The 144,179-nt window shown below is 36.4% G+C and overlaps 6 protein-coding genes, 3 long non-coding RNA genes and 2 pseudogenes across 20 annotated transcripts; 4 read left to right on the top strand and 7 right to left on the bottom strand.

Moving 5' to 3' along the window:
* Positions 1-29,667: 29,667 nt before the first annotated feature.
* LOC132638198 (uncharacterized) lies at positions 29,668-33,694 on the bottom strand. Of its 2 annotated transcripts, XR_009581626.1 has the most exons (4): positions 33,558-33,694; positions 32,366-32,430; positions 30,912-31,041; positions 29,668-29,997 (listed from the first exon to the last, which is right to left on the bottom strand). It is a non-coding gene; the product is annotated as an uncharacterized LOC132638198 (long non-coding RNA). The 2 variants fall into 2 exon arrangements; XR_009581625.1 differs by lacking the exon at positions 30,912-31,041.
* Positions 33,695-34,109: 415 nt separating this feature from the next.
* LOC132638197 (UMP-CMP kinase 3-like) lies at positions 34,110-36,140 on the bottom strand (annotated as a pseudogene).
* Positions 36,141-61,028: 24,888 nt separating this feature from the next.
* LOC132635237 (SUPPRESSOR OF ABI3-5) lies at positions 61,029-74,972 on the top strand. Of its 6 annotated transcripts, none has more exons than XM_060351547.1 (17): positions 61,029-61,220; positions 62,233-62,317; positions 62,923-63,057; positions 63,257-63,297; positions 63,525-64,266; positions 64,349-64,420; positions 64,541-64,633; positions 64,713-64,792; positions 65,912-66,059; positions 67,023-67,107; positions 67,715-67,806; positions 67,892-67,960; positions 69,854-70,024; positions 70,946-71,129; positions 72,447-73,388; positions 73,688-73,869; positions 74,525-74,972. In XM_060351547.1, the coding sequence occupies exons 3-17, from the start codon at positions 63,010-63,012 to the stop codon at positions 74,705-74,707; spliced, it is 3,132 nt and encodes a 1,043-aa protein (XP_060207530.1). In that variant the 5' UTR covers positions 61,029-61,220; positions 62,233-62,317; positions 62,923-63,009; the 3' UTR covers positions 74,708-74,972. The 6 variants fall into 6 exon arrangements, with proteins under 6 accessions (XP_060207530.1, XP_060207532.1, XP_060207529.1 ...); XM_060351550.1 differs by lacking the exon at positions 62,233-62,317 and having other exon boundaries at positions 61,031-61,220; positions 63,525-63,734; positions 63,846-64,266; XM_060351549.1 differs by lacking the exon at positions 62,233-62,317 and having other exon boundaries at positions 65,918-66,059.
* A 957-nt stretch (positions 74,973-75,929) lies between these two features.
* LOC132635238 (pentatricopeptide repeat-containing protein At3g29230-like) lies at positions 75,930-81,408 on the top strand. Of its 4 annotated transcripts, none has more exons than XR_009580474.1 (3): positions 80,019-80,152; positions 80,784-80,906; positions 81,016-81,408. XR_009580474.1 is itself a non-coding variant. In XM_060351553.1 (2 exons), the coding sequence occupies exon 1, from the start codon at positions 76,438-76,440 to the stop codon at positions 78,346-78,348; it is 1,911 nt and encodes a 636-aa protein (XP_060207536.1). In that variant the 5' UTR covers positions 75,930-76,437; the 3' UTR covers positions 78,349-79,583; positions 81,016-81,408. The 4 variants fall into 4 exon arrangements, 1 of the variants encoding a protein (XP_060207536.1); XR_009580473.1 differs by lacking the exon at positions 80,019-80,152 and adding an exon at positions 80,551-80,690; XM_060351553.1 differs by lacking the exons at positions 80,019-80,152; positions 80,784-80,906 and adding an exon at positions 75,930-79,583.
* On the bottom strand, positions 79,618-81,125 carry LOC132635239 (expansin-like B1). Its single transcript, XM_060351554.1, has 5 exons — positions 80,984-81,125; positions 80,777-80,883; positions 80,496-80,677; positions 80,241-80,373; positions 79,618-80,047 (listed from the first exon to the last, which is right to left on the bottom strand). Exons 1-5 carry the CDS (start codon positions 81,123-81,125, stop codon positions 79,844-79,846), a joined length of 768 nt encoding a protein of 255 aa, XP_060207537.1. The 3' UTR covers positions 79,618-79,843.
* Positions 81,409-91,636: 10,228 nt separating the features above from the next.
* On the top strand, positions 91,637-94,772 carry LOC132635236 (haloacid dehalogenase-like hydrolase domain-containing protein Sgpp). Of its 2 annotated transcripts, none has more exons than XM_060351544.1 (5): positions 91,637-91,897; positions 93,309-93,426; positions 93,554-93,705; positions 93,802-94,063; positions 94,145-94,772. In XM_060351544.1, the coding sequence occupies exons 1-5, from the start codon at positions 91,863-91,865 to the stop codon at positions 94,334-94,336; spliced, it is 759 nt and encodes a 252-aa protein (XP_060207527.1). In that variant the 5' UTR covers positions 91,637-91,862; the 3' UTR covers positions 94,337-94,772. The 2 variants fall into 2 exon arrangements, with proteins under 2 accessions (XP_060207527.1, XP_060207528.1); XM_060351545.1 differs by having other exon boundaries at positions 91,641-91,897; positions 93,312-93,426.
* Positions 94,773-95,523: 751 nt separating this feature from the next.
* LOC132635235 (phragmoplastin DRP1E-like) lies at positions 95,524-103,841 on the bottom strand. Its single transcript, XM_060351543.1, has 15 exons — positions 103,539-103,841; positions 101,685-101,748; positions 100,547-100,654; positions 100,238-100,339; positions 99,634-99,684; positions 99,484-99,545; positions 99,185-99,275; positions 98,996-99,060; positions 98,130-98,324; positions 97,905-98,024; positions 97,751-97,821; positions 97,167-97,392; positions 96,734-96,784; positions 96,296-96,664; positions 95,524-95,945 (listed from the first exon to the last, which is right to left on the bottom strand). Exons 1-15 carry the CDS (start codon positions 103,671-103,673, stop codon positions 95,817-95,819), a joined length of 1,839 nt encoding a protein of 612 aa, XP_060207526.1. The 5' UTR covers positions 103,674-103,841; the 3' UTR covers positions 95,524-95,816.
* Positions 103,842-107,532: 3,691 nt separating this feature from the next.
* Positions 107,533-111,999, top strand: LOC132637162 (uncharacterized; annotated as a pseudogene).
* A 320-nt stretch (positions 112,000-112,319) lies between these two features.
* Positions 112,320-117,279, bottom strand: LOC132635234 (uncharacterized). Its single transcript, XR_009580472.1, has 3 exons — positions 114,847-117,279; positions 114,526-114,586; positions 112,320-112,580 (listed from the first exon to the last, which is right to left on the bottom strand). It is a non-coding gene; the product is annotated as an uncharacterized LOC132635234 (long non-coding RNA).
* Positions 117,280-120,428: 3,149 nt separating this feature from the next.
* LOC132638196 (uncharacterized) lies at positions 120,429-127,829 on the bottom strand. Its single transcript, XR_009581624.1, has 3 exons — positions 127,399-127,829; positions 122,725-122,785; positions 120,429-120,759 (listed from the first exon to the last, which is right to left on the bottom strand). It is a non-coding gene; the product is annotated as an uncharacterized LOC132638196 (long non-coding RNA).
* A 7,697-nt stretch (positions 127,830-135,526) lies between these two features.
* Positions 135,527-137,489, bottom strand: LOC132635232 (probable purine permease 11). Of its 2 annotated transcripts, none has more exons than XM_060351539.1 (2): positions 137,331-137,489; positions 135,527-136,824 (listed from the first exon to the last, which is right to left on the bottom strand). In XM_060351539.1, the coding sequence occupies exons 1-2, from the start codon at positions 137,368-137,370 to the stop codon at positions 135,734-135,736; spliced, it is 1,131 nt and encodes a 376-aa protein (XP_060207522.1). In that variant the 5' UTR covers positions 137,371-137,489; the 3' UTR covers positions 135,527-135,733. The 2 variants fall into 2 exon arrangements, with proteins under 2 accessions (XP_060207522.1, XP_060207523.1); XM_060351540.1 differs by having other exon boundaries at positions 135,527-136,814; positions 137,331-137,466.
* Positions 137,490-144,179: the final 6,690 nt, after the last annotated feature.

The raw sequence follows: 144,179 nt of genomic DNA, 5'->3' as shown, positions 1-144,179 counted from the left end.
GGTCAATTTCTCTTCCATATTTCCCACTAAAACTCTATTTCAATCAACTCTTTTCACAATCTCATATTCCTTTCTACATCCCCAGCGTCTCCATAACTCAACACTGGGGCATGTTTCGAGAAATTTACATCGTGTCTAGTAGAGTCCTACTTATGGGTGTGTTGTGCACCACATTTATAATTAGGAGGCTATAAACATATGTTCTATTCTTGAACGTTCTCGTCACCTGTCTACAACACCCCGCTAGATTGTGAATCCACAAAAACTTTCGAACTAGACATGGCCTTAGTGCAACCCTAGGTATGTAGGCAACTCAAAACTAAGATTTAGCCATAATTTTCCATAATTCCTTCGAACCTCATCATATTTTCCATCAATTTTCCTAAACCGTACTTTCTTACAAACTCATATTCGTCGGTCCAAACAAAATTGGCTACTACGTCAACTTCTTCGCCCGAAGATTCTTACATCATCTCCGGTCGAAGAGGGGCATCTGTTGACACCCAATTTTGTCCCTCTTTTATTTAATTTACCCGGGTTTTAAATTTACTGACAAGCTAAATACTTTATTTTTCACAATATTTTATCGCTACTACTATTAACATCGCCACTTTTATTTTCAACATTATGAGCATTACTTTATCACAAATTTTAAATGGTTAGTCATCGTTTTCGTTTCAGGTTCGGATTCGTTAAATTAATTACAAGACAACACTTTGTAAAATCCTTACTTTCTATATACTAATTACTGTTTATCTTCACATAATAAATATTGTACTAGTTATTAATTTGGAAGCCCAAAATAATTAAATAGCGGAGGAAGGATCAACAATTTTCAGCCAAATTAATGGCCCAAAATACCAATACAATATTATTTCCTACCCAAATAAACAACCCACATTTTAATACGCCAACCCACATTTATATCAGCCCATATTTAAATTAATAGACCGGCCCAAACGAATTATTGGCCAGCCCATTACCCGACCCGGTCCGGCCCAATCCCCATTTTTTCCCCCTAAACCTAATCCCTTTCTCTCTCTCTCTCTCTCTTTCCCTTCAACAGCCGCATCTCACCTTCTCTATCTCTTCTTCTCCTTTTCTTCTTCAAACTCACCATCGCCGCCCCCATTCCTCTTCACACCCACGTTCCTCTCCTCACGTGCTCCCTCTGCACCTCCACACTCCCCTGTCCCCCACTTCGTTCTGCCATCCCCACGCTTCTGCGACTCCCACTTCGACTTTGTCCCCCACGCCTCACGCTCCTGTTTCCCCTTTTCGTCTCTCTCCCACGCTCTTCTTTCTCTGCCCTTAAACCCTAATCAATACTATAAATAATCCGAATTTGGGAGGAGATAAGGGAGGATTTTTTTGGTGATAAACAGAAAACAACACTGTTGAATAGCAATCCTTACTCTCTACTTTCTAGCATTTTATTCAATTCGCCCGAAAGTGAATACAAAACTTTAGTTCACAAAAAATCCGGAATACTTTCATTCGGACTCGTTTGGCTCAAGGTTCGGGTCTATTCATAACGAGAGAGTAGATTCGACGCCGTCGACGCCTCACTTCACTGCACTCGCAAGAGGTAAACTTCGATACATTTATTACTCATGGTCTTTAGCTTCTGTTTGGGTTAATATTTTAGTTTATTCTACTGTATGTTTAGTGATTATGTAGTTTCTTTGTCGTCGCGTTATTTGTTTGATGTTTGGGAGCTGTTAGGATAGGTTATTAATCGTTAATTGAATTTGAAAATTGCCCATTGTAATTCGGATGCGTAAGACGGAATTTCCAGAACTTAGGACACATTTAAAACCGAGTATACGTATGATATACAGTGGATTATCAAGATAAGAAAAGATATACATTCGATATACATATGATATACATACCATGGTGTGTATATTTTGAGTATATTATGTATATGATTAGAACAGGCCGACACTACCTCTCTTTTACTCTATCTTTTTCAAAGAATATGTCCTGTCATGAATATAATCTGCTTTGAATTGTTAGTTGCATTCCCTATTTAGTTATGTATGTGGTAGGTTCTGTTAGAAAATTATGATAGGCATTAACACATTTAGATATAATTCTTGCCTTAATATGTACTGGATGTCAACTTGATTATTCTGCTATCATACTTAGATAAAAATCTGATTTAGTTGTTCAAATGATTGACTCAAAATGACTGTTTTGAATACTGATTTAGACCATGTGAGTTTTTGACATAACTGTCCCTAAATTAGGAGTCTATGTGAAATTTTATTTGATTATATGCACTCTTAGTATAAACAGCCTTGCTTGTCTACCATTCTTGTATGGCATTTTGACCACTTTACCATTTACAACCTGGTCTAAACTTGCGTATCTGCTGTTTTAGTATGTTTAAATAGGTTCAAAATCAACATGGGTCAATCTCATTACTTGTTTGGCATGGTATTCATATCCTGATTAGCACATTTATTATGTTCAGTCGAGTTTCAGTTTTTTTTCCCCTCTATGTGGTTAGCAATATCCATTAACATATCTCACATTACCTACGACTGTTTTAAAAGGACAAATATCCCCTGCATCATCACATGACTATTCGCTTATTCAAAACAACGACGAACTTGATTTAGCTTCAACTGTTGTGTTCATGGACTGTTTTTCGCGATAAGTTCGTTGGGATTGCCTGTATGATACAACTTACTTGTATTAGTGTAATCTGTATATTTTAAACATGAAACTCAGCATGTTAACTGTGCATGTTCAGTCTACTTGATCCCTTTCTAGTTCAAGCTACTTACATTTCGGTTTTCATAAACATGTTCATGTTAGGTTGAACTAGTCGAACATGGAAATTAGCTCATTTAGGTGTACTTAAATGATAGTCCAATCTAGTTAATCAAACCACTGCATATCAGACTTATCCCCTGTATTGAGTTTGTCTGGTTCAGTTGAGCATATTTACGCATTAATTTAGTTTGCTAAGTTGAGGCCACTGGTTTAGTAATTTTCCCCTTCTTTCCATTTCTTTCAATTCTACTTCTTTATACTCGCGTTAGCATGTTAACATTGGGATTCCTGTTTGTTTTGATTCAACCGTAGCTAGCAAAGCTGCTGCCTTGATCTGCATTCTAGAATAACAGAGGCCATAGATCATTAAGATCAAAATTAAGTTAGGTATGAAGTTAACAGGTTGCCTGTTTGATTGATCATTAAGAAAAGAAGAAAGTATGCTTTGTCGAGTTATAATGTATTTTTGTTTATTCTTAAGGATGTGGGAAACCATGTTAATAGAACCCACTGTATGGTTAATTTTAGCACTGTCTCCTCTCACCTTAAATTCAACTTGTGTTTCAAATCTCACTTCCAGGCCTTTTTCTCTTTGAAATCTGAGCTTTAAATCTTTCACATATTCGTCTTCAAACCCAATAAAGAATTTTCAAATAGTAACTGTTCTATCTAACCTTGCTTCTTCACATTTCATGAGTAGTTTATGATTTTCCCATAATGACTTTGCTATAACAAACTTATTATCATTGGTTACTACATGAATAGAAACCATCATGTATATATTAAGATGCGTATATGAAAGTATACCCAGTACACATATGGGGCTAAAGAGCTGCTTTTAATAGTGATCATTCTTCTCTTAAATATGAGGTTATTTCCCAGTTTGAATTGTATCAAAGCAGTATGATCTTTGAGTACTTAAATAGGCTTTAAATATGCAAGAATGTGCTTTATTAACTATCGTTATGAGTTATTAAATTGGTCAGCTCTGCGTCAAAGTAATTATGTGCTATTCTAAGCTTTAGTAATTCCCAAACATCCTGTAAGATGCAGATGGACATTATGCAGTTATAACGATATACATTTATGATGCAAATTGGTAAAGTAGAACTCTTTTGTTTAATTTTGGTGCATTGCATAGGGAAAACTGTTTTTTCCGAATCAAGACCTTGCTGTGCATTGGTTAAGTTTGTTCTATGTGTGTATGAAACATAGGTATTGGACTCAACTATGTTTAGTCATTGCCTTCAAAAGAGAAAACTTGTATAAGAATAAGTATGATAAGTGTGAACACAACCATGCTTAAAAGAAATGAGGGAAGGAACTTTAACTATGAATTTTGTATGATTACATTAAGTCCTTAAACTGCATAACCTATGTCTGTTGGTCCTTCATTGTTTCCTCTTTCCCTGATCAGTTGTCTCTGTCTAGAGGAATTGAACATTCTCCATGATAATTGAGGTTTAAAGTTAAATACTATTTTATAAGTTGAAGGACATGTCTGTGCCTCTATTCCTCCCTTCTCTTCTTCTTGATGTACTGCTAAGATAAGGATAATTTGCCTAAGATAATCCCCCTCAAACACATAGCTTCCAGTTACATTCCTGGCGAGCATTAGTTAAAAAATATCATCTTTTCAGTTTTATAATCATTGGGTTTGGTTATTAGGAAACGTGAGAGAAAGTGTTTGCTATAATCAGCTAGACTGATTCTTTGCTTTAGTGCAAATTTTGAGACGAGATTGCTGTTGGTGTTTGCTATACTGTTTTGAGGGTATATTTTACGTGTTTAGTCTTATTCGTCGATTATATACTAATCTTTTTCATTTCATTTTTTTTTGCACGACATCTCGCATACGAGTCCAAGCGACTCGTCATATCCTTCCGCATTTGGCGTTGGGCTAAAGCCCAACATGACTCCTCTCGTGTCCACCCCCTGTCGGCAGCAATATATAAATCTGGGCCGAAGCCCAATAGTATGAAGAGTTTGCAGCTGTTGGCCTTAATAAATGGGCCAAACCCATTTACTCTTTTACTCTCTTTATTTTATTGCTGTATATTTTATTTGCTTTGTATGACTAACATCTTATTTTATTTTCCTAATTCAGATGAATTTTAACAAAATAGTGGGGCTTAGTTTAACAATGGTTAATTAATTTAAGGAAAACCGATCAATCCCATAAGCTTCACTTGTTTTCTTGTTATTGATTTTCAAGAGCATGTCTTTATAATATTTCAAGAAAAAATTAAAAATGTATATTCTATGTCCGTTCTCGCTCTATATCACGTTACAAACAATTTTCTAGAACTCACATTGTAATGCAATATATTTTTCGATAGATGTAAATATAAATTCAAGTATATTTTATGAATACATTTTCAAGAATTATACATATTTTTAGTCAAATTTATTAAATAAAAAATGAGAAAATGAAAGAAAGTCATGGCCTTTTCGTTGTATTTAAGAACATAAGTCTAGACATTTACATTCACATAATATCATTTTATTTAAAGATCATTTTGCGTCAAATTACCTTTTTTTAAAAGATTATTATTCATAGGAAAATCATCCTAGTTTATCTACAAATCTTATTTTTTTGGATAACATTACTATACTTTTACTTATTTATTTAGGGACTTAACAATATCCTTAAATATCATTTAACATTTTCCTCTTTTACGCAAAATTATTATGTCTTCCACAAATATCATTCTAAACAATATCATTTTACTTTCGTTTAAAATCTTAACAACATTTATAAGTCGTATTTCAAAACAACATTATAAAATACTCTTTTATACAAATTATTATTATTTTTACAAGTTCTATTTTAAATAACATTCTTACATATCTATCTATAACTTTAGCCATACTTACAAAACTGCTTTCCTTTTTTCTATAATACTATATTTACATTTAGCCTAATTAATTTTTAGTCCGGTCGGTTAACCATTGTTAATGGGTCTTAAAGGGTGCCTAATACCTTCCCTTTAGACTAATTGAACCCTTACCTAGAATCTTAAGTTTCGCAGACCTTAAACAGAGTTAACTTTAAACATAACTTTAATAAACTTTAGGTGTCCTAATTCACCATGAATAATTAGGTGGCGACTCCTTTAAACAAAACAAACAAAATAACAGGAATCTCCAATACGTCATACTTCTACTTTAACCCGGGTTAAAATGGGGTGTGACAGCTTGGCGACTCCACCGGGTTAAAAGGGGGTGTGACAGCTTGGCGACTCTGCTGGGGAATTACTTAGGTTCTAACCATAACGGACTTAGTTTAAATAGGTTTTGTGTGCTTATTTTAATTACTTTATTTGTTTGTTAACTGTTTTTACATGCTATTAATTGTTTGCTTGATATAAACTGTTTGTTTGATATAAACTGTTTATGTGTTACTGCTTTGATAAACTGTCATTCCGTTTATATTTCTTCCACTCCTGGAAAACTCACACATATTCACACACTCAAAACGGCTTCGCGGTTCGCGCCCGTTCACTATTAAATTACCTTTTAGTTGGATCGATCTTGTGGATTTAGTCGATCGGCGGTGCAGTCGACGACCACAGACTTTCCACTCCCAAGTTGTCCGCTTGGGGGAACCTTGTGTCATAGGAAGCCAACTCTTAGTCAGCTTAAGATAGAGCTAAACCAACACCCTTTATTAAGAGCATACATTTTATGACCTAGGAGGTTTAATACCCTTGGTGTATTAAACCCATTAGACGACTTTACCCAAACGTCCAAGCGGGTTCACGACCCCGAATGACACCAATCATACTTTATATGCATGTTTGAAGGATAATTGTGCCTAAATATTGACTATTTGCTCTAATTAATTAAACTTTAGGAAAGAGGGAATGACTGACGTTTCTATGACAGGTATGCATTTGCGTCGGAGTACAACAAATGACGAAGGGCATCACAAATGGAACTAGAAGTTAGGCATAGAAATTTTATTTACTTTATTTAGATTAGGAAACACCTTATGTTGTATTCATTTGACATGTAATAAATATTACATTATCTTGTACTTTATTTGAGAAATAGAATCTGTTTAATTAATCAAAGCAACGGGATGACATATTATGGCACACTTTACCCTTCAAACAAACGTTAGGCCTACCTCTGGCACAAAGAGGTCACATGCATATTAGGACGCGTTATTGTTTGATATACTTGTTTGACAACTTATTTGACTTTATTTGATGAATTATTTGCTACATGTCTTACTTGACTTTACGTGATCTTGACTTTACCTAGAGATGTTCATGAGACTAACATCATTTATACTTTATGTTTCTTTTATTTTATTCCCAAGAGAGTTGATTCGTGTTGACACTCGAGCTGGCTGACCATCCTTACCTCACAAGGTCAAAGACATCATCATTACCGCGACGTAGTTGGGCTATTCAAGGAAAAGAAATTATTATGTCTGATGCAACCGCATCTATTTCAACTGGTGTGGAAAACATTGTGATCTCTAGCGATCCGCCCGAGACTTCCGAACACGGAACTGCTATTCAACGGGATGAACATATTGCCCGCCTGACTCAAGAAATTGAGAATCTACGTGGAGAACTAAATCAGGTTAGGGACTTGACCAATTTATCCATCACACTCCAAAGTCCACCCTCTGAACCTACAAATACTGCACCAGACCCACCTCGTTTCCCATCACTCGAATCCCCAGTTCCTGAGCATTTTCCTCCCCGAAACAATGCACCTACCAGCAACAACTTACCTCTGATCACCCCCGCAAATCCACCAAATCCATCATCCGCCTATACTCCTCCGCAAAATCAACCACCCACTTACACTAACTATACTCCTCCACAAAATCAACCACCCACCTACACTACCTACACTACTCCTAATCCACCACTCGTCAACCCACCAAATCAACCGCTAGTTCACACTCCCTATGTTCCTTTACCCACCAACACTAATCCACTACCCACAACCACTCCTCTAAACCCACCAAATCAACCACCTATAAACACCAATTATAACGCACCACCTCTTGTCCAAAACACCCCCATCGTCCAAACTTATCCGACCCAGCATATACACGGGGCACACTTTGTCACCCCTAATGCACAATATGTTCCTCCGGTATATGCCGCAGAAACACAAGCCTTTACCAATCCAATAACGGTCAGGTTCCAACCCGAGGTAGATCAATACGAGGAAATGGAAAAGGATGCAAAGGCAGGGGCAGATAACATATTGCTAAAAGAGATCCATAGTCTCAAAGAAGCAATGAGAAACCTTCAAGTTGCTAGGGGAATCAAGAGTGTAGAATACGAAGATCTCTGTGTTCAACCTGACGTCGATTTACCCGTAGGCTACAAACCGCCGAAATTTGATACATTCAATGGAACAGGCGACCCTCATACACACTTAAGGGCTTATTGTGACAAACTGGTTGGAGTGGGCAGAGACCAGAACATAAGAATGAAACTCTTCATAAGAAGCTTATCTGGCGAAGCACTTACTTGGTATACACAACAGGATGTCCGTAAATGGCGTGGTTGGAGTGACATGGCGCAAGACTTTATGGACAGGTTCAGTTTTAACACTGATATCACGCCGGATAGAGTCTACATGACTAAGTTAACCAAGAAAGTAGCTGAGACATTCCGCGAGTATGCGTTACGTTGGAGATCAGAAGCGGCCAGGGTTCAACCTCCGATGAATGATAGAGAAATGACTGCTACCTTCATTGAATGCCAGGCTGGCATATTTTACGAGAAAATGATAGGTATGATGGGACAAAAATTCACAGAAGTTGTTCGAATGGGAGAAGCCTTAGAAGAAGGAATCAAATCGGGGAAAATTCAGGATCTTATTGCTTTACAAGCAATAAACAAAGCTATTCAATCTGGTTCTATCAACGGGGTTAAAAAGAAGAAAGAAGATGTCGCTGCAGTCATGAACGCCCGAGGGCATGAGCCGAGCCAAGCCGTTCCATACTTTAACCACCCACAACAACCTTTCTACCCTTACCACTACCCTGAACCCTACCAAGCTCCACTACCCCCTTACCCTGTCTACAACACCCAAGCTAACTACTACCAACCCCGAGCACCTCCACATCAAAACCCACGTCCGTATAAACCCAACCAAGCTCCAGCTTACCAAAATCGACCACATACTATACCTAGAGCCCGTCCAAACCCGGACATCAAAAACACCCGTAATTACACTCAGATCGCTGAACCCTTGGCTCAATTGTTTGAAAGAATGAAAGCAGCAGGCATAATACAACCGATTGAGGGAAAAATTCCCGAGCCTATCCTGAAATGGTTTGATGGTTCCAAACGCTGTGCATACCACTCTGGAGTTGTTGGGCACGCCACTGAAGATTGCTATGGACTTAAAAACAAAATCGAAGACCTGATTAAGGAAGGAGTAATCCAGCTCGCTGAAGCTAAGCCCAATGTGGTCAACAATCCTTTGCCTGCTCACGGAGGTGCCAAGATTTGAAGGAGTCCAGTGCGGAAAGGGTCATATCATCAACTTTTGTCGTTCCCGTGAACAATCCAAAGACAAACACACATGAAGATTACTGCTACAACTATTCACAACATCGACACCTACCACACGAGGTGCCGAACCAGGGGAGACTCTGAAGAATTGGACTCGTACTCCGTCCCCGATTCGCCGGGAGTCTTGGTAGACTGAACATGTAGTGAACTTTTATTTTTTTTAAAGGCTTGAATCATGCTCAAAACTTTTGTTTGATTTGCTTCATCTTTTGGAAGTTTAATCGTGAAAACTATGAATGCATTTATGATTTTCCTTAATCATCTATTATTGTTATTTTCTACTATAATTATTAAATCTGTCAACTCTACGATTGTGACATGAAATGAACGAAGAGACAACATACATCCCGAGAGAGTAACAAAGAAACTAGGGGACAAGACGAGATTCCACTCAAAAGAATTGAAATAGCCGATAGGTGATAACATAAGCCTGAAAGCTAGCAATCCAAGAAGAGATCAAAGGACGACATTAGGTAAGACAACCTAGTTCGCAACCTTTCCTTTAACAACCAATTACGAACTACGCTTGACCTGATTCCTCGGTGGATACGTAGGCAGCCCACATAGGGACTCGGTCATACTAGGTTTTTTTTTTTTTTTTTCTTCCCATTTTGCATGCGTACGAACTACGTAGGCAGCCCACATAGGGTTCGGTTGCGCTATAATAGAAAATTCAAAAACAAATCCTTACACAAAGACTATCAACATACAGACCCATCACGCCTAGATAAAATCCAACAAACCCTTTACCATAGATATAACAAAACTACGCTGACCTGATTCCCTTGGTGGGATACGTAGGCAATCCACATCGGGTTCGGTCCCTTTATTAGAAAACTTTAGACCGTTTTATGTATTTACGAACTACGTTCTGACCTGATTCCCTGGAAGGATACGTAGGCAACCTATATAAGGTTCGGTCACACCACAACATAAATTTAACATACCCTTCTGAACCTAAAACTGGGGCATATTTTGAAAATATATAGACAAAAGAACGGTTGGACATCGACAAGATTGAGGCTACCAGATAGGAAGTATTATAGACCAATTACTTTAGAAGTGTCACAATCTGAAGTTGGCAGAAATATTTTACAACTTACATACATATATTCACACATATATATTTCCTTATGTACATATACTTACATATATATCTTTCCTTATATATACACTTACATATACATTTTTTAAATGAAACACTTTCTTTCAATCATTTTCACTACTGTTCATCTACCGAGGTTTGAACGGAGGTCACAAGATCCAAACAAATAAGACGAATGGAGCAGCCAACAACGTCAAGCTTCGAGTCAACACGAATCAACTTCCCCCTCCCAAACTAAGAATTTTTCTTTGAGTGCAGGAACTTAAAATCGCGAGATCAACAGTCAAGTCTATCAATCAGGGTCATTGTGGCCTCGCCTCAAAAGCCATACGGCTTTACTTCCAACCTTATCTTTTAATTTATTTTTTATCAAAATAATTTTATAACTTTATACACCTGTTTTTGTAGGTTGACGAGATTGTAGGCGAATTAAATCAGGATTACGTGTCCTAAATTTGGCCTGTCACGATACCATCAACATCATGAACCAGACGGCTATTCCACCACTTTACTCCATACTTTATCAATTATTTTATCATATACTTTACCAGTTTTAACCATTTTACTCTGAACTTTGCAGGAATCATTGTTAAGTTTCCAAAGACAGCTGAAGGCATCTCCCAAGACCGCTGGAGGCATCAATATCACACCCCGAGGATAACTATACATTTTAGGCTCGTCCGCCTTTAATAGGACATCATTTTTTCAAAAGCATCGCATTGCATATGCACTACTGATTTTAAATGCCCGACAAAGGGACAACATCATTGTTCACAAACGCACAGCATTTAGGCTCGTCCGCCTTTAATAGGACACTCTAGGATTGTCCGCCTTTAATAGGACACTTTAGGCTCGTCCGCCTTTAATAGGACACTTTAGGCTCGTCCGCCTTTAATAGGATATCATTTCTTTAAATGCCTCACACGGCAAATGCATCATGTCCTCGAAAACAACCGGAGACATGCTTGAGTTCGTCCACCCTAAAATAGGACACTTTAGGCTCGTCCGCCTTTAATAGGATATGATTTCTTTAAATGCCTCACACGGCATATGCATCATGTCCTCGAAAACAACCGGAGACATACTTGGGTTCGTCCACCCTAAAATAGGACATATCGGGTTCTTCCACCCTAAAATAGGATACTTGACGTCGTCCACCCTAAAATAGGACATATCGGGTTCTTCCACCCTAAGATAGGATACATTGGGTTCGTCCACCCTAAAATAGGACATATTGGGTTCTTCCACCCTAAAATAGGATATCGGGTTCTTCCACCCTAAAATAGGATACTTGGGTTCGTCCACCCTAAAATAGGACATATTGGGTCATTCTACCATAAAATAAGAATTCACATATTTATCTTGAATTTTACAGGATTGGCGTCGAGTCTCTGAAGACAACCTGGGGCATCATTCGGCTATACAGTCTCACATGCATAAGCCAGACGGCTACACTATGACATTACCCTCTACTTTATCATTTATTTTACCCATTTTTGACAACTTTATCCTGAACTTTACAGGAATTATCATCAAGTCCCCGAAAACAACCGGAGACATAGCATCAAGTCCCCGAAAACAACCGGAGACGTAGCATCAAGTCCCCGAAGACAACCGGAGACATAGCATCAAGTCCCCGAAAACAACCGGAGACGCAGCATCAAGTCCCCGAAAACAACCGGAGACGCAGCATCAAGTCCCCGAAAACAACCGGAGACATATCATTAAGCCTCCGAAGACAACCGGAGACATATCATCAAGTCCCCGAAGACAACCGGAGACATAGCATCAAGTCCCCGAAAACAACCGGAGACATAGCATCAAGTCCCCGAAAACAACCGGAGACGTAGCATCAAGTCCCCGAAGACAACCGGAGACGTAGCATCAAGTTCCCGAAAACAACCGGAGACGTAGCATCAAGTCCCCGAAAACAACCGGAGACATATCATTAAGCCTCCGAAGACAACCGGAGACATATCATGAAGTCCCCGAAGACAACCGGAGACATAGCATCAAGTCCCCGAAGACAACCGGAGACATCTCATCAAGTCCTCGAAGACAACCGGAGACATCGCATGGCTACACGGCCTCACCTGCATGAAGCCAAACGGCTATACACTTATTTTACTCCTTACTTCATTCCTTTATTTCATCATCTACTTTATCACTTTAATGAATTTACCTTAAAATTCGCAGATATCAGTTATCATCGAGTCTCGGAAGACAGCCGGGGAGACCTTATCACTATCATCTTCAAATGCAACTAGAGAACTTATCACATCCTCGGCATACGCATCACACATTCATTCAAGTCCCTGAAGACAACCAAAGACAACATTGGCCACACGGCTTCATCTTCATTCTCACACTCATATTTAATATCATTTACACTCTTTGTAATTTTACACTTTCAACTTTATTACTAATTTTGACATGAATTTCAGTTTTGGCAGAAAATACAACTTGCAGGGTCGCAACACAACGTGGAACTTTATCTTACGCAGTGAACTGGGGAAAATTTGCTGAAGAGGAATATCAAACTCATAAGCAAGGGTCACGAATCTACTCTCGAACTCAATTCCGCCTATGTGCACAAACACGTGATACGTAGGTCAATTTCTCTTCCATATTTCCCACTAAAACTCTATTTCAATCAACTCTTTTCACAATCTCATATTCCTTTCTACATCCCCAGCGTCTCCATAACTCAACACTGGGGCATGTTTCGAGAAATTTACATCGTGTCTAGTAGAGTCCTACTTATGGGTGTGTTGTGCACCACATTTATAATTAGGAGGCTATAAACATATGTTCTATTCTTGAACGTTCTCGTCACCTGTCTACAACACCCCGCTAGATTGTGAATCCACAAAAACTTTCGAACTAGACATGGCCTTAGTGCAACCCTAGGTATGTAGGCAACTCAAAACTAAGATTTAGCCATAATTTTCCATAATTCCTTCGAACCTCATCATATTTTCCATCAATTTTCCTAAACCGTACTTTCTTACAAACTCATATTCGTCGGTCCAAACAAAATTGGCTACTACGTCAACTTCTTCGCCCGAAGATTCTTACATCATCTCCGGTCGAAGAGGGGCATCTGTTGACACCCAATTTTGTCCCTCTTTTATTTAATTTACCCGGGTTTTAAATTTACTGACAAGCTAAATACTTTATTTTTCACAATATTTTATCGCTACTACTATTAACATCGCCACTTTTATTTTCAACATTATGAGCATTACTTTATCACAAATTTTAAATGGTTAGTCATCGTTTTCGTTTCAGGTTCGGATTCGTTAAATTAATTACAAGACAACACTTTGTAAAATCCTTACTTTCTATATACTAATTACTGTTTATCTTCACATAATAAATATTGTACTAGTTATTAATTTGGAAGCCCAAAATAATTAAATAGCGGAGGAAGGATCAACAATTTTCAGCCAAATTAATGGCCCAAAATACCAATACAATATTATTTCCTACCCAAATAAACAACCCACATTTTAATACGCCAACCCACATTTATATCAGCCCATATTTAAATTAATAGACCGGCCCAAACGAATTATTGGCCAGCCCATTACCCGACCCGGTCCGGCCCAATCCCCATTTTTTCCCCCTAAACCTAATCCCTTTCTCTCTCTCTCTCTCTCTTTCCCTTCAACAGCCGCATCTCACCTTCTCTATCTCTTCTTCTCCTTTTCTTCTTCAAACTCACCATCGCCGCCCCCATTCCTCTTCACACCCACGTTCCTCTCCTCACGTGCTCCCTCTGCACCTCCACACTCCCCTGTCCCCCACTTCGTTCTGCCATCCCCACGCTTCTGCGACTCCCACTTCGACTTTGTCCCCCACGCCTCACGCTCCTGTTTCCCCTTTTCGTCTCTCTCCCACGCTCTTCTTTCTCTGCCCTTAAACCCTAATCAATACTATAAATAATCCGAATTTGGGAGGAGATAAGGGAGGATTTTTTTGGTGATAAACAGAAAACAACACTGTTGAATAGCAATCCTTACTCTCTACTTTCTAGCATTTTATTCAATTCGCCCGAAAGTGAATACAAAACTTTAGTTCACAAAAAATCCGGAATACTTTCATTCGGACTCGTTTGGCTCAAGGTTCGGGTCTATTCATAACGAGAGAGTAGATTCGACGCCGTCGACGCCTCACTTCACTGCACTCGCAAGAGGTAAACTTCGATACATTTATTACTCATGGTCTTTAGCTTCTGTTTGGGTTAATATTTTAGTTTATTCTACTGTATGTTTAGTGATTATGTAGTTTCTTTGTCGTCGCGTTATTTGTTTGATGTTTGGGAGCTGTTAGGATAGGTTATTAATCGTTAATTGAATTTGAAAATTGCCCATTGTAATTCGGATGCGTAAGACGGAATTTCCAGAACTTAGGACACATTTAAAACCGAGTATACGTATGATATACAGTGGATTATCAAGATAAGAAAAGATATACATTCAATATACATATGATATACATACCATGGTGTGTATATTTTGAGTATATTATGTATATGATTAGAACAGGCCGACACTACCTCTCTTTTACTCTATCTTTTTCAAAGAATATGTCCTGTCATGAATATAATCTGCTTTGAATTGTTAGTTGCATTCCCTATTTAGTTATGTATGTGGTAGGTTCTGTTAGAAAATTATGATAGGCATTAACACATTTAGATATAATTCTTGCCTTAATATGTACTGGATGTCAACTTGATTATTCTGCTATCATACTTAGATAAAAATCTGATTTAGTTGTTCAAATGATTGACTCAAAATGACTGTTTTGAATACTGATTTAGACCATGTGAGTTTTTGACATAACTGTCCCTAAATTAGGAGTCTATGTGAAATTTTATTTGATTATATGCACTCTTAGTATAAACAGCCTTGCTTGTCTACCATTCTTGTATGGCATTTTGACCACTTTACCATTTACAACCTGGTCTAAACTTGCGTATCTGCTGTTTTAGTATGTTTAAATAGGTTCAAAATCAACATGGGTCAATCTCATTACTTGTTTGGCATGGTATTCATATCCTGATTAGCACATTTATTATGTTCAGTCGAGTTTCAGTTTTTTTTCCCCTCTATGTGGTTAGCAATATCCATTAACATATCTCACATTACCTACGACTGTTTTAAAAGGACAAATATCCCCTGCATCATCACATGACTATTCGCTTATTCAAAACAACGACGAACTTGATTTAGCTTCAACTGTTGTGTTCATGGACTGTTTTTCGCGATAAGTTCGTTGGGATTGCCTGTATGATACAACTTACTTGTATTAGTGTAATCTGTATATTTTAAACATGAAACTCAGCATGTTAACTGTGCATGTTCAGTCTACTTGATCCCTTTCTAGTTCAAGCTACTTACATTTCGGTTTTCATAAACATGTTCATGTTAGGTTGAACTAGTCGAACATGGAAATTAGCTCATTTAGGTGTACTTAAATGATAGTCCAATCTAGTTAATCAAACCACTGCATATCAGACTTATCCCCTGTATTGAGTTTGTCTGGTTCAGTTGAGCATATTTACGCATTAATTTAGTTTGCTAAGTTGAGGCCACTGGTTTAGTAATTTTCCCCTTCTTTCCATTTCTTTCAATTCTACTTCTTTATACTCGCGTTAGCATGTTAACATTGGGATTCCTGTTTGTTTTGATTCAACCGTAGCTAGCAAAGCTGCTGCCTTGATCTGCATTCTAGAATAACAGAGGCCATAGATCATTAAGATCAAAATTAAGTTAGGTATGAAGTTAACAGGTTGCCTGTTTGATTGATCATTAAGAAAAGAAGAAAGTATGCTTTGTCGAGTTATAATGTATTTTTGTTTATTCTTAAGGATGTGGGAAACCATGTTAATAGAACCCACTGTATGGTTAATTTTAGCACTGTCTCCTCTCACCTTAAATTCAACTTGTGTTTCAAATCTCACTTCCAGGCCTTTTTCTCTTTGAAATCTGAGCTTTAAATCTTTCACATATTCGTCTTCAAACCCAATAAAGAATTTTCAAATAGTAACTGTTCTATCTAACCTTGCTTCTTCACATTTCATGAGTAGTTTATGATTTTCCCATAATGACTTTGCTATAACAAACTTATTATCATTGGTTACTACATGAATAGAAACCATCATGTATATATTAAGATGCGTATATGAAAGTATACCCAGTACACATATGGGGCTAAAGAGCTGCTTTTAATAGTGATCATTCTTCTCTTAAATATGAGGTTATTTCCCAGTTTGAATTGTATCAAAGCAGTATGATCTTTGAGTACTTAAATAGGCTTTAAATATGCAAGAATGTGCTTTATTAACTATCGTTATGAGTTATTAAATTGGTCAGCTCTGCGTCAAAGTAATTATGTGCTATTCTAAGCTTTAGTAATTCCCAAACATCCTGTAAGATGCAGATGGACATTATGCAGTTATAACGATATACATTTATGATGCAAATTGGTAAAGTAGAACTCTTTTGTTTAATTTTGGTGCATTGCATAGGGAAAACTGTTTTTTCCGAATCAAGACCTTGCTGTGCATTGGTTAAGTTTGTTCTATGTGTGTATGAAACATAGGTATTGGACTCAACTATGTTTAGTCATTGCCTTCAAAAGAGAAAACTTGTATAAGAATAAGTATGATAAGTGTGAACACAACCATGCTTAAAAGAAATGAGGGAAGGAACTTTAACTATGAATTTTGTATGATTACATTAAGTCCTTAAACTGCATAACCTATGTCTGTTGGTCCTTCATTGTTTCCTCTTTCCCTGATCAGTTGTCTCTGTCTAGAGGAATTGAACATTCTCCATGATAATTGAGGTTTAAAGTTAAATACTATTTTATAAGTTGAAGGACATGTCTGTGCCTCTATTCCTCCCTTCTCTTCTTCTTGATGTACTGCTAAGATAAGGATAATTTGCCTAAGATAATCCCCCTCAAACACATAGCTTCCAGTTACATTCCTGGCGAGCATTAGTTAAAAAATATCATCTTTTCAGTTTTATAATCATTGGGTTTGGTTATTAGGAAACGTGAGAGAAAGTGTTTGCTATAATCAGCTAGACTGATTCTTTGCTTTAGTGCAAATTTTGAGACGAGATTGCTGTTGGTGTTTGCTATACTGTTTTGAGGGTATATTTTACGTGTTTAGTCTTATTCGTCGATTATATACTAATCCTTTTCATTTCATTTTTTTTTGCACGACATCTCGCATACGAGTCCAAGCGACTCGTCATATCCTTCCGCATTTGGCGTTGGGCTAAAGCCCAACATGACTCCTCTCGTGTCCACCCCCTGTCGGCAGCAATATATAAATCTGGGCCGAAGCCCAATAGTATGAAGAGTTTGCAGCTGTTGGCCTTAATAAATGGGCCAAACCCATTTACTCTTTTACTCTCTTTATTTTATTGCTGTATATTTTATTTGCTTTGTATGACTAACATCTTATTTTATTTTCCTAATTCAGATGAATTTTAACAAAATAGTGGGGCTTAGTTTAACAATGGTTAATTAATTTAAGGAAAACCGATCAATCCCATAAGCTTCACTTGTTTTCTTGTTATTGATTTTCAAGAGCATGTCTTTATAATATTTCAAGAAAAAATTAAAAATGTATATTCTATGTCCGTTCTCGCTCTATATCACGTTACAAACAATTTTCTAGAACTCACATTGTAATGCAATATATTTTTCGATAGATGTAAATATAAATTCAAGTATATTTTATGAATACATTTTCAAGAATTATACATATTTTTAGTCAAATTTATTAAATAAAAAATGAGAAAATGAAAGAAAGTCATGGCCTTTTCGTTGTATTTAAGAACATAAGTCTAGACATTTACATTCACATAATATCATTTTATTTAAAGATCATTTTGCGTCAAATTACCTTTTTTTAAAAGATTATTATTCATAGGAAAATCATCCTAGTTTATCTACAAATCTTATTTTTTTGGATAACATTACTATACTTTTACTTATTTATTTAGGGACTTAACAATATCCTTAAATATCATTTAACATTTTCCTCTTTTACGCAAAATTATTATGTCTTCCACAAATATCATTCTAAACAATATCATTTTACTTTCGTTTAAAATCTTAACAACATTTATAAGTCGTATTTCAAAACAACATTATAAAATACTCTTTTATACAAATTATTATTATTTTTACAAGTTCTATTTTAAATAACATTCTTACATATCTATCTATAACTTTAGCCATACTTACAAAACTGCTTTCCTTTTTTCTATAATACTATATTTACATTTAGCCTAATTAATTTTTAGTCCGGTCGGTTAACCATTGTTAATGGGTCTTAAAGGGTGCCTAATACCTTCCCTTTAGACTAATTGAACCCTTACCTAGAATCTTAAGTTTCGCAGACCTTAAACAGAGTTAACTTTAAACATAACTTTAATAAACTTTAGGTGTCCTAATTCACCATGAATAATTAGGTGGCGACTCCTTTAAACAAAACAAACAAAATAACAGGAATCTCCAATACGTCATACTTCTACTTTAACCCGGGTTAAAATGGGGTGTGACAGCTTGGCGACTCCACCGGGTTAAAAAGGGGTGTGACACATATCAGGAAGTCTGTACCAAGATCTAAGCTCCAGAACGACGAAGCTCTCCAAGACAGCAGAAAGGGAATGCTAAGCGGGCGGATCACCAAAGCGAGTATCTGCACCTGCGGGCATGAAACGCAGCCCCCGAAGAAAGGGGGTCAGTACGGAATATGTACTGAGCATGTAAAGCATAAAATACAGTAAACAGGATCATAACTGAAATAAGAAATATAGAAAACGAGTACAATAACCAGAATACCAAAATGCTTGTCTTTAAACATAAATCATGCATGTCAATATCATATATCATATCCGGCCCATTATGGGACTCGGTGAACGTGGTCGCCACCCCGTCTTTGGCGCCATAACACAGCATACTCCAGAACACAGCATAACTCCATAACACAGCATAACTCCGTGACACAATATAACTCCATAATATATATATATATATACCGTACCCGGCCCTCTAGTGAGGGACTCGGTGAACAATGCAGTGGAAGTGTGCACGATAACAGATCCTGGCCCGGGACTCAGTGAAAGGCATATTAAGGCATGCACGAGCAGAGTAGTGAGAAACTATATGCAATTTTAAAATATTTTCAAGACGCAACAGAATAGTCAACACGAATTTACCATTTGAAAATCAAGACAACAGTCGTATCAAATATCTTTCGAATGTCACTCGGAACATATCAAACATCCCTTGAACGTTATCATAAGTATATCACAAAGCCTTAAGGATCATAGCCATATGTCACTATAGTATGAAACACCTTCTAGAAGTACAGTCACTAGTTATCATAGAGTTCCTAAGAATAGGAACGGGTATATGTCGACTATTATCCAATGTACAGAAAACTAAAAAGGGAGGCTCAATCACTTGAGAATTGTAATATCAAGAAGTGATTAAGAATCATACATATCACTCAAAGGTTAGGAATGGAATTACCCCAAAGTTCATATCATTCATCACTTAAATCTAAGACATGCCAAAAGAAAGAAGGGACGGCTTTACATACCTGTTAGCGGCTATTCGTAACCCGTTCGTCTCGTCACTCTTTTAGCCTATTTAATATAAGATTAACGTTATCGTTAGTAATTATATTTTCTAGTTCACAAATCTATAGCCCATTTCTTATAGAACCTATATTTCAGCTTATATATTCTCGTTTAGGATTTTCTATTAGCTAAAGGCTTAGCGAAAATCAGGCAGCACTTCCCCTATATAACCGCCCATCCCAAATTTCCAATTGCCCTCCTGTTAACACAGAGATACCAACAACAACATATGGACATAATCATATCTTCAATTCTTTCAATTCCATAAGGATAACAACATGTTCATATGAACACAACTTCAACCTTAACATTCTAATTCTTTTCATCCCTTCACCATATAATCCATGACAACAACAACAACTATAATGCAACTTAAAATTAATTTACCACGCCTAATTAGAACATCCCCCTACACGGCTCAATTTACATTTCAACACCAACATCTACAACTTCTTATATTCATCACATATCTACAAATTTATACAAGCTTAAATTGTCTCCAAAATGTGTATAAAAAGAGATCAAATCTTACCTTAATCAACTTGGCTCCTTAACCTTGCTAATTACTTAAATAATTTCAACACTTTGAGGCATTAATTTCCCTCCATCAAGCTTCCATTGCTCGGCTAAAAGCAACTTTGGCCGAGAGGCTTTTTGTGCTTTCACTTCAAGAAAATGTTTATGTGTTTTGTGTTCAACTACAATGTGGAAGATGACTCATTTGGTGATATACATATATGAGCCTCCTAGGCCCTACTCGTGACCAGCAAAACTCTAATCCATGTGGAGTATATTTGGTCTAATATTTAACTCAATTAAATGCATCACTTGCACCCTATTCTGTGAAGACCATATTTGGCCTTTAGTGGAAAATCATATGGTCATATTAGGCCCACTAAGTGATAAAATAATGTGATATGCATAATGATTAAAGTATTCCATATCTACTATATGTAGTGGAACATACAGAAATACCACTAAGTGATAAAATAATGTGATATGCATAATGATAAAAGTATTCCATATCTACTATATGTAGTGGAACATACAGAAATACCACTAAGTGATAAAATAATGTGATATGCATAATGATAAAAGTATTCCATATCTACTATATGTAGTGGAACATACGGAAATACTACATTTAACTTGGATCCATCTATTAAAATACCAATAAATCAAAAATATCTTAAAGAAGTATACACATATACTAACGTAAATATCGGGATAGGTAGAAAATATATTTTTTCATATGTTCCTAGTCCAAAAATACGGGTCATTATAGCTTGGACCGTATTTCATTCAAATAATTTTGAACCTTGACGAAACTTATTTTATTTGATTTGATTAACTTACGAATAATCCCACATACAAAATACAGGATATAACACCCTTCTGTTGAGACCTGCCATCACCTACAAGACGAGTTTTATGCCTCTCAAAAGAACCATTAGATTATTTTTTATGACGGAAAATCCACATTGACCGAATTACATTAACATTAGCAGGCCGAGGAACTAACTCCCAAGTCTTATTTTCAATTAGAGCATTAAATTCATCCATCATGGCATTCTTCCAATTTAAGTCACGGAGAGCACTAACGGGATTTTTTGGTAATGGAGAGATGGAGGTAGTGGTCTCGGTGTTAAGGTTGGAGGAATATTTCAAATTGGGTTTGAAAATGCCATTACGGGACCGGGTCGTCATGGGGTGTGGCGGTTGTGGGGAGGGGGTCGTAGGTGGTGATGGCGGGCTGGAAGGCAGCAGTGCAGGAGCAGCGGGAGGGCTGTCCTGCGGCGGGGGAGGGGGGCTGCTGCTGGGGACTAGCAGTAGCCGCGGGTGGAGCGGCGGGTGGATGGGGGTGGGGATTTAGAGCGTTGGGAGATGTATTGCCAGAATTTCGTTGCATATGATGAATGATGTATGGAATAAAATTATGGTTCAAAAATTCATACGTGTGAGAAGTAGGAGTATTAAATTTTGAAAATAGGAATGTGTGTTCATCAAAGACCACATGACGGGCAACGAAAATTTTCCGGGTTGACATATCATAACACTTATATCCCCTATGATCGGAAGGGTACCCAAGAAAGACACAAGGAGTGGACCGTGCTTGTAACTTGTGAATGGTGGTGGATGGAAACAAAGGAAAACATAGACACCCAAAAACCCGAAGATGGGAATAGATAGGATCTTTTTGGTATAGGAGTTGAGTAGGGGATGAGTTTCCTAGAACTTTAGTAGGGAGAATGTTCAAAAGGTATGTGGCCATAGAAAGGGCATGATGCCAGAACGAGGGGGGCATCGAGGCATGGGTGAGCAGGGTCCGAATTATATTATTTATGGATCGGATGTGACGTTCGGCTTTTCCATTTTGAGGAGATGTGTGAGGGCAAGAGAGGCGGAATTGCATCCCATGTTTTTGAGAAAAAAGTTAAAGTGGCCCATTATCAAATTATTTCTCATTGTCACATTGTAAATTTTTAATGGACCTTTCAAATTGAGTTTTGACAAAAGCATGGAATGAGGTGAAAAGAGAGTAAACTTGAGACTTCTTAAAGATATGAATAGTCCACAAAAATTTACTAAAATCATCAAGAAATAGTACATAGTAACGATGCCCATTAGAGCTATCTACGGGCGATGTCCAAAGATCACTATGAACTATGTCAAATGGAAAAGCAGTGAATGACATCGATTCATAAAAAGGTAATTTAACTTGTTTCCCCAAAGTACAAGATGAACATAAAAACTGTTTGTTCCTATTACATTCAATAAAATGCTTGCTATGAAGAGAGCGTAAAGTTTGGGCTCCCGGATGTCCTAAACGACGATGCCATAAATCAGGAGACAAAGCAGTGAAGACGGAAGGAGATTTTGAAGGTGAGGCCCGGATGACGGTGGAGAGTGGATAGAGGTCCCCGCTACTGTTACATCTCATTAGTTTGTTCCCCGTCTGGAAATCCTTCACATAAAAACCAAACGGGTCAAATTCAACAGAAACCCAGTTATCAATGGCAAATTTACGGACGGAAAAAAGATTTTTAATGAGCATGGGTGCAAGCAATACATTATTTAAGGTGAGAGAGTAGTGTTCCCAAAACCATGAAATGGAATTACATGCCCATTACCAACAACAATGCGATGATTACTATTGCTCAAATTAAAATAAGACGGGAGTGTACCTTGGTCCGAGGTCATATGTGATGTTGCGCCGGTGTCCATATACCAATTCCCATCCGGTGGAGCGATAGAGAAAGTATGCATTGCTGCCTCAATATCTGTCGGAGAGTAGCCAATATGGGGCTGGGCTGCCGAGGCCGCATAGGCCTGTTGAGGCCTGGGCCCGAGAATTCCGGGTTGCGGCATCGTCGGTCGGGACTGCTGCCGTGGAGCAGTCGAGTAGGGGCATGGTGGAGCTGCCCACTGTGGCGGCCACTACCCATATGGAGGGTGCGGCACGGGGATGTGGCGCGGCTGCCACTGACTGGTGCCGCCAGTCGGCCACTGGTTGGTGTCGCGGCCAGTGTTCTGGACACCCCCCACCGCGGCGGTTTTGCCCATTGTTCTTTCCATTATTTTTCTTCTTGTTCTTGTTGTTATTATTCCTGCCATGATTGGAACTTGAAGAAAAATTATTCTGAGAGTTGGAGTTAACATGTTCCATGCTATCTGGTTGGGCACCGCCAGTAGAGGCAATAAAATCCGCATTCCCGTCGGCTTCCTTGGAGAGACGATTTTTGAGCGTACGTTCTACCAGTTTTATTCGGGATCGAACGCTTTCAAAAGGTGGTAACGGGTCTTGATTTTGGACAAAATCAAATGTGCCAGAGTAGGCCTCTGGAAGACCACCAATGAGTTGCAAGACAAGGCGACTATTTGCCACCGGAGCATCCACATCAGCCAGCCTGTCCGCCAAGGTTTTCACATGGTTGAAATACGCATCCACACTTGAAAATTTTTCGAGAGAGACAGCAGCAGGTGCTTCCTCGATATGGGTTGCCCTAGAACCCTTGTTGTCTTGAAAGATGGCCTCCAACCTCTGCCAGGCTTTCGCCGCGGTGTCATCCTTCACCAATATGGCTTGAAGTAATTCAGGTGAGATCGTACCATATATCCACTGTAAGACTACCGCATCAAGACGATCATAGAGTTCAGGATCAGCTGCCCGTAAGGCATCAATTTTGGCCTTAGCCGTGGCCTCTGTAGGGGGGAGAATGTGATGCATGAGGTTATGCACTCGGGCTTGCACCTTAAGTAACTCCACCCATGAATGATATTGTCACACCCCGACTTTACTAGAGTGTGATGGGCACCCGACCCCATATCTGGAGCCGAGCGAACCCGCTGACTCTTATTACATAGATAAACTCTTGTATCAATTAAGAAATAAATACATGGTAAGCCCTCCAATATTTTTTTTTCATAAGTAATGTCTGTCATCATATGGGACCCGCGACATGAAACGTAATAACATTGTGACGGTTGAAGCCGTCTACCAAGCTGACACTCTATACTCATGACTCTGTCTGCAAAGTCTCTAACATTGAACAAACACCATAGCTCATATACTCTGACTCGGCAGCACTCCAGAACAAGTGGAGCCCGCCAACTCCGCTGGAACATCTTCTATGATAACTGTGGCTCAGCTGGTGTACCTGCACGGCATGAACGCAGCCCCCGAAGAAGAGGGGTCAGTACGAGTAATGTACTGAGTATGTAAGGCATGAATAGTGACATAATAAAGGAATATACAGTATGAATAATAACGGAATAGACATATGGAGCTTATCTTGGAACAGATGTAACCTGTACATAGGAATGCCTTTCTGCAGATGTCATGCATGCTTAGTTTCTTTTTTTTAGGAAAACGGTGTTTCTTATTTACATATATACAGAAAAACAGAACATTTCAGAAAACGGTGTCCTTCATTTACATTCACAGACGCCGAGTACATCGGCTCTCCCGCCCCCCTCCCCAACAGTGTCCCAATATATATATATATATATATATATATATATATATATATATATATATATATATATATATCACAAATACAGACGCCGTACCCGGCTCTCCCATAATCCCGCGTCCGGGCATCCCGCGTCCGGGATGAAATCCAGCTGAATCAGGTGGTGATATAACAGTGGCCCTTCCCCTTTTCCCCATATACATATACATATACATATTCACATTCATACACATATGTTATACAATTGGCATGCATGAGAGCCCAAAGAAAATCATGTGTCCATCGGAGTGACGTAAGGTCGAAATCCTCCGATTACATTATGGAATACTCGGGTCACTTGTCTCACCTTGAAGGAACGATAATTATAAGGCGAGACTATCAACGAAAGATAACTTTAAGAGGAGACATAGAATAAGATCATAGGCATTATAACCGTCAATTCATATGCTTTGAAGTCTTTTAGAAACTAGTGTCATAGCTACGGAGTAGAATTAAGGTTCAAGAACTAGTATAACACTTTCATATTCACATTGGATTCTTAGCTCAAGACTCTTAGTCGTGGAATCATTCTTGTCGTACTTATCATAGGCATATTCTCTTTTCTGACATCATCATTATCATTATCATCATGGAAGTATTCTCGTTGGGATAGGTACAGTACTTGTCATTTGGTAATGGAATAAGGATCGAAGGTTTCTTTTGGATTCAGCTTCAAAGTAAGTCAAGCAGAGCAATAAGGTAAATCGGGGAAACAGTGGGCCCACCTCGGATCAAATGAGGCGGCGCACCAAATTTACATATATTACATGTCATGGCGTTACTTGTGAGGGTTTTAGGGTAGTCGGGTCCTATTTATGCGAGTTCTAGAGGTTTAGGAAATTCTTCCAACATTTTGCACACTTTTTAATTCAATTCTACTGAATGAAAAAAGGGAAACTTTAGGCGCGGATTCCGGAGAATAGAGTTGTCCCCGAGGCTCGTATTCGACCTATTATGTCTAAGACATGCCAAAGAAGGAAGGGTGAAGCCTTACATACCTTTTCCGCTCATTTTTCTTCTCCAAACTCAAGCTCCAAATTCACCAAAATCTACAAATTGGTCACATTTACCAAACCTTAATTAGAGCATTTAGAAGTGGGATTTTAAAGTAATATTTGTCTGCCGAAATTTCGGCAGCATTTCCCCTATAAATACATCGTCCCCAAGAATCTATCTTGGCCAATTTCAATCAACAACAATCCGGGAATTCAACCCGGCCAAACCAACAACAACACTAGCAATTATTCTAGCAACACTCCAACATTCAATTCAATTTAATTCACATGACTTTCAAAACAATTCAATCAACATGCTACTTCATCCAACACTTTCCAATTCCAACAAGAACAATAACTACTTAACCCTTCTTTCACATTCAATTACCACCACCCAACTTACAATCTTCCAAACAATGGCTCACTTTCAAGTTCATGAATTATATTTATAGCCTACACATTAACAATATCATTCTTACAAATATAAGAAGCCATAACAAAGTCGCACTAACTCCTTCCATAACACACCAACAATTTCATATTCATTTCAAACCATTAAGCCTTCATTTATCATAAAACCCACCACACAACAACAATCAAAATGCTACATAAATTCGATTCATCATATCTCACAACATCACCCCTATTTTCGGCCACAACAACTACACACATATCCTTATGAATTTTCATCCATTTCTACACATTATAACAACAACCAACATACTACATAAAATTAATTCATCATTTCTATACCATGCAACACATTTTCGGCCAAACACCATACATATGCATATTTCATGAATTTCATGGATTCCTTCATTCTACAACACTCATAATCACCCATAACATATAAAACAAGGTTAAATTCTTACCTTTTCCTTTCATGTTTCCTCTTAGTCAAGGTTATGGATTTGTCCAAGTGAAGGATTTTCTTGCTCCAACAACTCTTCCATGTTGTAGAGGACCTTCCAATTACTTAGAGTACTAGGAGAAAATATTTTTGCTTGATCAATTCCATGGACTCCATTTTAGCCAACCTTGGCCGAATACTACTATATTTTCTCTTCAAGTTTTTCTTGAATTGGAAGATGAATATTTTGTCTTGCTTGGCCATCTCTCTCTATGTATATATATATATATATATATATATATATATATATATATATATATATATATATATATATATATATATATATATATATAGTTATTATGAACATGTGAGGGGCACATGCCTTTCTCTCCATATTTTTCTAGAAATTTCTTTCTTTTTCTTGAATTTTTCCAAATTGGTCAAAGAAGACTAATGGTCTTCTTATTATATATTCTTTCCACCACTTCTTCTATTTATTTTTAAGTCCCTTAAAATAAGAATATAGACACATGATCCCCTTCCTCCATTTTTCTAGAATTTTTGTTTTTTGAAAATAACAAAGAAGACTAAATGTCTTCTTGTGCAAGCTTTGGCCCATGCATCTTTGTAATTTATAATTAGCCCCCATTAAATAATAAAATGTGGACATATACCACTTATGCCACACGGCCAACTTGGAATTTTTCATGAACTTTCAAGACTCTTTGTGAAATTCCCATTTTACCCCTAGCCTTCCACAATATTACCATAAGCCATTTTGCGAATTTCTCTTTCTACCCATGGCCTTTCCAACATTTCCATACTAATAATAGTCATAAATAATATTCATAACAACTTGTACATTAAAATAATTTTTTTAAAAATGGTCTCGCCCTTAACTTTCCACGACGACTTTGAAATATCCAAACGTGCAAAATACGGCTATAACAGATATGGACCATTTTCAATGTCCAATGTGAAAGGAACGAGAGATTTAACATTGGTTATGGAGAGGGCAGAGTGAAACTTTGCTCCTGTGTCAGTCATGGTGGCTTGGAAGACGAAGGGAGGAGGAATAATTTGAGGAAGAAGTAGAACGAAGGGGAGAGGGGAGGTGCGGCCGGCTAGGGTAAGGGTGGCGGCTAGGTTAGGGTTTTGTGGAGAAGAAAAACCTAGTCTGATACCATATAGGAAATCAATTCCTTGATGATTATGATTGAATGTCATCAATATATACAAAAGACTTACCTAATTCTAAGAGATATTCTAGCTGTACATAATATTCTAGGAAATATTCTAGCTGTACATTATAATGACTAATATTCTAACTGTACATAATAATGACAAAATACAACGGTTATCAGATAAAGTTTGTCATTGCCTTGTTTGCTTTCCTCGTAGTTGCACTTGTCCTCTTTGTAGCTATCAACTTTGTTGTCGAGGAAGAAATTGAAAAATTGAAGAACATAACATGAAGGGTTCTTTTTTCATGTAGCTCCTTATTAAATGAAATATTTCCTGCATACGTTTAGTTTCTCTTTATTTATTTATTTATTAATTAAGCATTTGTTGGTAACTTTCATATTTACCTTCCTTTATCTGTTCTTCTCTAGTTATTCTATAGTAAAGTGGAACTATTATACCTTTATTTGTAAGCATATCCTTGTTTTGCCTGATCTAGTAACCCAGCAAAACATGGCAAAAAGTACAAATGCAAATTGCTAATAATAAGGCAAAATTAATTAGGTCGGGGAGTCAGAGTCTGCTGATTAGAAGTGATTCTTATCACACATTAACAAGAAACGGTAGATATCACACGATACAGAGTTTAGCATATAAACTGACGGTATAAATTTTTACATGGTCAGATCCCTAAAAAGATAACTATAGGTAACCGTCGATGATAAGTGGATTCATAACCTGGAATATAAGGGACATGACCTATTGCAAAAAGTTAAAGCACACGGATAGTATCTGTAAGTTAACCCACTACTAAAAAAACTCGATTTTCCGACCTAAAAAAAGGGCAATTTCCGACCTCATGAGGTCGGTTTTGGGCAAAAACCGACCTCAGAATTAGGTCGGAAAAGAGTGGGTCGGAAATATTATCGACCTCATGAGGTCGATAATATTTTTTTAATCGGCTATTAATTATATAAAGTACCGACCTCGTGAGGTCGGTAAATTATATTAATAATATAATGATATTAGTTTACCGACCTCCTGAGCTCGGTAAGTTATATGAATATATATCTAATATATATATATTGTTTTAGATTTCTGTCGTCCTGAGATCAGTATTTCTCAATTTCTGTAAAATATTTGCCGAAAACCGACCTCATGAGGTCGGTAATTTGCAATTTGTGGGGAAATTTTGCAGAAAACCGACCTCATGAGGTCGGTAATTTGCCATATGTTGGATAATTTTGCAAAAAACCGACCTCATGAGGTCAGTAATTTGCAATTCCCTGGAAAATTTTCCAGAAAACCGACCTCATGAGGTTGGTAATTTGTAGTTTCTGGGTAAATTTGGCCCATAACCGACCTCATGAGGTCGGTTTTCTGCAAAAAAAAATTGTAGCACCTAGCTGTTATTCCACCTGTCCCCTTGTCAAGATGAAAATAATTTTACTTTCAACTAAAACCATCTCAAATAGCTGCCAACAATACAACAAACTACTATAAATACATAAAACAATAAGCTACTATTACAACACATATATTACAACCACCAAAACATCAAATTCAATTCGAAACTACTTCAAAGTTGAATAAAAACGTCAATCAAACATTCACAAGAGCATTAATTAAGTTATTTCAACCTTCGCAAACATCAAAACAACATTAAATAAATAGAAAATGGATAGCTTCAAACAACATTAATTAAACAACGATGCGCCGCGTGGTGGGAGACGTGGCGACGGGCTTCTATCTCTAATCGCAAGGTTTTCTGGTGGTCTCCGGGGAACCCCCGTCTCCTTAGCCTTCTTTGTTTTCTTACCCCTCTTTTCACCTGCCATCTATACAATAATATATGTAAGTATCGCAAATATAAATAAATAGAAAAGGGATAGCTTCAAAATTTATTTAAATAATTCGCCTATTTAACTAATATGTAGGAAGCGGGTAAAGGAAACCATAATGTAAGGCAGTCAAAGTTTAAACAAGAAAGTTATAGAAATGGAAAGGTGATTGGCAATGTAAAGGATTTAGACAAATGGAAAAATAACAAGGGTAAGAAAAATACCAGTTGTAGCAGAGAGTGCAAATCAGCAACAACTAGCACTGACAAAAGAAAAATCAATTGATGCTAATGATGGGAAAGAACTGGTTGTTGTAGCTTTAGAGGATGGAGAGGGTGAGCATGAAAACGTTGTTGAGGTTGGTGATGTTGCTGCAAACAAACAGCTGGTTGCATCAACAGTACCAGTGATGGAGATTGCAAAACAATTAAATGTGACTGAGGGAAAGCAACTGCCTTTAGTTGCATCAGGTGCATCATCTGCTGCAGTTACAATAACTGGTCAAGAATCTGGTTCAATGAAGCAAGCAGTTGTAGTTCAAAAAGTTCGTGTTGAGGCAAATGCAAGTGGCATAATGCAAAAGCAGTTGATGGAAACACCTGCTGCCATAACTAGCCAAAAAATAGCAAATGTGGCTAAATCTGTTGAGAAACTTTTTTTTTTTTTTGCTGTTGTGTTCACCCCTGGAGAAAAGAGGCAATCACTTGTTCATAAACAATGGGTGTCAACTCTGTGATCAATTTGAAGAAGATTTGGAGGACAACAAGGAACTAGTAATGTTGACAAATTCAAAAAGGTTGTAGTTGCTGATAATAATGCTCAAGTGGCAGTTCAAGGTAATAGTAAGCAGCAGAGAAATAATCAGTGGCAAAATAACTACAAAGGCAGAAGAGATGGTATTAAAATCTTACAAAGTGGGAAAGTGCTAGGCAACACCAAAGATCCATATCAGTGGCAGCAAAACAATAGTGCAAATACAGGAGGCAAAGAGTAGTGCAAAGTCGAGTACACATAAGCATCACCATGGCTTGAATGATGCAGCTACACAGAAGCAACAAGTGCAGTTTAGTGCTAACTCTAAAGTGAAGGCCTCAGAAGATGTAGCAGCAGCAGTTGTGCTAAATCCTAAGGCAACTACACAGCAACAACAAGAAACTTAGTAATGCACTTCATCTAGATCTACAAACAGAAGTAAGGTACTAGGTAGTCAAAACTTGCACTGGAACATTGCCTATTCCAAACGAAAATGCAATCCTTTAATGATCTAAATGAATGTTTTGTGCACCAGCAAAGGCATATGAATAGCTGCATAAAGGCTACTTTTACATTGTTATTCCGGATTTCATTAGGCCGTAACTGTGGGCTATATACTCTATGGTCTTTGCTGATAGTTCAACTTTAGTATAGTTTTTACTTGTATTGATACTGAAAACATAGTCCTTTGCATACTTGGGAGATTGATCTTACATAGGAATATCCACTGGCAATTGTTGCTCCAGTTATAATTGTGCAGTTATAAACTAAATGCAAAGATCATCTTGGTCAATGATACTGGAGAGTCAGCTGCAGTACCAACTTGGTACTGTTTTTTTAATTAAATTACCTTATCAAAAAAATGATATGGGAAATAGCAACATAGACTAACCTTTCCACATATATTTTAGTTATTTGCAACATCACTAACTACAGAAAACCAATATGTTAAGATACTAACTTTCCATAAGAGTAAATCATAAGAAAGAGAAAATACAGTGATTTATTTGGAATGGGGATCATTATCTCTTACTACATCACAGGCTCATAGCAAATACCAAGTCCTTGTAATAATACAGAAAGCATATGCTAACACATATTGCCTTGACCATTCAATCAAATACTTTTGAGGAATAACACCACATTTGCATGCTAGGTAACCTTCTTAACAAATTAATTTAATAATTTAAGCCCATTTGATGAACCACCTACTAAAAAGCTCCCACTGATCAGTAATGCACTTCATCTAGATCTACAAACAGAAATAAGGTACTAGGTAGTCAAAACTTGCACTGGAACATTGCCTATTCCAAACGAAAATGCAATCCTTTAATGATCTAAATGGAACTCTTAGGGGATAAGATGGTGCAGCATTGGTTCACAATTAATACAATATCAGGAAAAGCTAGTATCACAGATCTTAGTCTAGGAAATAATGTGATTCAAGCTTATAATTTAACATAAGAAACAGTTTGGGACAACTAGTTCATCATGGAAGAAGGAAATTTAGACAATATGGATTATTGCGACTGTTTTCTTGCAGTTTGAAATTTGGCATTGTTCTACAGAAATTCATATTGGACACAGGCTACACGCAACTGGAAATAAATACCTTTGCCGAAATTGCTGCTTCCCCAAAGGATCCTTTAAAACCTTTCTTCTTTATCAATCCTGACCCTGAAACAGAACAAGACAAGGTGCAAAATTGAGTACATCACCAACTTACAAGGTCAAATCTTTGGTAAACAAAAAATACTTATAGTATTCAAAAACAAGGGTATATGGACCTTAGAGAGCAAGAGATTGAAGTACTCTATTGGCTAAATGTGCCTTAGAATCAAGAAACCATCACAAATTCAGAAAATTTATAACCAAACACATGAAAATTTGCCCCAAAAATTAATCATACACACACAAAAAAAAAAAAGAACCTCAAGGAAACATGCCAAACCATTTGCTTGATCTCTTACCCGGATATCGAAATCAAAACATAAGAAAACATGTAGCGAGAAATGACTAAAAGCTAAAGAACACAAAAGTAAAGAGCAAACCTACCTTAATCAGAAATGATCAAACTTCGACCTTAAAAAAATAAGTATTTTGACTCTCGAATTCTGAACTACTTCACAAAAATTAGGTGTTTAGTCACTAGCTCTGATTTGTATTTTGATAATAAATCTTATGAGGTACAAGCTATATTTAGCAAAAAAAATTATTGCCAGATACTTCCACTCAAAATTTATTGCCAGCTACTTCCACTCAAAATTGAACACTGATTCCATTTTCAAAGTGGGTTTTCAAGAATTTATTTAATACCATTTATGTGTAATTGCGTTTAGCTCTTATATATTTCTTTCAACAAATTGAAGTACATAATGTCAACTTCAGTAATTGAAGCATGTAAAAAAAAAAACCCATCTTTATTCTCATATTTCTTGATTTTCCACTCCAATTGAGTGTTATTTCATTATTTTGTATCCCCAAAATGGCCAAAGTAATATTTGGAGAATATGTTCAAGACCCTTTATTGGTAATTGCATTTAGCATCTTCACCATTTTCTAGATCTGATTCCCCATATAGCCAAAGTCATTTCATTATTTTGTATCCCCAAATGGCCAAAGTAATTTTTCTGAGAATTTATGGAAGACCCTCTATGTGTAATTGTGTTTACTCTTCTTTTATTCAGCAAATTGAAGCATACAATGTCAAGTTTAGTAACTGAAGCTCTAACAACTCAGTAACTGAAGCTCTAACAACTCAACCCGTAACAAATTTCTTAGCCAAGAAAAGAAAGAAAGCATACCTCAAATGTTGATGATAACTGGCGACGGCAGCGGCGGTTCTGGGTGTGGACGACGACGACGGTGACTCCCTGCACTGTTGGTGACGTCGACGGTGAATTAGGTTTAGAGAGAGAGGGACCTCAAAAACGTGAGAGGGAAAGAGAGAGAAATGGAAAGAGAAGGGTTTAATTGGGGTTGTTTTAATTTTATTTGGCTAATATTACCGACCTCATGAGGTCGATATATTTAATTATTTTATTTTTAATTTAAAAGCATACCGACCTCACGAGGTCGGTTTATCAAAAAATATTTTTAAATTATTTTTAATAAACCGACCTCGTGAGGTCGGTATTCTTTTAAATTAAAAAATAAAATTATAATATTTACCATCAATTAAATTTCCGACCTAGTGAGGTCGGTACTTTATTTTTTCAAATTTTGATACAATATTACCGACCTCATGAGGTCGGTTTATTTTTAAAAAAATTGAAAAATAAATATTACGATTTTACCAACCTCATGATGTCGGTTTTTTGAGGTCGGAAAATCCAGTTTTTTTAGTAGTGATCTGGCAGTAAAAATATTTATGTACACTATCAAGCTTTGAGGATCATCCATTCAAAGTATCAAGCAACATTCGCAGTTGTGTCTGCTTGGTGGCACCTTATAATCTTTTTCTGGTGAGAAAATGGATTTGATGGACTCAAAAACTTCATCAATAGATTTTCCAGCATCAACCTGACATTTTCAGACACAAGTCAGCGGTTACAACTAAAATTATAGGTGGATCCCGTATTTAAACTCTACCAGTTCAATTCTTAGCATTGGACTAATGTATTTTTAAGATTATATGTTCAGACGTACTATGTATAGCAATTTTAGTGAATTTTTATACATAAATTTATGTTTCACGTCGAGTCGAAAGTATTGGATTCAGATGAACTCGGTGCCGCAACGCTGCACCCACTAAAATCATTACATCTTATACAGATTCAATATCTAACTATTCTCCACTACCACCACTCTACTGAGCAATAGAAGAAGCTTAAAATTTATGATTTACCTTCCTAACTTTCCCCTTTGATTCATAGTATTCAACTGTAGGGAGGGTTTGACTCCATAAAAACTTTAAATCGCTTCCTTATTGTCTCGATGTTATCATCCTCTCTTCCCTGCATGAATTAAGTCGAGAATATCTTTCATATAATTGCTAAAAGATTGAATGATGTACCTAAATACTATGTTGTTCGACTATTAAAAATGTTGCCAGGTGAGTGTTGGATCCCCCAAAGAAGTAGTGCATTTTTTGAGGATCCGACACGGGTGCTGCAACATTTTGGAGAGTCTGAGCAACATAACCTAAATATACCTCATTTCTTGATAGCAAGCGCCTCTCCATTTCATCTTGTGGACAATTTAGGTAAAGGACAAACTCTGGCTCCATTTTTGTCTGCAAAGAAATCCCAAACGACAGTTATTTCAAAAATAAGGTGTGCTTCTGAGTTCCATTAGAAACAATTGAATAATAAACTCACAAAATTCTCAAATGTTTTCACATTCTCTTCTGAATTCCATTAGAAACAATTGAATAATAAACTCACAAATTTCTCAAATGTTCACATTCTCTGCATTCCGGGGGAAGATCTGAGTTCCATTAGAAACAATTGAATAATAAACTTACAAAATTCTCAAAGGTTTTCACATTCTCTTCATTCCGGGGGAAGCCGTCAATAAGGAATTTGTCTCTATCCATTTCTTGCATGGCTTGTTGAAGAAGCCTCATGGTTACATCTGCAGCAACAAGCTTCCCCTCCTTCATAATTTTCTGAATCATGGAGCTGCAATAAACAAAACGAAAGAAATGAAGAAAGCTGACATATAAAATTCTTACTTAAAAGAACTGTAATTAAGCGTACAACATGACCTCTTAGATGAAACTAATTGTGTTGTATATGGTATTACATGCTAGGGTAAGAACTATGGATTTATCGAGAATTGAAAATGGTTGTTGAATAGCATTACCCAGTTTCAGAACCAGAATTGATTTCTTGACGTAGAAGCTCACCAACACTAAGATGAGTGTAGCCAAACTGTTGTGCTATTCTTTTGCATTGCGTTCCTTTACCGCTCCCTGGACCACTTGTAACATGAATAATCACAATGTGAAAATAAGGAAAGGAGGAAGTCATTTCTTTTAAAAGAGAGATAAAGAGAAACTGCAATATCACATACTATAAGCCAGATGCAAAAGAAACTATTATTAATTATAAGTTTTTATAGCAGATTGCATACACCTACCCCTCAAGTTCAGCATACTTCCTCTGACATTTGAAAGAACATAAACGTGCCTCATATTTAACTTTGATATAACAATAATTAATGACTAGAATGAACCTCCATTATTTCGGAATGTCAATTCTACCCTCACAATCTAAACTAAGACCAGTACACAACTATTAATGAACAATGCTTCTTGTTTCTTCTTGGACAAAACTGGATGTGGAAATCCAGATGACTATAATGATCATGAAGTCAATGGTTTGATATAGAAAGCATATTCCCAAAAGTGAAACACACTCAAATGCAGCTTTCATTTTAACACTTATTAGATGAAGCTATAACAACAAAAAGGAAAAGAAAAAGCAAAAGCAAATGTTGTTCTTTTCCTTTCTTTTGTTGGTGGTCGGATATGTGCGGCATGGAAGCCACAGAAAAAGTATGTCACTTCCAATTTTTACCATCTTCAACCATCACCAAATAAGATATCATGTATGAACGCCAGGTAAAACTTGGCAAAAAATGCTTTTTTCCATGATAAAACATGAATACAAGACGCAATTTTAATGTCATCAAAAGAAATACAAAATGCAATAAATGTGATTAACATCAGACAGTGCAAGGAATTATAGAAATCCCAACCTATAACAAAAACAATTTTGACCTTCTTCTGCTTTCCTGAACCTCTATCACCTTCCTGCAAAAACGAGATACCAATCAGATGACCAAGAAATAGTACCAATTCATTTTTGAAACATCATAAAGTAGTAGGTCTAGTATCATGATCACTTTATTCAGTCCATTCCTTTCCTGAACCACGGAATCGAAACACCTAAGTCAGTGTCTTTAATTCAAAAACTTAAAGGAAAACTATCAGAATGAGATAACATTAGCTTAGTTGAAAAAATCTTAAAATAGCTATCACATCAAAGATAGATGCAATCTAAAACTTGAATCTTCAATAGAACATGGAATGAAGAAAATTTACTTAATTATAAAGCTAGCACTGAAAGAGATTAATTCCGTGATTATTCTCCTTAATTGAGTTGGTAAATATACCATAGTTACAGTGTCCTATTAGGCTACAAAATATACTAACCTAAAATAGAAGATTTACAAAATATTCTTTTACTACATATTTACAATATTTATCACACCCCCGCAGTCGAAACGGGAGGTTTACGAACGCTGAGACTGTCCCGAAAATCCTCAAATAAGACCTGTGGCAGTCCTTTAGTGAAAATATCGGCGAGCTGATATCGGGACGGAACATGATGGACACGTACGTGTCCGCGCGCCACCTTCTCACGAACAAAATGGATATCCATCTCAATGTGCTTGGTGCGCTGATGTTGAACTGGATTTCCTGACAGGTAAATGGCACTGACATTATCACAATAAACCAAAGTAGCCTTAGGGACCGGACAATGTAGTTCCAAGAGGAGGTTACGTATCCAGCATGATTCAGAGACAACATTAGCAACCCCCCTATATTTTGCTTCTGCACTGGAGTGGGATAGAGTAGGTTGGCGCTTGGATGACCAAGATATCAAATTATCTCCCAAAAACACGCAGTAACCCGACGTTGAACGTCGTGTGTCTGGACATCCTCCCCAATCAGCATCAGTATAGGAAACCAAATCAGTGACCGAAGATGGGTAGAGATGCAGACCATGATCAAGAGTACCCTGAATATACCGAATGATCCGTTTAAGAGCAAGCAGATGCGTATCTCGTGGAGCATGCATATGAAGACAAACCTGTTGTACGGCATAAGAGATATCCGGTCTAGTGAACGTAAGATACTGAAGAGCACCTGCAAGACTCCGGAAATGAGTGGGATCTTCACAAAGATCGCCAGAAGAGGCACTGACCTTCGGTTTAGTGTCAACCGGAATGGAAGAAGGCTTACACGATGACATGCCTGCACGTTCAATAATCTCCGAAGCATAACTTCGTTGTGAGAGAAACATACCACCTTTATGACGGGTCACCGCAATGCCAAGAAAATAATTCAAAGGACCTAGGTCCTTCATAGCAAATTCTGAGCCAAGAAGGTCCATAATCGAACAACGGAGAGTATCTGAAGAAGCAGTAAGAATAATATCATCCACATATAGTAAAATGTAAGCCAAGCCGTGCCCTTTGCGGAAGATGAACAAGGAGTTGTCAGACTTGCTATTAGCAAAACCAATGGAATAAACAAAGTCAGCAAATCTTTTATACCAAGCCCTCGGTGCTTGTTTAAGCCCATATAAGGACTTGCGCAACAAACACACATAATCGGGATGAGATGGGTCACGAAAACCCATTGGTTGATGCATATAGACTGTCTCCTTGAGCTCGCCATGAAGAAATGCATTTTTGACATCCAACTGATGAATGGGCCAATGCTTAGATAGAACTAGACTTAAGACAATGCGAATCGTTGCTGGCTTTACGACTGGACTGAAAGTCTCACCACAATCAATGCCAGCCTACTGTGTTTTTCCATCACCTACAAGACGGGCTTTATGCCTCTCAAAATCACCATTAGACTTTTCTTTATGAGTAAAAATCCACATAGACCGAATAACATTCACATTAGGTGGACGGGGTACCAAATCCCACGTCTTATTTTTAGTAAGAGCATCATATTCATCATCCATGGCCAATTTCCAATTCGGGTCACGTAGCGCATCCAACGGATTACGAGGTATGGGGGACCTGGTAACCGTCGTATGTAGATTAAATGGGTGCTTGGGCTTAAAAATCCCTCGCTGACTACGAGTGACCATGCGTGTTTGGGTAGGGGGCTGCTGGACAGGAGGAGGAATGGTGGAGTTTTGTGGGTTGGCGGCAAGCTGGTGGGGCAGTGGCGGTGGCTGGTCCAGTGAAGACGAGGGCAGACGCTGCTGCCCAGCAGAAGGAGGCGTGGGCAGCTGGCCCAGACCAGGCGGAAAACCACTGGGCAGTGGCGGGGAAGGACACGGCAGCGGTGGAGGGGGGCTGGTGGCGAGATGATGGATCAAGTAAGGGGAAAGGCCATCATCAAGGAAGTCATACGTGGTGGGAGTTGGAGTGTGGATTTTAGAAAACGGAAATTGAGTCTCATCAAATAACACGTGACGACAAATAATGATTTTATTTTTGGATAAATCAAAACATTTGTAGCCACGATGGCTTGGTGGATATCCCAAAAAGACACATGGAGTTGACCGAGGTTGCAACTTGTGAATAGTAATAGACGGAAAAAGGGGATAACATAGACACCCAAAGACCCGGAGATGAGAATAAGATGGTTTCCGCTGGTAAAGGACTTCTAAAGGGGATTTGTGACCCAATAACTTGCTTGGTAAAATATTGAGGAGATAAGTCGTCATTTGCAATGCATGATGCCAAAAAAGTGGAGGAATGGAGGCATGAGCAAGAAGAGTCCGGATGACATTATTTATTGAGCGAATTTTTCTTTCGGCTTTCCCATTTTGAGACGATGTATGAGGACATGAAAGACGGAAAGACATCCGATTAGAGGCACAAAATTTTCCGAATTGACCATTATCATATTCCCTCCCATTATCACATTGGACATTTTTAATATGACGTTCAAATTGAGTAAGAATGTGGGCCTTAAAATCTATAAATTTCGAGTAAACATCAGATTTTCTAGCCAGAGGGAAAGTCCACAAATAGTTGGTAAAATCATCCAAGAACAAAACATAATAACGATGTCCCATAGAACTCAAAATGGGAGAAGTCCACAAATCACTATGAATAATGTCGAACGGAAATAAAGTTTCGGAAACAGAACTAGCAAAGGGCAACTTAACATGTTTACCAAGAACGCAAGAATGACAAATACTAGATGAACTAGAACTATTACATTTAATGCTTTTATTATGCCTAAGAAAATCCAAAATAGAAGCTCCCGGGTGGCCCAAATGATCATGCCATCGTGTAGAAGACAAGGCAGCAAAGGTTGATGGTGAATTGGTGGGATATTTGAAGGTGGACAATGGATAAAGAGCACCCCTACTATGACATCTCATGAGAGCTATCCCCGTCCGGAAATCCTTCACAGAAAACCCATAAGGATCAAATTCAACACTTACAGAGTTATCAGTAGTAAATTTACGAACCGATATTAAATTCTTTATGAGTTTTGGGGCATGAAGGACATTGTTTAAAAATAAAGGAGGGTTCGGGGGAGGCAATTTAGCATAACCATAACCTCGAATTGGAATTGAATTACCATCACCAACAACAATGCCAGTATTACGATTGCTCAAATTAAAATAAGACGAGAGAGTACCTTTTGTGGATGTCATATGGGATGTGGCGCCGGTATCCATATACCAATTTGGATCGGGTTGGCTCAACGTCATCGTGTGCATGGCCGATTCAATATCAGTCGGAGTCCATTGCGGCGTTGGGCCTGCTGCTGCATACGCCTGCTGCTGTGGCCGCGAGCCCAAAATTCCAGGTTGGGCCAGCGACCTGGGGCCAGAAGAAGGGGCTGCGGCTGCCACTGCTGTTGTGGCCGAGCCCACTGCGTGGTGGGATACGGGCAAGGAGGAGCCCATTGAGGCATCCATCCCCACTGCCATGGTGAAGAGGACTGCTGCCACTGCTGCTAGTCGCCTGAGGTACGACCTCCATGGCTTCGGCTGCTGCTGCCGCCGCCAGAACCACGACCACCGCCGTTATTTTTCCCGCCGCTAGAGCCACGATTTTTGTTGTTATTTTTGCCCCGATGATGGTGAGAACGACCTGAATTTTCCAGAGTTGTAGAGTCATCAAACTCACGTTTGGAATTAGCCACCATAGCCGTGGGCGAGTCATCATGCATTTCAGCCAACGCCTTTTCCTCAAGGCACAAACTTGACCAAGCTTCGGAGAACGGTGGAAGAGGCTTACTTTGGCGGATGTAGGTGCCCACATTCTTGTACGCCTCCGTAAGTCCAGCCACCAGTTGGAGAACGAGGCGGTTGTCGGTCACCGGAGCCCCCACGTTTTTGAGTTGATCGGCCAAGGTCTTTAGACGTTGACAGTACGCCGAAGCGTTTGGAAAATCCCGCATCTTGACATGAGAGAAATAATGTTCCAATGCAACGGCACGGGAGTTTTTGTTGTCTTGAAAAATATTACGGAGGCAATCCCAGGCCTCCTTTGCCGATAGATCTTCTTCGATGATCGTATGCAATAAGTCAGTGGAGATGGTTGCATACACCCATTGAAGTACCGTGGCATCCAAAGTGGACCACAACTCCTTTTCGTCGTCGGTGGTAGGAGCCTTCTCCTTTCCGGTCGGCAGAATGTGGGAAAGGACACGGTGAGACCGGGCATGAAGCTTGAATAATTCGTCCCAAGCCGAATAATGATCCGTTTCCATCTCAAGAATGATAGGAATGTGATTCTTGATGTTGGAGACAGCCAAAGCAGGATGAAACTTGGTGTCTGTCATTGATGGAAGGCAAGAAGGTAGACGGAAAAACAAAGAAGAGGACGTCGGAAAAAAAAGAAGGGGACGTCGGATACTTAGGGCAGCGGAAGAGAAGGAAAAGAAACCCTAGTATCTGATACCATGAAAGAGATTAATTCTGTGATTATTCTCCTTGATTGAGTTGGTAAAATATACCATAGTTAGAGTGTCCTATTAGGCTACAAAATATACTAACCTAAAATAGAAGATTTACAAAATATTCTTTTACTACATATTTACAATATTTATCAAGCACATGCACATGTTACTAGTCATAAAAAACCAGGGCTATTACTAAACAAACTTCGAATTTCTGAACAGGAAACTCTCATGTTGAACAAGACACGAACCAGGCCATGCCTTACCATGAAGAGTCCATGTTCACTCAGCAGTGAGCATGACATCGCATGTGAAGAATTATCACTATAATCTATAAGGGAAGCCCCCTGAAATCGGATATCCTGAGAGATCCCAAAAGTATACCTCACGGGTTCAAACTGCCATCAGTATATGAATTAACTTTTGCTTGTAAGATTACAACTAGGAATTGTATATTGTCACAAGCTTCAAATGCTGTTAACTTCAATAATTAAATCATGTTATTTTGCAACTCTCTTGTGCGCACGAGCCCAATCCCGTTTCTCGCTTTTTACTAGCCCACTAAAAGGACAGTTCTTGATAAAGTGAAAAAAGAGTTCTTCCTAATCCATGAGGGACACTCCCTTTCAAGATACCAACTAGTTTCTTTCAACACAAAGAAAGAAGGTACAAATAAAATTTAGCTGAGACTAATGACCATAACTAAGTCAAAATCACAGATGCCCAATGATATTGGGAAAACACCAAAGGAACTTTTCTCACCTTGTGTGAATCCATCTTGGATTGCCCGCACAACGAATATGTTTAGTTGATCAATGTTTTCCTGCAAAAAGAAACAATTAGAAAGTACTCTCTCCGTTCACTTTTACTTGTCCACTATATTAAAAATAAATTTTCACTTTTACTTGTCACTTTTAGCATATCAAGAGAATCCTATTTTACCCATAGTATTAATTACTCTTTTCAAATCATCTTTCAAGTCTATTAAAAATATGTACTAATTAACATGGGTATCATGGTAAATTACACACTTCATTTATTATTTCTTAAGAAGTGTGCAAAGTCCATAGTGAACAGAGAGAGTACTGATCTTTTTTCCATGAATATTCCCTGAATTCTCTTATTCCAAGAAAATTCAGTAAGTTGCCTTTTTTTTTTTTTTTATAATACAGAACACATAAACTCAAAATTCTAGCTCCACCTTTGTTCAAATTCACCAATAAAGGCATCATAAAAATCATAGCAATTGCTCAACGATCCATCTAAGGCTAGGACACAGCATAATAGAACTATTTGTTTCCAAGAACTATTCATACAAAACCATCAAAATTTCCAAGAACTGTACTTTTACAAACAACAAACTGGGTGACCAAAAATGATATAATCAAGCTAAAGTTCACAACTTTGTATAAGGGCCAGTGATTAACAGAGAATGAAAAAAACAAAAGAAACCAATCAAATTATCACATATGGAGATGTCTGCAGAGAAAAGAGGAGAGAAGTACCTGACTTAGACAATACTGCAAATAAATTTAGAGAGTTGCAGAAGTAGAACAGAAGTACATATATTATGACGTTTAGATAAGACCCAGGATAATGGGAATAATTCTCAGTTTGTGCTGTTACACGTGTCGGTTTTTTGGCTTTCGTTTCTTTGATTCCCATGAAAATGGCACTTTTTAAAAAACTCTGACAGAAGGATTCGTTTTGGGTGGGGAATGGAAAGTTCCAGTGTATAGCTTGTTGAACACAGACACAACAATCTGTGAAGCTTTTTAATGAATTAACACTCAAAAGGCAAAATATATATCTGTAAAAAAGACAGGGACAAACAAAAGCTAATAAATTAACTTAGAAGATACATATATTTAAGGTACTTGATGGCCTTTTATATAGGCATCCAAACGTGCTACTTGGTTACTAACACAACAACCTACTAACCATAAAACTAGGAAACTTCCACTAACTACTAGGTGTTTACCCCAGATTTGGTAACCAATTGAATTTGTATGTGGATATAGGATATGTGCTTGGGCCTCAATATGGATTACAAAGAGTTGATAAGAGCGCTTTTCAATACACGAATAAGGAGCACAAACACCGGCTGACAACGCATATAACGAGTTGATTGGAGAGGTTCAACATAAACGATCAAATTTGCAATAAACAAGATCAATAATGGATTGACTAGAACTGGATCAATATATATATTGTGTTACAAAATATTCTTGAAAGTAAAAGATGAACCAACCAACTTAAGGGAGGTGGGAGCACTCTATTTATACTAATGAGCCCATGGGCCTCCTCCAATGTGGGTTTAATAAAATAGTAATAAAAGGGACAGCCCCTACACGGGTTTGGTGGGATTTGACTGACTGCGTCGTCTAACACACGCACAGTTGGCAGCTGACCATGATGTGATAGCACTGACGCGTCCTAGCAACGGTCGCATCGGACCAACGGACTCACGGATACCGGACCAACGGTGTCCTTACATCGGGGAGAGATCCCGAACCCTCGGTGGCTTAGAGACCGGGTCAGATGGCGCTTCTACTCGGCCTTGATTAAAGTTCTTATCCGGAAGTGTGATGTCCCCGTACGAACTCTCGCCCCTTTTCTTTCTCCGATCCATAGTTACCCCGGATGGACACTTTCGGACAAAACCATCGGGGCATGTCTCTGACACTCATCCATACGATTCCAGTAATATCCGGCTCTGATAAGCTTTCGGACCAGAGCTTCCGCCCCAGAGTGATTGCCGCATGTTCCTTCATGTACTTCTCTCATCACATACTCCGTTTCCCCAGGGCCCAAACATTTAGCCAAGGGTCCGTAGAAAGATCGCCGGTATAATTGGCCGTCCACTAAGCAAAAACAGGCCGCTTTCGTTCGTAACGAACGTGACTCCTTCGGGTCGCTTGGGAGCTTATCATCACACAAGTAGTCAATGTATTTGTTGCGCCAATCCCAAGTCAAACCTGTTGAATATATTTCGGCGTGCCCGCTTTCCATGGCCGTTTTTGATAGTAGCACCGTTGATCCAGGGTTGATTTCGGCCCCTTCGACCGCGGATCCCAAATTTGCCAGTGCATCGGCCTCGCAGTTCTGTTCTCTTGGTATATGCTGCATGGTCCATTTTTTAAATCGGTGAAGTAGCACTTGGGTTTTTTCGAGGTACCTCTGCATCCATTCGTCCTTGACTTCAAACGTGCCATTCACCTGGTTTGCGACCAAAAGCGAGTCGCACTTTGCCTCGATAGTTTCTGCCCCCATGCTCCGGGCCAATTCCAAATCTGCGATCATAGCCTCATACTCGGCTTCATTGTTAGTTAATCTGGTAGTTTTGATTGATTGTCGGATGACATCACCGGCCGGGGCCCTAAGGACAATACCAAGCCCGGAACCTCTAAGGTTCGAGGCCCCGTCCGTATACAGAGACCAAATGCCCGTGGCCTTTCCTGAGGTCAGTAGGAATTCTTTTTCGACCTCGGGAACCATGGTCGGAGCGAAGTCTGCTACGAAATCGGCCAAGATTTGGGATTTGATGGCCGTTCAGGGTCTGTATTCGAGGTCGTAACCGCTAACCTCTACAGCCCACTTCGTTAGCCTACCCGACAACTCCGGTTTATGCATGATATTTTTCAAAGGATAAGTAGTTACTACACATATGGGATGGCTTTGAAAATAAGGTTTAAGCTTTCTGGAGGCGCTCACTAGTGCTAATGCCAGTTTTTCCAAATGGGGGTAACGGGTCTCCGCGTCCCCCAATGTTCTACTTACATAATAGATAGGGAATTGCGTACCTGATTCTTCTCGGACCAAAACGCCACTTACCGCCACTTTGCAGACAGCTAGATACAGAAATAGTGTCTCACCTGCCTTCGGTGTGTGCAGTAGAGGGGGGCTAGATAAGTATTTCTTCAGATCCTGTAGAGCTTTTTGGCACTCGGGTGTCCAGGCAAAATCGTTCTTCTTTCTGAGCAAGGAGAAGAACCGGTGACTCCTGTCCGAGGATCTCGATATGAAGCGACTCAGTGCTGCGATTCTCCCGGTGAGTTTCTGAACACCCTTTATGTTGTTCACCACTTCAATATCTTCGATGGCTTTGATCTTATCCGGGTTTATTTCGATCCCTCGGTTTGACACCATGAAACCCAGGAATCAGCCAGATCTTACTCCGAAGGCACACTTCTCCGGGTTGAGCTTCATGTTGTATTTGCGAAGCACATCGAAGGTTTCCTGCAAATGCTTTAAATGGTCCTCTGTTTCCAGGGACTTAACAACCATATCGTCAACGTAAACTTCCATTGTTTTCCCTATTTGTTCTTCGAATATTCCATTAACTAGGCGTTGATAGGTTGCACCAGCATTTTTTAATCCGAAAGGCATGACATTATAACAGTAGGTCCCGTACCGGGTGATGAAGGACGTTTTCTCTTGGTCCTCCGGGTACATCCGGATCTGTTGTACCCGGAGTAAGCGTCGAGAAAACTCAACATCTCGTGACCGGCCGTTGCATCGATCATCCTATCGATGTGAGGCAACGGAAACTAGTCCTTCGGACATGCCTTGTTTAAATCTTTGAAATCAACACACATTCAAAATTTGTTACCTTTTTTGGGCACTACCACAACGTTAGCCAGCCACTCCGGGTACTTCACTTCCCGTATGGATCCTACTTTCAAAAGTTTTGTTACCTCGTCCTTCACGAATGCGTGCTTAGCCTCCGCCATGGGTCTTCTTTTCTGCTTCACCGGAGCAAACTTCCCGTCCAGGCTGAGCTTGTGAGTTGCTCTGTCTGGTGATATACCTGTCATATCTATATGCGACCATGCAAAGCAATCGGCATTAGCACGGAGGAATTCAATTAATTGACGCCTGAGCTCCGGGGTGAGCCCCGTGCCCAGGTATACCTTTCTATCCGGGAGATATTCGAACAGGATGACCTGCTCCAGCTCCTCCACTGTTGACTGGCTTGCATCCGAATCATCTGGCATGACAAACGACCTGGGTACCTCGTAATCTTCATCCTCATACACCGGATTAAACCCGGCGCTCTTTGATTGCTATTTGGGAACTCCCCCCCCCCCCCCTATTGCACATTTCTCTTCCGGCCCCTTGGGCCGATGTGCCACTTCCTCTACTGCGAACATTTACCTTGCAGCGGGCTAGTCGCCTCGGATGGCTTTCACTCCTTCCGGCGTGGGGAACTTTAACAGCTGGTGTAGTGTTGAAGGTACTGCCCTCATGTTATGTATCCAAGGTCTGCCCAATAGTGCATTATATTTCATGTCCCCCTCGATCACGTAGAACACCGTTTGCTGAATGGTGCCACCCACATTTACAAGCAGTGAGATTTCCCCTTTTGTGGTTTCGCTTGCCATATTAAACCCACTTAATACCCGGGAAACGGGCACGATCTGACCGAGCAGCCCCAGCTGTTCGACCACCCTCCATCGGATGATGTTGGCCGAGCTACCTGGGTCAACCAAAATTCGTTTGACCTTAGTTTTAAAGACCAGCATAGAAATTACCAATGCATCATTATGGGGTTGGATAATGCCCTCCGCGTCTTCGTCATCAAAGAAGATAGATCCCTCGGTCGAACGATCTCGGGTGCGCTTTTCTCGGACAATAGAGATCTTTGTCCGTTTCATTACCGGCCCTCGAGGGGCATCAGTGCCCCCTACTATCATGTTGATCGTATGTTGGGGTTCAACATGCTCAGACCTTTGATAGGATTCTCTTTCCTTATAGTGATTTTTGGCCCTCTCGCTCAGCAAATCTCGGAGGTGACCGTTTTTCAACAGCCGGGCTGCCTTCTCTCTCAATTGGCGGCAATCTTCAGTTCGATGACCGTGGGTCCCGTGATATTCGCACACTACGCTCGGATCTCGCTAACCCGGGTCCGTCCTCAATGGTTTAGGCCATCTTACATCGGGTACACGTCCAATGGCTGAGACTAGTCCCGAGGTACTAACGTTGAAGTTGTACTCCAAAATTTTTAGAGGTACTTTATTGCTGGCGGAACTTCCGGTATCACTCCTGAACGAGAGTCCCCGACTGTTAGACGGGCGTTCAACCCGCTTGCTGCCTCGTCCCGAGAAATGGCTCGGATTCTCTGTTGCTTTTTCCGACCTGAAATTTTGCTTCTCCGTATAAGGATATGGCCGGAACCTCTCTTTCGATGATTCGGACTTGACTTCATATCCCTTCCTCGGTGCCTCGAAACCTCTATTTACTTTGGACCTCACCAGAGAGAGCTCGAATTGGTCATTCTCCACCCAAATGTTCGACTCATACCTGTTGTGGACGTCGGCCCAGGTTACGGCCTCGTATTCTAACAAACTTTCTTTCAATTTGGCCGAGGCCACCGAACTTAGCATGTTGAGTCCTTTTGTGAAGGCCTGCGCGGCCCATTCTTCTGGCACCGGAGGGAGCTCCATCCGTTCCCTCTGGAACCGGGTGACGAATTCCCGTAGTAGCTCATCGTCCCTTTGGGTTATCCGGAAGATATCAGCCTTACGGGCTTGCACCTTTATCGCACCGGCATGTGCCTTCACGAACGCATCGGCGAGCATTTCGAAAGAAGTGATCGAATGCTCGGGTAGGTGGCCATACCACGTCAACGCTCCCTTCGACAGAGTTTCCCTAAATTTCTTTAACAACACCGACTCGATCTCATCCTCTTCCATATCATTGCCTTTTATGGCACAAGTATACGAGGTCACGTGCTCGTGCGGGTCCGTGGTGCCGTCATATTTCTGCATGTCGGGCATTTTGAACCTCTTCGGGATCAGTTTCGGGGCCGCACTTGGCGGAAAAGGCCTTTGGATGTATCTCCTCGAATTCGGCCCCTTCAGTAGAGGTGGAGCCCCCGGTATCTGGTCCACCCGAGAATTGTACGTCTCGACCCTCTTCTCGGTCGAATCCACCCGTTTCGCCAAGGTCTCGAGCATTTTTAGGACCTCAGTTGAGGAGCCGGCTCCGGAGCCATCGCTCTCGACCATTCGCTCTCCATTTCTTCCTGTTTCAGCCGTACCCTTTGACTTTACCGGCCCTGCTTCACCCTTTCCGCTCTGCAGCTGAGCAATGGCTAGCCCTTGCTCGGCGATTGCCGCCCTTTGTTCCTGCAGCATTTCAAAGATTAAACGCAAGTTAATGCTGTCATTTGGCGCGTCCGGCTCTCTCCGGACCCGATCCCGGGATAAAGTAACGGAATGGTGAGTGTTTAGAGGATCGGTTGCCGGTGGAATGGCATTCTCTTGATCTACGGTGTTTTGCCGGTTGAGTCCTTCCCTCGAATCAACGGTGTTCGGATCAGCAAGGTTCGGCAGTGCCCGCAGTCCGCTCCCTTCATTTTCTGCCACTATCTCAGTATTGTTGACGTGACCGGATTGTTCGACGTCTGCCATTTGGATCGTTTTCACAGAGACGGAGAGGGAGTTTTTGGTTTTGATGAATACGGTGGAAGTTAAGACCAAAGACCACTATTATCCTAGCCCCACGGTGGGCGCCAAACTGTTTACCCCGGATTTGGTAACCAATTAAATTTGTATGTGGATATAGGATATGTGCTTGGGCCTCAATATGGATTACAAAGAGTTGATAAGAGCGCTTTTCAATACACGAATAAGGAGCACAAACACCGGCTGACTACGCATATAACGAGTTGATTGGAGAGGTTCAACATAAACGATCAAATTTGCAATAAACAAGATCAATAATGGATTGACTAGAACTGGATCAATATATATATTGTGTTACAAAATATTCTTGAAAGTAAAAGATGAACCAACCAACTTTAGGGAGGTGGGAGCACTCTATTTATACTAATGAACCCATGGGCCTCCTCCAATGTGGGTTTAATAAAATAGTAATAAAAGGGACAGCCCCTGCACGGGTTTGGTGGGATCTAACACACGCACAGTTGGCAGCTGACCATGATGTAATACCACTGACGCGTCCTAGCAACGGTCGCATCGGACCAACGGTGTCCTTACATCGGGGAGAGATCCCGAACCCTCGGTGGCTTAGAGACCGGGTCAGATGGCGCTTCTGCTCGGCCTTGATTAATGTGCTTATCCGGAAGTGTTATGTCCCCGTACGAACTCTCGCCCCTTTTCTTTCTCCGATCCATAGTTACCCTGGATGGACCCGTAACCGGTTTTTCTACCGTATACACTAGGCACTAAGACTAATAGTGGTATTACATGCTAAGGAACATGTAAATTAATTACTAACAGGGAAACATTAGACTAGCAACTAAAGACTACTGTTAAGCACTAAATTAAATAACAAGGAGCTGGAGTTGGTCTTTTAACACTCTCCCTCAACTCCTGCTTCTTTCCTTTCAATGACACTGAGCTGACGATAGAAATTTCCAATCTTATTGTTGCTTAAGCTTTTCGTGAATATATCGGCAACTTTATTTTCTGTTTTGACCTGCACCATTTCCTCTTCTTCTTCAAGAACTTTTTCACGAAGAAATGGTAATGTACCTCCACATGCTAAGTCCTATCGTGAAACAGTGGATTCTCCTCCAAGCGTATCGCCGACTGGTTGTCACAATATAACGGAATTGCATACTCCATTGGTTGACGCAAATCCTTCAGCAACTTTATAATCCAAGTACTTTCTTGAGCTGCCATTGCCGCTGCTCGGTATTCCGCTTCTGTCATTGACAACGACACAGTTGGTTGCCTCTTGCTACACCATGAAATTGCTCCAGACCCAAGCATAAAGACATATCCAGTAGTCGATCGTCGGGTATCATGATCACCTGTATAGTCAGCATCACAGTAGCCAACTTACAATCTCCACCTTTCTTGTATATTATACCATATCCAAGTGTACCCTTGATATATCTCAAAATCCTTCGAACTGCTTCTAAATGAGGTTTCTTTGGATTTTGCATGTATCGACTCATCACACCAACTGCGTAAGAGATGTCGGGTCTTGTTAAAGTTAAGTAGATCAAACTACCCACCAATTGTCGATACATTGTTGCATCTTCCAGGTCGTACCTAAAGAGTAGAGTGAAAAAGAATGAATCGATGTTATTTTATTAACTTGTACAGCAGTATATAAAGGGCTATACCCTACTGATACATAGAGTCCTAAATGGATACAAAGTTTGTACATGATAACTATAGTATAACAAAAAAACAATTTAAAGAGAACTAAATAAACGGAAATGATAGAGATAAACTCTATCTCTAACAAACAGAAAAACAATTTAAAAGAAAATCACTAAAACCCCAGGGAAATTATCATCAGTCGTTATTACGCCCCCGCAAGTTGGTGGTGGTATCAACCACACCCAACTTGGGAACGACTCGCTCAAATGAAGCACGTGGCAGAGGCTTAGTGAGTATATCAGCAATTTGGTCAGCAGCATGCAAGTGTTTGACTTCAATCTCCTTGTTCTGCACCTGATCCCGAACAAAATGAAAGTCTATGGCGACATGCTTCATCCAACTATGGAAAACAGGATTGGCACATATATACGTAGTGCTAACATTGTCACAAAATACTGTCGGAGCACCATCAAGAGGAAAATGAAGCTCATGAAGGAGATTAGACAACCAGTTCGTTTCTGCAACAGCAGCAGCCACAACATGGTATTCAGCTTCAGTTGATGAACGGGAGACAGATCACTGTTTCTTAGACTACCAGGAAAGAGGAGTACCACCTAGAAAGATGACATAACCTGATGTGGAGGTACGATCATCGGGATCACCAGCCTAGTCCGAATCTGAGAAAATGAGTAATCTAGAATCCTGTTTCTTTGCAATATTGATGCCAAAGTGGCAAGTTGTACGAAGACAGCGAAGAAGATGCTTAACTGCCTTCCAGTGAGCTTGACTTGGTTGATGCATGAACTGGGATAGTTTGCTAACAGCGAAGGCGATGTCCGGGCGGGTAAAGGAGAGGTAGTGCAGCTTACCAATAACTCGCCGATAAAGAGAACCATCAGCAGGGTCATCTCCTGAAGAGGCCGCACTAAGAAGTGTAGTGGAAGTCATTGGTGTGGGAGCACCCTTGCTGTCCTGCATACCTACATCATGTAAAAAATCCAAAGTATACTTTTGTTGTGACAGGAATAAGCCTTCAGTGTGAGGAAGAACCTCAATACCTAGAAAATAGTTTAGAAGACCAAGATCCTTTAATGAAAACCGATGAGAGAGACGATCAATAATACTTTTGACACCTCGAGACTGATTACCAATGATGATTATGTCGTCCACATAAACAAGCACATAAACAGTAAATTCCGAATTGTGCAAGATGAACAAAGAGGAATCAGACTAAGACTTCACAAACCCAACAGTTACCAAATAGTTCTTGAGCTCAGTGTACCAAGCATGAGGTGCTTGTTTCAAGCCATAAATGGCTTTGTTGAGCTTGCACACATGTGAGGAGTGATTAGGATCCTCAAAGCCAGTGGGCTGTCGCATATAAACCACCTCCTCTAATCGACCTTGAAGAAATGCATTATTTACGTCTAGTTGATGGATGGGCCAGCTACGTTGTGTAGCAATAGCAAGAACTAACCGGACAGTAGCTGGCTTGACTACCGGGCTGAAGGTTCAATGATAGTCCAAACCCGGACGTTGTGTAAATCCTTTAGCAACTAGACAAGCCTTATACCTGTCAATCGAACCATCAGGATGATGCTTTATACGAAATAGCCACTTACAATCAACCACATTCATAGAAGGATTGAATGGTACCAAATTCCATGTCCGATTTCTAACTAGCGCATCGAACTCAGATTTCATAGCTTGTCTCCATTGAGGATGAGGGTGGGCTTGTCTGTATGTGCTAGGTATGAAGGTTGGAGAGGATTGGATAGTGACATTGAATTGTTTCGGTTTAAGACTGTTGGTTTTAGAACGGGTGACCATGGGATGTGAAAGTAGTTTGGTTGTAGCAGGAACTTGTGGGGCAGATGGGTTGGAAACCACTGTGGGTTGTGAATTGAGGGGCTCGGATGGTGAAGTCGGTGTTGTTTGTAACACTGAAGATTGAGGATGAGAGTTTCTACGTTGGTAAGTGAGTAAGGGGCGGTTTGGGGGAGGTCTAGAATCTAAGGGGAAAGGTGTGGTGAGCTGGGGCAAAGAAGTAGACAGTTGGGGTGCTGCAACTAATGGTACTGATGGTTGGATTTGAATCGGCAATGAAGACTGAGAATTACCTGAGTTGATGGAGGCGTCGTGGGTTGGAGAGGAGGGCGAGAGTGAATGCGTGGGCAGCGTCACAAATGGATCTGGAAGCTGATAAGAGGCATTTGAATCCAAAGATTTATCCTTCGAAGGTTGTTCCACAAAAAAGTTTTTCCAAGCTACATCAGTTGTATTTTTATTCTTCAAGTGAGAAAACAAATTTTCAAAAGGGAAATTGTCTTCCGAAAATAGAACATCTCTGGACAAGTAAATTTTTGAATTTATAGGATCAAAACATTAGTGGCAGTAATATTTATTTGAAAATCTTAAATAAACACATGAAGTCGAACGGGGCTCTAATTTATTCCTCGCATAAGGTTTAAGCCACAGGTAGCATAAACAACCGAAAACTTTAATGGAATCATACTTAGGTGCATCTTGAAATAAAATCTCATATGGACACTTATCTTTTAAATTTGGAGTGGTCAGTCTATTTATAAGATAGACAGCTCGTTGACAAGCAAAACTCCAAAAGGATGATGGTAATAAAGCTTGATGTAACAAAGTTCTGGCAGTCTCAATAACATGTCTATGTCGGCGTTCAACCAGATCTACTCGTTGTGGTGTATGTGGAGGTGACATTAAGTGTTCAATACCATGTGTTTTTAGATAAGATGACAAACTTTGAAATTCCCCACCACCATCAGTTTACAAGGATAATATTTTTGTTTGAAATCGTTTTTCAAGCAATGGATGCAATGTTTGAAAAATGTCCAGGACTTCCTTTTTCGATTTTAGAGTGAACAACCACATGTATTTAGAGAACTGATCAACGAACAGGACATAACATCTTTTTTTATCAACTGAAAAAACAGGCGAAGGACACCATAAATCACTATAAAGAATCTGCAATGGCCTTTGACTAAGCAAAGAATTTTCAAAGAATGTCAACCTGTGCATTTTATTCGAATAACAAGAATTACAACTTGAAATTGTTCTAGAATGAGAGACAGGAATGGAAAACCTATGCAAAATCTTATTCAACACATGGTGTTAGGATGTCCTAAGCATCGGTGCCACAGGTTGAGAGGAAGAACCACATTACACCGAGGAGTACTTCGTGTGCTGCCCGGTGGCCACTCATACAGCCCATCTCTATTCGCCCTGCGTAGTAGAGGCGCCCCCGTAATCAGATCCTTCACAAAATAATGAAAAGGGAAAAATTCAATTGATTTCAAATTATCTTGACAAAATTTTGAGACAGAAATAAGATTGCTTTTTATGGCAGGAGAACATAAAGTGTTAAGTAGTTTGAAATCATAGTTCGATGCACTTATGTTAGCGTTACCGGTATGGGTAATTGGAATGGTATTACCATTGCCCATTGCAATCTCTTCGGGATCATGGTAGTCATGCACAGTAGCTAAACTCTGAGCATCAGAAGTAATGTGATGAGTCGCCCCACTATTAACAATCCAAGGGGCTTGCTGTTGATTAAAGTGACCAGCAAAGTTAGCCCGGGCTTGCAAATGGTCATGTGATTGAGAATGATAGACCTTGGCTGAGTGACCGGGATGATCACAAAGTTGGCAGCGAAGTTTGCTATCCGATGGTTGTGATTGATTTTTCCGTGCACGCCATGGTTGTGAACGCCAGTGTTGATTATTGACAGAATTGTTACCTTGACGCCTATTGTTGTTGTTGGCGTTGTTCCGAGGAGGAGTTGTAGATGTTCTTTGTGCTATGGCAGTAGTGATTGTAGGCGGCTGCGGTTTCCTAGCCTCCTCATGCTTGAGAAAAAGCTCATGATCGAGTAGCTTTTCGTATAATTCTTCGTAAGAGATGGTGGAATCCTTGCACGAATAGCAGCCGAAAGTTCACGGAATTCAGATCCAAGTCCACTGAGAATTTTAACTATGAGTTCCGGATTAGATACCGGTGCTCCAGCAGTTGCAAGTTCATTACACAATGATCTAACTTGATGGAGATAATCAGCAACAGGCCGAGTATCTTTAGAAACACGGGCAAGTTGGTCACGCAAACTAAAAATTCTTGTTTGAGACTTGTTTGCATATGCAATATGCAGAGAGTCCCAGGCAGCTTTGGCGGTGTCAGCAGCGGCTACAGTGGCAGCAAGAGTTGTTTCAACAGAGGCCAAGATAGCATTTTGGATTAACTGATCTTGACGAAACCAAACAAGGAATGCAGGACATCGTGCGGTAGGGAGCAGGAATAGATCCATCGAGATGGCCATAGATATTATGACCACGTATAAGCATTGACACTTGAGCTTTTCACAGAGAGAAGTTGTGGCTGCCAGCTAATTTGATGGGCAACTGTGTGACAGAATTGAACTGCACAATAGTGGTGTTGTTAGCATCAGAATTAACCACAGAAACATTGGGAGCCATTGCAGTTGATGAATGTGTGAGTTATAAGAGAATGGACTCGTGAGAGTTAGAGAGGCGCTGATACCATAAAGAGTAGAGTGAAAAAGAATGAATCTATGTTATTTTATTAACTTGTACAAGTTAATAAAATAACATAGATTCATTCTTTTTCACTCTACTCTTTATGGTATCAGCGCCTCTCTACTCTTGTACAACAGTATATAAAGGGCTATACAGAAAAACAATTTAAAGAGAACTAAATAAACGGAAGTGATAGAGATAAACTCTGTCTCTAACAGACAGAAAAACAATTTAAAAGAAAATCACTAAAACCCCAGGGAAATTATCATCAGTCGTTATTAGTTCCCTTGATCATGAGCACACATCTTACCATTTGGCTCTAGCGGTGTCGATATTGGTTTGCAATTAAACATCCCAAACTTCTTCAACAGATCTTTGGAATATTTTTTTCTGATGCAAATAAATTCCTCCTTCACTATGATCAACCTCCAAGCCAAGAAAATGGTTGAACTGTCCGAGTTTTTTCATCTGGAAGCGTGCTGACAAATTCTCCTTTGTACGGAGAATTTCTTCTTCACAATCTCCTGTTAGAATTAAATCATCCACATATACTAGCACAATAGCTAGTTTTCTGCCAACAATTTTCACGAACAGGCTGGAATCTGCTGGTGTTATTGAATAACCACTATAAGTAAGAAATTCAACAATCTTACCATACCATGCCCTCGGCCCTTGTTTTAATCCATAGAGCGTCTTTCAAAGCTTACACGCATACTCGGGATGATCTTGACTCTGAAAACCCATCAGTTGACACATGTAAATCTCCTTATCCAACTCTCCATGTAGAAATGCATTTTTCACGTCCATTTACCACAGGTTCCAATCCTTACTAGCTGCAAGTGCAAGTAGGACCCGAACAGTTGTAAGCTTTGCCACTGGACTAAACGTTTCATCATAGTCTAGTCCATATTGCTGAGAAAAACCCCGAGCTACAAGACGAGCTTTGTACCTTTCAATTGATCCATCTGTGTGACTCTTTATATTGTAAACCCATTTACAAGAAATAGGTTTGACATCCTTCGGCTTTGTCACGAGCTCCCAAGTTTGATTTCGTTCTAGCGCTTCGATTTCCTCCTCCATAGCCTTAATCCACTTCGAATTTTGAAACGCTTCCTCAAAAGTTTCTGGTTCTTTTTCATTTACTTCTTCTGCTATAGCAGCATTAGCATATTTGGGATTTTTCTTTCTGCTTCTTGTTGACCTTCTAAGTGGAGGTGGTGCATTTTCTCCACATTGCTCGCCTTCTTCTGGTTGTTGGTACAAACCAGTGTGCCAAGGATTTGGAGTCACGCCTTCTTCAACATTATCTTCAATAGCTGCACCTTCAACTTCACCTAGACTCAACTGGATTTGGGACGAGTCCACCACACCTTTGAAAACATCAGAATCTGGTAACACTTCCTTATCCGAAGACCACCACGAACAAGCTTCATCAAACACCACATTCTGAGAAGTATAACACTTCCCCGTTGTTGGATAACGACGTCGCCACCCTTTTCTTTGATTTTCATATCCTACAAAGATACACCTAATAGCCTTCTTGTCCATCTTGCTACGTAAGTGATCAGGTACAAACACATAGCATACACATCCAAAAACTTTGAAATAACTAACAATAGGCTTCATGCTCCATAATTTTCAAAAGATGATAGGAAACATAACCTTTGCTGAGGGAGCCCATTGATCACAAAGGCAGTCGTTCTCATTGCTTCTGCCCAAAATCATCCAGCAACATTTTTGCGTGCAGCATACTACGACATGTTTCAGCTAAGTGTCAGTTCTTCGTTTCTGCCACACCATTTTGTTGTGGTGTACTTGAGCATTTGAACTAATAGCGTATTCTGTACACCCGAAGAAATCTGAGAATACATCTGAAATGTACCCCCCCCCCCCCCCCCCCCCGTTGCTGGTGCGTAAATAAAAGTCACCATGTATCTCATCCCACCAATGGAGGCTTGCTTAACTGGCCCGAAAACATCAGAATGGATCAACTCTAGTGGTACTATTTGGACTCTTCGTACGGTAGCTGGTGAGCTTTTCCATATTGACAGCCTGCACATATAGTATCTGATCTTACTTCAATGTGGGGAAGTCCTTTAACCATTGACTGCTTCATCATTACATCAAGCTTGGAATAACTGACATGACTTAATCGCATGTGCCATAAATCTGCAGTCTCATTTCTCCTTGCCTTTTCTATATATGCAGTCTCCGCTGATACCACGTAGACCGATTGCAATCTTTGTCCCTTCATCATCGGCTCTTCTATAACATTGAGGTCGCTATATAGGTTCACATCTTGTGTACCAAACAACACAAAATGTCCGGAAGACACAAATAGAACAAGGAGGAAGGAACAAAAATAGGAGACACAAATTCCAAATGACTTACTATAATTCTTTTTCCCTAGTTTAACATGAAGATGGTAAATCACTGAACACGAGCACCATGAGACAACTATGGAGAGGAAAAAGTTTACTGAGCATATTAATAAGAACAAAACAAAGTACAGACAGAGATGCTTCAGCTGTCAATCCACTGCTATATATATATATAAGATTAAGAATTGCTTAGTTACATAAAACCTCATTAGGATTATTGAGGTAATAAAGAATCAATTCATGGACACAAAGAAAGTTTTAGAGAAAGTCATGCAAGTGTCCAAAAGTATTTGTACTTTTTTGCCTAATAGTCAAAGAGAAAGTTAACTCATCCGCAAGTACAACATCAAATACGACAAGCGTTAAGGCACAAAAATGTGTGTGATTTTACCTAAGACATGTTTTAGCAATATATATGTGATTTTAAAAGTTTTTAATAATTGATACGGGATGCACGTGTGCAGAAGCTAGTTTTATTTAAAAAAAGAAATGATGGAATGAGGGAGCACATATGAAAGGATGAAGCGACAATGATGGAATGAGGGAGCACATATGAAAGGATGAAGCGACAATCACCGGAAACAAGAATTATTTTCAAGCACAAATGCCTTTTAAAGATCTATAAATGACAAAAAGTTGGATCATAAAGAAGAAACCTCTTGGACAAAAACTCGGCATATATCCCTCTCTACACTTGCGACAAAACTCGGCATGAATGAAACGTTTTCACTTGGAGATTCTAATAGAAGCATTTAAGTTGATGTAGAATAGTGAAACAAATTAGAGTTTCTATTAGAGAATCAGAAACTCTAGCTAGTTAATAAATCAAGAAAAGCAAAGAATGTTTGTTTAGTGTGCAACAATTTGAACTCTAGGCACATTATAGATATCAAGTCCTTGATTAACTTAGTGTAAAAACCAAATTGAAGAGAAAAATAAGCACATCACGAGACATCATGTTCAAGCAATATCTGAACCGCTAATTATCATATTCTCTACCTAAACATTTTAGTCTAGCATGTATTCATATTTTAAACTTTCCAAACAACCTTTTTTATTTTTTGGCAAAAAAATTAGTTCAAACAATAATTATACACATAATTAACTCAGAATTCCGGGATAACATAACAATAAACAATGGATGGAATAATTAATAAAAATAATTTTTTCTTGAAAGGGAAAAAAAGGAGTAGTAAAGTTGATAAAGATGAAAACTTACAGTATCAGAGATGAAAGCTTGATCACGGTCCTAAATAATAAGGTAAATGCCACCGTCATAGTCTAGAAACATCACAATTTTATTTCATTTTAAAGCATTGGTTATCTGCTCAAACATATCTAGTGTTGATAGATGTTGCACCTGTTTCATTCATCAATTATCAGAACACATCCATTTCTCTTTTCTGTCTTGTTTATTTATCAATGGCGCAATCAATTACGTCATTACACAAATAGATAGTTAATCTCAAATATATGAACTTTTACCATTATTCACAGAAGCATTCATACATATATGCGGTTGTCACGTATAATACTATCGTTTAATTGCATGAAAGTTTTTTTTTAGCTTACCATCCAAAAATTAGTGTCATCTAAAAGAGGATTGAACTTGTGATGAGTAGGAGAGGAAGCTCTCATTGAATCAACCCAAGAGTTGATTTTATATGTGTGTGTTTGTATGCGTGATTTTACCTAATACATGTTTTAGCAATGTATATGTGATTTTAAAAGTTTACTAATTGATACGGAATGCACATGTGACATACACAGGAGATGCACATGTGCAGAAGCTAGTTTTTTTTTTTTTTTTTTAAAAAAACCATAGAATGAGGGAGCACATATTAAAAGATGAAGCCAGAGTCACAGGAAACAAGAATTATTCTTAAGCACAAATGCCTCTTAAAGATCTATAAATGACAAAACAGTTGGATCATAAAGAAGAAATCTCTTGGACAAAACTCGGCATATATCCCTCCTTACACTTGCGACAAAAACTAGGCATGAATGAAATGTTTCACTTGAAGATTCTACTAGGAGCATTTAAGTTGATGTACAATAGTGAAATAAATTAGAGAACCAGAAACTCTAGTTAGTTAATAAATCAAGAGAAGCAAATAATGTCTGTTTAGTATGTGACAATTTGAACTCTAGGCACATTATAGATTTTGAGTCCTTTAACTCAGTGTAAAACCCAAATTAAAGAGAAAATAAGCGCAAGACATCATGTTCTAGCAATATCTAAACTGTCAATTATCGCATTCTTTGCCTAAACATTTTAGTCTAGCATATATTCATAATTTAAATTTCCAAGTAGTCTTTTTCATTTTTTGGCAAAAAAAAAAAAGTTCAAACAATAATTACACACGTAATTAACTCAGAATTTCAGGATCACGTAAGAATAAACAATGGATGGAATAATTAATAAAAATGTTTTTTTTAATTTAAAGGGAAAAAAAGGAAAAAAGAGAAGTAGTAAAGTTGATAAAGATGAAAACTTACAGCATCAGAGATGAAAGCTTGATCACGGTCCTCAATAATGAGGTAAATAGTGGCGTCACAGTTTAGAAACATCACAATTTGATTTCCCTTTAAAGCACAGGTTATCTGCTCAAACATATCTAGTGCTGATGGATGTGGCACCTGTTTCATTCATCAATTATCAGAAGATACCCACTTCTCTTTTCTGTCCTATTTATCTATCAATGGCTCAATCAATTACGTCATTACACAAATCTCGAATAGATGAACTTTTGCCATTATTCATAGAAACATTCATACATATATGTGGTAGTCATTATTATTTGTGTATAATACTATCATATAATTACATGAAAGTTTTTTTTAGCTTACCATCCAAGAATTAGTGTCATCTGAAAGAGGAGGAGTGGACTTGTGATGAGTAAGAGAGGAAGCTCTCATTGAGTAAATCCAAGAGTTGATTCTATATGTGTGTGTGAGAGAGATTTTACCTAGTATATTTTTTAACAACTGTAATTCCAAATATACCCCTGTTCGTCCTTTTAAATTGTCGTTTCTAAATATTAGTAATGTATGTGCGCGCGCGTGATTTTACCCAATACATGTTTTAACAATACATGTATTAGGTAGCACATATGAAAGGATGAAGTGACAGTCACTGGAAACATGAATTATTCTTCAGCAGAAATGCCTCTTAAAGATCTATAAATGACAAAAAAATTGGACCATAGAGAAGAAACCGCGTGAAACATAAGAACACAAAAAATAGCAAATATATTAGAGTATAACGCGGGGCTAATTCGAGATCTAGAGTGACAAATACTACACATTGCATTTTCAGCCATTAACATTACCTTCAAAGTCTCAAGTCAGGTATTTCAAAATTGTGATATTTTTCGGCTTTATCTAAACTAAATTATAACAACTTTTAAAAAATGTGATTAAAAAGAAAAGAAATAATATATTTATTAGGAAAAAGATATTTTTGATCCAATTAAGTAACAATAGAAGCATTTTTATTTCATTTCACATAGTTTAAGAATATTTTTAGATCAAATTATTAACTGATGATATTTTTATTCAATTTCACATGGCTTTACATAGCAACCCAAAATGATCCTATCCTAAATATTGGGCCTTGTGGATTTGAAACTGACGAGCCCAAACCCTTCTAACCGGTTAGGGGAAGAAATTACATTTACCGTTTACGCCTACAATTGCGGACCCAAATTTCACGTTGTAGCATAATATTTGTTCCTCTTTCGATTTTTAACACTCAGCTTTTTCCATCGGCGGCGAAAGCTTTGCTCCGGCGAATTATCGGCGATCGCTTTTCAATAATCGAGCTGTAAGATTCTCGACGTTATTTCCCCTAAATAAAACCCTAATCCCCTTTCCTAAAAAAAAAATAAATCAATTGTACTGTTGATAATTGTCTTTCAATGTTTTTGTTTCCGATTTGTGACCGTAGAAATTAAGCTCATATCCATATTTATTGCTTTTTGGGTTATTTTTACATGTTAATTTGTTGTTTAATCTGTTAATTTTGGTGGTTGTTTTGAGTGACTATCGGTAATCCATATGTGGATATATTCCATCGTTAACCTATCAAAAAAAATACTCCATCGTTAGAACAAAGAAAAAAATAGAGTTCTTTTCAAATTTCAATCCAGATTTATTGCTTTTTGGGCGATTTTTATAAGTTAATTTGCAGTGTAATGTGTTAACTTTGCTGGTTTTCTTGGTGGAATATTGGTAATCTATTTGTGGATATATTCATCCTTATGAAAAAAAAAGTAAAAAGTCGATTTGTTTTCAAACTCCAAAGTTAATGGCAACTATTTTTATAGGTGTTAGTACCAAAGAATAAAGAAAAAGAAAAGAACAATTTTTTTTGTTTATTAAGATTATTTTCAAGGATATGTTCAAATGGTATGTTACATAGTGTTGTATTTAATTTTTCTTTTGATGCGGTTTCAATTTCTGTCGGTTTTGTTGCGGTTAATGTTAATTTGTAGTTTCTGATGTGGGGGATTGAAATGTTTGTATAGAGTAATTGGTCCATAGTCATTGGTTTCTTTGTTTCGTTTGGACCTCACCTTGTCTGCCTGTTTTACTGCTTAACTCTTGTGTTCCTCTTAGCATAACCCGAGCATAGATGCGAGTTTGCACCAGTTTTAGCATCTAGATTGAATGCCGAAACAGCATCAAAGTTGCAAAGAAAGGCCTGTAGAATAGTGAAGTGCGATCAGCAATTCTAATGGGCTCTTACACTTCTAAAACTCTTTTTATTTTTTCAATGTGAACAACTATCTCCACGGATCACTGCCTTGACTCAAGCTTCTATGCTCATTGGTCAGACGGGGCATATGTGGAGATGCTGACATATATACATGTGGCCCTCTGTTTTCATGCGAGGACTAATAGACAAGACTCAAGCGTGAGGTCATTCCTTGTCCTTCCAGAATGCTGGTTCATAAGCATTCTATTCTCATATTAGACCAAGCATGCTTCGAAGAAAAAGTTACCACTTCGGGGTCTCCACATTTCGTTTTTACATTAACTGTGAGCTTATAATTGATATAGTTGGAGTTCCGCAGGATTTCTATTCCGAAATATTGTATAGTTTGTAGATTTTTCTAATTGACTGGTGTATAGTGGTTCTACCCTTACAAATGCACATCAGCAACGACTTTTCACAGATGGGCATTACTTTCATTGTGTTTCTGTTGTAGTCCTACGGCCCTTTTTTTTTGTCTTAATGTAGTGGTGTCCTTTGTAGTGAGATTATCATGTGACTTTCTAATTTTGAACAACCAAGAGCCAATATCATTCTCCTCGAGATTAATAGTCTCTTCAGGTTCAGATGATATTCAGTAACATTATATCTGATGATTCCTACATGAAGATCTTAGTTGTACGTTACAATGTTTCAAGAGTAGTTCTGGGAAGATTTTGATTTTGAGGAGTCCAGTAAAGGGGAGGCCAAATCATGAAGATTGTTTCCTTGGTCATGATGGCTTGACTATCTGTTTGTGCATGCATTACAGGAAAGCCTTACAGTCATCTTGCTGCTGATACTTCAAAAAAGAACATCAAGAGTTTTGCAGGAATAACACCAGTGGCTCTAGCAAGAAATGGATCCTGGTCGATATGGCCCCCATCAAGGATGGGAAAATAACAGCGTAATTGTGGTTTCCTTCTTAATCACATAATGGATGATAGACAAGAAACTAGGGTTGTGTGACTGTCGAAAAAATTTCCGGCATCTCTTAAAGAACAATGAATGAAAGCCATGGGAGAGTGAGGATGTGGAATGGATTTGCCTAAACTTCCATCCATGATTATAACTTGCTGACACAACTTATTCTCTTGAATCCACAGGCTTTGGAGGGTTATAGAGGAGTGCACGAGCCAGATTTCCGGTGAGTATTATTAGTTTCTACCAAACGGTACAAATTGCTTGATGGTAAATTTATTTTCCTAAGATTTCAAATAATATTTTTACTCATCACCTTTATTGCATGAAAACACTTAACAGAAATATTCTAATTTTTTTAATGTACCGAGCCCTATTATCTTGGTGCTTGATGCTTCATTTCTTCCATTATTTTTTTGCCCTTTTCCTATTTGCCTCATGGTTTTCTGGCAGCGCTGGTGGTTCTTATGATGATAGGAGGTTTGTAGATGATAGATTTTCAAGGGACGGTGTTTACCCACGGGGCGCCTATCACCGTGATATACTGGAAGGAGAGCACTACCCTCATCCGCCACCAGCAGTTGGACATTGGCCTCAAACAAGGAGAAGAAGTTATGAAGAAGAGTACCCTGTGGAGAGGGATTCCAGGAGGCATGAGAAGCCGTACGTTGATTCATATCACGAAATTCGTGAAGCTGATAAGTATCATGAGATTAACACATTCAGAGATGGTTATCGCAGTTTTGACAACTACCCTGATGCTGGATTTGACAGGCCTGCTAGGTATGGGGGACGGGAGCATGATGAACTCTATGATGATTATGACTACAGACATCGTATGGCGCACCCCAACAGGGAGGATAGCCGTGAAAGAGACTACGAGTACAGCAGATACAGTTATGAATCAGACTATGAACGAGGCAGTAGGAGAGATGGTAATTGCAGACGACGTGAATCCCGCGAGCGCGAACGTGACAAAGAATCGAGTCGTGAGAGGGATCCGAGTCCATATAAAAGGCACGAGCATTCCCGTTCACGTTCTCGAGGTCATGATGATCACCTGAGGTCAAGGTCTCCTCGAAGTCGAAGTCATAGTCGCAGTCATAGAGAAGACAGTTATGATGATGGCCGATATGATAGAAGTGAGAGACGAAGAGATCGTGATGATAAAAGATACCATGACAATTATTCTGTGGTATGTTTCCTGTTTCATATGTTGCACTTCCTATTTGCTTTTATGTATCAAGGTGGTCATGGCTTCTGCTATTTTAATGTAGGCTCCTTCAGCAACTGTTGTTGTCAAAGGTCTTTCACAGAAAACTACTGAAGAAGATTTGTATCAGATCCTTGTACTTTCTCTATTACTCTCTCGTTCTCGCTCAACTCCCCACTTGCTACTTGCTATCCACCCAGTTTAGCTGTATTTGTGCTCATCAAATTTCTCCCCTTGCTATGCTCTTTTTCTCTAGGCTGAGTGGGGGCCCCTACGCCATGTTCGTGTGATCAAAGAACGAAATTCTGGCGTTTCTCGTGGTTTTGCTTTTATTGATTTCCCTTCTGCGGTATGAAAATTAATTATATGCAAATGACATATTTCCCATTTGATTATAGCATATAATCGAGCTTAGCGTTGTGAAATAGGGTGCGGCGCAAGCAATGATGGACAAACTTGGGGATGAGGGTCTAGTTGTGGATGGTAGGAAGCTTTTTTTCGAGTACAGGTAAATACAATTTTTCTTGCATACAAGGGCTTTAATTATTTATCTTTGTTATCATTGCCGGTTCATGTTTTGCGAGATTGTCTAGTGAAGCCAAGGGTATAATTCTCCAATTGTTTACTTTCTCTTGCACATGTAGAGTCAATTTTGAGTAAATTTATGGGAAAAGGGTCAAAAATGCCCCTCTACTTTGGAAAAGGGCTAAAAATATCCTCCGTTACAAATTTGGGTAAAAAATACCCCTCCTGTCATTGAAGTTTCAAATATACCCCTATCTTAACGGAAATCCCCCAAAATAACCCGATTTCATTTTTAAACCCGCTCCATTTAAACCCGACCCAACTACATAAAAAATCCATATGCGACCAACTTGTTCCCGAGTCCTGCATCTGGAGCCACTAGGCACAGGAGCGTGTAACACATATGGGTTTTTTATTTAGTTGGGTCGGGTTTAAAAATGAAATTGGGTTATGTTGGGGATATCCGTTAAGACATGGGTATATTTGAAAATTTTAATGACGGGAGGGGTATTTTTGACCTAATTTGTAATGGAGGATATTTTTAGCCCTTTCCCAAAGTAGAGGGGTATTTTTGACCCTTTTCCCTAAATTTATTCATGCTTTCTTGAACCATCAATTCTTTGGATAGGACGACTGTAATTTTCTTTTAGACTGTTACTGTTATTTTTGTGTGCCTTCTCACGGCATTCCTCGCACTTCCTTTCATGGTATATCATAGTCCTCCATTTTGTTCTTTTCCATAGAACTTTGACTCTTTTTGGAGACTACGGAAGGAAATGGGAGTAAGTGAGAACACAATTTTTTCTCTTCCTTTCAAGTAAATAAGAGAAATATATATCCACTAGGCCCCATTCAACTTCTTCTGAATTTTATTTTATACCTATTCCCCGACCAATCAGGACAGTAATTCATATTTCTTCAACTTCCTCTGCTATTTTCATCGTTTATTTTCTGCAATTTTTAGACAAGCTGCAATTTTCGTTTTCTTAGTAGTAGAAGTACCATGTATACCAGCAGTTTTAGATATTACTCTTGGTGTTTCTGCTTAATATGTTTTGCTAGCACTCCAAAGTTTTAACTAAGAAAACTTTTCTTTGTTTGGCAGTAGCAAGCCAACTGGAGGGCCTGGTGGTCTAGACAGTGCTTCAAGATCTAATCATGGTCACCATCGGAGCATCACTGTTCCATCTGATTGGATGTGCACCATCTGTGGATGCGTGAATTTTGCACGGCGAACATCTTGCTTCCAGGTTCTTATTTGTAGCCCTATTTTTATATTACTTTTATAATGTACCTTGTTATTTGACAAACTATGTTGATAAAAGCCCTTCATTACCTTAAAGTTCTATTCTATAGGAGAAGACGATAAATAATAATAATTTATGAAAATAAAAATTGTTGTTTTAATTTGCTCTGAATTTGGTCGAAGTCATCCATTATCCAAGACATGCACAAACACACACACTCGCACACTCAAGAGACTCTCAAAGGGTAAATGGAATAAGTTGGTAACTTTCTCATCTTTATTATTTTTCCTGTCCCCTAGATGATGGTAACTTCTTGATATTTTCACCGTTTGTGGTCAATTGTATTTTTTTTAAGAACACAAGGTTTTCACTTGTTTGTGCATCATCACAGCCCCTGTCCTTTGTGTTTATACATCTTATATGAAGATGTCCAACAACAACAACAACAACCCAGTGAAATCCCACAACGTGGGGTCTGGGGAGGGTAGAGTGTACGCAGACCTTACTCCTACCAAGGTAGGATGGCTGTTTCCGAGAGACCCTCGACTCAATAAAAACATAAAAAGAGGTCAGATACGGCTAAGAGATTCAAAGCGATATGGAAATGAAGTAACGCAAGACTGAAGATGTCCATTTATGTTATTTTTCTTGACGGAAGACTGAACTACATTTGCTATTAATGCTGATTTAATTAATAGATGCAAATTTGTCTTGTATGCATGGCTTGTAAAGAGAGAGTTGGAGTTAAGAATGCTGTAATTTGTGTTCAAAATTATAACAGCATACTTTGGTAGGCTTGTTTTTGTTTTACTTTACACCGATTAGACAATTTATTATCTGCAGTCTGACGAATATCTTGGCTGAGTTGGCCGTAGATACATGATATAGCTCCAATTCACACACGTTTCTTCGTGACTTGATCTTGTGATAGCCATAAGTGATCCTGTTTTCTCCTCTTTTAAACAGTGTAATGAGCCACGGACAGATGATGCTCCTCCAGCAGACATGGCATCATCCAACTCTAGCACTCTGGGGAGGAGAGGTGAAGCAGGTAATTAATATATGATATGTTCAGCTCTTATCTAGGGTCTACTTGGAACATCCAAGTATGGAATAGATTGGATCCAACTCAGCTTGAAAGTAATTTATTTCCAGCATAATCTAATTTGGTTTCAGTTCTTGTTTCTTAAAATGCTCAAGTTAATTTAGGATTTCACTTGATCTTGTTTTGGTGTGTTATTAGTTATTTGGGAACTAGTTACCATCTTTATACCTGTTTCTCTTCACATCTCTCTCCTCTATATTGTTTTGTCCATTTGTCTTTCTTCCATATTTCTTTCCATACCAAAAAATGAAGGGTAGAGAGAAATGGGAAGAGAAATAGTTACAAAGATGGTAATTACTTTTGGGAAAGGAGAACCAAAATATGGTCTCAGCACTCGAAACTTTGAGGCCTTATTCTTTGGGCCAAATCCAGCTTACGGTCATTACAGGATTAGCTTGATCCCAAAATTAATGATCAGGTTCTTGCCATACTAGGATTCAGAAATAGAACTGGAGTTGCTTTTCCCACTTAATCCAGATCAAGGGAGTCCCAGTTCCTCAAACGGGAACTTCAGTAGCATATTTGGAGTGATCTTAATTTGATATGTTATCAGGTCCCACACATGTCTTGGTTGTCCGTGGATTAGATGAAAATGCAGATGAGGAAATGCTTCGTTATGAATTTTCCAAACATGCTCCTATTAAGGTGAAATATTTTTTCAGCCATCTTTGCCGTTCATGTGTGTTTCCTTGCTCCCATCGAGCTGTGTCTAACAACTTAATATGTGCAGGATCTTCGTCTTGTCAGAGACAAGTTCACTCACGTCTCGAGGGGATTTGCTTTTGTGCACTTCTATTCGGTGCGTGTAGTTTTGGTTGTTAATGAGCAATTAATTATTCATCTATGGAACGGAGCATAACTAGGAGTAGGCATCCTTCTTTTTTGGTTGGCCATGGGACAATTTATATTAATATCTAATTTGAGAAGTTTTTGTGTAATTACTTTTTCTAGATTATGTTACTGATTAGGAAGATGACTGCCAATATTTTTTGGGAAGACATAAATTACTGCCTAAACTTAGCCTGGAAAATCACTTACACCTTAACTTTATGGTTGTCCCCCTCCATTCTTGTTTGAAGCGATAATAAGACCCCAATAAAATGACGCAACCAGATTTAGTCCGGGCTGCCTGCACGGTCATATGTCATTTCTATGTTTTTTTGTTTTTACTTTTTTTCTTATACGTCTCCCTACCCCACAAAGGTAGGGGTAAGGTCTGCATACATCTCCCAAACCCCCCCCCCCCCCCCCCCCCCCAAAAAAAAAAAAAACACACACACACACAAAAAGACCCCACTTGTGGGAATACACTGGGTATGTTTTTGTTGCCTCCTCGCTACTTCCTTCTTTCTCTGTCACCTTTTCACTGTTGTGATCTTTCCTCCTTTAAGAGCTTCTGTCTGTGCTTCATATATCGTCCATCTGTTTACGCTGGGCAAAATGATCCATTCTCTTTCTTTTTTCCAATTATGTTGGGCAAATGAAGTTTCATTTAGAAAGGAAGCTGAGTGTGTGACGACGAAAAAATTCCAAAATGCTAAGAGCAAAGCAAACATAAAACTGATGGAAATTCCACTTATGCCACCACAGTCGATTTCCGCCAACCTGCCCGGTGGAGATTATCTTTCATATGCAAGACTGACTGAACATTTAATGCTGTTGGAAATTGAGAATAATCTGATATTGATGAATCACATCACCAGTAGTGTTTTGTTATTGAATATCACGGTGGGCAAATGAGTATGCTTCTGGTGAGCGTGCACAGCACAAGCAAGACCATGGGGGCTCTATGGTGAGCTAGAGTAGTGGGAGGGTAAGCAAAACACAGCAAGAGAGAAGAAGCCATTCGTAATGTGATTTTGTTTCGTTTGTTAGTTTCTCTGAAGTGATCCTAGATTCTAATGGACAGTTTATGTTCGAATGTGGGATTCCGAGTGCAATTTATAAAGTGAAGTTAATGATGAAGTGGCAGTTGGTTGGACTGGAATTTTTTTTGGGAAAACAAGAGCTAAATGATTTAACATTTTAAACAGATCGTTAGTGAGAGAGAACAGTGTGTGATTAGGTGTAGAAGTAAGAAAAGTAAAATGACATTAAAGCAGATCGTTAGTGTGAGAGAATAGTGTGTGATTGGGTGTAGAAGTAAGAAAAGTAAAATGACATTAAAGCACTTATTGCTGGCACGTGCATGTAAGGAAAAAGAATAATAAGGAAATCACCCCTTGCCAGTGGCAAAGAAAATATAGTTCTAATGTCTTAGATGTTCTTCACATGCCTGACAGGATGTGAGCTTCACTGCCTTTGCCACGTGGCAGCTTAGGGCGGTCTTAATATCACTCCGAACAAGAGGGGTAAGGGGACGCCTACCGAGTTTAGGTGTGCAAGTGGGTGTTTAGGACAAGTTTAGGGAGTAATTTATGTATTCCCCGATTTTTGCCGTATTTTTCATGAGTATGGATTTCATTCACAAAAGTTAACAACATATAAAGGTGGGTTCATGTTTCTCATCATATTGTATTTTGTAATTGTCATGTATAATATTTCTATTTTCTGCATTGCTTAGCGGCTTGCTGCTTTAAGTTGTTAATCTGTATTTGTTAATAAGCAATTGAATGAAGTTGGTACCAGGAGCTTTACCCTTTTTTTGGGCGAAAAATGTTTATCTTAATTGTGCTATTTTCATCTATTTCAGGTGGAGGAAGCTACTAAAGCTCTTGAAGCAACAAATGGGACAACTTTAGAGAAGAATGGGCAGATTCTTAGAGTTGCGTATGCAAAAAGCATCCTAGGACCGGGATCAAGTGGTTCTCAGGCTAGTAGCCTTGCTGCTGCTGCTATTGAAGCAGCAACTTTTGCTCAACAGGTTCTCTTCCCCTTTGACTTGGTTATAGCTTTGTTCTTTGTTTTTTGTACTAGCAGGTTCCTTGTCAGAGATGAACTTTTGTTGCCTATTTCTGCCCGCAGATACCGGTCTTGAACAAGTAATTTTAGTTTGAATGGGTGAATGCGTTCTGTTATTTCTTTTTACGGACTGCTTCGGTTTGCGTTGTTTTGAACCGAGGGTCTATCGGAAAGTACCTCTCTACCTCCCATGGTAGGGGTAAGGTTTGCGTACGCTCTACCCTCCCCGGACCCCACTTGTGGGATTACACTGGGTATGTTGTTGTTGGGTGAATGCATTCCGTTCATACCTGCTTCGTAGCTCTTCTAAATTGTTGTAAGTTGATTAAACCACATCTCGTGCAATTGATTAGTGTATCATTCAAATTCATCCATTTCCCAAATTTAGAAACATCATTCATCCATTTCTCAAATATATTGAAGACTTCCATATTGTATTCGCTCTTTGGGTATTTTCTCCAGATCAGTAGAATTACTGTGCTATTACAAATCATCTTCATTAATCTCACGTCGTTAAGCTGACACTGGGCTGTGCTTCCCCATTTGGGGCGGGGGGATATCATTTGGAATATATGGGAGTAAAAGCTGCTACTCTTGTTTTTAATCCATATAGAATGGTTCTTTTTATTTATTTTGTTCTCTTCAACAGCAGGGTGGGGGTGGGGTGTGACAGGGAGACTGTTGCTGCAAAGAAAGAGCTTTGAGTGTCCTAGGCGTTGTGTTGTTTGCAGCTTGCGTTTACGTTGATTGGATGTAGACAGCTGTTCATATTTCAATATAAGAGTGTAGATGCTATAATTGATGCATGTTAGATCATTTATGATTGTCGGATACACAAAGGTCAAGTGAGACGTGTCTAATTATGCCTCCCCCGTGCTTTTAGTATGATGCTGTTGGATGGGCACCAAAAGAGTATAATCCTGATGATAAGTTGTCTACTGGTGGACAAGAGCACAGTGGAGAAGTTGCTGGTCAAAATTCTGCTCCATCATCTGGATTTGTCTGGGATGAAGCCTCTGGGTATTATTATGACGCCGCTTCTGGTTTTTATTATGATGGAAATACAGGTTTGTTTTCAGTTTATGTTAAAGCACCGTCCTCTTTGTATTGTAAAACCGAGTCTGGTTAAGCACGCTTCATTAGCTGATGATATTTAAACTAACATGAAATGGTAGAATTTTTTTTTTTTTTTTTTTGACAAGGTGACAGAGTATATTAAATCATCAACACATTTGTGTTGGAAACCAAAATGATGTTGGAAACCAAAGAAACCAAAATGAAGTGTTTACATAAATGGATCCGAACCAAAAGTATAAACTAGAGACAAACCCACTAAGGACTATATCGTCTCATAAGGACCCTAGTATGTCTATAACAGAAACTGGATCATCTATATACTCTGTCTGCTCACGTCTTGTGCCTTTTGGGTACCATGGGGTTGGATCGCAGTCTAAGGGATACTTCAAAGGTCCATTTAGTAGATAAATTGTAGATCTCGATGTCCGTCAAGTTGACTCCTGAGAGTGTAAGAAGTTAGTTCAATTTTTATGCCTGTTTCTTCTCTTGAAGACGTCAGGATAGAGGTCTTTATTTTACTTCTTAACAATTAGAGATTACTGTCCAGTACATTTATATTTGGTCTGGAAATTGCTACGGAACTGTAATGGCATTCACATGTGTGCCCCTTTGCTCGCTTGTTGGTAAGCTTCAAAGTGTGAAAGGTCATCCATCTCAAAATCGTCACATTGCAGGAAAAGAACTGTTCCACATTTTTTTGGCTTTTTTATGAGGATCTATACTATGATCAATGGAAATAGGGGTAATAATGATGACTTTAACTGTGTTTTGCCCCAGCTGTCTTAAAATTCTGAGTCAAATAATTTACTAATTCCAACTTTAAGGAGAATTTCTCATTATTTGCAAATATTGAACTTTGTAAGTTCAAATACTGGTGGCATGTTGAAAACTTATTTCAGGAGTATTTCAAGTGCAATATTGGTTTTTACTCGCCGTACTTCAACGATTTTCTTAGTGAAATTTATGTCCCCACACAATTTCAACTTTCAAATACTTTTTTTTTTCAACTTCAACCAAATATTATTGAAATGCCTAGTTTTTTAAGGGTGTGCTAGGTTTGATTCTTTCAATAGGTTTGTGTTCGATCGGGTAGTCTTGTTGGGCCTATCTTTATGAGATGTATTACTGCAATTATGTTAATTATACTCAGAGCTATTTTTCTACTTCTGTTTCATCTTTCATTGATTCTCTTATTCTCATGTTAGAATATGCCTTGGTAGCTGGATTATGAAAGGCCTTGATAAACCCTAGGACATAATTACAGGTAGGTAGAAGATGACACTATTGCAATTACTGTTGCTTTGCAGGGTTGTATTATGACGGTAACAATGGACTCTGGTATTCTTATGATCAGAAGACTCAGCAATATGTACCCTGCACAAATCAGAATGAAAGCAAAGCAGCAGCAGGACCAACTGAAACTGCCAAGTCATCAGATGGCTCAAACACTAAGAAAGTCGTTATATCTGCACCAGCTTCTACAATAGCTGGTGAGAAGGCTGCCTCACTACCGGACGCTATCCAGGCTGCTGCCTCTGCAGCAATAGCTGCTGAAAAGAAAGAGAAGGAGAGGGCAAAAGAGATAAAACTTGCGTCGAAAAGCAGTATCCTTGCCAATAAGAAGAAAATGAGTAATGTATTGTCAATGTGGAAGCAAAGAAGTCATGAAGGTCAAGCCCCCCGTGTGGCGCTTGAAGACAACCAGACCGCGGGTGAAGACAGATCTAACTCAGTAGGACCCACTGCAAAGGCTAAGTTAAAAGCTGAGACCTTGACGACTAGAGAGAATCCTACAGCCAATTCAGGACTTGTAGGAAGCTCAACTTTTCAATCTGTGAGTTCTGAGTCTCAGGATAGGCCTAGGTCTCTGACTAACAGCTCTGGGGGCACTCTAAAGGGTGTCATAAGAGGTTCTGGTTTAGGGGTGGTGAAATCAGATACTCTATATACAGGATCATCTGGAAGTGCACCCACGTCACACTCCATGCCACCAACCTCAGGTCCATCTTCATTAACAAATGCAGATGCCACTGCAGCACCCTTTAGGACTGATGCATCTGCATTGGGTGCGTATACACCCCCAGTACCATCTGGTAGTAAAAGAAGGTTCTCAGAGATGCCATCACAGCCTCCTCCGTCTATCAAGGAACAGTCTCAAACTACATACCGAGATCGTGCTGCTGAGAGGAGGAGCTTATATGGTTCATCTTCAGCTTTTGGAGATGATGCATCAGATCATGGAGATTCAAGTAAGATTTTATAGAACATTTTGGGCTAATGCAGCTTGTTTTGAAGTCTTCTCAGTTTTGTATCTATTCTCTCCTCCTCTCTTCTCCTGGTTTCAAATGTATTATGGGTTTCGTGAGTGTGTATCTTCGTTGCTATTATAGGATGTAATTCTTCCATGGTCAAAAACTTTTCCATAAGCCCAGACCTTCCTTAGTTGGAAAACTTCAAAAAAATGAAGATTCCAATGGTGGTGCTAGATTTGTTTGGATGTGTATTAACTTGTGAGAAAATTTGTTTTCTATTATTGCTGGGCTTCAAGATCGGGATTCAACATCCAGAAGAGGTGTTTTTGATCCAACTCCTTTCCCGCCCGGTGTTGGAGGTGGACGTAGTGCGGAAGCAAATAGTCAGAGCTTTGAGGTTATCAGTGCTGACAGGGCTATCGATGAGAGTAATGTGGGCAATCGTATGCTCCGCAACATGGGATGGCAGGAGGGCTTGGTATCATTTCTTACCTAAAACTTTCATAGACTTCATTTCTATATGATCCCTGGAAAATGTTGTCAATAAGGCTTTTATTAATTACAACAACAATAACTATGGCTCAACCCCAAGCATGTTTGGTCGGCCTTGCTTTATGGATCCGCAATGTGCATAACACTCCATTTAAGATTCATCGCACTCTAATATTATATAAAATAAAATTAAAAAATACAACAGCAAGCACTAGAAGTTCTGTCTGAGCCTAGAAATCTCTTACAAGACCAAAATGCTCCTAGAAAACATGCTAACATGTGTAAAATGTATCCCAACAATATGGTATCACCTATATAGATCTAGTTCTTCCCTTGTGCCCTATATGGATCTCAACTATTCTTGATAAAAAATGGATTCCAACTAATACGCTTATATTGGTTTTACTGAGTTTTAGAAAAAAAGTTATATTGATTGCATCAGTCCGATCCTGTTTATCATGGTTTACAACCTTTTTTCCTCTCAAAAAAGAATGTGGATGGACACTGCAATTTGTGTGTCCTTGTATAAGTTCGTGATTCCCAGGCTGTAGAGTGGCAAATTGGTGTTCCTTTCTCGTATGGCGAAGCCTGACTGTATTTCGGGAATTTTTTTTTGGTGTCTTTTATTGTTATGAATTCAGGGATTGGGGAAGGATGGAAGTGGTATGGTAGAGCCAGTCCAAGCTCAAAGCACTGGACATAGAGCCGGACTGGGAAGTCAGCCCAAGAAGGTGGTGGACCCAACCCTTGAAGTACAGTCTGGTGACAGTTACAAGACACTCATACAAAAAAAGGCTATAGCTAGGTTCAGAGAGATGTCATAAATGGAGAAGAAATGTATTACAACCACGCCAGGATGGGGACTGGAGATGTTCGGTTAGAAATGTTTCTGATTAGGTTAGTTAGGTATTTTGTTGATTTCTTTGTTAGTTTTTCATTGTGCTGTTGGATTCAGAAACTATTTAAAATGTTAAGGGTGAGACTCTGATTTTCTACATCTCTTTCTGTACTTGCCCTGTTCGATGAATGCTGCAGTCAGGTTATCTCACTTGTGTACCCGTTTGCAATGTAAAAAAGGTTCCCTCTTAATTGTGTCTTAGTAATGACTCTTTTAGTGAAGTGATACATTCTCGATTGGTTGAATTGCCCTGGTGACTAGGTTGAACGTTCAGATCTTCCCCACAGAGCAAGTTGTTAGTTTCACTGAAAAAGTGTCATAAGCTATGCTGATTCGTTGAATTTCGATGTTTTAGAAGTTGTCTTGCTTCAATTACCTGGCCATTGATCTCATTAATTAAACTTATCTGTTCGGTTCCTTAAAGTAGAACAACAACAACATAACCAGTGTAATCCCGCATGTGGATCTGAGGAGGGTAGAGTGTACGCACCCCTACCTTGTGGTGGTAGGGATGCTGTTTCCGAAAGACCTCTGCTCAAGTAACACATGTTGAAGTAGTTTAAAAAGTAAAATACAAAAGTAGCAGACATAACATAGGCTCCAGTAACACACATCAAAGCAGTTTAACAAAATAAAATGCAGAAGTGAAATCCACATACTGTTCCCGAAAGCCCCTTGGTTCCTTAAAATAGAACATCGGATATTCGCCTGGTAAAATTGCTTCAGATCGAGACCTTGGCCTCATCGTATTTTCTTTCCAGAGCTTGGTTTCGACTATTAGATTGAGGCTGATCCTAGCTGGGATCAGCATTTGCCAGACTTGGAGTGACATTGCTCGAGCGTGATTTCTGAATTTTGGCAGTTGCCTTCTAACCGAATAAATTGGCGCTTTTAAAGTTGTCAGCATTTTTTATTTTAATACCTTATCCGACGTTTGTACAATCAGTGTGTGTCTGTACACTTTTATTGTGAATGCTTTATTCCATCTCCACTTATGAAAGGCCAAGTTGTTACAATAGGCATTGCGATGCGAACATGTATTACACGTGTAAAATCTGAAAATGAATATTCTACCTTAACGAGCATTAGAATCCTGATGAAATTTTAATGAATTTGAAAGAAATTATATGGAATATTGAATTGAGTCCAAACTAGAATTTGTTCTCTTTTTCAAAAAAAAAGAAATGTACACTTAACTGAGTAGAGAATTTTTTTACTAGGATTGAGGTACAACCAACAAAAGTAAAATGTAAGCTACACTAAAATACTCACTTTGTTTATTTGAAATTCAAATATGTTTTGCTTAATATCCACGACTAAAACTAAAATAAACCAATAACTCTACGGGCTCGTTTGGTACGGGGATAAGGTGAAATATTTCAGGATTACATTTGAAATTAAATTTATACTATATTTGATTGATGATATAAATATTATCCTCCGGCATATCCACCTTATTCAGATTGTTTTATTCCAGCTCACAGTTGGAATACATTAGCACAAGAATTATAATCTAATAAGACTATAATAGTCGGCAAAACTATAGGATACTTTTTCCATAAGTTGAATAAAGACTGCGTATTTTTTCTCCACCAAGCACGTATTCCTTCAGTGTTGTCAACATTCCAGTGCCTGCCAATACTCGCGGAAGAAAACATGGCCGTTAGATTCAAACATTCAAAACAATCCCTTTCCCTTTCTTCAGAATGTGTTAACAAGTTCATCAAAACCCAAATAAACCTTTCAAAACCCACTCCAAAACTCTGGTCTGATCATAATAACACTGAATCTTTATACAACAATGGTGCACATATATTGAATTTGAGCCACCCCATTTTACGCATATTAGATTCTTGCACCCCAAATTTAAGTCAATTTAATCAAATACATGCACAACTAGTTGTTTTAGGCATTTTTCAACACCCTTTAGCAGCAGGTCGAGTTATAAAGAAACTTTGCTCTTTAGAACCTACTTTTGGTCATGCTTTAAAGATTTTTGAAAATCTTGAAAACCCAGATGCTTTTATTTGTAATTTAATTATGAAAAGATTTGTGAGTTTTGATGAACCAGAAAAAGCTTTGTTGTTTTACTTTGATAAAATGGTTAAAAATGGGATCTTTACGAATCATTACACGTTTCCTATATTGGTTAAGGCTTGTGCTGATTTAGGTATGGTAAATGAAGGGAAAAAGATTCATGCCCATGTTGTGAAATGTGGGTTTGAGTTGGATTTGTATAATAGGAATGTTTTGATTCATATGTATTCGGTTTGTTGTCGGATTGATGATGCAAGGAAGGTGTTTGATTTAAGTTCTGACTCAGATTTGGTGACTTGGAATAGTATGATTGATGGGTATGTGAAAAATGGAGAAGTGGAGCTTGCGCGTTGTGTTTTTGATGTAATGCCTGAAAGGGATGTTTTTAGTTGGAATTCCATGTTATCTGGATATGTGGGGATTGGAGATATGGAGGAAGCAAATTTACTGTTTATGGATATGCCTTCGAGGGATATTGTTTCTTGGAATTGTTTGCTTGATGGATATGCTAAGATTGGAAATGTAGTAGCTGCCCGTGCTCTTTTTGAGCAGATGGATTATCGGAATGTAGTTTCTTGGAATATTTTAATGGCACTTTATGTGCGTTTGAAGGACTACACGGGATGTTTGGGATTGTTTGATATAATGATGCAAGGAAGAGATATTCAGCCAAATGAGGCTATCCTTATGAGTGTTTTGACTGCTTGTGCACATTTAGGGAAACTTGATCGAGGAAAGTGGATACATTCTTATATAAGATATAGCGGGAGGATTAAGCCTGACATGTTGCTTTCGACTTCCCTATTGACAATGTATGCTAAGTGTGGTGAGATGGATTTGGCGAAGGAGGTGTTTGCTGGGATGCTAGAGAAAAGTGTTGTCTCGTGGAACTCTATGATCATGGCTTATGGGACCCACGGGCACGGCGAGGCAGCACTTGAAACATTCTTGGAGATGGAAAAAAGTGGAGTGACACCTAATGATGCTACGTTCATTTGTGTTCTAAGTGCGTGTACTCATTCAGGGATGGTATTAGAGGGGTGGTGGTATTTTAATGTGATGACTAGAGTTTATAGAATAGAGCCTAGAGTTGAGCACTACGGCTGCATGATTGATCTTCTTGGGCGGGCTGGTTTGATGAGAGATTCTGAAGACCTCATCAAGAATATGCCTATGGACTCCGGGCCTACATTATGGGGAGCTCTGCTTTCAGCTTGCAAGACCCACTCAAATCTGGAACTTGGTGAGATTGTCGCCAGGAGATTGGTTGAGAGGGATCCAGAGGATATTGGATCCTATGTGCTTCTATCCAACATATATGCTGCACAAGAGAGATGGGATGACGTGGAGAAGGTAAGAAAAATGATGGTTGTAAATGGAATTAGAAAGGAATCAGGATCTAGCCTAGTACAATTTTCAAACTCGGAGATGTGGTGTTTTCCAGAAAATGTTTCAGTACACAAGAGAATTATGATGCATTCCATGTTGAGTGAGATGGGAGCCCACATCAAATGCCAGAGTGAAAGGTGATGGAATGAAGGAACTTGAATACAATGGAAGGCCTTGGAGAAGCAACAACAGAGACATGGATGTCAAAAGAGATATAACGAATCAAGGACATCAAAATCGCAGAACAAAACTCATATTTCTGGTACAGCAGAAAGTTCGGCATGGTACAGCAAGTACATTATGCTTGTTTGACTGTATACAACTGACCTGCAACTTTTGTGGTGGGACGAAGGCTGACAATTGGAAAAGAGAAAGTGAACATCATCGATCTGGAATTCATGAAAGTTTAGAATTTGAATTGGATGAAAGATTAGAATTTTGAATTGGCTGAGATATCCTCTGCTTGAAGAAAAAATAACTAGTGGATAACTTAAGATCATCACATATTGCAGTGAAATCCCAAAGTTGGCAGGAAAGGCATCTGAATAAGCTGAGTACTCTAAAGTTCCCTACTTCGGTTTCTTTTATACATAATATATCTGAAGATTCTTCAGGCTAAGATAGCTGATTGATTCTAATAGCTGTCTTCTATTGTATCTGTAACGATCACAGTTTTCCCGCCTTTTTCTGTAACAGCGACAGCTACTATAGTATGTTTGCAGTTAACTTCTTTGCCTGTTCTTGGTTACTTGTGTTATTATTAAGAGCTAAGAGGTTCTCATGACTTGAGTCTTGTGACTAGGATCAGTGTTCCATTTGTAGAGGTTAATTTGGGTGGCTGTGTTTGACTGTTTTCCAATAAATGATAGCATTTGCTTTGAATCTATGTGCAGAAATTTGTAGTCTAATGTAATGCAAGAAATGTTTTAAGTTTGAACGATCAGATGTGTGATCTAATTGAAGAGCTTTTAGTTTACACATGAAACAATATACTATAATAGTTTTGAATAAACATATTTTGAATAGAAGACTACTCCCAATGTTCCGTTTTATGTGAGACTCTTTCCTTTTTAGTTTGTTCCCAAAAAAATGACACCTTTCTATATTTAGAAACAGTTCAACTTCCAATTTTATGCTTACAAACATTGTTTTATAGCCACAGTAATGCCGTGGCACTTTTAAGACCACAAGTTCCAATATTTTTCTTTTTTGTCTTAAACTCTGTTGCCAGTAATCATCTTCACATAAAATGAAACAGGGGGGCTAATTCCGTGTGATGCAGAATTTAGTACTTTAAGCAATGTCTGTGTACTGATTGAATTTGGAATGGCGGATGCTGTTCATGAAAATGATGGGCTCAAGGTGTTTTACTTAAGGTGAGGTTGACCCATGCACAACTTAAATAATAGATGTGGGCAAGTTCTGTGTTTCTTAATTTCCAGTCATGAATCAATATTAAAAATTGCTACAAAACATAAACTTTATTTGTTGAAATTACATAATTGAGTCTGGATCCTTTTATTGGTTATATTTACTAGCAGTTAAGAATGACAGCTAGCACAGAGTAACACCACGGAAGAGCCTATAAACTTATATAGTAACGAAGTTAATCAAATAGCAACAGAGTCCTTTGTGTTTATGCATCTACTTGTATTCCTGAGTCGTATGTGTCACCAGCTTTCCAGTTTTCAGGTATGTTATTGACAGGAACAGCCCATGTCTCATCTCCATCATCAGCACTCAATAGCATTCTGATCTGTAAAGGTCCCCTCGGAGGCGAAGTAGTAGTCCACACTGCTCCATGTGTCCTGTCCAATAGCTTGCATGCAAAATTCTCTGTCTGCATATTCGAAGAAAATAATATTCAAAACGTTGAAATATAAGAAAATTTGGATGAAGCAGTCCTATTGTTATTTCTTCGTCGACTCTATGTACTTCTTTATAGGTAATTTCATTATTACTTGTTTTACTTTATGCCTTTATTAGAAACTTTTGCTGTGTGGATTCTGAAAGATGCAAACTAGCATATATACCTCACATAGTTGCACAGCTGTAATATCACTTTTGCCTTGTTGATACCATATCACAAAAGCCAAGTAATGAGGATTGTTGCTGCTCTCTTCAATCTTGATTGTAATATTTTTGTCTGGGTAGGTACATGAGACCCTGTTAACAGAAGAGAAATTTCTTATGGGCACCTTATGTGGTTCTCGATGAACTTATATCCAATGATCCATGTTACTTATATACTTTGAATATTTACTGGTTTAGCTATAACCTAACTATACCTTCTGTACTCGATATCCACCACACCAAGTGCCAAAAGAGAACCAGCAGCATCTGTCGTCTGAGCCATGCGAGCAAAGGCTTGCTGACTTAGAATAAAGTCTGTGCGATCGCCTGAACCGTGGTCTGTTATAACTATAGTCACTCCTTTATCAGAACAGTAGTTACTATTGGTGCACCTCACCTAGCAAATCAAGGTATAGTCCAGAATCACATCTTATACATGAAAATTTTGGCTTGTCATTATTGACTACATAATTTTTATTCCGTTTTTCATCATTACCTGGTAGCATGCACCGCATCCTAGACCATTCCGATAGAGTTCTGATGCTGCTGACACGTCTCCGCCATTGATTGTTGCTCCAAAAGTACCGAATTCACAACTCCCAGCTGCATGTAATTAAACAGAAAAGGTTATTTACGAGAAAACTTAATTTTTTCTTTGTTTAAAGTACATGTTATTGGTCAACTATCATGTTGAGAATCTCACTTTCTGTTCCTTTTTCTTCTGAATTTGGATAGTGAGCTGCACGAGACCGAGTGAAACAACCCGGGCATATCTGAGAGTTTCCCAGAGTTTGCATGAAGATAAAAGATGCTACAAAGACTGAGAGAACTTGGAGAGGAGCCATTTGGATTAAAGATTACAAGAAAGGGCAATTAAGCAAAAGAAAAAAAGTTGGTGTTGCATGGAAATGAAATGGCGTTTGAGTATTTATAGAGAACTGAACGCAGCAAATAAACCTCCACGTGGGTAAAGCTTAACTATGACTTTTGACATTGTTCAACTTCAATTTGAATGCATGGAATTCTGCCTTTACTTTCCTAAGCAACTTTCTTGGACCTTAAATCACTTGTTTTAGATAATTTTGGGAGATACTTTCTCACTTTATTAGGAGAATATTTTTTGCTTCTTGAATCTCTCATAGCTCAATGTGTTTCTTGCCAACCTTCTGCTGCTCATGTTAGAAACTGTGTTACTATTCCCTCTGTCCCAAATTATGTGACTGGCACGAAGTTTAAGAACGAAAGAAAGACTTTTGAAACTTGTGGTCTAAAACGAAGCCATAAATACCTGTGCTTATAAATCATCTAATTAAGGGTAAAATGAGAAATTTAACAGTTTATATAGAAATGTGTCATTTCTTTTTGGGACTGACTAGAAAGAAAAAAGTATCACATAAATTGTGACAGAGGAGTATAAGAGATCTCACATCATGTCACCTCTTTTTCAATAAGAATAACTTTGTCACCTTTTTCTCGATAAGAATAACCTTGAAACTGTTATCTCAGTGGTCTGAACCAACTTGAGTGATATTGACTCCTCCCTCTGCCTTTTCCACTGCTCCCTGAACTTACTCACACTCGGTGTTTATACGAAACTACATTAATTTACCATAGTTTAGTGATTAAATCGAGGTGAGAATATGTATTTATACATTATGGTTAAGTTATAACAGTATATGTAAAGATACATGCCATGTGTTGATGAAAACACCGAGTGTAAGTAAGTATTTTTCCATTTGAAGATATGAAAGACAGATATTTCTTTGAATTTGCAGGACAAATTTCATTAGGAATTTGCTTGTTGTAGGTATAAATTTGGGAAAAGTTAGGTGCTTTTGCACATAGAGTCTAAGGTCCTACTAACGGTTTGCTAAAATTTCCAAAATGTGTTTAAAGGTCACGAGGATATCCTTGATTTCTTGGATTTGGGAAGTGCAAGGAATAGAAAAAAGAAGGAATCTGAAGAGCATGTTAGTTGCCAAATTTGGGAAAAGAACAATCCAATTGCTAGTTGCCAAAGTTGACAAAAGGAAACATCATTAACTGTTAAATGAGAAGTCGAATTAGCAATTTCAAAGATTATAATCATTTGGATAATGAGATCACCCCTCTACCCTTCTTGACTTAATATCTCTCTACTCTTCTCCACTTAATAGCATGTTTTTGTTTGCGGAAAATTTAAACTCATAATATGCGCCTAACCTACACAACATACGATGCGCTATCACCACTTAACCGAAGCTTAGGGCTAAATAAGTAGCTTACTAATTGGGGGTCATAATCTCAGGAATTCAATTATGAAAATTTGTAGGAGCCAGGGAGAAAGTACTTTGTAACACATCATCCATGACATGGAATCCACTGAAGGATTTGGACCCTACCATGTCTTCTATTTATGAATCTTTTTTTCAGAGCAATTGTGTTGGACCTTGGCAAGTCCATTTCAACGTTCTGCTTTAGATTTTCCTTGGGGTATAAAATTATAAATCACCCACTTGAAGGGTCTCAACTGTACCACTATAAATTTGTAATTGGTTGTCTTGTTCACTTGGATTTGACCACTTGATGCATGAACTTGTGACAATTGGTTGTAGCTTCAAGAACTAGACCTTAGCCCTTATGTATATACAAGTAATTGGTTGTCTTGTTCACTTGGATTTGACCACTTGATGCATGAACTTGTGACAATTGGTTGAAGCTTCAAGAACTACACCTTAGCCCTTATGTATATACAAGAAATATTGCTACACTTCAATTTGAGCTCGACCCAGAAGGCAAATCTTATGCTGTCGTAAGTGGGGGGTTTCGAATCTGAGACCTTCATTATGAAAGTCTCATGCTCAACCAACTGAGCTACTTCAATCTTGTCAAATATATATTCTTAGTTTCGAGAAAATGTTTTATCCCTCTTAGCATTTGCTTGCGGGGACAAGGAAGGGAAAACGCTTCCCATATTATTGTTCAATTCAAGGCATGTATTTAGATTTAATTATCCGTCTGAATCTGAATTAATTGAGTCAATGGACTTCTGATATCGAATGATTAAGCCAAAAAAAAAAAAAAAAAGAGTTTCTGGAAAGTGTAACTAACTTTTGAATGATCGAGATTTGAGAATGGGAAAAACCAAAATTGCTTAATATTTCATGGGAAAAAATGGCATAGTTATCCAGGTAAACATATGCTAATTGGAGGCTAGGGAAGGGAAAATAAGGAGAAATGGGAAACATTTCACTACGCCCACTTTCCTTCTCTCTTTTTTATAGATAGAAAATAAAATAATGTAAATTGTGGTTCTAGTACTAGTCATGTAAAGTTTCATTACAAAAGAATTGATGATTCGACTCTTGAATTCATATTACATAGTACGGCGAAGCCAGTATGCAAGCCCAAGTCCACGCAAGAAGGCCCGCTGGATCTATCCAAATTCAAAGCCCATCAAAGACTCTTCTACATGAAAGAATCTGAGTCTATCCAAATAATATTAAGCAAAATCTTATTCTGGAAAGAATGGCAAAGCTGAAGTGAAGAAAAAAGTCAAGTTATTGCAAAACTGCGGAAGTTCATTCTATAAGGTAGGGCTTTAGTTTTTCACTAGAAGCTCAGCCTAGAGTTCCGCACTTCGCGCGGTTATGAAGAAAACAAAAATTAGAAATGTTAGAGAGGACAATAGCTTGATTTACTATGTTTTATACCTTTCTACAATCAAACATCAATGAATGTGATATACTATTCATGAACTAACATCAAGATCAAAAATATATATAATTAAAAAAAAAATCAACAACTGATAAATATAAGTGTCAGAGTAGGAAAAACTACTCCGTCGCATTTCTATCTTAGTGGAGATTCTTAACTTCTATGTACCACTTGCATCCTTCTCTATTAGAGAAAAAAAAAAAAAAAAACAACAACAAAAATTGAACAAAGAGAAAAGGCAAATAAAAATTAGAAATTTAAAAATTATACTCTTTATATGAAAGTTGTTAGACAAAGAAACACCCAAAACTTAGTATCATCTATTCAAATTCTTATGCAGGAGGGAAAAATGATACTATTAAATGGTTATCGCTCAAAAAACACCATCTAATTAAAAAAAAATATATAGATAAGAAAGTACACCTCAACAACTAAAGAATATCTTTCAACTTCCTCCTTTTGCATATTCAAATTAAGAATTATGTTAGAGAAAAATAGTAATTAAATGGGTATCACTCGAAACTCATCATCATAATCCTAAAGAAGTCATCCATTGAACATTTCAACTACTATATATTTTTATGCATGTAAATTCATGTAATGTTTTACCTACGTGATTAATATAAACTATCTTGGATGTTCAAAAAAAAAAAAAAAAAAAACTCAGTATTCCCAACATGCCAGAAAAAAAAAACATCAAATAGGTATCAATCAAATTCTCCATCATCAAATCCACCCTCCCCCACCCCAAAAAAAAGAAAAAAAGAAGAAGAAGATAATAGAGGACAAAGAAAATTACCTATAAAGTTAGCCTCTCGTTATATATTATTATTCCCTCTGTCCCAATTTATGTGATATAATTTCTTTTTTAGTTTGTCCAAAAAAGAATGATTCATATTTGATAACAATTTAACTTTAAACTTTACCTTTTACGCTTAACGAGATGATCTATAACCACACAAATATCTTTTGCTTATTTTAGATCACAAAATTCAAAAGTCTTCTTTATCTCTTAAATTTCGTGTCCAGTCAAACTATATCACAAAATTAGGATGGAGGGAGTACTAATTTTTTTTTTTTTGGTATCAGCATAGCATGCATGCACTGTTGTACGTAAAAAGGGAATGAAGAACATATATATGCAAATAAAATATGGAAAGATCATTGCTCTCAAAATTTAATGCGGAATGTAAATGCAAGAGTAATTGTTATGTTTGGAAACGTTTCCAAACAATCCCTAAGTCTTACTATACGGGGATAATGGGGAGAGGAAAGATGAAGAAACATAGACACTGAATGTGCACTAATTATTCATTTTAATTAGAGAATTAGCATTAAGGTCCTATTACTACTGCTAACATTACGGTCATGCTATTACTGCTACATGGGCTGATTCTTTATTTAATGTTTCGTGGGCTGATTTCTATACTAGTAAATTTGTTCGTGCTTCACGCGGTTATAAAAAACAATAGTAAGTTCGCGATATGACCTTCACTCAAAAATCTTGAGATAAAAAAGATTTTTCCAAATAGAAAAGATAAACTAAATCTTTTATAAATGTGAGAAAAATTAGTTCTATAAATTTGATTAATTTTAAAATTTATTTTTTCCATGATATTAATTTCAATCCTTCAAGCACCATACTTACAGGTACTATATATAGTAAAATCTTGTTATGTAAACTTGATCATTTCTTATCTATCAGCTTGTTCTTTAAAAAAAATGAATTTTTTATTCTTTGTCTTTGACTAAAATATATTTAATATATTTATATTTACGTTTTATTTTCTAAAATGATTTCTGACATTTCTCATAATTTGAAAAGAAACACAAAGAAGATATGTGAAATACAAAACAAAAAAATACAAAACAAATAAATCTGCGCCCTTGGCTATTCCTCTTTTCTTCCCCCCTTTTTTTTTATCATTTTTTTCCTTTTTCTTTTCCTTTTTCCCTCTTTAATAATAGTTTGTAGTACTATAGTAATCCTTTTCTCTTTTTCCTTGTTTCTTTTGTTTTCTTTAGTTTCTTTTTCCTTTGTCTTTCTTTAGCAACTTGAAAGTAAATTGTAACTTACGAAATCAAATGATCGTTTAAATGTAATATTTGTACGAGCAGATTAAGCAACAATAATAAAAGAAATCTTGTTCAGCATGAAATCCTAGTGCACTTACAATTTTTAAAACTATTAATTATAAAAAATAAATCGTTACTTTGCGAAGAAAGAACAAACTTTGATGGAGGAAGGACTTTGTCCCCCTCAATACATACTATTCGTTTAGTGATTGTTGGTCTTGTTAGAAACGTCTTTTGATGCCTCCTTGGTGTGCCCTCCCGCTTAATTCCGATCTCACATTGTTTACTTTTCTCATATTTGTTCCTTTATTTTCGTTCTTCAGCAAATCTGATTTCGATTCTTTATTTTCACTCTCTTGGAGACTCCACTCTTTCTTGAGTAATTTTTTCTTCAATTATAAAGACGTAAATAAAATCAAACTAACGACCCTTCCTCGCCTCTTTTGTCCAAATTCCTATCTGCCGTCGTCTGACACCTACATAACCCTCCACTGTCTGCACCCTTGCTTCATCTCATGTACTCCATTTCATCGAACATTGCAAAACTTCTTTTTTTCACTTCATTATCAAGCCTTATTTCTGATAAAAAGAACTCCAATTTTTTCAACTACACCTTTAGCCATTATTTGTTAATTGATGAATGATAATGTAAAAACCTTTATATAGACTTAAAAGAGGACACAATAAATTTGATTTCTTCAAAGATTTTAGTAATCAATACCCCACGTACACGATCATTATGAATATGTAACTGAAATACCACGTTCACGATATATTAAATTCATAAGAAATAGATTGGGAGTAAAGAATGAGAGTCATTAATAGGATTAAGAACGTGACAAACAGTTGGGATTTTAGCATAATTAATTAGAGAGTTGAAGAAATATTTTGCTTCTGCCTTTTCTGTTGTCCATGATTGAGCAATAATCTATATATAATATAAAGCTAGGCATAGACAATCCTATGTGGCATCTCTCTATGACCTCCATTGACATTTATTTTTTTTCTCCTTTTTTGACATTTTTCTCCTTTTTTTCTCCTTTTTTATTATTTCAGCACATAATCTACTAATTAATGGATTAATAAAGTCACATAAAATACATCAAGCCCACGTAGCATGGCGGTAGTACTAATGAGCCTTGGCAATAAAGCCAATTAATCGTTGCTTAAAAAAATAAAATCGTTTCCCCTTCCCCGTTTAAGGATTTTTTAAAAGTCAGCAATTAGTATTATGTAGTATTTATTACAAATTTGGTTATGAAATCAGTCAATTTATATAGTGTGAGTAATATGCCGCATGAAGAACATGAAATTGCAACAGTATGGAGATCAAATTATTTTTCCCTATTTAAGGTCTGTTGCCCTTCCCTATTAATGATATCCTTAGAAGATACTAGCAATTATTATGTACTTATTGCAATATTTTATTATGAAATAATTAATTCACCCATATAATGTATTGAGAATTTGAAAAGACAAAATTATGGACATGCAATTCTCTATGCTTAAATTCTTGAATATGCAGTGGCCTTATAAGTTGCCATTGGTTTAGAAGCTATACCACAATTTTGGCTCAAGATTTGTGGTAAATGTGATTTGCAATGGCTATTCTAGAAGAAAGGTGCACGGATTACACCAGGTAGATGTTGCTATTTTGGAGTGTATGGAGAAATGAGAAGGCTAGATGTTGCTATTTTGGAGTGTATGGAGAAATGAGAAGGCAGCGTCACTTTTGAAGTACTTTTGCTATCTCTTCTCCATCATCGTAATCTTATTTTGAGCTTTTGATAGTTATTTGATTTGGTTATAGACAGTGATCGGTAAGAGAATCTTCTCTCTTTATTATTTCTTTCCCTTTTTCTTTGAATGTGTGGTAATAAGAGTAGTTATACTCATTAGTTGCAAGTTTTTACTAAAGCAAGGAACATAGGAGATACCCAATTATATTCTTACATATTCTTATTAGTGTTTTTTTTTTCTTCAAATCTTTCAGGTTCGAAGCAGGGAGGGAAAGATAGAAAAGTAAAATTTTGATAAAATTGAATTCTGAACCTAATTAGTTAGGCAACGAAAATCATAATTCAAACAATGTGAGAATAATATTATTTTAACCATTTTGCAGGTCAAGAAAATGAAGAGGAAAAATAAGAGATTTTAGGATTGAGAGCAAGGAAATGAAAAATAAATTACTCTAGGACTTTTGATGAAATTGAATGTGCACGATCAAAATTAATAATTACTTAACTGTAAGTATACTATTCTCTGTTTTTAATACAAAATATCTAGCTTATAGCCAAAATTATATTGCCTCGATCTCTCTAAATCTACATAACTATGCTTTTAAATATTTTTCTTTTAATTATGTCAATTAGGAGGTATTATCATTCTTTTTCTTAAATTTAATTACTTTGTGCTTTTGAGTTGTAGTATTTTGAATATGTCATCTTCTCAATTTTTTCTTATGAGTCAATATTTTCTTATGAGTTGTAGTGTTTTGAGTTTTGATCTTCTTTGTTTCTGTTCCACATAAATGCATTCAAGGAGAGTCTTGAGGCTTTGTTTCCTTTTTTCTCTTAATTTCTTTTTTTTCTCAAGTAAATATACGAATATTATGCCCATGTTAGTTCTTTTAGATGTTTATACTTAAAGTTGTTATTTCCTCTGTATAAAAAGAAAAATTTAGATAAATTTAGGAAAGCAAGGTCTATACATTTATTTTACTTATCAACAATACAAAAAGATATATATATATATATATATATATATATATATATATATATATATATATATATTGTTTTATAGTTATATAAGAAATTAATATCTTTTATTACCGCGCGAAGCGCGGTGAAATTCACTAGTTAAGATATAATTAGAGAAAAGGCCAAAAAAAGGAGAAAAAAGATAAATGTGATTCTAGGCCTTAGAGAGGTGCCACATCACTTTGTCTATGCTTAGCTTTATATTATATATAGATTTATTGTTACGTGGGCTGATTTCTACTCCTATTTATTTTACTTTTTTTTTGCGCGGATTGGTCTTCATTTGGGGTGGTCTTTAATTTTTGTCCTTCAAATTGGTGGTCTTTAAGTTTTGTCCTTCACCTAATACTCCGAGGTTGTGGGTTCGAACCTCAGCTCAGTAAAATAAAAAATAAAAAAATCGCAAGGCAGAATTTTGCAAATCCGTCTATGCAAATTCTGCCTGAATTTGGGCCTTAAGGCAAAATTTGCACGGGCAAAAATTCTGCCTATGCCCGTGTAAATTATGCCTGAAGGGTAAAATTTAAAGACCACCATTTTGAGGGATAAAAATTAAAGACCACCCCAACGAAGGACAATCCTGCAAATTGCCCTTTATTTTATGAGCCTTTTATTAATCTGTTTTGTTAGTATATTATATGTACATAAATGGGAAAAGATGCAAAAAAAGAAGATAAAAGATAAATAGCAATGGAAGCTATAGAGAGGTGCCACAGCCTAACTTTATACTATATATAGATTAATGAAATTTAGATTATCGATTTTTGTACATCGGACTCTTGAAATTCTTTTTGGATAAAGGGAAGTATTGAAAATATTCACAACAATCCTTTCTCTAGTTTCCCAACAGATTATTGGACCCCTAGAAACAAAATATTTCAACAATTAAAATGGGGATTTGCAGAAAAAGGATTACTTGAGGCTATTGCTTAAATTTAATTAAGGAAATTTTGCAAAAACTCAATAGAGCTACACACTCAAATAAGAGAATTGATAACTGATTTTGGGCTTCATGGTAAAGCCCAATGCGGGGGAAATGAGGAAAGGGCACAAATATTCTATTTTGGTAGCGCCATTGGAGTAATACTCGCTTTTTATTTTTTTTATTTTTTTTTATTTTTGCACAAGTATCCACTTCGCGTCGGAAAGTGTAGCCTTGTGAAGGCCAAACATTAGACATTTTCTCCTGATGTTTGGTATGGCTTCCCAAGGCAAAGTTCGAACATTTTCTATTGAGGTGCGTGTAAAAATTGGTTCAAATTTCAATTATGTATGTCTAAATTTTCATGTATGCCTGACCTTCAGTCGTACATGACTGAAGTACATGTGAAAATAGGCTAAAATTTCAGTCATTTGTGTTAGAATCTTTTTTGTCAAAAATAATTTTTTTCATGTATGAGCACCTCAGTCATAAATGACTGAAATACATGTAAAAAGGGGCTGAAATTTCAACAATCCAATACGTTTCGACACCCAAATCTACTCTAAATAAATTTAAATTTAAAACAAAAGTTTCATATATCATAAAGAACAAACCCCAAATCATCAATTTGTCAAAAACACAATAAATCTAACAAACCCATGTAACCCACTTTTTTTTTCAAGTATGTCTGCACTTCGATCATGCATGTATGCATGAACTACATGTAAAAATGGGTTGAAATTTAAGACATGTACGTCTGAGCAAGAAGAGCGAGAGAAAGCAGGGGGTATACGTGCAAGAAAAACACAAAGTGAGTATTGCTTAACTAGCATACCCAAAGTAGGATACCCCATGAAAATTTTACGAAATTAAGTCATTTAACCATCGAAGAGTTGCAATAACACTCTTTAGAAGAACTAAGACACAATCTTTGCAGATACTTATTACCTCGTATTAATGCATTTCAGAGCTAAATACATGAGAATAATATTTTTAATTTTTTGTTTTTCGTGATTTTCACTTCATTATTATTATGCTACACGCTTGAATACTATTTTAGTGGGCAAAATCAACCATATTTATATCAATAAAAAGTAACTAACGCCCAGTAAATCAATTTAAGCGTACTTAAGTTACCATAAAGATCATGATAAGATAATTAAAATTCATTCACCTTTAACTAGAGATTTCGAGTTCGAGTCCTGAGAATCTGGAGGTTCTTAATAAGAAACTCTTTACTCCCTTTAGGCTGTAGTAGACCTACTTGATACAAATCTGAATTAGTCCAACCAATCCTTTTCACAAATCGAATAACAAAATGACGTAAATGTAAAAGAGAAATGACAAAATGGTTCCATAATTTTGGGATAGGTTTAAATGTCCTGAAAGATACCTGTGAACAGTTTTAGTTCTTTAAGTTTGTCAAAAATAAGCACTTTAGTGTCCGTCAACTATTTAACAAATTCTGAAGTTAGATTTAAAGAAAACAGAAAGAAAAAAAAAAAAAACTAACCAGAAACACCTATAGGTCCCAACAAATCTATTTTTACAAAATTTAACATCAAAAATTGAACTAGACACTAAAAAAGGTAGACTTTGTGCATCAAAAAACTGCACAAATCACAATGTACAATAACGATATGATAGAAATTTTAAAAAGTACACCTCCAAATGTAAGTTTCCGTCAAATCTCTCTTTTTTAACAGTTACTTTTAAATCCAACAACCAAAATTATTTAAAATATTTGACAACGAGGAAGAGTGCACAATTTCGACAAACTTGAATTGACTAAATTGCTCAAAAGTATATTTAATTGACTATTCTAAATCTACCCAAACACAAGTGCTTATTTTTGTCATTTTCTCAAATGTAACACGTGAAGTGTAGGAAAAGGTTGTAAAGACCAACACTTCTCTTGCCTTTACACTTTATTGGAACGCTGTACTATTCTGATTCTTTAGAAGATTCTGTTATTATACCATCCATCTCTTTTTTTTCTTCATAATAAAGTTGCCAACTTTGCTGTCATATTCCCTCAAGTTTCTAAAAGCACACGTTTGTGGAAATTAGCATTTGGTTCATCAAAATTTTCTAAACAACTCTCAAATTTATTTGATACCCTTTGCAAGATGACAGCTCCTACTGGGGAAAATTCGACAGAAAGGTGAAATTTTTAATCCCCCTTTAGCTTTTATTTGGTAAATTTTCTTGAATATTTGGCAAGATTTGATCTGGGGTCTGACTTGTTGTTGCATTTTGTTGATTGGTACAAAAAAGAGAGTTTCTTGTTGCATTTTGCTGATCTTAATAAGAATGAAAGTTTCTTGGGGGTGGGGGTGGGGGGGTGTCTGCTATTAAATTTTTTATTTTTTCATGAATAAGCTGAAGCTCCCATTTTTTTTTTTGGAATTGTTATGATTGGAGCTAGTTGTTTTGATAACTTTCTTGGTTCATGATTGAATCCATTTATCTCCATAAGTCCATTAGAAGTTCTTCATCTATTACTTGGAAGTTTTGAGATTCTTGAATCCAATTTGTGCTTGATTGAAACCATTGATCTCAATCTCATTGTGTGCCATTTGGAAATTCTACATCTATTGATGATTCCACTGTTATTGTAACATGTCCTTGACACTTTGATTTGTTTGAATCTGATTAATGTAAAGGAAAAATGTAAGATGTGTTCTTTTTGCTAAGCAGATCTAAACTCAGTCTTCTCACTTAGTTTTTGATTGATCAATTGAGAATTTGATCATCTTTAGCAATTTCTTCTTTCTGGCTCATAATATTAAGGCTAATGACTTCTGTTAACTTCATTTTGTTGCAAATTCTTTCATTTATAGGATGTGCCTTCTGTTTTATCCTGACTGGTATATGAGCTTCATCGTGACTATTGGACATAGGCTTATCTCACAATTTAATTTATTTGCAATCTATTCTCACTTTTCATCCTCTGACTGAATGTTTTCTAGTATCTGTAGCCCTAAAAACTGTACTTCTCATCAAGGGTAATTGAAGCTCGTATGCTGTATGAGAAAATATCTAGTCCAGACTCATACGTAAAGAAATTGATAACTGGATTTTTGAACTTTAGCTGGGTTTTATGCTACAGAGTTCCAAGTATAGCCACTATTGAATAGAAATCACAATGCTTCCCAGAAACCGTAGCAACTTAGTGCACATTTTAACTTAATTGTATCATTGAGATATTGTTATCATCAATGCTTCATACTTATCATAATTTCTTGGCCCTCGTACAAAATGTACAGGAAATACACATACTAATGTTTAGCCTTTTATTCTTTGAGAATATAGCAGAGACAGGCCAACATTTAGAATCAATGAATTCGGGATGGGCTTGTGTTGTTGCATGTATTGATGTCTTTAAATTGATTTTAAAACATCCACATGGTCCTAAATAAAGGCAGTGGGTGTCGTTAAGTCTAGATTCATCCACGGAATGTGAATGCACCTTACATTCATTTACAAGTTTAGTATTACACCAAAAAACTTGTTTGGAGATTGTTGTGTGTTGGAGCCAGAAAGCAAAGCTAAACTACTATATCTTCTTTTAGCAGTTCTTCATCTCTCGCAACACTTGCTCCCCTTCAAGCAGTTCTATTTGACGTAGACGGAACTTTATGTGATTCAGATCCTCTTCACTATTATGCCTTCCGTGAAATGCTTCTAGAGGTACCAGCAATTAATCCCTTTCCTTTTAGAGAAAAAGCTTTCTTTAGGGGGCTTATACAGAAGTTACTGATATTTGGGAAAATGTCAATCATGTTTCTCATAACTGCTGGCGATTTGTGTTCTGCAGATAGGCTACAACGGTGGTGCGCCAGTTGATGAGGAATGGTTCATCAAGACTATTGCTGGGAAACACAACGACGATATTGCTTCTGCCCTTTTCCCTGATGATCAGGAACGGGGCATTAAATTCTGTGATGACAAGGAAGCTATGTTTAGAAGGTTTGGAATTCCCTGCACATGTAACTTGTGCATTTCAATTGACCTTATATTCAATTTCATTCCTCCAGTCTAATAGCCGTTTTTGGTACAATATAGGATGGTGAAAGAACAGTTGAAACCTATAAATGGTCTGTACAAGGTGAAGAAATGGGTTGAAGACCGTGGGCTGAAACGGGCTGCAGTTACCAATGCGCCTAGACTAAACGCTGAACTGATGATAGAAAAACTTGGCCTAAAGGATTTCTTTGATGTGATTATTATTGGAAGTGAGTGTGAGCACGCAAAACCAAATCCTGACCCGTACTTGAAGGCCCTTGAACTGCTTCAGGTGTCAAAGGACCACACATTCATATTTGAGGTCTGATTTCTTTGTTCGCGACAATTTTCATTTTCTTGTTTTAACCATTAAAACTCATACTAATATTTCTTCGATTTTTAGGATTCTTTTTCGGGAATAAAAGCTGGGGTGGCAGCTGGGATGCCTGTTGTTGGCTTGGCAACCCGAAATCCACCTCACCTACTTATGGAAGCAAAACCTGCTTTTCTTATTAAAGATTATGAAGATGCGAAGCTATGGACAGCTCTAGAGGATATCGACAAAAAGTCAGGTGCCACAACAACCACAGTCTGAGACGTACGCATACTAGGTGAAATATCTGTTATTGTTGTTGAAGTGGAACTCAACAGAGTTAATTGGACTTGCTTCATCGAAGCCTTGGATTTTCTTTTCATAAACATAAAGAGGGAAATGGTATTATCATTATTTTTCTTCCGTAAAATCAGATTGATAGGTCCAACACCGATTTAAGGAGTACTATATGAAAACTGGCTATGGTGACTGCTCATTGACCATAGCTTGTTCATTGACGTCCCGTTCGGTTTAATAGTAGCCTTTATAATTCACTCCACCACACTTGTAGACCTTGAGAACAAAAGAGTTTATAATTTATAATAACTTGTTTATTATACTCTATGAGTTGAGATGTCAACTTCCCCATATCTGTTTGAATTCCTCTGTATGAAGATGTTACATAGTAGTAAATGTCAGTGGTTCAATTATGCCTTCATCCCATTCTAGTTCACGTCGGTGATGTGACATGTTTGTTTCCAAGTTCAGTATGTTTTGTTGGATAGGTCCTATAGCATTGATCCCTAAGATGTTGCAAATCAATCTACTATGGCTTAAAATCAAATTAGCTCATGTTGGTATTAAAAAATTTAGGTTTTACACGGTTGCAAATTCTATACTTAGAGATCTATCATGGTAAAATTATTCTTACATTGATAATCAAACTACTGTAATCCTCTTTTGGTAAGATCTATAAAAATAGTATTGAATAAGGTTGTATTCGTAATGCAGGAATTAGTTATACTTGGATTAGTTATGCTGAGATTATTTCTATTTGGTGTGGTGTATTAAAAAATAACATGCATTGCATCATTTTCTTAAAATTATTTGTTTACAAAAATACCCTCCACATTAATTAGTTATGAGGGACATCAAGGGCAATTTTGTCTTTAACCATGCTTGTATTAATAGTCTTGGTGCTGCTAATACCATGGTTTGCTATGTATTAGTTATACATAGAATAATGATTACCAAATAGGGTGTATAACTAATATTTGGATTAGTTATACAAAGGTTGAAAAAGTGTACCAAACAATGGATTAGTAATACCAAAACTAATACATGTATTATTTTATCTAATACGTCCTACTAAACGACCCTAACTTCTAAGCTTATGACAGTAGGTTTTGTGAAATGATGTTGCGATTATAGCTATGTAAAAGAGCCTGCATTTCGCTTGTGCAACATCATTCTATAAGGGCAGATATTTACAAATCTCAGGCTTTACAAGTTCTTTTTGTAGCTCATAACGTAACTGAGGCTTTTGCTTGCCCTCGGCATCATAATTTGTGAAGCAGCAAATTGAATCCGGCAGAATTCATAGATACTGCCAATGGTGAAAAAAAAAACAGCATCATTCAAGATTCAAAACTGCTAATAATGTAACTCAGTTTAAACCCATAACAAGATGCTATGTCTTTGAAAAACCTATGTTTAGAGCAAAAACAATTTTCTAACTAGTTTGCAAACTATATACTGCACATCATTTTTCCCACAGTGCTGAATCCATTTCATCCCTAGCAGTCTTGTAAAGCTCAAGCCTTCTTGAACATTTCTGCCTCCTCTCCATCAAGACTGGATCTTCATCCAGTAACTGGGCGAGGTTACGACCCTACAAGTGGAAAAAAAATATCATGAAGTACCATCTACTAACTTTGAACCTGAAAGGAAAACATACCATAATTTTCAACTTTTGCTTTGAAAGGTCTTACTGAAATTGATTTTCCGACAATTAATGTGATACTTTTTATTCTCAGAAAATTATATGGAAAGTTTTGTGCATAGAATTAAAAAATATAGTTGTAAGTGCTTGTAACATTGCATCAGCATTTAAAAGCTTTCACCTAAAGACATGTTTGCCAATTTCATGATTTCATCATCCATTGACTACTGATTTCATTAAGGATATTAAGCATATGGATATCTAATCTCTGGAGGGTACTAAGTAGACAAGTAAAATACCTCCTTTTTGCCCAGTTGTGTGTAGAAATGATCGAGTAAACAACGCTTGGCTTCCCGAACCTGACAGTAAACAACAGCCTTTGGAATTGTATTCCTTAAGGTATCAGACACCATCCCAACATATGAGGAAATGTTTGAGCCTATCCTGCGCAAATGCCCCTCTGTGTAACGGTCAGCAGTTGAAGTAGTTGGGCTTCCACCCTTATCCGCTTCTTGTGGGAGTTTCCGGAAAAAGTCAGCAGTAAGGTATGAGGATTCCATAGCCACCATCCGCAGAACAGTCTTCTTGCTGTCATCGCGAAATCGCTCTAATGCTTCAATTGCAGCTGAAGCTATCTCAGCTTGAAGAGTTGGAAAGCGTCTTAGTTCCTGCATTCAGAAATATCAATTTCATAATTTGCCATTAGATCATGAAGTAGTAGAGGGTCGGGATCATACCTGAGTTTCCCCTATTGACTTCTTCACCAGCTCTTTCAAGATGAAGTGGACCTACATAGTCAATTCATGGAGGTCAGTTGAAATTAGCAGTTTCAACTTAAGCATTTTAAGTTCATAAGATAACTACTTCCAGGATGACCATAGTTTTACTTTTCCTACTCAATTCCCTAGTGCATAAGCTAAGCTAGTGCTTCCACAACCCGTGGAGAGAGTACTTCACAAAGTTTCCATTTTCCAACAACTTCAAAAAAACTACCGGTACTCTAGCCCATGCAAAATGGAGGATAATCTCCAGATGACACTCTTTGTGGCCTCTAAAAAGGATGCCATGCATAGCCAATGTCATAAAAAGATCTCTTTAACCATAGCCACATCAAGTAACATGACAATTCACATCCAGAGGATAAAAGCATGAAAAGGTCCAAGTACTTACTGCATCCACTGAGGCTTCAGCAGGACCCCTGAAATAATTAAGAGCACCATCAATAAGCCGTCTATAACCTTGCTCTGGTGCTATTAGATGAGGTTGATAGCCATCTGCCTCAGAGACAACCTTCCTAACATTTTGCAACGAGAGATGACGATCCAGTGGAAGCTTTCTTAAAGCAGCAGGGAGCTGATAGTCAAAAACCCCATAAATACGATCTCCTCCTGGCCGCCTACACAAGCAGATGTGGAAGGCCAAGCATAAGGAACTTCTAACAAATATGATCAACTTAACGTCATTGTAAGGCAATGTAGTATATGTCGGTTTTTAAGGCAATGTGCAGGAAAACAGCTGATAATGTCCCTGTTATATGTATCCAACATCTTCACAGGTTGTAATATAATCAGACATCCATTAGATGGACAACGCTTGACATGTGAATGGAACCAAACATTATGGGTTTTCCTTTACATGACAAAAATAGCAGTGTGGTTGTGAAGACAAGCAGAATCAGTAATGTTCGAATCAACAAGTTCTCCTTTTTGTCTTCTTACATTTCACCTTGGTTAAAGAAAAATGTATATTCTTACCCTCCTTCAAGGTGCTCCTTGAAAATCCTATCAAAAGCACGGCACAGCTCTAATATGGCATACAACTGCGCCTGTCAATTTAGGCAAGACTCGTAAAGATATTGAATCAAATACGAAGCATATTTTCAGAAAAGGAAAAGATTTCTGTCATTACGCCTGCATCAATAGCAAGAGGTCTCCCTAAGTAATTCAACTCTGCTTCAAGTTCATCAATGCTTGTATTGATCAAAGACAAAATTGCTGGTATACGGGCCTTGATCACAGATTCTAGGTGCTGGAAAAACAAATATTTGGTATCAGCATCGCGTAACAAATATCAATTGCAAGAACTAGAGACAAATATTTCTTGGTATAAGCAGCTTTGGTAGACTGTGCATACTTTTGAGAGTAGTTTTGCCAAATACTCTGAACCCATTCTATTGACCAAATGTCCATACTCAGGACTTGTAGCAAAAAATTCACATTCCTTACGCCTTGCAACAACCATATCAACATTTCTATTAATATCAGCCTGTGAACGATTGACAAGTCCAACCCAAGGATGTTGTAACCGATAAGATCTTCCTTCAAGAACCTTCATCACACAATTGAAAAAGTAAACAAAAGAGGAATGTCAGTATAGACCAAAAGATGTTGCAATTAGCCGCAATTGATGAAAAGACTAGCCGCAGCAAAGGTTACATAAAACTGCTGCTGATTAAAAACAGAGAATTTTAAGCGTATTCATAAAGAGAACCTGACGAATGTTGCACAATCCTAAGGAAACAACCACATCCTACAGTAATTTATGCATTCCCTACATTCAACCACTACCTATTTACACCAATTTTGAAGTTCGGCATGCAATAACTTAACAGAAAGTTCTTGTCCACCAATATACAGTTTCACAATGCTAGCCTGATGCAAGGGATTCTTATACAACACCATATGATGAAAATAGTTATATTCTCTATCCTCATACTGTGCAGATATAAATCTGACATTTAATCAATATTGTCACTTTGAAACAAACAAATATTACCTAAATCCAAAGTGGTGATGGATATTGCAGATGATCTATGGAAGAATCAGCATGAAACAGACTTTTAAGAAAAGTTTAGCATCTTTTGTAATTTTAGAAGATTTATTAGATATAAGCCACTGTATTATAAACTGTTCATTGTTAACAATGGATCGGGAATTAAAAGATGCTGATTAAAACAGAGAAATATAACTCCTCTTCGAATGGAGAAAAGATGTGCTCACATCCAATGCATTTGTTCCCTTGTCCATCAAATCAAGCTTTGTCAACACACCAATTGTACGTTCACCTGCATGGAAGCAACTTAATGCTCGAGTGACCCTCAAAGTATTTTGCAAATGTGGGAGAAAGAGCAAAGACAGGTAAAATTAAGCAAATGATATACTATGCCAGATAAGACATGAAAATATTACCAGTGGGATCAACTTCTCGAGCAATCTTTATAGCATCAGATGTTGCAACATCCTGATTGGCCGGGGTAATAGCTAAAAGAATACAGTTTGGCTGCAATCCAAGAACCAAAAGTTTTGTCAGTCGGTTCCCATCAAGTGTCGAGGGCAGAATTTACAAACCAAGCAATATCATCAAAGTCCCTAACTTCTGTGTGGCAGATCATAATTCTCTAAGTTGTGTTTTATCACCTCTAAGAGGCTAGAAACAAAGTTATATTTTGCTACTCAACAAAGACATTCTCTGCCTCTCAGCGTATTACCTTCTCAACATACGAGCGAACCATATCTTCAATTTCCTGAACTATACTTTCAGGCTGTCCCTCTGTCAACAACCACAAGTGCATTGAGCAAAATAGAGCATGAAACATGTATTCATAGAAGACCAATAACATGAGAATGAAGAAACATACCGACAGCAACCTTTGTTAAACCAGGTAAATCTACCAATGTCAAATTGACAACTGCAATGAAAACCTAAGATGAGTTATCTGATTGAACCAATTGCGAAATCAGAATTCCAATATTTGGTAGCCCTATGAATACCACCAAGAACCTATCTATACCACCAAGAACCTATCACCCATAGAGTAAAAGCTAAAAAATAACAATGAAGCAATTGCACAGTCCTAAAATCAAGGGCGTTTTACAACATGTTAATATGAAATTCAACATAAAATAACTTTGCTAAGTTCTTTTTGAGAGCACTATATGAACAATAGGTACTAAACACACAAAACTCTGGAACAATGCAAACATTGTTAGCAAATTGCACAGAATATACAAGGCACGGGATAGAAAGTAGCACTAACTTGAGAACTTTCATAATATTCAATCAGGGATTTTTACTTTTTTTTAAAGCACAGCAAAATGAAAAGACATATATATATGGAAGCAGTATTGCAAACCATCAGTTGCTTGCCTTCAGTAGATACACCGCTAAATTCACAACGAGAGCCAGCAGAATGTTGTAAATAAAAGAAAGTAACATAAGTTTAAAGCACATAAGAGGCGCACCATTTGGAGAGTAGATGCTGAGATTAATAGGAAGAGGAGAAATTTGCTTTGTCTTGCCTGTCACCCTGTCAGTTTCTTCCTGGATCTCTGATCTTACCATAGCTTCATCAAGAAGAAATGTACAAAATCAATCAAAGCATAAGTGCTGCATTGTTTCAAATGATATTATAACTTCCAAAATGGATGCGGTAATGGACTAACAGTACTGCAGAAGAACTATGACAAGGTAATCTGGATAGCATTATTGTAAAGGTGAAGAAGCTATACAGCAAATCTGCATTGTAGCACAACTTCAAAACAGCAACATACCAAAATCTAGAAACTTTCTATTTCCAGTGTGAAGAAACTGTGCATAGTCTTGTTGTCCTGGCTCAGTCTTGTAAAGTTGCAAAACCAATGGCCTTCTTGTTACAATCCCTGCCCCAAAATAAATGTTGCTATGTGAAAAAACAACAAAGGGAGGGAAAGAGTAAAAATATTATGGTTTATAACTTTATTTCGAATAAGTTACATATTTTTGTTTGTAATAGCAGAGAGAGAGTACTGCCAAGCAGAAAGTTAAGGTGCATTTCTACAGTAATTCCAATGTGGCATCCTGAAAATTATAATATCAATTTTGGAGTGTGTCTAAATAGTGAAGTGGTACAGTTGAAGGTCCGGGGAAAGATGGTTAAAACTGGGTTATGCTGAAAGGTATAGAAGGAAAACAAATAGGAGTATAATTTTTATTTTTATTTTCAAATGACATTAAGAATCAGTACCTTATCAATTTTTCCTGTCTATCATTATGATAAGAAAGTTTGATTCGATAAAATCATGATAAATAGACATAGGCGTAACCTCCAATCATTATGTCACAAAGCCTAAAACTGACTATAGTCTTTAAAACTAGTATTTTCCCTTATCACAAGATAATAGCTAGTTGGAATGTACGTTTCTGTCCAATAAAAAAGACTAGTTTCCTTTTCACTAAAGTAACAGCTCAAGTCTTCCCATTTCTATTTGCATGTGTTAATAATAGCATTTACTATGGTACTAACTTTCAAGTACTCATTTCTCTATTCTTCTTTTCAAAGCCAAAAATATAATTTACAATGGAATAAAATGAGGTCTTAACTACATGTCTTTTATATATATAATATATTTTTCTGGACAAAATCAGAGCCAACATGTGCTAAAGCAGCTGATTTCATTTTATACACTTTCTGATAAAAGAATCAATTTTTTCAGTTTCAGATAAAATGTCAATCAACATCCAAAAGCCTCATGATAACAGAATTTTCATCTCTGTTTCTGTTTGTTTTGTTCTTTTTTTCTTTTTAATTATTTTTATTTATTAGCACCAACTTAGTCCAAAAAATCTCCGATTGAGAAACTACAGTTAAATTTAACCAAAAAGAACACTAGATTTAAATCTATGCATATAATTCATACAATTAACCATTACCTGATCCTCTAGGGAGAAAATCCCTGCCGACGATGCTCTCCAACACCGAAGACTTCCCAGAACTCTACAAAAACACCACAATTCAATCAAATCACTTCAAAAAAAAAAAAAAAAAAAAAAAAAACAGCGCTAAATTAACCATCAAAACTAACTAAACTCCATAAAAAACATTTATTCCATCACAAACACCGATCAAACAAAAAACAATCATCCACATACTCTCACTTAACCAAAGCAGATATAAACAGGAAAAAATAGATATGCATATAAATTCACAAAAAAAAAAAAACAGAGAATTAGGTGTAGATGAATCAAATTAATCCAAAAAAAAGAGGGAAACAACGCAAAATTAACCATCAAACTAATAAACCTCCATAAAAAAATGCACAAACGCCGATCAAACAAAAAAAAAGGTTCATCCACACATTCTCACTTAAAAATAACCAAAACAGACAGAAAATTTACATAAAAAACACACAAAAAATAGGTGTAGATGAAAACACCATAATTCAATCAAATCACTTCAAAAAACAGGGTAACAACGCTAAATTAACCATCAAAACTAACTAAACTCCACTAACATATATATAAACCATCACAAACACCGATCAAACAGAAAACAACAATATACAGATACCAAAACAGACATAAACAATAAAAATTATAGATATAGTAGGCGTTTGGACATGCGGTTTGAAATGTTTGAAACCATGAGATGAAACCCGCGTTTGGACATGCATAACTTGACCCATAAGTTTATATTTTATAAAAAAAAGACCCATAAGTTGGTAAATATTTTTAACAATTACTCCCACCAACCATTTACCAACCTCATTAACTTCCACCAACCTTTATTCATGTCTACCATGTGGGAGAATTATATTAAAGAGTAGTTACGTTACTATTCATGTTAAATTTTCGTTTTTATTGAACTAAAGTTTTGATCAATTGATGTTGTATTTCATAAAAAGGCCTTCTAGTAGCGTATTCATTTTGTTATGAACTATGACTTGCTCATTTGGTAAGATTGTATAAGAATTGGGAATGTATTGATAGTTTTCACAACTTGTGGGGTTTTTATGTATATAAAAGAAAATACAACTTAAGATATCCAAATTACATGTCCAAACATGATTTCAAATCATGGTTTGAAACCATGTCCAAACGGCTCCATAGACAAAAACAAAAAAAAAAAAAAAAAAAAAAAAACTCACAAAATCACACAAAAATAGGTGGAGATGACTTCCCGGAACTCTACAAAAACACCATAATTAAATCAAATCACTTCAGAAAACAGGGAAACAACACTAAATTAACCATTAACACTAATAAACCTCCAAAAACAACATTTATACCATCACAAACACTGATCAAACAAAAAACAATCATAGACAGACTCTCACTTAACCAAAGCAGACATACACATAAAAAAATTAAAAATACAGAAAAACTTGCATAAAAACAGTGAAAACTAGGTGTGCATGAATCGAACCTGGCCATCGAAATTTTGAACACCTAAATTTTAATATTAAATTATTGAATTAATCTAATTCAATTTAGAAGAGTAGTCAAATTGACTCTCGATAAGCAAAACGTGACGAGTAAATTCCATAAAAAAACATTTATTCCATCATAAACACCGACCAAACCATAATTCAATCAAATCACTTCAAAAACGCTAAATTAACCATCAAAACTAACTAAACTCCACATACATTTATATATACCGTCACAACCATCGATCAAACAAAAAAACAATCATATACAGACTCCAAACCAAACATAAACATAAAAATTACAGATATAGCCAAAAAAAAAAAAAAACTCGTAAAAATAGGTGTAGATGAACGGAACCTGTCCACCGAGGACAACGATAGTAGGAAGAGCATCCCAAAGAGTAGGCAAACTTGGATCATCACCGTTACCGTAATCACCGAGTAACGTACAAGCTCTTTGTATTCTGTTCACAAGTCCAATAACACCTTCCATGAAAACCCTAACCCTAACGCTTTCCTTACGTCGGAGATTGTTATCGGCGGCGAAGGACAGGAGAATTGTTATGAGTAGCAGAAAAAATGTGAAGAGATTAACTGAATCTATTTTTATATTATTATTTTTTGACTTAGTGGAGTGAAGTGAAGAGTGTTTTGTGTTGAATGGTGGTCAAGTTAGTGCGCCACGTGGGGTTTATGTCCTTTCATAGTCTACTCAACGTCATGGGGTCAAGAACATTTTTTTTAAAATTTGACTATGGGCGGGATCTTTTTTCATGTGTTGTCAACTTTATTTTTATTTCATATCAACAAAAACTTTATTTAATTTTTTATTTTTTATATAAGAGAAAATGAAGTACCAATTGACTTGCTTTTGCGCGTTTCTATGTTTTTTTTCTTTTCGCGGAGTTACAAAAAGATAAATAAGTTGTAAACTTGTAATCGGGTAATAGTAATAAAAAAATTATTGAAATTCAAACTCGTAAAAGCACATTCTGGATCACCACGTATTGGTAGTTATTAGATGAAAAGTACGTAAAATTATGACCAAGGTAATTTATTTTGAATTTAGTCTAAAAATCACTCTGATTTAAATGTCTTTCATCATTTTTTAACTTGCTAGTACTAATTTTCATTTGGGGCATGTGATTCTTAATATTGTAGATTTTACAATTTGTAAGTGTTAATTTTATTTTAAGAAATGGTCAAGGTTAAATTAAGTGTATTTTTTGTATGTAGTACATTTTAGTTAATTTAAATCTTTGATAATGAAGTGAAGTTTTAAGAATTTCTAGTCATGTAATGTTTAATGGAAGAAACGAAAAAAATAATCGAAGTATAGCTCGGTAAAGAGCATATAGTTTAGCAGTATAAAGGTGTAAATGTGTAATGTCCCTACTTCTTCACAGAAAAAGAATTTTAATAATAGAAGGAAAAATGTGATACACCTGTGCATTTATGGAAAACCAGCACTAATTTCAAATCCTTATTAAATGTGCCTTGGTAATTTAATACGTAGTATATTTTCTATATCTGGGATTATCTGTTTTTAGTAAAGGATGAGTAAAGAGTAACGATTCAACAAATTATGGTAACCTTAACATAGATTACACCTTAATAAAAGATATTCTTTCTTAAAGAAACTATTATTACTAATAATAAGTATAACCATCATTTAATAGAATCATCCACCAACCAAAACCACATTAATTGGAAAACAATAATTGTAGGAAAACTTTTAGTATGAGAGGCAAAGAGGAATAGGATTGTACGCAATGTCTGCTTAAATATGACTATAGTAAAAATCTTAGTGATAATAATTATATGAATCGAAAGCAGGTTAAAAAAAAAAGTATTATGATAAAAGGAACATTTCAACAGTGTGATGAAAATATCATTATCAAGAACGTTAATTGTTTGTGGTAAATATGTCGTAAGAAAAAATGTATGTCATTTAAGCACTCATTCGATATTTTATACCAAATCGATAGGTGTATAATGTATTCCATTTGCACACTCATTTTTTCTCTTTTATTGAATTAGTAAAGAAAATGTCTCGACTCTCATCAAATGTACCAACAAATTACACAAAAAACTGCACAAATGCGACTCACATATACCAGAATCAAAGTTTATCATTTTTCTTGAGACGAAGTGTCAATTGAACTATTTTCTTCTTCTAAATTGGGTCTGTGAAAAACAATCTGAGCAGAAGGAACAACTATGTTTGGATTATTCTAATTTTTTAAAGATTTGTGTAATGGCTCAGTGAGTGATTATTTATTTATTTTTCTTGAAGAAAAACTCTTTCATATTTTATCCTTTGAATGTTTTTTGGAAGAATTTTCTGAAAAACGTTTTTGAAAATACCTTAAATAAACAGCATTTTTAAAGAGTATTTTAAACCTCGATAAATAGTTTTTTTTTAAAATTTTCATCCGATGTCCAGTATCCGTATGGGGCCTAATTAAATTTAGATTCGCGCCAGAAAATTTTACTTTGGGGTTAAAGTGTCCCCTAACATATGCAATTTCATACCCAACATGACTTGAACCGGAGAAATCTAATTAAATATAAAAGATTACTTACCACTCCGTCACAATCCTTACCATGCCATAAATATCTTACAAGCAAACGACATTGCTTCAGTCCAAGAAGCTGTTCTCCGTAGTGTATGTTGTTAGATTAGCGACAAAAAGTAGTGTAACCTTTTTGTCTGTACACGCTTTGCAAATTGTCTTTTATATTTGAAAAGTTGAAATCATTACTTTGTAGCAATTTTCCTAAAACCAATCATAAATAATCACTCACTAATTAATCCACAATCGGGCTCACGGATATTTCTTACTCATAAGTCGAACTTAAAGTTTGGTAGATGGTAATAATTTTTCAATCAAGCTTTTACAACATAGTACAAAATGGTGAATGATGTTTTGCTATTAAGTTCTTTTTTCAACTTCCAACAATTGACATTCTTTCCCTCATATACTAATTGAGGTTATTCTTTTCTAAATGCTTCTCTATATTATCAACATCTACCTCTTTCTTTTTTCGTTTGTTACTTTTTCACTATCATGATTTTTTTTTTAATTTTCTAAAACTTATAGTTATGAACTTAGCTAATAAATAAGTCTCAGTTGCAAAATAAAAATAATAAAAATTAGTGATTAAGCATATAACTTAATGACATTGAATAGTGAAAAAATAGCGAAAAAACAAAAGAATAAAGAAGTTGCTCGTATCAACAATAATTACGGTAAAATTGTTGTAGGAATAATTCACAAATCTTAGCTTGGTATCACATTTTTCTTAATAATTGCTTATAAAATTTGGTGTTCTGATTTGAACTTTCTGCATTTAATCGTCATAGCTAGAGATAATCCTAAATTCCGTTACAATTTATATGGATATGTATTTTGGTATTTAAAATCTAACAAAAGGGGCTAAAATTGCCCGTTAATACCTATTAGAAATAGGGCAATATACCCTCTCTGTTTGATTCCTGTCCCCAAAAAACTCTTCACTGTGAGCCAACTTGTAAATAGTTCTAATATTACTTAAGTACATACTATGGGCCCGTTTGGCCATAAATACCTAAAACTTTTTCACTTTTTTTGAAATTTTTGAAGTTAGAGTTGTGTTTGGCCATAGTTTTTGAAATTGTAGTTTTTGGTAAATGTAGTGTAAAAAAGTGGAAAAAAATTGAAAAACAAGTTTTTCTTGTTTTTCGTATTCCGAAATACAACTCCGAAAAAAGTGAATAATTTTTAGGGCCAAACGCTAAAAGTAAAAAAAGTGAAAAAAAAAATTCCGGAAAAAAGTGAATAATTTTTATGGCCAAACGCCCACTATAACTAATAAGGATTACTAGTTATGAACCATCATTAGTTCTCGCCATCCATCATATCGCGGTTGGCGACGCAGCCATCTTGCAAGGATCAAGAAAAATGAGTCAATAATAATTGATGATGTTATGAATTATATGGATAAAGCCCAAACTAATTCAACAAAAGGGATTGGGCCTGGGGAGATCAGACGCAGTCAAAGAGTGAGGCAGCCCAAGAAACAAATGAGTGATTATATTTGGGAAAAGCACGTGACAAGAGAGAGAGAGTAGGGTGTTAAAAGTGGCAGCAGTGTCATTGAGAAGGATAGTCATGAATTTGTTAAGAAAGTTCTGATATTCTCATCCCCCTTTCTTCTGTGGCCTCTCACCCCCATTCTCACTATCGTTAGGGTTTTGTTTATTTTCCAGTTGTGATTTTCCTTTTGAGTTGGTAATTTGAAATTGCTCGTTGGAATCTATTAATACAATCGAGTTTGTTCCAATTGGTGCTTTCATTGATCTGACCTCCATGGGTGAATTGGATTCCAAGGACAAAGGCTCGGAGCTTGCTCCGGTGTCACCATCAGATTTTTCCCAGTTATCTTCTAAAGTGGATTCACTTTGCACTACTGTCGCTGCTCAACAGAAACTCTTTCAGGAATTTATTTCGTCTATGGCTTCACAATCCACTGTCGCTGCTCCAGTTCGTACTCAATCTGCGGAGGTATGTTTGACTCAAGGCTCTTTTTTCTTCTGCTCCGATTACGTTGCGTCATAAGCCGACGACGATTGAATTGAGTCGTTTCAGTGGCTTGAATCCTGAAGCATGGTTGTTTCAAGCGGAATGTTATTTCGATTTCAGCCGGCCCATCAGTTGTCTCTTGCTTCTTTTTACTTGGATGGTGAAGCCCTTGATTTGTACCGCTGGCTGTTTCGGAACAAACAATTGGTTGATTGGTCTCACTTTGCCGACAAGCTTCGTATTCGATTTCGTGCGACGTCTTTGTTGTCGCCGGAGGGCCAGTTGTCTAAGCTTCAACAAACGACCACTGTTGCTGATTATAGAGCTCGTTTTGAATCCATATCTAATGAAGCGGTGTGTTTGCCGGAGGTCTTCTTGGTGGAGTGTTTTAGTTCGGGCCTTCGTCCTGATATTCGGGATGAGGTTTTAGTTCGTGGACCCAAAACTTTGGAGGAGGCGATCCATTTGGCCCATCTATATGAGCAGAAATTCGGAATTACCAAGGGTCCCCCCCCCCCCCCCGACCTGCATTTGCCCGAACCCAGCCCCTATTGCCGAACCCGAACTCTCAGTCATCTTCATTCATGCCTAAACATTTGGCTCTTGCTTCTCCTAGACCCAGAATACCCTTTAAACGTTTGTCTCCGGCTGAATTGCAAGCTCGCCGAGATAAAGGTTTATACTATAACTGCGATGAGGTCTATTCTGCCACCCATAAGTGCAAGGCTCTTCCTCTATTGTTATTTTGCTGGAAGACTCTTCTTCCGGTCCCGTTGAAGTGCCAGAGAATTTTTCCCCCGACGATTTACTTGCAGAGGAACTCCAATGTTTGGAGGTACAGAACCTTTCCACCATTTCTTATAATGCTTTGATTGGTGGTCATTCTACTGCTACCCTTCGCTTTGTGGGTCATATTCGTGGTTCTCCAGTTCAAGTTGTCGTTGATGGTGGGAGCACGCATAATTTTGTGCAAGCACGAGTCACTAAATTTCTCAATATGGTGGTTGAGCCTGCTCCAACTTATTCGGTGATGGTTGGTAGTGGCCAACATCTACTCACCGAAGGACTGGTTCCGAATGTTCCTTTATCTATTCAAGGTTGTGACCTGCAACTTGACTTACTTGTTCTTCCGTTTCATGGAGCTGATATTGTATTAGGTGTTTCTTGGTTGAGCACTTTAGGCCCTATCCTGTCAGACTACTCGAAGCGTCAGTTTGAGTTTTTCATCCAGGGAAAAAAGCATAGTTGGGTCGGCGAACCCCCGTTGGAGGCTCAGCCAATCCAATTACAGACCTTAGGTTGCTTATCCGACACTGAAGCAGTATCATCCTACTTCTGCTTAGTTCTTGTTAGTGAAGAATGTCCGGGTCCTCCCACTCTTCCTCTGGAGCTATGTTCTCTCCTTGAGACCTTTGAGGATGTATTTAACAAACCTCATGGATTGCCCCCGGTACGGCCGCAAGACCATACTATTCATTTGAATCCGGGCAGTGGGCCAATCAATGTAAAGCCCTATCGTTATCCTTATTTTCAAAAGCAAATAATAGAGAAGTTGGTCACCGATATGTTATCTGAGGGGATCATACGACCTAGTACCAGTCCATTCTCCTCTCCGGTTCTGTTGGTTCGAAAAAAAGATGGCACATGGCGATTCTGTGTTGACTATCGTGCCCTTAACGCCATCACAGTTTGAGATCGTTTTCCCATTCCTACTAGTGATGAGTTATTTGATGAGCTTCATGGGGCAAAATATTTCTCTAAACTCGACCTTTTGTCTGGATACCACCAGATTCGAGTTAGGCCAGATGATATCGAGAAAACAGCCTTCCGCACTCACGAGGGACATTATGAATTCCTTGTCATGCCTTTCGGGTTATCTAATGCTCCCTCCACATTTCAAGCAACCATGAACTCTGTTTTTCGACCTTATTTACGACGCTTTGTGTTGGTTTTTTTTTATGACATCCTTATTTACAGTCACACATGGGCCTTACACTTACAACATTTGAAGCAAGTCTTACAACTCCTTCGTTCTCATCAACTCGTGGCCAAACGTTCTAAGTGCCTCTTTGGCCAATCGCAGGTGGATTACTTGGGTCATATTATTTCCAATGTAGGTTTGGCAGTTGATCCGTCTAAGATACAAGCCATTAGTCAGTGGCCACCACCTCGAAATGTAACCCTAGCTTCTTGGGCCTTGCCGGCTATTATCGTCGTTTTATCAAGAATTATGCATCCATAGCCAGCCCCTTGACTGATTTACTAAAGAAAGAGCCTTTCAGGTGGTCTTCTGAGACCCAAACTGCCTTTGATGCTCTGAAAGACAAAATGAGCCACGCCCCTGTTTTGGCTTTGCCAGATTTTTCCCAAACTTTCCAATTGGAAACTGATGCATCCGGGTTGGGTATTGGAGCCGTGTTATCCCAAAATGGACACCCCATTGCTTTCTATAGTCAAAAACTGTGTTCTAGAATGCAACGAGCCTCGACATATCATCGAGAGATGTATGCCATCACTCAGGCCGTGAGCAAATGGAGGCAATATCTACTTGGAAGGCGTTTCACCATTTACACTGATCAACAATCCTTGAAGAACTTAACTGAGCAAGTTATTCAAACTCCTGAACAACAAAAGTGGCTAGGAAAATTGGTTGGTTTCGATTTTTGCATTGTTTATAGGCCTGGAAAAACCAACAAAGCTGCAGATGCCCTTTCTCGCCCGCCTGATGGTTCTTTGCAGGCATACTCTAGCAGAACCTTTGCATGGCTAGATGAGATTCGGTTGGCTGCACAAAACCACCCGGAACTCTTAGCTATCAAGAAAGGCTTGGAGCAAGACCCTTTTGGCCTTTGCTAATTACAATTTTCGTGATGGACTGTTATTTTTTCGTGGACGTTTGGTCATTCCTTCTGATTCTCCTGTTCGTCTACAACTCTTAGAAGAGTTTCATGCTTCTCCTATAGGAGGCCACGCCGGTGCGGCACGAACTTTCCATCGGCTTTCTTCTAATTTTTATTGGAACCATATGCGCAAAGATGTGCGGGCTTAGGTTGCTGCTTGTCAAGTGTGTCAACAGATGAAGGATGTTAATCGAGCGTCTGCAGGGCTTCTCCAGCCCTTGCCTATTCCGGCCATGGTTTTTGAAGAAATATCCATGGATTTTATAACATGTCTTCCTAGTTCTAAAGGCAAGTCCACTATTATGACAGTGGTGGATCGACTGTCTAAATATGGGCATTTCGTGCCCCTGCCTGCTAGTTTTGATGCTCAGTCAATTGCCTTGGCTTTTATTTCAAATATTGTTCGATTACATGGACCACCGAGAGTGATTATTACTGACCGCGATCCTCGATTCCTTCATTCCTTCTGGAAGGAAATTAATCGGCTTCAGGGGACTTCCTTAGCCATGAGTACAGCCTACCATCCTCAAACGGATGGCCAGACAGAGGCGCTAAACAAATGTGTGGAACAATACTTGAGATGCTTTGTGTCGGACAGCCCGCATGACTGGGTGCCAGTGTTGCCTTGGGCTGAATTTTGGTACAACACGGCCTACCAATCTTCTGCAGGATTGACTCCATTTCAGGTTCTTTACGGGCGAGAACCGCCTTCTTTGGCTCGTTATATTTTGGGTAGTGCTGCCGATGACCTAGTAGAAAAATATATGCTCAAGCGTGATGAAGTATTGGCCTTACTTAAAGCTAATTTGCTCAAAGCTCAGACCCGGATGAAGGCGATAGCAGATGCCAAACGAACTGATGTTCAACTGGAGGTGGGAGATTGGGCATATGTGAAGTTGAAACCTTATCGCCAACACTCTTTAAGGCTTCAGAAACACTCCAAGCTCGGTAGGAAATATTTTGGACCATATTGTGTTCTTAAACGCATAGGGGCAGTTGCCTATAAATTGGACCTACCGGATGACGCTCGCATCCATCCTGTTTTTCATATTTCTTTGTTGAAAAGGTGTATTGGTTCTCCAGCGGAGCAAATTACTCCCATTATCAGGGCTTCTGTTGATGTTCCGCCATCTCCGAACCTGGAGGACAAGGTTCTGGATTCAGAGGAAGGTATTGTTATGAATTATGTGGATAAAGCCCAAACTAATTCAACAAAAGGGATTGGGCCTGGGGAGATCAGACGCAGTCAAAGTGTGAGGCAGCCCAACAAACAAATAAGTGATTATATTTGGGAAAAGCACGTGACAAGAGAGAGAGAGTAGGGTGTTAAAAGTGGCAGCAGTGTCATTGAGAAGGATAGTCATGAATTTGTTAAGAAAGTTCTGATATTCTCATCCCCCTTTCTTCTGTTGCCTCTCACCCCCATTCTCACTATCCTTAGGGTTTTGTTTATTTTCCAGTTGTGATTTTCCTTTTGAGTTGGTAATTTGAAATTGCTCGTTGGAATCTATTAATACAATCGAGTTTGTTCCAGATGACTAGTCAATTTTTTCGTGCTTTGCGCAGTCATAGAAGAATATAGGAAATCTAAAATATGATGATCTTGTAGTAAGTCGGTGTGAGATATACTAAGAGATAAAATTGAGTGTAGATGTATAACTCCACAACTCTCCATGTCGCCAATTCTCAACCTTTTTTCATTCAAATAGTAAAAGGAAAAAAATAATTGTCGATCAACAATGACATGGTAGCTTCTTCATCTTTTGTGCTGGAAAGCTAGGGAAAAGAAGACAATACATGAACTATTTGTATCTGGCTTGTGAAGTGGGCTACCCCTAGCAACCCTTTTAGTTGTTGCACTATAAGAATGATTGTTGCACCAGCCATGAAACCAACCGAAGTCGCGTTCAAGAGGAAATAATGATAAATCATAACCTGCAAACAATGATAAACCAGCCATGAACTTTAAGTTATTATTTAAACTAACTGAATTTGTAAACACATGACAACAACGTTAAATTTGTAAAACTAAACTTGTGATAACTTTAGTTTACTTTGAAAGACAAAGTTAGAATGAAATGGACCCTATACAGTGGAAAGGACGTATACATAACTCAATACTTTTGCTTTTTAAGTTTTTTAGTTTAACTCTATATTTTCTTTTCCTTTACCTTTTCATTTTTTATTTTTTTTTGTGACAAAGAACACAAATGAAGTTTTAATTTTATTCCAAATCACTACTTAGACTGAACAAAGTACTTATCAAAGTAAAGTGCATCCACATAATGATGCGATTAACTACATAGTAGCAAAAATTATCGAAAAGGTAGGACTAATGAGATCATAACTTCTGCTGATTAATTAAAGCTCAACAAATTCCCACTAGCTTTCTTCCTAGAGAATCTTTACCCATATGTTGAACTACATTTCTCAGTTTTTAATGCTCAAACAATTAGATTCTTACCATACTATTTTTTTTTCCTGGAAACAAATGGCTTGCATTAGCCAAGTAACCTGTCATGAACCCACACATCCATGATTACAAATATCAAGGATACCTCCCATGAATATGTTTCAAATGAATACCAAGCACATTAATCATATTTGCTTATACTTTTAATCATCAATCAAGAGTGTATAAATGTTAGTAGTCTTGACATATCAGGACTATCTTCTCACGTAAGACAACGTAAGAAAAATGTCGAAAAAGAAGCAGAAAAGAACGGAGTAATTAAACATCATATTAAACAGAGTAGTTATAATGAAGAAAAATGACCTTCCTAGTACTCCTTTCCAGTCTGTTCGAAATACAACAATATTTAAGAAGTGTGAAAATAATTTAGAAAAATTATATCGAATAGTGTACAAGCCTCTTCTTTAACTGAAGAACATCCTAGACTCTCGAATTTCATAAGTTCAGTAGGGATGTATGGTAACAAACAGAGCTGATTGCTCGGAGCTCTTAGAATTCTTCTTGCAGTTCAGTGGAGTGTAAATAGATACAACCTCGTCAATTAGTCCAAAATCTGCAAGATTTATCACAGATGTCCCTAAAAGTTGGCCTCTAGTTGTCTTATTTTTACGAAATACTATACATGTACTCCCTACATTTCACCACAGGCAAAGATATAAATCTGGCCAATTTTCAAAAGACATGAATACATTCTTGAACTACAAAGAAACTCATTCTTTATTTCCAAACCATATTTATCGTAATTTGACAGTACATTGCACAAATTTCAATATAGTGATATGTAAATGTGCTACTAAGAAGCAAGACAGTCATTGGGAATTATTCGCTAAATGATATTGTCAGTCACATAAATAGTTTGAGGTGGCTTAGAAAAATTTTATTTCAACAATATCTTACATTTCAAACTACAATCCAAGCATATTCACTATTGGCACTATAGGTAGGCGGATATGGAGTTTGAGAATGTTATTCATGTGGACGATAAAGGTCGGCTTTTAAGGCGGCAAACATTATAACGTAAAACACAATTTTCCAACCTATGCTTCGGTCTCACATTTAACCAGAAGCATTGACACTGCATTCACCCCTAAATTAGTGAATTTCACTCTTTCCAATTCTTTTTCCATCTATATTACATCAGTATGCTACCTCCTTCTTATTCTTTCTTTTGTGTCTTTGTAATACTTAAAAAAGCTAAGGTCCTTTTTAACACTTATCTTTCCCATGCTTAAGGCCTACGGATCACTATAGAAGGGAAAGAAATATTGGCATACATGGACACTCTATACCTAAAGTCTAAAGATAGCCAGTGAAAATTATCCACTGTTTAAGTACAAAGATCAAAATGTACATGTTGATGGCAACCTTAATTCAGGAAATGATGGCAATCTTAATTGAGAAAGTTACCTGATCAATAGATCACCTCATTCTATCTTTTGAAAATCATTCTTGAAGCAATTTTCTCATCCTGGATAAAGAACTTTGTTAGAACTTACATAGTTACGCATATGCGAAAGGCAACAAGGTGCAATTTTGCTCACCAAATTGCAAAGAACAATTTACCCAACAATGAAAAGTCTTAAAGCGCTATTGATTTTTATTTTCCAAAGGATGTGGGAGCCATAGAGCGAGTATTTAGTAAACAAAAGGAATATGATGAAATCTACATGAGAATAGTTGATGTCACAGAAGTTAAAAAAAATGGTTGTGAAAGGAGAAGTCGCATACCTGGGCCAATTGGATGAATTGTGGGGGCCACGAAGAAGAAGCAAAGAGAAGTTGGCGTAGATTTTTCTTGCAGAAAGTGTTGAAGCAAAGAGATGTTGGCAAGAACGGGGAGAATAGAAAGACGAACAGGAAACTAGCCATCAAAACTAACAAAACTCCATAAAAACATTTATTCCATCACAAACACCGATCAAACAAAAAACAATCATCCACATACTCTCACTTAACCAAAGCAGATATAAACAGGAAAAAATAGATATGCATATAAACTCACAAAAAAAAAACACAGAGAATTAGGTGTAGATGAATCAAAATAATCCCAAAAAAAGAGGGAAACAACGCTAAATTAACCATCAAACTAATAAACCTCCATAAAAAAAATGCACAAACGCCGATCAAACAAAAAACAAAAGTTCATCCACACATTCTCACTTAAAAATAACCAAAACAGACAGAAAATTTACATAAAAAAACACAAAAAATAGGCGTAGATGAAAACACCATAATTCAATCAAATCACTTCAAAAAACAGGGTAACAACGCTAAATTAACCATCAAAACTAACTAAACTCCATGAACATATATATAAACCATCACAAACACCGATCAAACAGAAAACTACAATATACAGACACCAAAACAGACATAAACAATAAAAATTATAGATATAGTAAGCGTTTGGACATGCGGTTTGAAATCATGGTTTGAAACCATGAGATGAAACCAGCGTTTGGACATGCATTTCATCTCATGGTTTCAAAAAAATTTAAATATAAAACTTGACCCATAAGTTTATATTTTATAAAAAAAAGACCCATAAGTTGGTAATTATTTTTAACGATTACTCCCACCAACCATTTACCAATCTCATTAACTTCCACTAACCTTTATTCGTGTCTACCATGTGGGAGGATTATATTAAAGAGTGGTCACGTCACTATTCATGTTAAATTTTCATTTTTATTGAACTAAAGTTTTGATCAATTGATGTTGTATTTTATAGAAAGGCCTTCTAGTAGCGTATTCATTTTGTTATGAACTATGACTTGCTCATTTGGTAAGATTGTATAAGAATTGGGAATGTATTGATAATTTTCACAACTTGTGGGGTTTTTATGTCTATAAAAGAAAATACAACTTAAGATATCTAAATTACATGTCCAAACATGATTTCAAATCATGGTTTGAAACCATGTCCAAACGGCTCCATAGACCAAAAAAAAAAAAAACTCACAAAATCACACAAAAATAGGTGGAGATGACTTCCTGGAACTCTACAAAAACACCATAATTAAATCAAATCACTTCAGAAAACAGGGAAACAACACTAAATTAACCATTAACACTAATAAACCTCCACAAACAACATTTATACCATCACAAACACTGATCAAACAAAAAACAATCATAGACAGACTCTCACTTAACCAAAGCAGACATACACATAGAAAAATTAAAAATACAGAACTTGCATAAAAACAGTGAAAACTAGGTGTGCACCTGGCCATCGAAATTTTGAACACCTAAATTTTAGTATTAAAATATTGAATTAATCTAATTCAATTTAAAAGAGTAGTCAAATTGACTCTCGATAAGCAAAACGTGACGAGTAAATGTGAATAGAGGTTTAAAAAACATTTATTCCATCACAAACACCGACCAAACCATAATTCAATCAAATCACTTCAAAAACAGGTCGAAAACGCTAAATTAACCATCAAAACTAACTAAACTCCACATACATTTATATATACCGTCACAACCATCGATCAAACAAAAAAACAATCATATACAGACTCCAAGCCAAACATAAACATAAAAATTACAGATATAGCCAAAAAAAAAAAAAAAACTCGTAAAAATAGGTGTAGATGAACGGAACCTGTCCACCGAGGACAACGATAGTAGGAAGAGCATCCCAAAGAGTAGGCAAACTTGGATCATCACCGTTACCGTAATCACCGAGTAACGTACAAGCTCTTTGTATTCTGTTCACAAGTCCAATAACACCTTCCATGAAAACCCTAACCCTAACGCTTTCCTTACGTCGGAGATTGTTATCGGCGGCGAAGGACAGGAGAATTGTTATGAGTAGCAGAAAAAATGTGAAGAGATTAACTGAATCTATTTTTATATTATTATTTTTTGACTTAGTGGAGTGAAGTGAAGAGTGTTTTGTGTTGAATGGTGGTCAAGTTAGTGCGCCACGTGGGGTTTATGTCCTTTCATAGTCTACTCAACGTCATGGGGTCAAGAACATTTTTTTTAAAATTTGACTATGGGCGGGATCTTTTTTCATGTGTTGTCAACTTTATTTTTATTTCATATCAACAAAAACTTTATTTAATTTTTTATTTTTTATATAAGAGAAAATGAAGTACCAATTGACTTGCTTTTGCGCGTTCCTATGTTTTTTTTTGTTTTCGCAGAGTTACAAAAGGATAAATAAGTTGTAAACTTATAATCGGGTAACAGTAATAAAATTTTTATTGAAATTCAAACTCGTAAAAGCACATTCTAGATCACCACGTATTGGTAATTATTAGATGAAAAGTACGTAAAATTATGACCAAGGTAATTTATTTTGAATTTAGTCTAAAAATCACTCTGATTTAAATGTCTTTCATCATTTTTTAACTTGCTAGTACTAATTTTCATTTGGGGCATGTGATTCTTAATATTGTAGATTTTACAATTTGTAAGTGTTAATTTTATTTTAAGAAATGGTCAAGGTTAAATTAAGTGTATTTTTTGTATGTAGTACATTGTAGTTAATTTAAATCTTTGATAATGAAGTGAAGTTTTAAGAATTTCTAGTCATGTAATGTTTAATGGAAGAAACGAAAAAAATAATCGAAGTATAGCTCGGTAAAGAGCATATAGTTTAGCAGTATAAAGGTGTAAATGTGTAATGTCCCTACTTCTTCACAGAAAAAGAATTTTAATAATAGAAGGAAAAATGTGATACACCTGTGCATTTATGGAAAACCAGTACTAATTTCAAATCCTTATTAAATGTGCCTTGGTAATTTAATACGTAGTATATTTTCTATATCTGGGATTATCTGTTTTTTTAGTAAAGGATGAGTAAAGAGTAACGATTCAACAAATTATGGTAACCTTAACATAGATTACACCTTAATAAAAGATATTCTTTCTTAAAGAAACTATTATTACTAATAATAAGTATAACCATCATTTAATAGAATCATCCACCAACCAAAACCACATTAATTGGAAAACAATAATTGTAGGAAAACTTTTAGTATGAGAGGCAAAGAGGAATAGGATTGTACGCAATGTCTGCTTAAATATGACTATAGTAAAAATCTTAGTGATAATAATTATATGAATCGAAAGCAGGTTAAAAAAAAAAAGTATTATGATAAAAGGAACATTTCAACAGTGTGATGAAAATATCATTATCAAGAACGTTAATTGTTTGTGGTAAATATGCCGTAAGAAAAAATGTATGTCATTTAAGCACTCATTCGATATTTTATACCAAATCGATAGGTGTATAATGTATTCCATTTGCACACTCATTTTTTCTCTTTTATTGAATTAGTAAAGAAAATGTCTCGACTCTCATCAAATGTACCAACAAATTACACAAAAAACTGCACAAATGCGACTCACATATACCAGAATCAAAGTTTATCATTTTTCTTGAGACGAAGTGTCAATTGAACTATTTTCTTCTTCTAAATTGGGTCTGTGAAAAACAATCTGAGCAGAAGGAACAACTATGTTTGGATTATTCTAATTTTTTAAAGATTTGTGTAATGGCTCAGTGAGTGATTATTTATTTATTTATTTATTTTTCTTGAAGAAAAACTCTTTCATATTTTATCCTTTGAATGTTTTTTGGAAGAATTTTCTGAAAAACGTTTTTGAAAATACCTTAAATAAACAGCATTTTTAAAGAGTATTTTAAACCTCCATAAATAGTTTTTTTTTTAATTTTTCATCCGATGTCCAGTATCCGTATGGGGCCTAATTAAATTTAGATTCGCACCAGAAAATTTTACTTTGAGGTTAAAGTATCCCCTAACAAATGCAATTTCATACTCAGCATAACTTGAACCGGAGAAATCTAATTAAATATAAATAATTACTTACCACTCCATCACAATCCTTACTATCTGCATAAATATCTTACGAGCAAACGACATTGCTTCAGTCCAAGAAGCTGTTCTCCGTAGTACAAGTTATGATGTTGTTAGATTAGCGACAAAAAGTAGTGCAACCTTTTTGTCTGTACACGCTTTGCAAATTGTCTTTTATATTTGAAAAGTTGAAATCATTACTTTGTAGCAATTTTCCTAAAACCAACCATAAATAATCACTCACTAATTAATCCACAATCGGGCTCACGGATATTTCTTACTCATAAGTCGAACTTAAAGTTTGTTAGATGGTAATAATTTTTCAATCAAGCTTTTACAACATAGTACAAAATGGTGAATGATGTTTTGCTATTAAGTTCTTTTTTCAACTTCCAACAATTGACATTCTTTCCCTCATATACTAATTGAGGTTATTATTTTCTAAATGCTTCTCTATATTATCAACATCTACCTCTTTCTTTTTTCGTTTGTTACTTTTTCACTATCATGATTTTTTTTTAATTTTCTAAAACTTATAGTTATGAACTAAGCTAATAAATAAGTCTCACTTGCAAAATAAAATAAAATAAAATTAGTGATTAAGCATATAACTTAATGACATTGAATAGTGAAAAAATAGCGAAAAAACGAAAGAATAAAGAAGTTGCTCGTATCAACAATAATTACGGTAAAATTGTTGTAGGAATAATTCATAAATCTTAGCTTGGTATCACATTTTTCTTAATAATTGCTTATAAAATTTGGTGTTCTGATTTGAACTTTCTGCATTTAATCGTCATAGCTAGAGATAATCCTAAATTCCGTTACAATTTATATGGATATGTATTTTGGTATTTAAAATCTAACAAAAGGGGCTAAAATTGCCCGTTAATAACTATTAGAAATAGGGCAATATACCCTCTCTGTTTGATTCCTGTCCCCAAAAAACTCTTCACTGTGAGCCAACTTGTAAATAGTTCTAATATTACTTAAGTACATACTATGGGCCCGTTTGGCCATAATACCTAAATCTGTTTCACCTTTTTGGGAATTTTTGAAGTTGGAGTTGGAGTTGTGTTTGGCCATAGTTTTTGAAATTGTAGTTTTTGATAAAATGCAGTGTAAAAAAGTGGAAAAAATTTGAAAAATAAGTTTTCTTGTTTTTAGTATTCCGAAATACAACTCCGAAAAAAAGTGAATAATTTTTATGGCCAAACGCTAAAAGTAAAAAAAAAAGTGAAAAAAAAATTCGGAAAAAAGTGAATAATTTTTATGGCCAAACGCCCACTATAACTAATAAGGATTACTAGTTATGAACCATCGTTAGTTCTCGCCATCCATCATATCGCGGTTGGCGACGCAGTCACCTTGCAAGGATCAAGAAAAATGAGTCAATAATAATTGATGACTAGTCAATTTTTTCGTGTTTTGCGCGTCATAGAATAAGATATGAAATCTAAAATATGATGATCTTGTAGTAAGTCGGTGTGAGATATACTAAGAGATAAAATTGTGTGTAGATGTATAACTCCACAACTCTCCATGTCGCCAATTCTCAACCTTTTTTCATTCAAATAGTAAAAGGAAAAAAATAATTATCGATCAACAATGACATGGTAGCTTCTTCATCTTTTGTGCTCGAAAGCTAGGGAAAAGAAGACAATACATGAACTATTTGTATCTGGCTTGTGAAGTGGGCTACCCCTAGCAACCCTTTTAGTTGTTGCACTATAAGAATGATTGTTGCACCAGCCATGAAACCAACCGAAGTCGCGTTCGAGAGGAAATAATGATAAATCATAACCTGCAAACAATGATAAACCAGCCATGAACTTTAAGTTATTATTTAAACTAACTGAATTTGTAAACACATGACAACAACGTTAAATTTGTGAAACTAAACTTGTGATAACCTTAGTTTACTTTGAAAGACAAAGTTAGAATGAAATGGACCCTATACAGTGGAAAGGACGTATACATGACTCAATACTTTTGCTTCTTAAGTTTTTAGTTTAACTCTGTATTTTCTTTTCCTTCACCTTTTCATTTTTTTTTTTTTTTTTTTTTTTTTGTGATAAAGAACACAAATGAAGTTTTAATTTTATCCTAAATCACTACTTAGACTGAACAAAGTACTTATCAAAGTAAAGTGCATCCACATAATGACGCGATTAACTATATAGCAGCAAAACTATCAAAAAGGAAAGACTAATGAGCCAGCAAATAACATCGTAACTCTCTCTATCTCTGCTGATTAATTAAAGCTCAACAAATTCCCACGAGCTTTCTTCCTAGAGAATCTTTACCCATATGTTGAACTACATTTCTCAGTTTTTAATGCTCAAACAATTAGATTCTTACCATACTATTTTTTTTCCTGGAAACAAATGGCTTGCATTAGCCAAGTAACCTGTCATGAACCCACACATCCATGATTACAAATATCAAGGATACCTCCCATGAATATGTTTCAAATGAATACCAAGCACATAAATCATATTTGCTTATACTTTTAATCATCAATCAAGAGTGTATAAATGTTGTAGTCTTGACATATCAGGACTATCTTCTCACGTAAGACAGCTTAAGAAAAATGTCGAAAAAGAAGCAGAAAAGAACGGAGTAATTAAACATCATATTAAACAGAGTAGTTATAATGAAGAAAAATGACCTTCCTAGTACTCCTTTCCAGTCTGTTCGGGATACAACAATATTTAAAAAGTGTGAAAATAATTTAGAAAAATTATGTCGAATAGTGTACAAGCCTCTTCTTTAACTGAAGAACATCCTAGACTCTTGAATTGCATAAGTTCAATAGGGATGTATGGTAACAAACAGAGCTGATTGCTCGGAGCTCTTAGAATTTTTCTTGCAGTTCAGTGGAGTGTAAATAGATACAACCTCGTCAATTAGTCCAAAATCTGCAAGATTTATAACAGATGACCCTAAAAGTTGGCCTCTAGTTGTCTTATTTTTACGAAATACTATACATGTACTCCCTACATTTCACCACAGGCAAAGATATAAATCTGGCCAATTTTCAAAAGACATGAATACATTCTTGAACTACAAAGAAACTCATTCTTTATTTCCAAACCATATTTATCGTAATTTGACAGTACATTGCACAAATTTCAATATAGTGATATGTAAATGTGCTACTAAGAAGCAAGACAGTCATTGGGAATTATTCGCTAAATGATATTGTCAGTCACATAAATAGTTTGAGGTGGCTTAGAAAAAAATTTATTTCAACAATATCTTACATTTCAAACTACAATCCAAGCATATTCACTATTAGCACTATAGGTAGGCGGATATGGAGTTCGAGAATGTTATTCATGTGGACGATAAAGGTCGGCTTTTAAGGCGGCAAACATTATAACGTAAAACACAATTTTCCAACCTATGCTTCGGTCTCACATTTAACCAGAAGCACTGACACTGCATTCACCCCTAAATTAGTGAATTTCACTCTTTCCAATTCTTTTTCCATCTATATTACATCAGTATGCTACCTCCTTCTTATTCTTTCTTTTGTGTCTTTGTAATACTTAAAAAAGCTAAGGTCCTTTTTAACACTTATCTTTCCCATGCTTAAGGCCTACGGATCACTATAGAAGGGAAAGAAATATTGGCATACATGGACACTCTATACCTAAAGATAGCCAGTGAAAATTATCCACTGTTTAAGTACAAAGATCAAAATGTACATGTTGATGGCAACCTTAATTCAGGAAATGATGGCAATCTTAATTGAGAAAGTTACCTGATCAATAGATCACCTCATTCTATCTTTTGAAAATCATTCTTGAAGCAATTTTCTCATCCTGGATAAAGAACTTTGTTAGAACTTACATAGTTACGCATATGCGAAAGGCAACAAGGTGCAATTTTGCTCACCAAATTGCAAAGAACAATTTACCCAACAATGAAAAGTCTTAAAGCGCTATTGATTTTTATTTTCCAAAGGATGTGGGAGCCATAGAGCGAGTATTTAGTAAACACACTACAACAAATGTGATATTTAGCTACAAAATCATTAGCTACAACATAAAATTCGTCACTAATTATTCACTTTTTGTGACAAAAATTACATTTTGTCTTTAAATACGTGAGCTACATACTTTTAGTGACGAAACTCAAAATTTCGTAGCAAAGTTTCGTCCACTTAAGTTTCCCTCCAAAAAATGAGTTGGCGTCATTTATTGAATAACATTAGCTACGAATTTTAAGTGATCAGTGACACATTATTTTGTCACTAATAATGTACTAAATTTGTGACAAATCATTATTTATCTTAAATTTGGACACAAAAAAAGATTCGTCACAAAGAGTATGTTCTTACAATAGCGACAAATTAGAATCTGTAGTTAAATGTTGTAAGTTTTAGCCACAAAATTTTATTTTTAATTGTGACCTTAGTTTTTGTCATTAATAATATAAAAAATTAGTGTCAAACAATTTATTGTCTCTAATTAGCATGCGACTTAGTGACAAAAAAGTTTTGTCACAAAATATGTAACGTTTTAAATAGCGACGACATCAAATTTGTTGTTAAATAAATTCAACTATTTGCGACGAAAAAATTCGTAGCTAAATAGAAATGATCTTTGGCTACGATTGTTTATGGTATGACAAGCGACAAGTGACAAATACTTTTCCAAGTGCTCTTCATAGGAACCGGAAAGACGAAACCATAGAATAATGTGGTAATGACAAGGACGGCTCAGTAAAATTTGTGGCCTAAAGTCAAATCTTAATAAGAGACCTTAAACTTATTTTTTAACAAAATCATATATACTTTTATTTGAATTAATTCTTCTAATTTTTGAGATAGAAAGTCATCAATTATTTTAATCAAACATATAATTGAAATCAATGACAAATATATTCAGTACAATTAATATATCTTTATTTGAGAAATTGTTGATATTAGGTAAGACGTTATTAATTTTAATTTTAAAATATTTGTTTCTATTAAGTCAACAATATACAAAATTGTACTATACACAAATTGTGTAGATCAACAATTTGTTGATATTATACAAACAAATAATTTGATTCTGTAATCTCAAAGGACTTACTCTCTGACTTATGAATAAATCAAATGTAACAAAGAAAAATACTTGATTGCAAAAAAATTGAAACTAGAAATTGAACTCGTTTTAAACAGTATAAACGAATGGATGTACGAGGAGGAGTGAGAAAAAAAGAGAGAAGTAAATGCACTACTTAATTAAAGATAAAAAAATTATTTTAATTTTCTCACTTACTCGAAAAATTTAAACCAAATCCAACAAAAAAAAAACATAAAGTTTAAAACCTTCTAATATTAATAAATAGATAAATATAAAAATTTAGGGCCTAAAGCTTTTAATAAATAAATATAAGAATTTGGGGCCTAAAGCTAAAGCTTTAGCAGCTTTATGCTTTGGCCGACCCTGGGTAACGACATCTACATTTTATGATAAGGCAAGTGTCAATGCAAACATAAAACATAATGTAAGGCAGGGTTTTGATTCCACGAAGAGAAATTATTCGAAGATAATGTGGACTTGCAAACCTATACTTGGTAAAGGTGTTTAATGTTTATGTGTCTTTAATTAAATATTTACCACCAATGTGAAAATCGAAATATATCAAAAAATGAAAGCACTGATGAAAGAAATTAACCAACTATGATTTCAAATAATTATGATAAAAGCACGATAGTAGTCAAAAACTATACATACCGAAGCGTGATTTTAATCTTTTCAGCGTCAGTGAATTCTCAAGATCCACTACAAATTTCAATACCCCCGAAGTCCTCTCGAACTTCAGACTAAGGATATAGCAAAGCATAACCTCCCATAGGCAGAGTAGATGAAAAAGATGTTCAAATTATTCCAGACTAAAATATAATAGAACACTGAACTATAAGAAAGAGTCACTAAGGATATAGCAAAGCATAACCTCCCATAGGCAGAGTAGATGAAAAAGATGTTCAAATTATTCCAGACTAAAATATAATAGAACACTGAACTATAAGAAAGAGTCCCGACCCTGACGAAGATCCAACCATACATCCACAAGTGACAACACACAAAGAGCATGACTATGCCGATAATGCCACCAATCAGGATTTACACCCCCATATTATGGGAATCCTACACTTACACCCTCTGTAAGGTATATCCAAAACTAAGTATATTGAAATATAATTATTAAAAGATAAATTAGAATCATAAATAGAAACTTTTTTTTAAATGTAATTTTAAGATAATTTTGAAGTGAAAGAACAAATATACAAACTAAAATAAAAATCATATAATAAAATATTATAATTAATAAATATACAAATAACTTACATGTTAAAGTGCGGAAAAATTATTACTATTAATAGTCGGTATATCTTTTAAGTAATTAATTTGTGTTCATTTCTTATTTACAAAGATACATGTTTCAAAAAAATCTTTGTTATAATCAATTGCATGAATAAAGATATCCAACAAATTTTTTTTATCTTCTTTATGAAATTTCATAAATTTAAAGCATAAAACTTCTTATTTTAATTTTCTTTTGAATATTATATTTACTTTATGAATATCCTTCATAGGGAGTGTAAGTGTAGGATTTGTATAGTATCGGGCCTAGAAGTGTTTAATTTTTAAATGTGTATCCAAAACTTAGTAATATTATTAGAATGTTTAGTGTAGTAAACCTTGTTATTATTATAAAATAAATAATTATTTCAATGTCCCTTTTGTGTTTTTACTCTTTTTCAGATTTGCACCAATATTAAGGCGGCAAAGTTGCCTCTTTTTTCTTTTCCCAAATCCCTCTTTTAATATTCAAATGGCACGCCTCCCCCCATTTTCTCCCCCATAATCTCCACTTCCTATCTCATAACCTCCAATGTTTACCTCTATTTAATACTAGTTTTTTTCATTATATTTCAGCATGGAATGCAAAAGACTATATCGTCAGAGTAAGATAACACCCCCCCCCCCCCCCTCTCTTTACTTTTTGAAATTGAAGGAGTTTTTTTTTTTTTTTTTTTTTTTGTGGTGCAGTATATGCAAAGGAATGCAAAAGTGTAGAGTTTTGTTCTATCAACACCCAATTCGAATTCATTCATTGGGATTGAATTTTCAGGAAAGTATGGAGTATTTTCCGGGCAGGCAATCGCTGGTGGAGATGCTGTCTCCTACAAGAAGATTTTCAATTGAACACTAAAATGATGAATAAACGGCTAATTTACTGTGTAACTTCGATTAAAATTTGGAAATATTATTTTTTTAGATCATGATATCCAAAATTGCACTAACATCATCTATTCTTTTCTTTTCACACAAGTACATGAAGGTGGAAACTAATTCAAGAGTAAAAATTCTAGATGAGTGAAGCTACATGAGCATATGAGGAAGCAACATATTTTGTCTTTTAATTTATCAATATTCATGTGCTGCAATTACACTTTCATGTTGAATAGATTTAATTTCATTATTATTTTTTAAATGTAAGGAATTTGTAATGAGATATTATCTCAATATAATTTTAGTCATTCTTAATGATTTTTTTTAGTACCTTGCACGTTTTATTATGTTATCCTGATTTTGTATATTAAAGAATAAAATATATATTTGCTCAGTTGACTTAATAACTTCATAGAATGGATTCTATTTTTTGTTAATCCTTAAGGGATTAATTTTGACATAATGAATAAATTAGTACCATTTGTAGGAGAATCATGTTTTCGTTACCAATAAATTAGTTCGTAGTAAATGATTATCTTTGGTGACAATAATTTATCCTAAAATCATCACTAACAATCACAATTTATAGTGACAATTTTATTTTGTCGGTGAAAGTAATATTTTTAGCGACGACATGATTAATTTCAACTACAAGATTTTTTTTGTCACCAATTTGTACATTTAATGACGAAATATTTTTTGTATATAAAAGATAGCTTTTAGTGACAAAATTACAATTTTTCCACTACAAATTACATATGACTTTAAAGACAATCATGATTGTCACTAATTAAAATAAAAGTTAGTGACAATGTTGTTTCGTCGGCATTAATTGCCTTTTTAGTGACAAAAACGCACTATCAACCACAATTTTTTTTATTTTTTTTTACGAACAAGTTCGTCATAAATAGTATGCCTTTGGAGACAAAATGAAATTTCGTAGTTAATGCAACTTCATTTAGGGACGAAGCACTAAGTTGTTTCTGTATACATTTAGCGACCCGCATTTAGGGATGAATGGTTGATGAAATGTTTTTCGTCACGGAAGATTTTTGGTGACGAAATATGAATCTTTAGTGACAAAATAAGTCATCCCTGATAATCAAATTTGTTGCAGTGACAAAAGGAATATGATGAAATCTACATGAGAATAGTTGATGTCACAGAAGTTAAAAAAAATGGTTGTGAAAGGAGAAGTCGCATACCTGGGCCAATTGGATGAATTGTGGGGGCCACGAAGAAGAAGCAAAGAGAAGTTGGCGTAGATTTTTCTTGCAGAAAGTGTTGAAGCAAAGAGATGTTGGCAAGAACGGGGAGAATAGAAAGACGAACAAGAAGAGAGAGAGTGCAATAAGGGAGAATTGGTGAAGCAGCGTGTTCTTTTTTTTTTTTTTTTGGTAATTGAAGCAGCGTGTTTTATTGTGGCACCTTTTAGGCAGAATTGGGGAAGCACCCTTTTTTATTGTTGGGGCAAATTTATTTACACTTGAAATGAGATTAATTGGCAAAAAATTGTAAAAGTAGATAAATAGGAATCTTGTGTTTTAGTTGCGCCACGTTTGCGGGCCTATGTCTTGTTTTTATATATATATATATATATATATTCATTTTTTGTATACTTTTTAGCATTATATTGTGATTAATTTATACATATGTTTTTAGCAAATTTCATTTTTTTCCCATCTCAGATTAATATGCGGCATGCAATCTATTTTGGTCAAGGTAACTTGCTCTCAAATTGTGGGATTGCTGCCGAATATTTGGAGAAGCATTTGCAAGATGAAGGAAATTTTCTTTAAACTAAATCCATCCACTCGGACTTTTTTCGGTATGGTATGCGGGGTTTCCTCAAGCAATCCCTATGACTCAACCTTTGGCCTATGCAAAGGCGTCGTCCTCTTTCTTCCTGTTTTTCGAGCTCGGTAAGGCAATATATTGGCGTCATTTGTGTTTGTCTGCAATCGCGCCTAGCCGGATAGTTCATCAGAAGCTACTCTAAGATAGACGAATCCAAGTGTTCGAGCTATGAAGCTTCACTTTATCCTTTTAGCTAAGTTAAGGGCAGAGATTATAGCTAATACTGTCTCTTGACGAAGGTTTGACATTGACCCCTATCTTATATATTAGCATAAATAGCAAAAAAGTACAAAAGAAGATGACATAAACCTAACTTCCGATTCTAACGGTGGTTAAATTAGTAAACTACCTTACTAAAGATGGTATAGCTAATCAACCAAAAAGCTAGTGGGTTGGGTTCGTAGGATAACTAACGGCCATACACCTAAAATAGGAGGACTCCTATTTACCTGCTCCTATAAAATCAAATCAGTGAGGCTCCCCCCTTACATCACAAAAAAATATACTCCTAGCTATTACATCAAATGTGTACATACGAACCATTCTTCGAATACTGTGATTAAGAGTCAGGTTCTTCATTGGATCTATAACCAGTATGTGCGAGCCTCGATGAAGAAATACGAAGTGTAAGTTCTCTGGGTCCGGAATTTTTTTAACCAAAAATAAAATAAAAAAAATTTGAACCAAACTAACCCGTTAAAAAAAAAAAAACCAAAATAGGCTTCTCACACAGATTTTGTGCGTGAAACCCTCTTTCCCCCTGACCCCAGCCTTTATTCTTTGGAAATCAAACTCAAAATTAAACTTTTTTCCGTACTTTGACCGAAGATTAGTCACGTTTCAAAACATTAGAATATAAATATTTTATATAGAACTTTATATTTTATTTAGTGTACAATAATATCGGTTCATTACATCAAGTATACATATACATTTGGATCATCATTTTAGGGGTTGTAAAGTGCTCCGAAGTAAGTTTGAAAACTTGTTATATTTAAGTTTTTTTTGGTACTTTGACCGAAGATTAGTCACGTTTCAAAACGTCGGAATATAAATATTTTATATAGAGCTTAATATTTTTTTTAGCGTACAATAATGTCGTTTCATTTCATCAAGTATACATAAATGTTTGGATCGTTGTTTTAGGGGTCGTAAAGTGCTCCGAAGTAAGTTTGGAAACTTGTTATCTTTAAATAAGTTTGGAAACTTGTTATCTATTAAGTTTAATTGTCATATTTTACAGGGTTCTAATTAATATAGGATGTCGCTCGAGTTATTATTAATCGACAATAAATACTAAAATAACTAATTATCATTAAAAAAATAATACCCAAATATATATATATAATATTAACATAAAATGTACATTTTATTTACAAATACACAATCTCCTAAGGCCTAAGGATCCTCCTAACCCCACCACCCTCACTATCATCAGGATCCTCTCTCCTCCTCTTAATGACAGAATGATTTATGCCATGATCATCCTTTCTTCCCTTCTTCAGGCCCTGGGTGAAAATATGCTTCCTGTGGGAGACGACGGCGGTCGAAACCTAAGTAGCCTCATTAGATGCCTCGGGAGATGACTTAATCGAAGGAGACTTGACCACAGGAGCAGAATAATGAACCTGAAATAACATATAAACAATTTAATTTAGATTTATCATAAACTAAACATGAAATAACATATAAACAATTATTTAATAAATTATTTCATTGTAAAAAAACAAATCTGTGTGTCGACGGCCTCCTGAGATGGCTGGTCAGAGGGCTTCTTAGCTGGCTCCTCAACAGTCTCCTGAGCGCTACCCGGAGCTGTAGCTAGAGGTGGAGACGGGTCAATCTGAACAAGAGGAGACGGGTCCACAGGCGCAGAAGAATGAACCTATAATACATGTAAATAATTTAGTTTAGATTAATAAAATAATTAAATACATTATTTTATTGTAAAAAAATAAACCTGTGTGTCCCCGGGCTCCTGAGATGGCATATGAGAGGGCTTCTGAGCAGCCCGCGGAGCTAGAGACGCAGATGGTGCCGTAGGCCTGGCTGTAGGACGAAGAAAGTACTCATCGAAAATAATCCCCAAGTCTAAGTCCTCATGTCCGTCTCCCATATGTAGATCACTAACTGGCACCTGTGGAAATGATGACCAAGGATCATAATGTATGAACATCTCTGGCGTATATCCAGGTCTCTGTGAAGTCGGCGGCCTGGAAGAAGAAGTCGACGGGATATCTGTAGCCGACGGAGCCTGACGGGCTATATCGTCATGCTCATCTACTAGACCTCTGCTAGCCCTACCACCTTTATCAGCCCTACCACCCTCTGGAACACCTTCTAGTACAGGCTCTGGAATATCCTCATCGATACGATGCCACTCCTGTGCCCGTGTCATACCAGTATCGGTAAGCTGAACTATCCGTGCTGCATATGTCGCTATTCTGGGCTCGGGGGACTCCGTAAGGGGAATGCTCTCATGGCGTACCATCAGAGTCATCCGTAGCCGCATATATTTGCAAATTTTAAAAATTGAATAAATTCGTAAAGTAATACATAATAAGACAATGGATTAAGTTTAAGACTAATAAAACTTACCAGCGCCTCATGCGCTTCTGAGAGTGATGCATATCCTCGACCATCAGGACGAGGCGTCGAGGGGTTGGCAATCAAGGTGCGAGTGATCTGCATGTACCACGTCATGTACTCATGGACCGGAGTATCATGTCCGACCGCTGCTAGAGTCGTCATCCTCGCGTTCCATTGATGTGCCGTGAAATTACGGGATATTCAATGCTAATTCCTTAAGCTTTTGTGACTCTTCAAGCACTTTTGTTGTTACTTTTTGTGTATTTATGTTGTTTTGTAGGATAAGATGCCCGGAGAGCATAACGGAGCAAAACAGAGCAAAAATAGAACAAGAAGCACTTTCTGGCAGCACATGCTAGTAGCACTTGCTGCAGCATGTTGTGCAGCATGTGCTGACAGAGATATTTGCACAACATGCGATTGGCATGTTGCACGTGCGACACCAGATGCGAGTAGCATGTTGTGCACGCAGGACATTTTTGTCCAGATTTTGTACCCGTTTTGGCACTTCTATAAATAGAATGCTAGGGTTTGTAAAACTCATCTTTGGCCATTTTCATACAAACTTGGAGGCTAGGGTTTCATCTACACCATTGGAGGAGAAGATTGGAGCACCGTAATGAGATATTTCTTAAACCTTTATTCAATTCCTTGTTTGTATTGAATATTTAAGTGTGTAGTATTTCTTCTTTCACTTGAATCTTGTTTATGATATTACTCATTATCAAGTGTTGGATGAAACTCTTGTTATGCTTATGTATTGAATGATTTTTATTTCCAATGAAGTGGGTTTATTGTTTCTCTATTAACTCTTCGAGCTTTAATGTCCTTTAATGGTGTATAACATTATTTGTGCCTAAATACTCATACTTTGCTTGGAAAAGAAAGTAGAGGTTAGGAAAAGAGTTAATAGCAAGAATTTGGGTCATTAAACCCATCTAATAACTTGAGCTCGGAAGAGGATAGTTACTTAAGGTTAAATTGATTGTGCCTAATATCACACTCTAAGGCTTGGAAAAGCTTAGAGTGAAATTTATTGATTTGGTTGGAAGACTTTCAATGAGATTTTAGAAATCATTATCTATTAACATAAACCCGTTCTTAGTTGTAAAATCGTGAAATACATTGGATCGTTACTTGAGTGTAATTTCCTTTGTATCCAAACTTGTGGTCATTGATCATTTTACTCGCTTTCTAGGTTAGTTTATATTTTTGCATTAGTTATAATTTTAATCAAAAACCAAATATTATTATCAAATGTTTGGCTCAGCGTAGAAAGTGATAATTCCTTACTTGTTCAAATCGCCTAGCATATTGTTCCCTGTGGGATCGAACCCGACTCATAGTTGGGTAAACTATGAGTCGGGGTCGATCCCACAGGGAACAATATGCTAGGCGATTAAGAAAGTAAGGAACTTTCACCAACTAAGCTAAAGCCAAACGATTAATGATATTTAGGTTTTTTGGAGAAAATTATGACTAATGCGGAAATGTAAACTAACCTAGAAAGCGAGTAAAATGATCAATGGCCACAAGTTTGGATAATAGGAGATTACACTCAAGTAACGATCCAATGTATTTTACAACTAAGAGCGGGTTTATGTTAATAGATAATGATTTCTAAAATCTCATTGAAAGTCTTCCAACCAAATCAATGAATTTCACTCTAAGCTTTTCCAAGCCTTAGAGTGTGATATTAGGCACAATCAATTTAACCTCAAGTAACTATCCTCTTCCGAGCTCAAGTTATTAGATGAGTTTAATGACCCAAATTCTTGTTAATTAATCTTTCCCAACCTAGATTTCCTCTTCCAAGCTCAATCTAAGTAAATGGGTGAGTCCTAGGGTTAGCCAATCCCTTTGGAAACATTCAAGAACGAGATTAATTAAATCAACAAAGACCCACTTCAATAGCAATAAGAATCATTCAATACATAAGCATAACAAGAGTTTCAAACCAAACTTTAATCAAGAATACTTTCATAAACGAGATTCAAGTTATGGAATAGAAAGCTACACACTTAGATATACAATACAAAGCAAGGAATTGAAGAAATGAATTAAAGGTTTAAGAAATACTCAACCAAATCTTCAAATCTTCAACCCCAAAGTGTGGTGTAAAAACTAGTCTCCAAACTTGATGAAAAACTGCCAAAGATAAATATTACAAACCCTAAAAGAGTATTTATATCATTCCAAAAAACGGGAACAAAATCTGGACCAAAATACCCTCTTGCACAACATGCTGCACCACATGCTATTCGCATATTCAACATGCTAATCGCATGTGGTGCCAAAACCGTAGCATGTGGTGACAATTTTCTCTGTCATCACATGCTGCACCACATGCTGCTCGCATGTTGCACATGCTGCGCCATATGCTATACTCTGCGTGTAGCATATGGTGCCAGAAAGTATGAATTTGTTCTATTTTTGCTCTATTTTGGTCTGTTTTGCTCCGTTTTGCTCTCCGGGCATCTTTTCCTACAAAACAACATAAAAACACAAAAAGTAACAACAAAAGTGCTTAAGGAGTCACAAAAGCTTAAGGAATTAGCGTCGAATATCGCGTAATTTCACGACTCATCAGTCATCACTAGAGCCCTATCATGCACAAGCCGACCAACCTCGATGCAGTAGATATCGCCCCGACGTAGTATATCTATGACACGAGGATGTGGGGGAATAGCCTTTAGAATATCCGATGTTGACTCCCCCGAATGGGTACGGACTACTCTACTATAGGATACCGGTGCATCCCATACATATTGGGACCTATGCTCATGCTATAGATAAAGTACCCCTCTGTTGTTGAAGGGCCCCGGCTCCATGGAGGTGTCCTATCTATTTTAGGTATTTTAAATTAATCATTAATACATGAAGTAAGGATTAAAGTGGTATATTTTTTACGCATTTTAAATTAATCATTATATTTTAAATTAATCTCTAATACGTAGTATTAGTTATGTAATCTTTTATCGAGAAATTATACAAAGGTTTGAATCCTAAACTAAGGATTTTCAATTTCTAATTAGTAAATAAATAATTAACAATTAAAGATATAAAGATTAATAATTAACAAATCAAAAAATTAACAATTATCTAGCAAAAAATTATCATATAATTAATAAATAAACAATTAACTAACTAATCAAACAATTAACAAATTATTAGCATATAATTAATAAATAAACAATTAACTAACTAATCAAATAATTAACAAATTATTAACAAATAAATAATTGGCTTAACAAAAACTAAATATATAATTATCTAGTCTAACAATTGAAATAACTAATCTAATAATTAACAAATACTTAACTCGTTAATCTAACAATTAACAAATACTAAGTAAACAATTAACAAATTAACAATAAAAAAATAAAAAAATAAAAAACGAAAAAGGGCTGGAAACAGCCGCATTTTGCGCACACAAAAAGTGCGTAAATTTTTTTTCTTTTTGGTCAATATCCACAAATAATACACAATAATAATGCTTAGGTTAATAATGTAATAGAAAAATCTTAGTAAAATACCTAGATTGAAGCTTTGTTTTGAGTTTTTGAATTGAATTATACGCCGCTTTATTGCGTAGAAACTTGTTCCTAGACTTCAATATACCAAAAATATTAACTTTCGGGTTGGAAATCAACAAGAAAATGATGTTTTTGATCGTGTGGGACCTCGGAACGCACCTTCAATGGCTGGTTTTCTTTTTTGATCGTGGGGGACCAGTGGTGGGGAAGAAGGAGCCCGGTATATTTAATGGCTTTTACGCACAGAATCTGTGCGTAAAAGAACTTAAGTGTAAATGTACACTTTGGTCCTTTCACGCACAGATTCTGTGCGTAAAGCCTATTTTATTTCTTTTTTTTTTAATGGGTTATTTTGGTTCCAAAAATTAATTTTTGGGTTACAAAAGTCTTGGGCTCCTATTTCACATTTCATGAAGTCAAATAATCAAAAAGTGTATACTTTGACATCACACACTATACTTCTTTTTTGTGCGGATTGCCCTTCATTTGGGGTGGTCTTTAATTTTTGCCCTTCAAATTGGTGGTTTTTAAATTTTGCCTTTCGCCTAATACCCCGAGGTTGTGTGTTCAAACCCCAGCTCAATTAAAAAAAAATCGCAATGCAGAATTTGCATGGGCAGAATACTGCCTTTCTGCCCATACAAATTCTGCCTGCATGGCTAGATTTGCAAAACTCCGCCTTGCGAATTTTTGAGGCAATTCGCAGGAATGCCCTTCTTTTCGGGTGGTATTTAATTTTTGCCCATTAAATTGGTGATCTTTAATATTTGCCCTTCGCCTAATACCATGAGATTTGGGGTTCGAATCCCGGCTCAGTCAAAAAAAATTTTAAAAAAAATCGCAAGGCAGAGTTTGTAGCAAAACTCTACCTGCAGGCACAGTTTCAAATTCTACCTACAGGTAGAGTTTGCAGTCAAAATTCTGCTTGAGGCATAGCAAAGTTAGGCCTCAAGCAGAGTTCCTGCAGGTAGAGTTTGCATTCAAAATTCTGCCTGAGACATGCAAAACTCTGCCTGCGAATCCCAACTTATGTCTTGCGAATTTATTTTTTATTTTTTGACTGAGCGGGGGTTCAAACCCGGAACCAAGGGGCTTCTAGCGAAGGGCAAAATTTAAAAACCACCAATTTAAGGGGCAAAAATTAAAGACTAGTGCTTTTGAAGGGCAATCTGCACAAAAAATGATTTTTTTTTTAAATTTTTGATTGAGCGGGGATTCGAACCCCAAATCTCATGGTATTAGGCGAAGGACAAATATTAAAGACCACCAATTTAATGGGTAAAAATTAAAGTCCACCCCAAAATAAGGGCGTTCCTGCCAATTGCCCCACACTATATAGATCTCACTACTCTAAAACTAACACAATTTAAAAATTCAAAACTAGTTCAGCAATCGTGGTACAACATTTTTCTTAATAATGATTATGGTACTAATAAAAGGGCAGAGAAGTAGAGGCATGCAATTATTTTTTGCATGACATTTAACAGTATACTTCCTAATTCTATCGACATTATAGTAAAATTCAAATCCTTTCATCTTCCCATACTGAGAAGAATTCTCAATGAGTAATATTGGCTTCACTGTCCTCAGATTTTGAACATTTGGCTTTGGAGTCATCAAGATAATTCTGATATACATAAGATAGAAATCCCCAAAGAGCAAGCAACAATGCTATAACCTTTTCGCCATCCATTTTATCATGGAAGAAAATCACAGCAAAAACTGGCACAGCAGGCAAACCCAAAGTACTAATCACATTGGAGAACAATGAAGACACCTCAAATATCAACCCCAACAAACCAACAGAACAAATCTGCCATAGTACAGCAGTCCAAACTAATGTCATCAAATACGAAATTTCCCCCTTGCGAAAATCGTTCATCTCTGCTGTCAGATTTCTTAATTCACCGCTCGCGTATAGCCCCACAACACAAACACAAGTTGCTACGAATGACGGAAAAATTTGCATCTTCAAAATTGTATCAAATGTCTCACTTTTTATCACCCTCTTGAATGTTACTTCTAATAAAGAGAGGTATAACGCGTAGGTTGCTGATGCAGCCACCGTGCAGACAAATCCGATTATATATTTCCCAACGGATAATTTTGTACTAGTGTCAGATTCAGAATGAACTGCTAATAATGCAGCTGAAATTGTGACAATCACAACAGAGTTGAGAATTAAAGCTGTGAATTTTTGCGCGTTTAGTAGGAACGAAAACAGGCAATTGAAGGCTAATTGAGATGCACAAATGAGGGAATAACTTGAGACAGGAAGGTATAATAGTCCATATGAGTACATCAAATTGTCACCTGCTAACAATAGGCCAAAAAACACATAGAGGAGAAAAAGGGAAGATTTTGAAGGTTTTTCGGGTGATGAAGACACGATTTTTTTCGGAGATTTAAAGAGAAAGAAAAGTGGAATCAGGATTGGGAAACCAGCTGATTGAACAAATGTTGCCATCCATTTACTATTTCCACCTTGATCATAGTAAAATCTTCCTAAAAGTGTAGCCGCAGATTGGCCAACAATTAGGAAAGTGATGTATATAAATATTCTAAACCACCATCCATAGTGCTTATTGGATCTTTTTGGAAGTTGTTGCTGCTGATTTGTATCATCTTCTGATATCTGCCTGCTTGATTCTTTGTGACAGCCACCACAAAATAAATAAGTAGATGCTCAAATAAACAAAAATTATAACCAAGCACAACGTGTGACCAATTTTGTCGATCCTACATGAACTAGAACAATTACCAATTAATTTATTCTTGGTGGCTAAAAGTAATAAATTCCAGTGAATTGTTCTAATATCCTAGAAAAAACAACTTAAAGTGATCTAAAGTTTGAATTTGGATTAAACTTGATTTGAGATGATTAATTTAGATTTTTTTTTTTTTTTTGCTCCTTCTTTAAGACATGTTATGGAACATAAATAAATGTTAGATTACTTCTCTCGAATATAATCGCAGTTGTACAATCTTTTTCTTTCTATTTGGAACACCCTAAGAATCATGATAGGAACAAACCTATATATCTCCTCCTTTTCTTGAAACACTTTTACTAAAACAAGAGCATCGAATTTTGATCATAAAAGAGATGGGAAATAAAACAACTTTTGACAAAAGAAGAAGGAAATTCAGTGACAAACCTGGGATTTGCAGCTCCACTTGCTGAGTAGAAGAGTCCATGAATAAGTTGTGGTACACAGAGACGAGAGTGATAATAAAATCCTGTTCTTTAATACTCCTTCCATCCAAAAAAATCGTTTTAGCTTCACTTTACATAGAGTTTAAGAAATATAAGAAGACTTTTAAAATATGTGATCCAAAAATAACCTTAATATTTATGTTGTCGTAAATAATCTCATAAAATTAAATTATTTTTAAATATAGAAATGTGATAATTTTTTTGAAACAAACTAATGAGGAAAGTAAGATAATTTTTTTGGGATCGGAGGGAGTAATATTAATTAAAAAAGAAAGCAAAGAAGTGTAAACGTATGTGAAATATCACAAAGTCCCACAAGTTGGAAATTAGCTCTTTAGAGCCAAGTCAGCCAACTGTATCTCAGTGGCTGCATGCCAACTTTGACGAATTTTAGAGGAGGAAAACGGCAAAAGTTGACTAAATTACAAAATGAGCTAGGCTCAAATGACACTATTTTTTTTTTTTTGGTAACTATCAAATGACACTATTTCTTTGTGATTAATCACCTTTATAATATAATAATACTAATTTAAAAGGCAATTGATAGACACGTTTCTGTCAGGTACTTAGATAATTATACTCGACAAACTTTTGTGGTACTTCATAGAGGAACAATTTGCATGTATAGGTTACATAATATCTGCATAAAATCAGCATAAATATATAATGTTTAGTTAACATTTTGAATCCAGCATTAGCAATGCCGTGTTTGGTCGTTATATTTGTTACCAGCACAAATAATATTTGCATAAGTTATGCAGGAATTTGTGTTATTTTATGTGAAATCCAAGGCAGAATAAGATCTATGAATTTGTAATACGTGGATTAAAACTAAATAACCCTCATGTATTATACAATTTATTTTTTTTAAATGAAGCTCAAACTTGTACTATCAAATGTTCAAGGCAAGGGAGTTTCCAGACATATCTCCAAATCATTATGGGGCTAAGAGTTTCGTAAGCTAACGCCTCAATTGTGGGACATATTTTACTTTTATTCGGCGCCTGATATTTGGTGTTTGTATTGGAACTTGACGAAATTCGAATTCGCAATTGGAAGTCTCACGTAGGAGATAAAGCTTTCCTTAATAAGGAGATAACTAATTAAGAATGAAGAAGTATTTACCACTCCACTACAATCATCATTGTGATTGTGGGACATTCACTCTACAATCTACGCACACTTCCTCTCTCTCTCTCCCTCTCTCTCTCTCTCTCTCTCTCTCTCTCTCTATATATATATATATATATATATATATATATATATATATATACACACACTAGTGTCATTTGGCCCGTGCCAAACTGATCTTACAAAATTCAATTTATAGATATTTTGTTAATTTTTCTACTATTGTTCCTTTGTTTTTCTAACATCAATTTGATATTTTCAATAGACTTGTATCCGAAAGTTAAGGGAAAACATTTTTTTAGTTTATATAATAATTTTTTTAAAAAAAATCAAACATTGGCTTTTCTAATTGCTATTTTACATAAATATTTTTAGGCTAAAATCTCCAATGATCCAAATTCGGCTTTTTATATGTGAAATTAATTTCATTTGTTTTTTGAATTAAAATTGCTTATTTTACACCAAAAAATATTGTTGTATGATGAAATCAATAAAGTTAACTTATATATATATATATATATATATATATATATATATATATATATATATATATATATATATATAATTAAGACCCTTGATATTACAAGATATTTTTGTAGATGTTTTCTCAAATTAAACACACGAAAAAAATATTGAAAGGTCCATAAAATTAATTGTTCTTACTTTAAGCTTTCATTTTCCTTCCAAAAGATGCATGTTAAAAAATAACATCTTTTTATTTTTCTTAATTTAATAAATCATTTTATGAAATTCACATTGTAATAACTTTTTCATGTTGAATTTACTTATTTTGTCTTTGATTATACGGTATTTTGCAAAATATTTTAATATTAAAAAGGTAAAAATATACTCCACTTTTTGCAATTGTTTAGTATTATTATTGTTTGGTTTCTTTAACTATAGTGTTTTTATAACTATAATATTTTATAGTTTCTCTTTTAATATAGTAATTTATTAGATAAGTTTATGCTGAAAGCGTGCGCATGTAAAATTTGCATAATTAACTAACGTACTTCGGACTATAATTTACAATTTCGATTCATTTTTAAGTATATTTAACAATGATAGTCTATTTGTATTTATTCTTTTGATTTTAAACCTAATCTTACCTTAAGTGAAATCTTTGCTCATTACTTACTTTTGCCAGCATGTACGACAAAAAAATACAGGAGAAAATAATTTTTTTTATCTATAATCGGACGAAGAAATCTTTAAATAGCAAATGATAATTGGTAATTAACATCAATAAATAATAAATAATAAATAATATTATAAAAATAATATTTTAATTCAATAATTAATCCTATATTGTAGAATTTGATTGACATGATAATTATATTCTTTAAGTGTTTATAATAAATTCTTAAGGAAATATATAATTTTAAACAAATTTAATATATTTCTCATAAACGACTCAAATATGTATAAGCATGTTTGTGAGGACCACTAATCCTTTCCATGACACGTCATCTTTAGTGGCATAAAAAATGCCCTTCAGGTTCTTAAAATTTACCAAAATTTGTAAGAATTCACAAAGTAATAAAACTTTAATTAGGGGTAAAAAAAAAGACAAAAAAATCCATGTGAGGACTACAAAAAATTAGTATTCTCCCTTATATATAGTAGTAAAGTAATATATATTTCCTAAGAGTGCTCTTACATGCTTACATTCAGATTGTCCGCCTTGTACACTTCAAAACATTCTCGTTACACTTTCTTTTATGTGTCTTGGTATGACAATTTTTCGCGATACACAACAAAAAGTTCTATACATGCAGTATCAATAGATTTTTATGCCTGCTTAAAAACATATAGAACTGCTAGTACTTTTTATCTTCTTTTTTTTTTTTTTTGCATAATAGAGATAAAGTTAATTGGATAAATATAGTCAGACGTGGGTATTCGTATAGTCAATCCCTACTTACTTGGTATTTAGTCGTAGTTTTTGTTGTTGTGTCTTAATATAACTTTTACAATATGTTGTGAAAAAAAATCTATTATATGTTCATGTAATGAAATCAATTTGCTAAATAATTTGTGTTGAATATACTTTTCTATGTATTCATTATAAAATTGCATATCTTATTCTATTTTATAGTTATTTTTAATATCTAAAATGAAAAAAGTTTGGGAGACTCCTGTTGCGTACATTGATAGATAATCCTGTGCTGCACAATTTATACTATTTTAGAATAGCACGCTTTCTGTCTATTAGTAATAAAAAAATAGCCAAACCAAACTTATCAAATACTACTCTCATGTATGGGATAACTTGCTTACAGGTCGATCTAATCACTCATCATTGAATTCATTGCTTCTATGAAGAAGAATTAGGTAGAATTTATTAAATCCAATCACAAGGACGTATATGCATAAATGCAGTTAATATATGTACTGCTGCAATGATGACTTTTATACCTTGGTTCCTGCCACATGATAAACGTTTGGCTGGTTGGAGAAATAATCTCCCTTTACAATTCAACACTGTTATGAATCGGACAAGAGAGGTTGATAGGATGGTAAGCGCCCTCCACTTTCGACCCGAAGGTTCCGAGTTCGAGTCATCAAGGGAGCAAGGAAGGAGCTCTATTATGTGTTGGCTTAATTATCCCTCTGAACTTGGTAATATGATAGTCTCTACCCCTAGACGCTGATGTGGCAAAGAGCGTGAGCACACTCTCCTTTAGGCGCGTGGAAGGGTCAAAAATATAAAATCAACTTCCAAGTGAAGTATTTTTCAACTATTAATCACCATATAATCAATATAATGATTTATTTGTTCCAATTGTGTTTCTTTTTGGTTTTTCCAAACATTCATTGCATATTTTATTCCAATTGTATTTTTTTTCTTTTTTGATATAATGATTATTTATTTCAACTATGTATCTTTTTTCTTTTTTGGATCCAAATCTAAATAACTTAGTTGAAACTCTATTTATTTTAGCCAAATAAAAAGAAGGTTTAGCAAAAGTAATGAAGTTTAGACGGTGTATTTTCTACAAAAAAAATGTGTATTTTTCTTTTCGTGCAATTACTATTTATTTCAACTTTGCATTTTTTTTTTCTAGTCAAATTCTTAAAATATTTGGTTGATATTTTCTTTTTAGATACAATGATTATTTGTTTTAACTGTGTATTCTTCTTTTCCTAGCCAAATATATAAAAATAACTTGATTAGAATATCATTATCTTTAGCCAAATAAAAAAAGTATGGTCAAAATATTGTTGTTTCAAGTTCTTTTTTTATAGATTTGGCCCGAAAAAGATGATCTAAATAATTGGTGAACTTAAAAATGTAAAAAATAATATATTTTATCCTTAAAAAAAGCCACATGGACAAAAAAATCCACGTGGTAGCGCGTGTGTCGCACGTCCATGGGTTGTCAGCGTCCAGGGAGTCGTGCCTATCATATTGTCAAGTTGAGGGGGGTAATTAGGCTAATGTAAAGTTTAGGTGTACACCGAATAAAAATCGACAAGTTCAGGGGATCCCAGATATTCTGCCATATAAAAATAAGTTAGGTAAAGATAATCTTACATAAGTCAATAATGCATATATGGATTAGTAACGTAAAAATTATAAAAATAAGTTAGGTAAAGATAATCATTCATAAGTCAATAAGGCATATATGGATTAGAAATGTAGAAATTACTTTTATTAGATACTAGTATTCGTATCGCGCGATGAGCGGTGAAATTGCGTTGGTATGAAAAGAATTTAATTATTTAAAAGTACTATCTTATTTGTTTGAGCAGAGATTAATCTAATTATTTAAATAAATTGTTTTTGTTTCCTGTGCAACGTATCTATCAAAATTAAAAAAATTATAAAAGCCGATAGTAATAATTTACCGCCAAACTAAAAATAGTTGACACATGTCTTTAGTACTTATAATGCATTGTAAACACCGAATGTGGATAAATTTTCACCGTGGGATAACTTGTATGTATGGGATAACTTGCTTACAGGTCGATCTAATCACTCATCATCGAATTCATTGCTTCTACGAAGAAGAATTACGTAGAATTTATTAAATTAAAGCACAAGGACCTACTCCCTCCGTTTACTTTTACTTATCCTTGGACTTTTCACACTATTTAAGAAATAATAAATGGGGTACATAATTTACCAATGTACCTATATTAATTGATGCATATTTTTATTGGATTTAAAAAATGATTTGAAGTGAATAATTAATACAACGGATAAAACAGGAAAATATAAATTGTCTTCTCTTGATATGCTAAAATTGATAACTAAAAGTGAAAATTTATTTTTCGAATACTGAATAAGTAAAAGAGAGCGGAGGGAGCTATGTATAAATGCAGTTTATGTATGTACTGCTGCAATGATGACTTTTATACCTTGGTTCCTGCCACACGATAAACTTTTGGCTGGTTGGAGAAAGAAATAATCTCCACTTAAAATTCAACACTGTTTGAATCGCATAATATAAAAATAAGTTAGGTAAAGATAATCATACATAAGTCAATAATGCATATATGGATTAGTAATGTAGAAATTACTTTTATTAGATATTTGGTTCATTATGTTAATAGTTAGAGACATAGGTGTATAACTTAAATTTGTACTTTAAAAGTTTTGAGGAGACTCTCAAGAGTAGCTTTTTAACTTCAAATATTTTATCAATATATAACTAATCACGGTATTATTAATTATCCCATGTTAGTCTTGGTTTGAAGAAAAATACATGAATTGGTTGATGTATCAGTTATACCGATATTAAATATGTCGAAATCGAAATTAGTAACCCAACAATGCATAAAGCATTAATGCAAGTTCTTAAACCATGCTTTTACTACTAACTACAAAGCAATAAACATGCCTTTATGTATTATTTGGTTATTTGCTTTTCCGCATACCTTATACCCGCATAAGATGTAAGAATTTATGTGATAGTATTATTTTAGGAGAAATAATCCATATATACAGTTCATACATCTAGTGTTGCAGCCGATGTAGCCTATTGTATCGTCGTTGTATAGATAATGTATATGTTCTATATAGCTATACATAAATATTATATATACTCTGCATTTATAATGTATATGCTTTGTATAATTATGTATAAACGCATGAAACCAACTCAAATTGTAGTGTACATATGATGTATATGTAAGGTATAGCTATATATAAGTTGCTCAACTTCTTTTGTAACTTTACATATACATCCTTAAACACTATATTCCCCGGTGATTACACTAAAATTAGCAAACAAATGCAATATCGAGCAAAAAAACTGAAAAACAAAGAACCCCAGAAATACTCTCAAGTGATTTAAGCATATATACAAATACTGGTTACGGAAGGCCCGTGCTAAGCCCAGGCCCCAACTCACAATTTAAAAATTAAAAAATTATCTAATAAATATAATGTGTCACATTTTTCTACCGCATAATTAATTTAATGTATTTACACGTTAATGATATCTTATTGATAAGTTTTACAATTGTTAAAGTTTCTTCGTCACACAATTAGATGATTTGTAACGGAAACTTTATTTATAAGGAAGAAAATTAGGTAGAAAAATTAGCAAATCTAAAATGGACACAACTGATTTGATATATTGTACTAACCTGACAAAGTGTGGTAATTAATATTTGCAAAGATCATAAATTGAAAAATATTTTCGTATTT

The sequence above is a fragment of the Lycium barbarum genome, chromosome 4 (assembly GCF_019175385.1).
Source record: "Lycium barbarum isolate Lr01 chromosome 4, ASM1917538v2, whole genome shotgun sequence".
Taxonomy (NCBI): Eukaryota; Viridiplantae; Streptophyta; class Magnoliopsida; order Solanales; family Solanaceae; genus Lycium; species Lycium barbarum.
This window is presented reverse-complemented; position numbering and strand designations above follow the sequence as displayed.

Coding starts and splice junctions, on each gene's coding strand:
- LOC132635237 (XM_060351546.1), top strand. CDS start 63,010: ATGGATCCTGGTCGATATGGCCCCCATCAAGGATGGGAAAATAACAGC. Junction 70,025..70,945: donor CAGCAACTTTTGCTCAACAG/GTTCTCTTCCCC, acceptor CCGTGCTTTTAG/TATGATGCTGTTGGATGGGC. Junction 71,130..72,446: donor TTATTATGATGGAAATACAG/GTTTGTTTTCAG, acceptor GTTGCTTTGCAG/GGTTGTATTATGACGGTAAC.
- LOC132635238 (XM_060351553.1), top strand. CDS start 76,438: ATGGCCGTTAGATTCAAACATTCAAAACAATCCCTTTCCCTTTCTTCA.
- LOC132635236 (XM_060351544.1), top strand. CDS start 91,863: ATGACAGCTCCTACTGGGGAAAATTCGACAGAAAG. Junction 91,898..93,308: donor GGGGAAAATTCGACAGAAAG/GTGAAATTTTTA, acceptor ATCTTCTTTTAG/CAGTTCTTCATCTCTCGCAA. Junction 94,064..94,144: donor ACCACACATTCATATTTGAG/GTCTGATTTCTT, acceptor TTCGATTTTTAG/GATTCTTTTTCGGGAATAAA.
- LOC132635235 (XM_060351543.1), bottom strand. CDS start 103,673: ATGGAAGGTGTTATTGGACTTGTGAACAGAATACAAAGAGCTTGTACG. Junction 99,685..100,237: donor CAGCATCTACTCTCCAAATG/GTGCGCCTCTTA, acceptor TTTTCATTGCAG/TTGTCAATTTGACATTGGTA. Junction 97,822..97,904: donor CTCTTGCTATTGATGCAGGC/GTAATGACAGAA, acceptor CTAAATTGACAG/GCGCAGTTGTATGCCATATT.
- LOC132635239 (XM_060351554.1), bottom strand. CDS start 81,125: ATGGCTCCTCTCCAAGTTCTCTCAGTCTTTGTAGCATCTTTTATCTTC. Junction 80,884..80,983: donor AGAAGAAAAAGGAACAGAAA/GTGAGATTCTCA, acceptor AATTACATGCAG/CTGGGAGTTGTGAATTCGGT. Junction 80,048..80,240: donor CAGCTGTGCAACTATGTGAG/GTATATATGCTA, acceptor TCGAATATGCAG/ACAGAGAATTTTGCATGCAA.
- LOC132635232 (XM_060351539.1), bottom strand. CDS start 137,370: ATGGACTCTTCTACTCAGCAAGTGGAGCTGCAAATCCCAG. Junction 136,825..137,330: donor AGTGGAGCTGCAAATCCCAG/GTTTGTCACTGA, acceptor GCTGTCACAAAG/AATCAAGCAGGCAGATATCA.